The 140,062-nt window shown below is 42.6% G+C and overlaps 8 protein-coding genes and 1 pseudogene across 12 annotated transcripts; 5 read left to right on the top strand and 4 right to left on the bottom strand.

The window, feature by feature from the left end:
- The first annotated feature begins 16,166 nt into the window (after positions 1–16,166).
- NCF4 (neutrophil cytosolic factor 4) lies at positions 16,167–25,936 on the top strand. The gene is made up of 10 exons (XM_010212995.2): positions 16,167–16,360; positions 18,037–18,121; positions 19,696–19,849; positions 20,179–20,249; positions 20,899–21,026; positions 22,005–22,062; positions 23,594–23,692; positions 24,452–24,582; positions 24,678–24,743; positions 25,431–25,936. The coding sequence occupies exons 1-10, from the start codon at positions 16,329–16,331 to the stop codon at positions 25,666–25,668; spliced, it is 1,062 nt and encodes a 353-aa protein (XP_010211297.2). The 5' UTR covers positions 16,167–16,328; the 3' UTR covers positions 25,669–25,936.
- A 4,193-nt stretch (positions 25,937–30,129) lies between these two features.
- LOC104566222 (colony stimulating factor 2 receptor subunit beta) lies at positions 30,130–46,008 on the top strand. Its single transcript, XM_088531927.1, has 13 exons — positions 30,130–30,206; positions 31,788–31,917; positions 36,454–36,641; positions 36,954–37,102; positions 38,475–38,646; positions 39,357–39,489; positions 39,593–39,753; positions 40,642–40,787; positions 40,889–41,060; positions 41,581–41,671; positions 41,981–42,050; positions 44,406–44,509; positions 44,769–46,008. Exons 1-13 carry the CDS (start codon positions 30,143–30,145, stop codon positions 45,964–45,966), a joined length of 2,778 nt encoding a protein of 925 aa, XP_088388053.1. The 5' UTR covers positions 30,130–30,142; the 3' UTR covers positions 45,967–46,008.
- Positions 46,009–51,585: 5,577 nt separating this feature from the next.
- Positions 51,586–65,186, top strand: LOC148593176 (cytokine receptor common subunit beta-like; annotated as a pseudogene). Its single transcript, XR_015913777.1, has 13 exons — positions 51,586–51,667; positions 54,598–54,737; positions 56,166–56,338; positions 56,914–57,062; positions 57,859–58,030; positions 58,741–58,873; positions 58,977–59,137; positions 60,025–60,170; positions 60,272–60,443; positions 60,964–61,054; positions 61,364–61,433; positions 62,597–62,719; positions 64,536–65,186. The product of XR_015913777.1 is annotated as a cytokine receptor common subunit beta-like (transcript).
- Positions 65,187–69,596: 4,410 nt separating this feature from the next.
- CIMIP4 (ciliary microtubule inner protein 4) lies at positions 69,597–75,624 on the bottom strand. Its single transcript, XM_010224123.2, has 6 exons — positions 75,424–75,624; positions 73,237–73,312; positions 72,025–72,668; positions 71,338–71,485; positions 69,989–70,099; positions 69,597–69,784 (listed from the first exon to the last, which is right to left on the bottom strand). Exons 1-6 carry the CDS (start codon positions 75,430–75,432, stop codon positions 69,699–69,701), a joined length of 1,074 nt encoding a protein of 357 aa, XP_010222425.2. The 5' UTR covers positions 75,433–75,624; the 3' UTR covers positions 69,597–69,698.
- Positions 75,625–76,115: 491 nt separating this feature from the next.
- On the bottom strand, positions 76,116–84,037 carry TST (thiosulfate sulfurtransferase). The gene is made up of 2 exons (XM_010224124.2): positions 83,431–84,037; positions 76,116–76,606 (listed from the first exon to the last, which is right to left on the bottom strand). Exons 1-2 carry the CDS (start codon positions 84,014–84,016, stop codon positions 76,308–76,310), a joined length of 885 nt encoding a protein of 294 aa, XP_010222426.2. The 5' UTR covers positions 84,017–84,037; the 3' UTR covers positions 76,116–76,307.
- Positions 84,038–84,563: 526 nt separating this feature from the next.
- MPST (mercaptopyruvate sulfurtransferase) lies at positions 84,564–86,991 on the top strand. Its single transcript, XM_088531904.1, has 3 exons — positions 84,564–84,599; positions 85,100–85,741; positions 86,336–86,991. The coding sequence occupies exons 2-3, from the start codon at positions 85,147–85,149 to the stop codon at positions 86,632–86,634; spliced, it is 894 nt and encodes a 297-aa protein (XP_088388030.1). The 5' UTR covers positions 84,564–84,599; positions 85,100–85,146; the 3' UTR covers positions 86,635–86,991.
- A 7,694-nt stretch (positions 86,992–94,685) lies between these two features.
- KCTD17 (potassium channel tetramerization domain containing 17) lies at positions 94,686–100,820 on the top strand. 3 transcript variants are annotated; one of them, XR_015913781.1, is made up of 7 exons: positions 94,686–94,910; positions 96,019–96,127; positions 97,970–98,061; positions 98,976–99,071; positions 99,515–99,640; positions 100,004–100,135; positions 100,665–100,820. XR_015913781.1 is itself a non-coding variant. In XM_088531923.1 (7 exons), exons 1-6 carry the CDS (start codon positions 94,698–94,700, stop codon positions 100,454–100,456), a joined length of 744 nt encoding a protein of 247 aa, XP_088388049.1. In that variant the 5' UTR covers positions 94,686–94,697; the 3' UTR covers positions 100,457–100,497; positions 100,665–100,820. The 3 variants fall into 3 exon arrangements, 1 of the variants encoding a protein (XP_088388049.1); XR_015913780.1 differs by having other exon boundaries at positions 99,998–100,135; XM_088531923.1 differs by lacking the exon at positions 100,004–100,135 and adding an exon at positions 100,349–100,497.
- Positions 100,821–104,048: 3,228 nt separating this feature from the next.
- On the bottom strand, positions 104,049–122,296 carry TMPRSS6 (transmembrane serine protease 6). The gene is made up of 17 exons (XM_088531908.1): positions 122,125–122,296; positions 121,802–121,944; positions 121,543–121,610; positions 120,036–120,220; positions 116,735–116,776; positions 115,642–115,846; positions 115,128–115,264; positions 114,447–114,559; positions 113,871–113,980; positions 112,315–112,460; positions 111,276–111,374; positions 109,168–109,281; positions 108,807–108,923; positions 107,859–108,027; positions 105,602–105,873; positions 104,918–105,054; positions 104,049–104,207 (listed from the first exon to the last, which is right to left on the bottom strand). The coding sequence occupies exons 1-17, from the start codon at positions 122,294–122,296 to the stop codon at positions 104,049–104,051; spliced, it is 2,388 nt and encodes a 795-aa protein (XP_088388034.1).
- A 5,942-nt stretch (positions 122,297–128,238) lies between these two features.
- IL2RB (interleukin 2 receptor subunit beta) lies at positions 128,239–139,604 on the bottom strand. 2 transcript variants are annotated; one of them, XM_088531849.1, is made up of 10 exons: positions 139,455–139,604; positions 138,988–139,118; positions 137,510–137,514; positions 137,200–137,305; positions 136,236–136,344; positions 135,058–135,206; positions 134,462–134,641; positions 132,531–132,625; positions 130,699–130,783; positions 128,239–129,391 (listed from the first exon to the last, which is right to left on the bottom strand). In XM_088531849.1, exons 1-10 carry the CDS (start codon positions 139,525–139,527, stop codon positions 128,564–128,566), a joined length of 1,761 nt encoding a protein of 586 aa, XP_088387975.1. In that variant the 5' UTR covers positions 139,528–139,604; the 3' UTR covers positions 128,239–128,563. The 2 variants fall into 2 exon arrangements, with proteins under 2 accessions (XP_088387975.1, XP_088387974.1); XM_088531848.1 differs by lacking the exon at positions 137,510–137,514 and having other exon boundaries at positions 132,531–132,627; positions 134,470–134,641; positions 137,200–137,276; positions 138,966–139,118.
- Positions 139,605–140,062: the final 458 nt, after the last annotated feature.

Raw genomic sequence — 140,062 nt, 5'->3', positions numbered from 1 at the left:
AGGGTGCTTTCTTTTTTTTCCCAGACAACTGGGAAGAAGCTCATTTTTGTTCTGAAGATTTACAGTGTTATTTGAAATATTTGAAATAGTTTTACTAGAATAAGCAGTCTCAAAGATATTTTCACTACATTTCTTTTGGATTCTGCCTATTTTGAACTATTGCTGTATATGTACACTTTTTTTCTTAGACATTTCCCATTCCCAAAGAGTTTCATTGTGCCCATATCTTACATAAATCATGTTATTGCAGGGCCTGTTTCCTTTTAGAACTTACTGAATATCCCATGTCTAGGCAGTGGAAATATAACCTAGAAGTGGAGCATGAAAGGTAGCATGTGATGCAGATCTAAATAATATGCAGCAATATTTGATGTTTGGTGTTACAGTATTTCGACAGTTATTTGTAAGAGACATTAGTTCCCAAGCTCCTTCAGTTTTGATCTCAGTGGGACACGGAAGATGATGTCTTAAAAAAGAGTGAGATATTTTCAGGAAAGAAAAAAGATCTGCTTTGCAACGATTTACCTCATAGATGTCTGTCTTTCTGCACTTTCACTTTCACTCAAGTGGAGCAAGGGGATCCTCCTTTTCACAGAGATGATCTGTTGATTATTTGACCAAGTTAATCTTATGTACTGCACAAAACGTAGTTTCTCTTCAGTTGGGCTTTTCTTGCCTTTTCTTAATAGAGCTATTTTTCCTAGTTATTAACATGATCTAATGCTATTAACATTATTACAATTAATATACACTAATTAATTATATATTAAATATAATTACTAATATTATTAATAAGAGGTATATTATAATACTGCCTAAAATTGTAATGTCAAGAGCCAGGGGAAGGAAAATGGTTCTTCCTTGTCTCAGAAGATTTGTTCATGTCTTATGAGGGAATGATAGATGATTTATCTTTCAGGTACACCCTACATCCTCTTCACCATTCCTTTTCAGCAGTGAGGTAAGAGATTCTACTGGAACAGCACAGAAACAAAATGAATCCTTTATAAAGATCCTTATTATTCCTATTAGTAAAAAAAATAAAAAGAAAAAAGCTACTACTTTAGCTGTTCATCCTATTTCTAGTGAGGTTTACATTTCTGAAGAACATATTCAAACCTCTTTACATGCCGTAGGTTGATTTTCTGTTATTGACTTTTTTTTTTTTTTCTCCTTTTAGTGTGATAGGGGAGGATGAAGGTGGAATATTTCTTTGAACTGTTAATGTTGAAATTTATTAAACCAATACTTTGTATGCTGTGACATGCCCATTTTCACCCCCCCCCCGCCCTTTTTTTTTCTAGTAGCCATGGGAATACAGACAGCAGAGATCACACTTTCACACCTTCCTTTTTCTTTCTTTATGGAAAAATATGCTGGTGAAAATGATAGCTAAATGATTTTGGAAAAGAAAACCTTGTGTGTGTCCTCAGAGTAAATTCCATATAGTTTGGGGAGAGGAAGTTTGTCTTTATTTCATCATAATACAACCTGGTTTGCAAAACCTCTTTTTACATTAGAGAGTTGAATCTCAGCTCTGTTGTCTTTTTAGAACCTGAGCCATCTTTCATGGAAATCGCTGGGACTCCTTCTGTTGTTTTTAATGGAGGTTTGGCAATGCCTCTGCTGTAGAGGTTTTTGCAGAAATTGCCAAGAGCTAGAGATCAATCAGTACCACTAAATAATCATGTTGTAGAGAAAAAAACCTGTCTGTGTGGGTGCTGATCACATGCTAGTTACCAGTCACTTTCAAAAGCTGATGGTTTAGATGACAATTCCTGACCTACAGGTGAAAAATCTGTATCCTATGTATCCTATGTATCTATGCCATCTCCTCTTAAACATTTATATTTTTTTCTATGTGCTTTGTAAAAAATAAGTCCTCTATTGTCCCCTTCTATTTTTTTCCCCGTATAAATATACATAATTTTCTCTCAACTGTCAGAAAAGTCAGATAGCACAGAAGTGCATAGTTCTGGCATATAATATATTATCATCAAAACAAATGTTGATGTCGCCATGCAAATTGTTTAACAATGTGGCAACATTAATTCAGGAAGGATGAGAGCAGGAAAGGCATCAGTTTTGAGAAATAGTATGAATGAGAGAAGGATCAAGTGAAGGAATGACTGACCGGCTGAGGAAAAGGACTGGGGAACAGACATTTATATGTGGACAGGTATCTTTCCACTATGTGTGTGTATGTTGAAATAGGTATCTCAAGCATGCTTAAACCTATATGTGTATGTGTACCTTCTCCATATATAATGTACACAGCTGCAGAAGTATGTATGTGCATGTGTGCAGATTTACACACATAGATGCATGCACATACCTGATAGGGAGTCAAATGAAATGTTGTTTCAGTTTTTGCCATCAGAAAAACATTGAAATTATGGTGGTCTAGAATAAACATAAAGAGACTTTGAGCAAACTTGAGGAAAAAGCACGACCCTCCTAACCATTGGAAAGTAGAACCTTTGAGGCTTGCTGCTCCACCTCCCCTACCAGAAGTACATTTGATACAGTGTACAGGGATTTTCAAAGTTTTATTTAGCTTAACTCTTAGCTGCAATCAACAGCTGAAGAATTTAGTTGGGGGACCGTGAAGTCTGGAAGACTAACAGATCCTTAAAAGGACCCTGAAGATGAGAGAGCAAAACACAAACATTTACTAAAAACCTCCTCTGAAACTGTGGTATCAACAAACAGTCATAGCTTACAGAAATAAATGGGTTCTTTTGTGAAGAAGAGTGTTTTTTTTTTTTTTTTTTTTAGATGCAGACACTATGAAAAAGATACCTACATATTCTGATTGGAATCAATAGCATATAGTAAATACCTTGTCCTGTAATTGTAGATAGTCTAGAAAAGTAGGTATTGTTAACTTTTATCCAGGCTGATCTTTCTACTTTCATTCATCACATCTCTATACAGACTGCCATACTTAAGTAGAGTCTTTGCACTTCTGTGGCAGCATTAATTCAAGCGTGAATTCTTAAGCACGGCTACCGCATCTTAAAAGCTTGTGTGGATAGTAAAGCAGAGGTGTTGAGTGTTGACCAATGTTTTTGTATGTGCAATAAAACATAAAAGTTCAAATCAAACCAAAAAAATGAAGCTCAGATAGATACTTATGTGGAGAATAGTCTTACTAGAAATGACGAGAAGTTCTTTTCGTACTTTTCTTTCTCATGTTTTCATACTGTTTTTTTTTTTTTTTTTTTTTTTGAAGATCTAACCATTAAAAAGGACCTTTCGTTCAAAGTTTTTCACTTCTGTATCTCACTTAGTGAGAGACAATTTTTGGGCCAAGGATACTCTTGCACAGAGTTATGCATAATAACCATGAATAATCTTTCTGATTGAGTTTGAGACTCAAATGATAAATCAATAACTGTTTTATGCTGTATTTTTTTCACTTCTGATAACAACTCAGTTAAATTTTGAGTTTCTGTATTGCCCAAGAAACCAGAAAAGGATCTTAGGTGAGAAAAGATTAAAAAAAATTATTATTATTCAAATTAAGATGGACTGATCATTTGATAAATTTAAATTTGCTTAAAAATAAATGTTCTTTCACACAGTGCTTAATTATCTTGTGGGTTTCACAGCTGTGTGCTATTACTTCAGCAAACAGTTTACTGAAATTGGAAAAAAATACATATAAAAGCAGAGTATCTACTGTTAGTCTAGCTAAATCTGTCAGCCTTTGAAAGCAGAAGGCAATCATCAGTAGGAGTAAGAATTTGAACTGTATTTCTGAAGGAGGCAAATATGTTTAGTGTTCTTTTTTTTGCTGAAATGTATAGACTAAAGAACTATTGGAAATGAAGTGTTTAGGTTGGGATTACAGGCCTGCTCTGATGAATCAAAAAGATGGATTCAAGGGAGAAAATAGCTAGTTTACCTTACAATATGAATATTTCTGATGTTCACTAACTACTTGTATAATTATATTGCGACATGTAGGTGTACTGGTCATCATTGTCTCTGCTGTTTAATGTATGTGAGGAGTGACTTCTCTGTAGGAGAGAACAAAATTACACTGAATTTTCAAATAATATCTCAAAAATACCAATTTCAGTACCAACACCAATACTCAGGTAGCTATGTGGTGAATGCGTAAATCTCCAGTGATTCTTTTTCTCTGGACCAGACACATATGTAAACCCCTGCACCAGCTCTGGTTGCTCACTAGTCACCAGCCGTAAGAATACAGTTTCAAAGCATGAAAATTTTTCATTTTTTAAAATTCTGTGTCGGACATATAGCTTTACACACTAAGCTTCTACAAACCTTTTTATGTCTTATAATGAGACTCCTGATGTCTAAAGCAATGTCGCTAGCAGGTATAAATAGTGGCTGAGTGTAAGGGGAGCCAAGCTACTAAAACAAAACAAAACCTAAAGTAGTACATTTATTGCTAGTAAAATTAATGCAGACCTTGAACTTGTGTGGCACATAACTTTAGTGTCTATATTCACATATAGGTGGTTATTTTCCCCTGCTCCCCCCATTTCAAGTATTGATTGTTTGATCTGCTGGGTAACATTTTAGGAAGGCTGCTCTAAAGTGCTTTAGGCATTAGACTCTATTTTACAGGGATCAGTAATGCAACCTTAGCTTTTCCTGGGATTACCACATCAGTATAGGGATTTCCTGATCCGTGCTCCAAAACTTCCTCACACACCCCTTACAGCAATTCACAGGGGAGAACTGACAAGGTAGGACCTGGTCCAAAGCCAAATAATTAGCTACTATTAGGGGCTGTGCCTTGAAGAATTCTGTTCTGTCTCATGATCAGAGATTTAGGTTCAGAGGAACAAAGTGGAGTTGGGGAGCAGAGGAGAGGACTAAAAATGTAATGGGGAGAGGAAAGTAAGTTGAGGGAGCAGGTGGGCTGGGAAAAGGCTGAGTGGCACAGGGGGAAATGGGGAGGAGAGAAAATTTGGTCTTGGAAGAGGAAAGAATTTGCAGATGCATGAGATGACATAAGCAAAGCACAGAAGTCAGTTGATTGTATCATACTGGCAATCCAACCCCAGAGTATCCAGTAATATTTTGTTGTGAACTTATTAAAGGTAATGCTTTTTAAAGTTTTGCTTTTAGGACAACTTGTGTTTCCTCCTGTACCCTTCAATTTTTTTTTTTTTTTTTTTTTTTTTGTGTGTGTGTGTGTGTGTGTGTGTGTATGTGTGTAGGAAACATGCAGAGTTGGTTTGAAATTTCTCCATATCCCAAATATGAGATTTTAATTTTGGTCAAGAAGGTTGTATGGTTTAGGTGGCCAGTACGCTCACGTGAACACTTCGGTTATTTAAAGAGAACATCTTATAACTGAACATAATTTAGATTAGAAGGTGCCTTGTGTCATCTAGTTCCATGCTTTACTCAAAGCAGAGATAATGTCCAAGTTAGATCAAGCTTCCTCTATTCCAGACTTGAAAACCTCCCAGGATGGAGATCCCACTGACTCTCTTGGCACTTGTTTCAGTGTCTTGTTAAGTTTATTTTTTTGTGTACAATAGGTTATTCCATTGTTCGAACTGTTATAGTTACCTCTTGTTCTTTCACTGTGCATTTAGGAGAACAGTCTAGTTCTATCGTCTCTTTGAATCCTCTTTATTTAGTGGAATTATCTGGGTTCTCCATCCTAACTTTCTTTTCTCCAAACTAAACAAATCCATTTCCCTCATATGTTGTAAGTTTCATCTTTCTATCTATCTATCTTCCTTGTCTTCCATTGAACCCTCTCCAGGTAGTCAATATTTCTCATGTTTTAGGGTCTGAGAAGCTGGAGACTGTATTCTAGATGCAGTCTCACAAGTAGAAAAAACACTTCTCGACTTTCTGGCTACTCTCTGAATAATAGAGGTCAGCCTATTGTTAGCCTTCATCACGCCAAAGGTGCACTGCTGACTCGTGTTCAACTTGTTGTTCATCAGGACCCCTGAGGTCCTGATTTTCAGAGCCGCTACCTAGTTAGTTATCTTCCAACCGCATTCTATCCCAAGTGCAGGTCTTTGTGCTTGGATTTGCTGAGCTTTCATAATTTTCCTGTTGACCTAACTTGCCAAGTTGCCTCCAACTTGCCAAGGCCTCTTTGTATGGCAACCTTACACTTAAATAGATTAACTAGACACCGTCAAAAAACACTTCTACCAAAAGTCAGGCAGGCAACAAGCAATTTAATCTATCTTAATAACTTGTGGAAACACTAAACCGATCAAACAAATCCTTTTTAAAGAATTCCCTCTTAGCATTTTCAAATAGCTTTTTTCCAATTAATAATACGAAAAAAAAGAAACAAAAAAAATGCAGGAAAGAGAAGGGTAGAACAGTGTGAAAAATGCCATCAAATCTATGGAGAGGGGCAGAAATGAAGCAATTCAGGATTGTTTTCAGACTCTTTGCTGGCTAGGGCAAGTATTGTCCTGCACTGGGTTTACAGTAAGTTTTGCAGAGTAAAGTTCTAATGCCTGATAGTCTTTTGATACAAAAAAAAAAGAGGAAAAAAAAAAGAAGCATAGAAAAAGAGAAATGAAGATGGTAAACAATGGAAGTAAATGAAAGAAAAGGAAAATGCCATTCTTTGAGCAAAACTTTGGTCAGCAAAATTGCAAGTATCATGGAGCTGAAATGGTAATTGTGACAGGCAGTCACACAGTCAGGCAATAGAAAAAGGCTCTAGTGTCTAAGCTTTTATATCTGAGAGGTCTTGGCAAGGGCTACTGTCAACTCAGGATACCTGCAGTTTTTAGGTGTCATCAGGATATGCCCCAGGCAGGGGCCATCAAGGAAGGGCAAGGGCTGGATTCTTATTCCTCACTTTTCCTTTTCTCTCTCCTCATGTGAATCTTATTGGCTTAGCCAAGAGAAGTAATTTATGGGCAGCCTACTGGTTGGTCACCTTCATGTCTCTCATAAATTAGAAAGCCAGACATATGTGGGTCAAGTCTGAAAATGCAACACATATCTTTGGAGGAGTGATAGATTCTTCCCAGTCCTTCTTAAACTTTGGTTCTTCCCACACAGCCCTGTTTCTTCTGTTCCTTGTCTCCCCCTTCCCCTAATTCTCTCTCTCTCTCTTTCTTTTTTTTTTTCTCTCTAGTAAACATGGAAATGACTTTACCAGGTCAATATGTGAACTAACCTGATTTTTAAGTCCAATGGTTTGTTTATGTAATCATTTTACCATATGTTTGTTTATCCCACACCCAAAGTAAGGACTGGAAGACTATGTTCCTCTGTATGGCCTTTCCTCCCTTCACTCTTTATATAGACACATATTTCATGATGAGAGGAAATGCAGGAAATTTCCCCGAACATCAAAACTCGTTATCTTTTGTTGCAGCTGAACACTAATAAATATCCGGATCTTCCTTTCCCAATTCTCAAGAGAGATTTTTATTTAGTTTCAGTTAGGCCTCTGGGCTATAGTATCACCTGCTGTACAGCAGGTCCGAGATCCACTTTTTAGAACCACCTCTGTACATAATATTATTGATCAACATAATTACACCAGAAGATGCATTATTTAGGATGTAATTGTACTGTCCAAAGAACTCTTGGGACAATATAGATTATTATGTTTTGGTATAAAATGTTTGGACTAGAAGAAGTTATTGATATAATTCTGTTATGAGGATTCTTCTTCAAGAAAGCTTCAAGAAAAATTGGCCCACTTAGTAGTGAAGATGATCCACATAGTAGTGAAGAATGTGCTTTACTCAAAAGCTTTTCTTATCAGCTAAATGGGTGTACAGTTAGTACAATCCTCTCTTGAGCATAATCTGGCCAGGTTTTGAAAGTTAGTAGACCATTTTCATTTTGGTAGAAACTATTACAGTGTAGGTTCATTCCTTGATGCATATGTATCAGCCAAGGAGAGGAAAAAGTGACCCCAAACTGTCTTTTTACCCCGACTATAATTTTGTGAAAATTGTGGTCAGCAGCCCAATTTAATCTTACAGTGGCCAGATAGCATTTCATATGCAAAAGAGGGGAGTAGTTATCTGTATCTGTGTAATTGCTGGCAGATCTGCTGGGCACTCTGTTGACAAACAGGACAGGGAGAGATAGAGAAAGACTCCCAGTAGCTCTGACAGCCAAAGATCAGCCAGACATCGCCTGCAAGTTTAGAAGCTTGTTTCTCGTTTGGCTTCCTTCTCCCTTCCCCCTCTCCTCCACTGCAGATGCAGTGTTGGAGGGTGTGTGCTCTCTGGCCTCAAATTACACAGCCTGAGAGCTCTGTGCATAAAATTAGCTGCAGAGGTCTGTGTATTAGGTGCCAGGGAAAAAATGTCACATTCAGCAGAACTCTGAGGCAAGAGGTGGAACAGAAAGAACTGGAACAGGACATCAGTCCCGACTTCTCCATTTCTGACTATTTTGCAGAAGAGATACTCTCTTAACCACATGGCTTGGAATAGAGATTGTTTTGAAAGTAGAGAAATTTTATCATCTGTCTTGGAAACAGGTTTGCCAGATTTCTTTCTTCAATTTTTCTTTTTTTTTCCCTTCACTTACTCTTTCTCCTTTATTGTGAAAAATTCTCACTCCCCATCTTCTCACAAGGAAAATTCACCAAGCATGGTTATTAACACACACTTCATTCCTTTCTACCCTATTATGTTCTGATTCACAGTGAAAAATCCATTACAATGGCACTATATTCAGATTCTACAAGCTGTTTGTGGTGAAATCTAGGAAACTAAGGGAAGCACTGGGAAACAGGGCAAAGCCACTGAAGCAGACAGAAACAGCTATTCAGGGTCTGAATTCAGATACTACCTCAGTAAAGGATATCTCATTCACAAGAAAACTACTATAAAAATAACGATTTGAGGGTATGTGTTGTCTCCTTCCTTACATCAGAAAAACAGTAAAATCCTCTGAGTGCCAGTATTACACTGCCCTGGAGCATATGTATTAAAGAAAGACTCCATTGGTATTGTATGTAGAGATAGTGAGCCAAGAGACATAAATACATATGTGTCTGAATTGTTTCAGGATGTATATGTGCATATATACCTACATATACTCATTCCATAGTCAGACTGTGGTTCCATAGGACTAAGTATCTTCTAGCAAGACCAATTTAATGTATTCTTCCCCATTTGTTCTCCAGATTACTGTCTTTGCTACGAGCAGGCCTGACAAATTGATCCATGGCGTAAAAAAAGAACTTTTTGCAGTGTTCTTTATACTTAGTTAGCTGATCTGTTTTTGCAGCACAGCCTCATGTGCAGTCCTTGGTGTGGAGCAGGAAAGAGCAGCAATATGTGAGAAGAGGGAATTTATAAGATTATATTATCACCATATAGTCTGTTCATGAAACCACAGCTTCAGAGTCTCCAAGGACTTTTGTTGCATTCGCTTCACTGATGCCATCCAGAAGCAGAGTGTTGTATTCCCAGATTAGTGCTTCTGGACAGAAAGCTATTCTTTATTTAATTTCCCTGTTCTCCTATTCTGTAGCATAGCAGGCCCATTGTCCACTGCTTGATAATTTAGCAACCACACTCTTTTCTAGGGGATGGGGAACCAGTTCTAAGACTTGTTATCAGAGCGTACATGACTGCTGCATTTTTAAAGAGCTACCGTTTTATATTGTTTTCAATTCATGCTGAAAATGATTCTGAGTGCAGATGGATTCCTAATATGATTGTCGCAGTTTCTCATTTTTCACTTGACTTTCCCAAGTAACCATGTCTCTATTAAGTCTTTTATCCTCATTTTGCCGATGCACAAAGTATTAGTCAGACCTATTTCATGGAGATGAAGCTGAGCTATAAGGAATCATATAGCAAGCCACTGGGTGAACTGAACGCAGCTGACTGATGCCTCTCTTCTTTAGATAAGGCCTCCCATAAGAAGGCAGCCTTCTGCCTGTTGAGACACAGGTGACACAGACAAACTCTAGCGTGCTGCCCAGTACACTTGGAAAGGACAGACTAGCAGCTGGCTTGGGATCAGATTGCTTATTGGTATGTTCATTGGCTGTCTCATTCTACAGGCTTGTCTTTTAAAGACTAAAGGCTGGAGTAATGAAAAATGAGTCAGTTAGGCAGGCTGCAAGTGTAAACTAAGAGGAACGCTGACAGAACAGAACTTTGAAATTTATAGGAGGTTGATGCTTATCATCTCTATATTTGCCACTTGCCTTCCTGTCGTAATCTCAAATCCCCTTGCTTCCCAGTCTTATTAGGGAAAATTGTCCCAGTTTATGAACCACTAGAAAATGAGCCATAAAATCTTTGTAATGAACATACAGGGTACATCTGCACCAGCAAATTGTGCTTCTTTGACTATAACAGTGTAGCTGAAGTAGTACAATTCCCCCATGGTAAAAGCAATTATTCCAGGGTAAAAGTGCATATCCAAATATAGCTAAGTCCCAAATGGGAAGGTGCATTTATACCAGTAATAACTAGGTCCACAGTAAGACATAGATTTATTCCCCTAACTTTAGGAACCTGAGGTGACAAATTGGGAAACGTAGATACTTTATATTATACGTATGGTGCAAGGAGACATGTAAAACCTTCAATGGGACTGGCAGTCCACTTGAGTTCTGAATTACTGACCAGAAGTGCTTTTCCTCACTGCCAGTTCAGAGAGCTTCCAGTTATTACAGGAACTACAGATAAATACCTGAATTTAGGTGCAGGAAATTTTGACACAGACTTTTATTCAATAGATGAGGAAATTAAGCATGGGATAGTTTTAAATTCTTCACTGCAGAAATTTTAGAAAATCCCAAGCCTGATTTGAGATTTGGAAAAGTTCAATGAACACTCTTTGAGGCATTTAGAGAGAACTCGTGAAATGCAAGAAGCAGAATTGTCTTTGTCTTGAACAGTAAATTGACAGATTTTTATCTCTCAAGAGATGATTAGGAGAATAAAATGCAGAGGATCTCTTGCCACAAAGGGTCACTGCTGCTCTGCACTTGGAACTAGATTTTTAAGATTCTGGAGGAATGGTTGTAGGCATATAGTTCTCTCATGAGTTCTTTAATAGCAGTATCCTACTTCTCTGACTGCAATAGCCAGATTCTGACATTAGTGTTTGACCAGTGGGTCAAACCCATGTGGGTACTCATCTAGCACGCAACTGAGTCATATGCAATAGCAGTATCAGGCTCTGCACTAATTTCTGACAGGACTGATGAAGTAAATCAATAATATTGGTCACCATTTTCTTCCTTACTAGGGCTTTCAAAACACTTTCCTGTTTTTACAGCTATTTTCCAGCACCACCTGCCTATATCACCACTTCTTCCCTATTTGCCTCTTTCAACCTGGAAGTGATAGACTATTTGATTATATAGATTTTCTGATGCTCTTTCTGAGCTTTCATTTTTCTCACTTAACATAGTTTTGGGCATCAGTACTCACCAGAGCTCTGCAAGAACAAAACCAGAAACCATTGCTCATTGAGTAGAAGTCATTGTTCTTACAGTAAGGCTTCTGATTCTTCCTATCTTGAACAATCCTACTGTATCAGTTAGAAATTCTGTATCCTTCTTAAGTTTTTAAAGGAAGCAGATCTATTCTTAAGACAGATTTTCTTTCCCCATAAGGGAGGACCTTAATGCTGCTTCTGATGTTGTTCAGCTCTCAAGCTGAGAAAAGTGGGAAAAATCTGCCTGTAAAACTCTGCACTGACAAAACACAGAATGATGATGTAATATGCAAATTTTCAAAATAGTTGATAGTGACTAAAAAAAAAACCCTGAATCTTGCTTTTAAAAGTATTCTTTTTTCCTGCAATATCGATCTCTTCATGAATCATTTTGTTCAAGCAATAAAGCAGCAAAAGCCAATATTTAGTGGTGTGATTTAGTTTGTTGTTCCAAGAAAAGTGCTATTAAAAAAATCCACTGTTTCTTTAGTATATAATTCAGTAAAGCCTCTTCACATTGAATAGTGTATTATTCTATAAATAATATCAGATTTAATGTCAGGAACAGTGGTAGCTACTGGCTTTTATTCAAGATGGACTTTTTAATTGTGGTTACGTCAACAGAACATGATCATTGTCCTTTTCTACAAATTCCTAGTAGTATTTCTCCTTTTAAAGAGAAAAGGTAAACAATCAGTCATGTAAAATTTGCCCAAGTTTAAATCAAAACAAATTTCCAAAGTTTTATTTGTTTACATTCCTTCGCCTTTTACTGTCCTCCCCACCACAAAGTGGCGTGGGAGAGTGTCTATGCACTCAACCTATATAGATTGAACCATTTTGTAATGAACAATGTAAAAACACTCAGAACAACTTATCAGTTCTTTGTTATTTTTTAGAAGTTCACAAACTTCTTTAAAAACATTGATTTTTTTTCATGAATCTATTTTCGGATATCCTCAAAGAAGAAAAAGAAAGAGTCTTGTTGTTTATTATTGGACAAACTGCCTCCTAAACTTTTATAGTACTCCCTGCAAAAGATCACGGACTATTTCACAAAGAATTGCAGGAAACACATGAGTAGTTTTTCTTACGCATTTTCTATCCAAAAATTTTACAGAGCCATAATTCAGTGTCCGAATAATAATAATAATAATGATCTAAGTATGACAATATTTGAAAAAAAAAATGCAACTATGTACCAAAGCACTCTCTAAAGCTGACAATAGCCATAAAAGCAAAATCTGTGAAATAATGTAATACTGATAGAAAATGGGATATAGCCAAATCACCTTTTCTAAAAGAGTGTGTGTATCGCTTGCAGCTCAACCTCAAGTCACTACAGTTGTAGAAGACACTCAACTGCATGTCCACACAAACAAATGCAGAAAGAAATATTCCACATATTCTTTGAAGACAGTAGATTGAATGAAAGTATCCTGCAAGCCAAACGGGCTGTGTGTGTTTCTATCTGATACTTTCTGTTTGAGACCAACTATATTCTAGGAATAGTAGTTTTGTCCACATTGTCTGTCATTTTGCACATTAATTGTATAGCCAGTGACTGAATAGAATGACACAGTACTTTTCTAAGAGACGCATCAGAAAGAAGCCATAATTGTAGAACTCACAGGCATACACAGAAAAAAAGCATATGGTAGCTACAGCGCTTGTAATCATGATATCTAGTGTTGTCATCATACCCAAATCAGCTGAGTATTTTTGCTAAGTTCCTTTTATTTACCCTTTGAGTTGTGTGTGTCTTAGTGGTCTGGGACTCTATTCTCATTTTTCATTCACATGCCATGTTTGCTCTGGCTGTTTGGTTTTACTAATACTTTGCAAGGTGCTTAGGTACACATTTATTTTCTAATGTAATATTTTCTAACAACATGTGCATTAGACAAAAGGTTGCAACATTAGAGCTCACAGGCATGCAGACCCAAAATAATATGGCAGGCTCTACAGAGGTCAAATGTATGTAATGATATCAGCATACATTCATCTGGTTTTTTTTTTAATAGTCTCATTTAATTTATTTATTATTAGTATTTTGTGCATCTAGATGTTTGTTTTCTCTTGCATAAGGATAAGATTTGGAAGAGGTTGTTCAGAGAGACTGTGGAGTTTCGTCCTTGGAGATATCTGAAAGCTATCTAGGTAGAGTCCTGGGCAACCTGCTCTAGGTCATCCTACTTCAGTGCTAGATGTTCACTCAAGGTATCTTCCAAACTCAGGTGTTCTGTGATTCTGTGTCTCTGTGATTCTGTGATACTGTCAATATGGTACTGATTTTATAATAGATGTTTATCTATCTCATTTATCCTAGTAACATGATTATTGTAGCTGCAGGAGAATGTGAATGTGACTACATCTACAGACCAAAACTGAGGCCCTGGCTCTCATATGATATAGAAGAACACTCAGATTTAAGTTTTGCATCAGAGTGGAAGAGCACAGCTGTAGAGATTTAGAGAGAAGAGCCAGCACAGAACAGGCACTGATTTGACAGAGAAGAACAAGATAAAGCAATGTGTCGAATCTTAGACACCCACAGACTTGATGAGCCCTTTAAATAACAGACTATCCACTCTTTTGAGGCAGGTGTCTGTCTTTTCCTCAGAAAAGAAGGTCTTGGTTTTGTTGCAGCTCAGAATGAGAAAATATTTGTATTAGTCTGTCAGGTTAGAATTATTACTGGCTACAATCTGTAGTAGAGAGTAGTAGAATTGAGCTACTCTAAGTTTGTCTTTTTTTACTTTGTTGTTACAGGAGATCAGTTGCATAGACGATTTGTCTGTGATGTCAATCTCTTCTTGGAATGCCTTGTCTCCAAATAAACAATGAGCAAGTATTTTTGGGTTATGTCATATTATCCATCTCCTAGAAGGTATATCTGCATCATATCTAGCCCGTCTTGCAAGAGATGTGAAGAAAATAAAATATACATTTTATGACTTTTCTTGTCAAACTATGGCATAAATCCAACATAAATAGTTATTTTAAAAGTGTACCTCCCACCTTTCACTTTCATATCTATGACAGATTGCTTGCTTTTTGTGCCGTTGTGCATGTTCCATGATTGTGCATGTTCCAGAAGGGTCCCTCTGAATTTTTGTGAGTTTGCATACATTGATCTTGTGATTAAGAGTTCTGCTCAAAGTAATCTGGTCTCATTTCCTTTTGGATTTCAGGAGGAAGCAAGAGGATTGCAGTTACAAAACTCGATTATGGTTGCTCTCATTCAAGGGGAAAGGAAAAGACTAATGAGTATGCCTTCAGGTTACGTGAAGGCTGCACGTCCAGCAGGCCTAATAAGGAAAATAGAATATGCAGCAGAGCCTGAAGGTCTGGAAAGATACTTACATCCAACATCACTCCATCTTAAAACTACTCTGCTAAGTCTGTGTGGGCAGCACAGCATAAAAAATAATTCAGAAAACACAGCAGAGAATTCTGTAGTTTCTCCCGCAACATACAGAATAACCTCTCTCAAATTCTGTAATGGTCCATTCCATCATACGCAGGAAAGAGCTGAGTGATGAGTTTATTTCAGGAAAATGCAATGAAATGTAGTTTATTCTCAAGTCTGAAGATTGCATTTGTAAATAGGTTTCTATTCTGAAAGATGCCAGTTGACTTTTCATACATCTGAATGTGACTATTTCTTTGACTGCAGATGGATGAAAAGGAACCAAACATGTACTGAATGTGAAAATGGAAGACAATCAAAGACTGAAATATAGCAGCAAAGATACTGTACATGATAGGTTTTTGTCTAAAGCAGGTAGAATATGCTGCAATTTAGCCACAAGATTAGGAAATGTCAGTTTCCTAATGACTTTCTTCCTATTATTTTCTTCTCCAAAAACTGTCAACTGATGTTATGTACAAATGCTATACCTCTACCTTTGCAAAAAGTAGGGTGGTTGGCACTGTGCTTGGGTGAACCATAACCTTGTCTTTGTAGCTGATAAATGTGGATGGTTTTGAGCATACAAAGCTGAAAAGAGCTCTGATTTTTCAAAGACTCATATCTTCCCTGCGTTGATCCATCCTTCAGCTCACTTCCTAACCTTTTTTGCCTAATTCCCTGCTACCCATATATTTGACAAAGCTGAATTTCATGACTGTCCCTCCTGCTCCCCACTGGAAAAATTATTCTTTAGCTCCATCTCCTGGCTCTGCATCCACAGAGTCTGAAGAAAGGATCAAAGGTATCAATCTAGTTTACAAAGATTAGTATAGTGGTATGTTCAGAATCACTATATCTGGGTCAGAACAAATTTTCTTTAGCCTGCTCCCATTTAACTTCACATGGATATCCATAAACTCTAGGTTAGGTGTTTTTCTAGTGATGTGTCATAATGTTAAGACAGGAAGTGATAGGATAGGACTCACGCTTACCATCTTAAATCTTAGGGACATTCAACTCTATGGACAGTTTTATGTGAGACTTTTGCTGGGCCTGAATTTCTGCTGCCATGCATGCTTTGCAGTCATGTATACCTGTGTGATATGGATATAAAACATTTTGATATAATAGGATTTCATTTCACAGAGGCAGATCTTTCTGTGAAGAGTTGTACAGCAGAATATATGTCTCACAGTTTCAGCTTTTCGTTAGGCTTTTGGTTTCTCAATTGTGGCAGTTTCGATATGTAACAGACATCTGAAACCAGCCTTTCTTTATGACTGTTTTCTTTCTTTAGTACTTCCTCAGTCTGGTGGGGGTGGGGAAGTACAGAAGACACAGGATGACACTGAAACAGTGAGAGATTTCTGATGCCTTGGGAAGGAGCCTTGATTCTCTCAGGGAGAATGCAGTGACTGGGTCATCCCATTCCACTGCACACTGCTTGAGAAGAGGAGGGATAGCAGCTCAACGTGCCTTCTGGATTTAAGAAGCTGAAGGCATGTCTCTTCCCCGACAACTGCGAGAAAAGAGGTAACATGTCTGTCCTTCCTCACTCCTCCCCAAAAGCCTCCATGTAACCACTGCAGTCTGTTTCCTTAATTTTGATACAGACTTTCTTGACAGCTTCCAAAATATTAGGCTTCTCAGTGTAAAGCAGATAGCTTATTAAGTTGGAGTGGACTTTCTTCTTCCTTTCCCAGCAGGAATATTAATCATGTAGGACAATAGTGGGTCGTTGTCCTCTTTATAGCTGCAAATAGAGTTTCCTTATCACTGAGGCTCATGATATGAATGTTTGTGATATAACTAATTATATCTCCTGATCTCCATAACCACATCCCTCTTCACAGTAAGTGGTGGTACTTATGGTGCTGTGGGTGGTGCTGATTCATGTCATTTTCCTTGTACAACCAGATATTGTAAGACATTACATCATTACTTTAGCCTTCCAGATGGGCTCTCCATTTTGGAAGCAATCTGCTTGGGATACTCTGATGGCAGAACTGCCATGTTTTTGTGGAATCAGAAAATATGACATTAAATCAGTGTGACATTTCCTAGATGATCTTTTTTTACAGTTTCTCTTCTGCCTCCAGATTTTTTACTTAGGCGTTAATATAAATAGCACTATAGCAACATGATGTAAGGCTGAGGCAAAGGTGAATTTGTGTTCTTCTTGTCAAAGATATTGTGCCAAGGAAAAGATCCCAGAGGAAAATGACCTGCCAATCCATGTTTTGCTATTGTGTGGAGAAATGATGTGTGAATGATACGTGAATCTGGTCATATGGCTGCTCTTTGGGCATTCCTTTGGGAATCTTTACTTCTCTCTTGCTTCAGATACAATCTGTCCATCTTCAGTTTTAAGGAGATGTAAAAATAATTCTAATGATGCCCATAATCACTTCCTTCATACAGTTTTGATATTTTCAAACAAGTATCTTTGTATTTTCTTTGTGTTATCTGTTCTGCTTGTGAAGTCTTGTTGTACCTAGCCATTCTTTTTCCAAAGATCTTTTTCTTTAAAATTCTTCTTCTTTACTGTGATGGTTACAAAAATATTGACAACCTTTTGACAGCTGGTGCAGAACCACTAGTTATGAAGTAGTGCATTATTATATCTTTGTTTCTTTGCATTTTCTTATTTGTTTTTTTTTTCCTTCTGTTGTTTCTTGCCTTATAATGTACATTGTGTATCATATACAGTGTAAGGTTTTTAAGTCACCTTTGTGCCAGAATTGTTTACTATTCCCTATAGTAATGTACTTAATAATAGCATAAATTATGGTGTGTAATTATCTCCTTAGAATAAAGTATACTGCTCCAAAAGTGTTTATTCTGAGTCTACTAGACACTGTAGGAGTAGTTAAGAATGCATTCACAGTTGATTTCCTTTTTCAGGAAAAGCTTACGAACTCAAGAATTTCCATTTATAGTGCTATTACTCTTATGAGATCAGAAGCACTAGGGCTGATTTTCAGGCTTAACGAGGCCTACAACTGCCGCTAACTTCTGATAAAGTAACAGAAGCTTAACATCTCAAGATCAGACCTCTAGAGAAAGAGAATGACACCAAGAGTTCTAGCTTCTTGGTTTTGACACTTAACAATGTGAAACAACCATGTATCTTTAATATCTATGGCACAGAGACTTCCAGAGACCAACGCCTGTTTGAGTAACCTATGTCTTTTGTTCTTGCTTCACAGTGACTTTGACCAGCTTCCAGATGATGTGCCTGTTTCAGCTAACATTGCAGACATTGAAGAGAAGAAAGGCTTTACTAATTATTTTGTAAGAAAGGAGGATGATCTTGTCACTATATGCCCTCAGCTGTGACTGGCTTGACTGTGGAAAATAAGAGGCAGTTAACCTGGTGTAGTTGCTTTTTGGCATGAATGGTTCTCTGCTGACAGGTTCTCGAGAGTTTCTATTTTCTGGAACAAAAGTTATGCTGTCACAGATATGGTCCAAAAATTTATTCTCTGGGTGAACCTGACAGAAATATATCTATATTGCTTGTTTTCTCCTCTTACCTATACCTATTTCTTCCCTGTTAGAGAGCTGTGACCTTGGTGAGGGAAGTGGAAAAAATCAAAGAGGGAGAGAGGAGGGGATTGGCTCCGTTTTCCATGGCACTGGCAAATTAGAAAACTTTCATCTCCACAGAGGCTAATATATCTTTGATATCACATTTAGATCAGATAATGAGTTATGCAAGTACACAAAAGAAGGAAATAATGGGGAAAAGCATTAAAATGTTTTCTGAAAAAGGGTTTTGGATAAGACCAGCTCAGTCTAACTTTTGCAAAGTATGCTGTTTTTGCTGGAGACACTGCTCATAAAGTTTTGCCGCCGAAGCAAGCAAGTTTTACTTTTGAATATATGATGTTTAGTTGCTCTCTGTTTATATCTGCTGAAGGATCTGGCTGCAACATGACCCAAAGGTCAGTACATGGGAATCAGGAGTTGCCTTACAGCAAAGTAGTTTTGGGGAGAGATATGAAATAATGTAGCGGTCAGAGAGGGCATTAGATGTCAGAGGACATTTTGTTTCTGGCCTTGATTTTGGTCAGAATATATAGACCAGAAATTATAAATAACATTACATACTTCAAAGTCAGAGGAAATATGAATTGTCTCAACTCTGAAAATCTATTCCTTTAGATGCCTACCTAGAGATTTAGATGTCCTAAGCATCCTACCACAAAACATTATCTTTGATTCCTTCATGTCTTCATTTATTTATATTTCAAATTAGAGTGTTTGCATTTACCTCCCTAATATATTTTGTCAGTTCTGAGAGAAGAAGATATGTGAGAGTAAAGTAGAACCTAGTCCTTTCGGGTTTCCTTGTAAGATTACCTCTTCTTAGTGGTATCTACTGACAGGATGAGAGGCAATAGGCACAAAACAAAACCCTGGAAATTCTGCCTGAGCAAAAGAAAACACTTCTTCACTGTGAGGTTGATTAAGCACTAGAACAGGTTGCCCAGAGAGGTTGTAAAGTCTTCATCTTTTAAGAGGGGATATTGTGAAAGATAACCTCCAGAGGTCCCTTCTAAGCTCAGGTATTCTGTGATTTCCTGTGATTTGGTGATACTGTGAATATGTGATAGAAAGCAGCCACAGAGACATGATCCATCAGCAACTTAGATTTTATACATGCGATTGTCTGGTGCTATCTTCTTATTTTCTAGTACTTGAGTATTTAGATACTTAACTGAAGGCTTATTTTTGACTTTGCCCCTAAGACAATATTCTCACCAGCGAGATACTGATGTTATGTTCCTACTGTATGCCTCACTTTCATTTTGTAAATCTTGAAAAATATGAACATTAGTCTGAATCCTTCTTCTCTGTTTCAGATGTTTGTCATTGAAGTGAAGATTAAAGGTGGCAGCAGATATCTGATTTTCCGACGCTACCGTCAGTTCTATGCCCTTCATGCCAAACTAGAGGAGAGATATGGGGCAGAGAGCAAAAATAGCCCTTTTACCTGCACACTCCCCATGCTTCCAGGTAAGCTGTTAATTCAAAATCTGCATGTGAGTAGTAGTTTTCTCAGTCCCTACCTCTCCTAAACATGATCACATTGGAAGAATGCAGGACTACAGCAGTGACAAGGAACTAGTTCACAGCCAAGTAAGATGGGAAGCAAAGTCAAGGTGCATAAGCTGTCCGTCCACACATGGTAAAGCCCATTTCAGAACCTGAAATCCATTATAAAATAACTATTTTCCTGGAGATCCAGGACTTCAACCTTCTCCATATTGCTTCATTTTTATGACAAACTCTTTTTTATTTTTATTTTTTCCTTCAGTAACTGTCGCTGGTTTTATGCTTTCCAGGGAAGGTTTATGTTGGGGCCAAAAAGGAGATTGCTGAGAACAGGATCCCTATTCTAAATGCCTACATGAAGGTAAAGATTCATTTTAACATAGAGATTGATCTGAGCATTCCAGATAGTTAGCTTGCTAAATCAACTCAGATAAATATTATCAATCACTCTAGTCTTGGATATACGCTTATCTCTATTGCATTGTCCTCCATAAAAGGGTGTCAACACTGTGAGCACTGAATGTGCCCCTAAGGAGTAGGAAAGCGGAGTGGGCTTCTAGATACACCTACTTTGAAGTGGAGACACAGCCAGTAACATCAGGGAAAGATTTTTTTTTGTATATGGATTATCTAGCTCTGACTTTAAGCCAGTAACTGTCTGAAGCTTTCCACAACTCGCTGACACAGTCTTTTGCTACTTAAGGCTACCTTCTCTTCTTGTAGACATTCATACTCCAAAGGGAAACACAAGGAGCAATTTACTTCTGCATTAATTTAGGGACACAAATAGTAAAGTGATCCATTAGCCAGCTTCAGGGGTAAATAGGAGAAACTATTACTGTTCAACCTTGTCCTGCTGACTGTGAAGGAGAATATGGATATTTCTAGCAGTGATGAATATCCTTCATGATCCTATAGGTCAGCGAGGTATATGTGTTACACATGCAAATAAACAGAGAATTAGTCTCTCCCACTGTAATCACTCTGCTTCTTACTTGCTCTTGGCACAGAACCTACTCTGCCTACCCATTTGGGTGTTGATGGATGAAGAGGTGCGGCTGTTCTTCTACCACTCAACCTTTGATAGTGAACAGGTGCCTAAGAGACTGAGACGGCTTCGCCCACGGACACGCCGAGTGTAAGTGATTGACATGTTTTTTCGTCACTGCTTGGTATAGGAGATGCTCTCCAGTTTTGTGGGCAAAGGGAGCTGATAATCACCACTGTGTATCCCATATGGATCCTTGAAGTCCTAGAGGTTACCTTTGGGGTAGGGTGAAAACTGGGTATTTTTTCTTTTCAGTAATGTATATTTATTTAAAGTATGTGTGGTGTTTGCATTAAAGGGAAATTCCAAACTGAAGTTGTAGCTTCCTTTTCAAAAAATGTTTCTAAGCGCTGCCTGTTGACAATTATTTGTGTCAATATTTATCAAAAGGCAACATGCAGAGCATACAGTTCAAACTTAAGGGTATAGACTTGTAGTGCTGAAGTCAATGTGAGTTTTAGCACTGCATTCAGTGAGATCTGACTGAAACACTAAATGAAAATGAGCACTTCATTTGTTCCTGTTCTTTGTCTAAGTAGGGGCCTCTCTTACTTAGCAGTATTGGAGTCCCCTGGAAAACTGCTAAGTCTGCTTCATTACCCTTCATGCATTAATTCTCCTTTGAACATACCAAAAAGGGACTCACTTTTTGCATAGCTCAAACACTGCAAAAAGTGCATGTGTATATAAATCCCTAAATGTATGTGTGATGGCAGACTTTGAACTGAATGCCACAAATGTTCAAAAAAGGAGACCTAGAAGGCAGATTGGGATTCTGAGCAGTGTTGTGGAAGGAAGGCCCAGGCTACTGCCTATGTTGAAAATTCCATCTGTTCTCAGCAGCAGACGTCAGATTGCTGCTGCTCTGTATGGAAACTGAGAGAACTAGGACAATGTGGTTGTATCTATGTTCATTTACTTCAGTGCTGCACACAGATTCTCACGCACTGCTTCTCTGTGGCTTTGCCTGCTTCTTGTGATAATGAAAATGCAGAGAGTGCATTGACTGTGTGGTATTTCTGATGAGTAGAGAGAGGCATTTACTTCCATTTTGTCTTCTTTTTTCAGTAAAAGTGTTTCACTCCAACTACCTATTTCTGATCGCACAGCAGCTCCACGGGCAGAGGTGAGTATTATGTGCAATCCGCAACAATGTAGGAGATTAAACTCAGTCAGGTAAAGTAGGGAAAGAGAAATCAGCACAGGAAAGCAATAGCTTTTTAACAATAGGGAATGAAGCAAAGGATGGGGAAAAAAAAAACCCAAAAAACCCTAATTCCTCCTTACCTTAGTAATTGGAAGATCCATTATGAATTCAGAATGACAGGAGGTTCAAGACTAAGAGTTAGGCAGAAGTTACTGTCAAAAAGTCCACACTTATATCCACACATAAATCTAAAGCAAACACAAGTTTCAGTTTCATTGACTTTAGCATATGTTTGAAAGCTTTGCTGGTGAGGTATGCTGTCTTGGTATTAAGCACATACGAAACTGTCTTGAAAGGAGCCCACGTCTGAGTAGAGACTTAATTTCTGGAACATACGATTTTTTCTTGTAAGGTTATTAAAAAAAATGAATTTTATTTTTGTATACACTGATGATGACTGGTCTTGCTTTACTGGTAATTCTTGAGTTTTATCTGTCTTTTTGTTAGTATTTATTATACATACCTTATTATACATACCACAGATTTTTAATAGGTGAAAAAAGGCTTTTGAAGGAGTTATTTGTAAAGGTATCAACGTCTAGCAAGCCAGGAGTCACTGTCAATTTTTTATTAGGAAAACTCTAAGGAAAGCTTTTATAAAGCGCTCAATTTTGACATTAATTAGACCAAAAGAACCATCTCACCACAGAATAAGGGACATCTTCTGGTGTTTGCTTTTCTGAGAGTGTTTGACTGGCTACTATGTTCTTTAAAACAATGGTTAAAAAGATTTTTTTTGACAACTCATCCACTTTTAATTATTAAATAATAGCTTGTTAAGGTTGTTAAGCTTGTTAATAACTTGTAAACACATGCTTATCTCCCTTTATTTACCTGAAGGGGGCATCTAAGTTCTATTTTAACCATATGACAATCTCCCAGACTTCCCCATATCTCTCAGTTCAGCATATAGGTCTGAATTTTGGATGACTAGTTATCCTTAAATGATGACACAACTCTCCTGTAACTTTTTAAGTCTCTTTGTGACATATTGTAGCAAATCTGAAGTATGTAGAACTGCAGCGAGAAATAATATAATTTGGGAAGGGCTTCAGGGCTTCGCGTTGTCCAGTTTCAAATTGACACTTGCCTTTACTTCTGTTGACTAACTTGCTTTTTTGTGCTTTCACCTTCTTTATATTCAACTGTTAATCAGTGTCCTGCCAGTTGAAGAATCCAAGCATGCAGCATTTTCAGAGACATATTTATACAACTGATTTTGCCACTTCTTCAAAGCTTTATTTCCTAAACTGAACAGGAGAAGAAATTGTGAGGACTGCAGACTACAGTGCTGTATATGATCTTACCTCAGAAATAGATCTGTAGTGACAGTGTGTGCATTATCCTGCTCGTTTATGCTCTCTGTATGCAGCAAAGGACAGAAGCAGCAAGGCAGATTCACTTCTGTAATTTCATGAATTAATAATTTTAGAGTTATTACTTTTCTTAGGCCCTGTTTGATTTTTCTGGAACCAATAAACTGGAACTAAGCTTTAAGAAGGGAGACTTGATTTATCTACTCAGCAGAATAAACAAAGATTGGTTGGAGGTAAGACTGCAATAAGAATACTGAATTATTATCATACTTTGAAATATATGATAGGAAGTGATTGTTTTAGTCCTTAATATCTGTCGCCTTCTTTCAAAGAGCAACTGTATCATAATCAGGCATTACTGTGAGGGAAATGTAATCGACTCTAAGTTTAAATTCATTTCCCTCTTTGATGGTTTTTAGATTATAAATTTCCTGTCCTCTATTCTTTGGTTTTCTTTTGCATTTGCTTCTGCCAGAATGTTCCTTTTTTTTTTTTTTTTTTAAGCAGTTAGATTGCAGAAATGGCCACAGAAAAGAAAAGAGCTGAAAACTCTATTTTAGAGATTAATAGGTTTCTTGCCTTAAGGTACTTCATGCTTAATACCACAAAACACGTCAGCCTGATTATAGAGAACTTGGGCAACAGAGCAATGTTCTGAAAAAGGATGAGGAAAACATGCTGTGTGCTTGCTGATATGATATCTCTACTCGCTCAAACACCACAGCTTTCCTTGGTAACCATTTGACTTTCATATTTTGCATATTGTTTTAATATCCCATCATATGACTATCCACTAGTCACCATTTGACTATCCAATCTTATGATCTTGTTGCAGAGATGATATCAGGTGACTTCCATATTTTTTTTTGTTTCTTTTCTTTATAAAGCAGAAAATGTATGATTATTGTTTCCATGAAAATTAATTTATGATTGTAATATGTAGCTAAAATAGCATTTTTTCCCTCTATTTCTAATGCTTCCTATCATTCCAGGGAACGGTTCATAGTACTACTGGAATTTTCCCCTGTGCTTTTGTGAAGATCATAAAAGATTTACCACAGCAGGAAGATACAGTTAACAGAGTACGCTGTTATTACCATGAGGAGACAGTGAGCACCATCAGGTAATAAGAAATGGTCTTCTAGGTTACTGCCAATGTGATGATGATACTTCTCTTTTCATGATATGTGATGATAATTTTGTTTGTTCTTGTTACAGGGATATCTTGGTGGAAGAGGATCTGAGTAGCATTCCATTATTCAAAGATCTAATGAAATTAGTAAGGTACAGGGCAAGGAGAGAGTTTAATTTTAATATCACTCCAGACTTGTGTCATGTTCTTTCCTGTCCTAGCTTTCCTATGTTCTATGCATTCCATCTGGCCATCACCATGTTTTGGGTATGAAACATTTTTGAACCATCCTGAATAAATATTTGTACTTTGATTTGGCCTAGGGCCAACTGTGCAGATGCTAATCTGCATTTGGACTGCCAGCAAGTGCTGAATGCCACATGTTTCCAAGTCAACTCTGTTAGGTAGAATTCAGTATCTGTTTTGTTTTTGTTTTTTTTTTTTTTTTTACTCTAAGACTAGAGCCATGTTCCCAAGTTACCTTTTGTGTAATATGCTTTGGAATGCAGGATACCATCATATAGTGTCTGTGGATCATTAAGCTAGTGTTGAACATTAAAACATTAGAGCGTTAAATATTAGTAACAGAGGATTTTTCGCAACATTCTTCATTACTTAGCCTGACCTCCCCTTAAAGAAAACAAGCATAATCTTAGACACAACACAAAGTGAATGTGGCTATATGATTCTACCGCTAGCTCTGCATCAAGAACAGAGAGACACCCAAACCTTAGTGTGGTTCTGGCAGGATTACTTAGATTTACAAGATACTATTTACCATGCAGTACCTTACATGCATCCTTCTATTGCTAGGAATGAACCCCTTTCTTCTCTACCAGGCAGGAGTTTGACCAAGATGACATTGTTTTGAATTATCGGGACCTTGATGGTGATCTGATTCGGCTGCTTTCTGATCAGGATGTTGAACTCATGGTTTCTCAGAGCAGAAGGAAGCCTGCTGAAAAGCGTATCTTCCCTTGGAAGTTGCACATCACTCACAAGGATGACTTGAGTGTCTACAACACTAATCCAGGAATAGGTGCTATTCCAACTGTAATAGCAACACGACCACTATAGAGCGATGTTTCAGTGGGTAGCTTCTGTGATTTCCCTCTGCAGATGATTTCCTTTAACAAGAGTTTGAGGTGAGCTTGAAAAAAACAACATTTAATAATGCAGTACTTTTCAATGTAAATTCTATAGCTAGTTAGCTTCTTCAGATTTTCAGCTCTCCTGTGTAATAGAGATATCTACTTGAGGACCAGAGAAACTAGGGAGCAGAAAAGTAAAATCACTGGCCATTCATAAAGCAAGGCAATGTTAGCCTGAAATAGAGGTCTGGTGATGTTCTAATCTTCAAGACCTTTTTAATTTTCTCTCCTACACAAACTTATTTGCTCAGCATGTCTTCATAAGGTTTTTTTTTTCTTTTTCTAGTTCTGCTACTCCTGCTCTTCACTTGCAGGAGTGAATGTTTGCTTGCTAATGCTTATGAATTCAGAATTATTTTTATAATCTGGGTGTCTGACTTGGCATTCAGAGTTTTTTACGAAAGCAGCAAGAACACTTTCCCTTATTTCAGTGAAGAAATCACAGCCAGGCTTTGCTTTCATCTTTTTACTGGGCAATATTTTAAATTCTGTACATTAAACACAGTTCAAATGCAGTGTACTCATACACTTCTTATAACTGTGCAGAGTATTTATTTCCACATTCTGGGATAATTTTTGTGATGCCTATCCAAATAACAATTTCTTCTCCACTTCTCTCTTTTTCTGCTTTCTGATACTGTACCACAAAGCAGAAATAACAATAAGTTACTGTATCAGATTCTTCCATAAGTAAAGGTATAGTTTACTTATTTTATCAATCTATTCAAATGTTTATTCTCATGGTAAAATAATTCATTCTTCTTATTTTTTTGAAAATAAGTTGATTTTGAAGAGTTTGAATGGTATATTTTCAGCCTTCCTTAAACACAGAATTGGTTATTAATAAAAGACCTTGCAATTGTTTCTTTAATGATCATGCAGTCAAAAATATTTCCTTCCTGAGCAAATTTTCTTCAGCTTGTAGGTCTTAATCATATTATGTATGTTTTACATGAATTGTATCATACCTAGAATGCTATATTATAAAAATACCATGCAGTCATATAATAAGGATATCATGTGTAAGGATATCATCATATATAGCTACAATCAGCAAAAAGGAGGAATTAAAGGAGGTTTCAAATACCATGCTTCTGATTCAACTGTTTTTGTGATGTTAAGATGTTAACTTACACATCCACTTTTTAAGAAATATTTGTCATACTGAAAAAAAGGGAAGATCGATGTTTCTGAAGATAATAAATTCAGTTTTCTAACCAGGCACAAATAGTTCACCACTCCATAGACTGGCAAAGTAATGTTTTGGGGTTTTTTTCTTTGTTTGTTTGTTTCTTAGATGTTACCTGTTATGCTACCAGGTAGCTATATTTTCAAAAACAAGCAAACAAACAAACAAAACAAGTAAATATGACTTATCCCTTAAACTTTGGTGCTTTTTTCCTGATTTGTGTACATAAGTTTATGTATCTAAACTTTAATAGTCTATTGTATTGGAAATAAAGAGGGTTTATATTTAAAGATATACTTTGCTAGACTGAGGTCCACAGACCATTTATTGCATCATACTTTACTAAGTGTGTAGTTCTGTGCATTAGTGCTGTATAGACTCATGTAACAAAATGCATCTTCTCCAAAGGGCTGTAAAGTGGGCTACAAACCACCTCTCTACTCCAAGTAAAAAGGTTACGGCTGATTAAATCCACACATTCTAGATTTCAGAGCTGAATAACATATGTTAAGAGATACAGATTATGCTTTCCTTTTCTGAATGGTCAAACATTTTAATGAACATTATTTTATTAAAATGTCATAAAATATAACTTCTCGCTGTAAAAGCACTGTACAAATGCAGTGGAGGAAACAATGTACAATGATAATGTTAATAATCTTATGGTGTGTTCTCTTATGCATCAAGAGATGTCAGTTAGCTGAAACCTCATTAATATGCATAGCTTGCAAAACTTCTGATATGCAGGATCACCTGTTCTCTGCTGCTGGAATTCAACAGAGCAAATAAATTCTGAAGATTTTCACTGATTGTTAGATCCTGTGATGGAGGGAGTGATTCGGCCAGCTTGTTTGAAGATGGAGGCGCAGTCTGAGTGAGAAAGGAAAGGGATGAAAAATGTATGCTCAGAAACAAGCTATGCATTTTCTATAACCTCATCAGCCTCTGAAAATCAAAGCAGGAGAATTCTTGAAAGTTTTCTGCCTCTGTACTATAATGTGAAGTAAATTCTGGCTATCCAGAAAACTGTCACACATTTCCCTCCTTACTTGCTGGGTTTTATATGCATCTCTCCTGATAGTCCCCATGATTCACAACTTCCCTGATGCTGTCAGATCCTCCTCCTTGCTCCACACATGCTCCCTTTATTCTCAGTATACTTTCTCCCAGAATATTGGTGTAATTTTTATGCAAGCCTGATGTGCTGACTGTGGTTCTGGTCACCGCTCTGTGGATTTAGAGAAAACCTAGTAACAGTGCAGGACAGACAGACTCAACAGTTCCATTCTTTATCTGAAGACAGAGCCCCTCACAGTTTGCACCTGAGAGTTTGAAGTTTAATGTCCTTCTCTTCAGTCTACCTCATTTTTAAATGGACTTTACTGGTTGGCTCCAACTTCATCATTGAAGGCTACTGGCTAAGCTTCAAAGTCGGATATAAAACAGTGTGCCAATCTTGGATGTAGGGTATTTTCTGATTAACTCTTCTCTCCAGTTTTCTCTCTTTTTTTTTTTCCTCTTGATACTTTAGTAATCATAATTTATTATGAATTGTTGTTGAGCTCAGTTAAAACAATAAGATTTTTAAGATGGTTCAAATTTACCAGATTACAGGTATAATGGTAGTCTGTCCTTTATTCATATATATAGTATGTATAAATAAAAATAAATATATGAAAGCATAAATAAAGAATGATCCCTGCCTCAAAGTTTGCCTAGACTAGACTAAGGAAAGAAATGGCATGGGAATAAAAATAAAAATACCCAAAGAATTCTTTGCTATTCTTTCTTAATTCTGTTGCAGTTATTCATCCCTTTTTCATTCTCCCATTAGTCCTACAGACTGCTAATTAGAAAATGCAGATGGGCAGTGACATACTTCCTTCCCCTCCCTTTCCAGTTAAGCAGTTCATCTGAATAAATGCCTTGTGAGCTAAAATAGGAAGTAGAGACTGTACAATTACGCAGGCAAGTCCTTTCCTTTAAAAGGTGTGGTCTGCCTCTTTAAAGGGGCACTTCAGGTGCCTAGAAAGTAAAACAGTTATTTTAAAGGCTAAGTTTGCAATGAAATCCTACAGTCAGTTTTATATCCCCCTTCTCCAGTCTGGGTAAATGTGATTTTGCTGGTGTCTGCATCTGCATAAAGGCTTCTGATGTGGAGGAAGAGTGGAAAGGAAGAGTAACCCTTCAAGCTGAATAATCTGCTTCATAGGCAGCTGTGATTCCAGGTAAGGGAGCTGTTTTCTCTCTGGGGAAAGCAAAATGGCAAAGAGAGTCCTCTCCCAAAACGTAGTTAAAGAACCATTTAGGGATCTGTTAGCTGTGATGGTTATTCAAAGACTTAGCCAGTTGCTTCTCCTGTAAAGAAATGACATTCAGGAAGCTGAAAATCAGTAAGGGTTAAAAAGGATCTTTTTCCATGCTCTCCTAAAGTGGGAAAGAGTTACGGTCTAGATGTTCCCAGAGCACAAGAGTCTCAACTCTGACATACAGATATACTTTACTACTTTTGAGACTATTTTACTTTTGAGAAAGCAATGAGAAATGACCTAAATCACTTGAGTTACAGTTTTGGAGAATGTAGCCCATAGGCTTTAAACCGCTGACATTGACTCTGGATCTCTACAATCATGAGAAAAAAAGTCAATGATATTCCTTTGGTATCATTCCTATAACATGCAATTTGTGGATCAGCTAGAAAAGTAGCTTGTTGAAGAGATACCTGAAAGTGAACAAATATTGAGATTCAACCACTATTTCTATGGTTGAAATGTGTGGCTAAGGACCATGTTTTTACTAAAAGTAAGAAAATAGAGCAGCAATAGGGGTCGTAGGGCTTTGAGCATGATAAGCAGAAGGATGAATGAATTTGAAGCCTGAACTCTTTTCATAGATTAGGATTGTTTATTACTATTCTTAGTTGGATTCCTCTACCTTCAAAATACACATTTGTTAATTCTTGGCTTATTTTGAAAGTTTTCACCATAAGAAGATGGGAGGGGCAGTTTGTCCTACAATAAGTACTTGGTAGAAGTTCCTTCTAAATGTCACTCCAACACAACATGGTGGTTTTCTGCCTAAAGAAGTTCCCTAATTCAGTTTTACTTCTCTTTCTGTGAAATGAAAACAACAAACTTCAGAACAAGCAGAGCAATGAAAACAATTATCTTCTGACTTAGGATCAAGCTTGTGAACAAAGGACAGCATAAACATGAAAAAGATTTGCAGCCTTTTGCTGAGTCTACCCTTTTTCTTCAGTGCCCAAGCTATTCGAGGTGAGTTTCAAATTTATTTTACCATTTTTTCTGGATTTTGGTCTCTGTCTCTTTCTTTCAGAAAATACTCTTCCTCATTCTCTGCTTTTTTCTTTTTTTTCCCCACTTCCTTCTTCTACCACCTGCTAAAGGAGAACAGACCTCTTAGTCACGGACAGATAGTCAGTGCATTACAGACGGATATAGAGAACAGATCAACTGTAGTATGGCTGGAGGACTGGACATATAAAATCCTGGATAAATGGATGAGACGAACAAGACTGGTTAGTGAGTGCGTAGAAAGGAGGACTAGCCCCTGACAGTAAGTTAAAACATAGGAAAATGACAGGGTACCACGATCAGATGACAGTGTATTTGGACAGAGATGAGTGGACAGACACAAGACGTGTGTGGGTATACGGGCTGTGGACAGCAACCTGATATGTTTCCCTGTAGAAGAGCTCAAAGATAAAGGAACCATGTTTCAGATCCATTCCGTTTCAGAGTTTAACATCTTTCCTCTTCTTTGTACTATTAGAGCTACTTTTATCTGGCCGGTGCCAAACGCAGGACATTTACCTTTGAGACCTCTGCAGTTCTATGTATTACAATATAGGGTGTACTGGTCTCTTTAGATGACACATTCCAAGTGTCAGTCTTATGTTTAGATTACATTCTTTATAGGATATTCTATTTCCTTGATCAGTACAAGATGTACTAAAACTTGCTTATGAATTGCTTTTCAGTCGAAGATGAAAGTAAAGTGAATCTTAGGCCTGCTAGCTAAGACACTACCTTAATTTTTTGAGGTTTTTGGCTTACCAGAAGTTCTTCAGTCAAGCTGGCAATAGTCCTCAGCAAGGAAAATTATTTGAGAGTTCTGACTCATGTTTGCATGCTGATATCACTGTCACCTGGGGGCCACATCTCAGTAGTATAGCACAAATACTAGCCTTGGCAGAGATTAAAGAAGGGTAGGAGAAATCAACTTGCTCTGTAGTGCATGTACCAATCATTTCTGTTTACTCTTGTTGTATGAATGGAAGGTCTTCATTTTCCCATTTCACAGCTGTGAGATTGAAAAAATAGTTTTCCCTGGTCTGGACATTTTTTTGCGTGTTAAATCTAGTTCAAAAAAGTAGTTTGGCCATTCTGAGCTCTAACAAGATGATTTCCAGGCACTGCCTTCCTTGTGTCAAAACCTTTGCTAGGAGGTTAGTGGGAAAGAAGTCCCATTCAGTAATACACGAAGATGAAACGATCGCCACCTCTTCACCGATTGTTGTATCCATTAACCTTGAGAAATAAACTCATTTTGGGAATTGATCCTTAAAATAAGCCCTAAAGCATAAAGATCTCAAAGATCTCAGTCTTGTTAATTTAGACCTTTAGCTTGGTTTGGACACTTGTGGATTGTGGAAATGTGCAGAATGGCTACAGCTCAGTGGACATTTTCATGGATCATCATTTTCCTGTATCACAAGGAAAGGGTTGTTATCTGTACCTTCCCCTTTTTGCTGGCAGAACTTGCATACTTCACACTACCTTTCACTCTCTACATTTGTAACCGCTGTGCCTGCTTTTTCTGGATTCTTTTCTCAGAGAGTGTCCCAATGCAGAACTTGAGCTGCTACAATGACTACAATTCACAGGTGACCTGTACGTGGATGGAGCATTCAGAGGCTCATGTCTTCCTTGGTATGACTCTTTATCGAAGGGATGGTAACAAAAAGTAAGTACCTGAACTGTGCTCTGCTGGATAAAACTCAAAAGAGAGTTTTGTCACTGAACACAGAAAAGAGGCCTGGGGTTCAGTCAAGCACGGCAGTCAGGTTTTCAGATCACATTTTTCTGTTGATGAATGAGAGCTGAAGTTGAGCCTTCTTTGGATGTCTTTTCTTGGAAGAGAGAAAATAATAGGGTACAGTAGTGTAGTTGTTTTCATTAGTTTTTCAATTATATTCCCCTAGTGGGACTTACAGGTTTGAAGTGCAATAGGTCATTGTAGATGGGTTAGAGAAGATGGTGCCCCAAAAAGTGTGGGCCTGAGAGTTACTCATAAAACATTTTGCCCTTGCAAACATCACTGAGAGTACTGGTTTGATCATTTCTAGAACAAAAAAAAAAAAAAAAAAAAAAGACTGCATTTGTGAGGGTGATAAGTTTATTTGTGCTATCAGGTTTCCTTGTATAGATACTGGTCTGTTTAAGCTACTATCTTTCTGCTACATCTGTTTGCTTATGACAATGGACCTGAACCACGAGACTGGATCATTTGTGAGGATAAAAAGGACAGAGAGGAAGAAATAATCAAAGAAGAGAGGAAGATGGAAAGCAGAGAGGAAAATGAGTGAATCCAGGGATAAAGGAAGAAAAGAAAAAAAGTCTTGATTTTATTTTGAGGATGAGAGAATTCGTAGACCTAAAAGCATCTGAAATCAGTGGGAGGTCTTTGGAACAGGCCTTAGAAATTTATACTTATGGGAAAAGATAATACAAAATTACTTGAACCTTTCAAGTATGCTCAGGAACATTGTTACATGTTGGAATGCTGTGTGTAGATTTTACAGTAAACATAAATGGAGCATACTAATCAAACAAATAGATATTAAGTGTGGACAGTCACACAGCTGACATCAAAATGGCCAGCAATTAAATAAGGTTAGCTCATAAAGGAAGAAGAGCTGAATAAATTGAAATGATGAGCTGATGCTCGTATATAGACAGAAGCATCTTCTACATTTCACATCCCTAAGACTAACACTTTTTGTTAATGACACACAACCATGTATGGTCAATGCAATCTATATCCCTGGAATATCCCTGGTTTCCTTGTTAATATCTAACTTTTAAAAATTGCAATATTACTGAACAATGCTTGCTGACATACGGTTAGCTAGAAGACTTCTTCATGTCCTGGAAGGCAGGACTGGTCCTCAGACATTTGTGACAATATCTCTCATTTGAACTGGAACAGAATCAGGGAATCACAGGAACACAAAATAGTTAATGTTGGAAGAGACCACTGGAGATCATCTGGTTCGACACTCCTGTTCAAGCAGGATCCGTTGGGCAGCTTGCTCAGAACCACAACTTCTGAATATTTCCACGGATAGAGCTCCAGGCAATCTGTTCCAGTATTCCATCACCCTCACAATGTTTTCTTATGCTCAGATGGAATTTCCAATATGTGCCAGTTGCCTCTTTTCCTGTCACTGGGCATCATTGAAAATAGACTGCCTCAATTTTCTTTACACATGCCTATCAGATATTTTTAAGCATTGATATTGATAATAGATCCCCTGAGCCTTTTCTTGTACTGGGGACAGAACTGGACTCAGTGGTACAGATGTGGCCTCACCAGTGCTGAATAGAAAGGAAGGTTCATCTCCCTTGATGTGATGGCAAAACTCTTCTTCATCCAGGCCAGAATATCATTGGCTTTCTTTGCCACTAAGCTGCATTGCTAGCTTATGTTCAACTTGTCAACTAGGACTCTCAAGTCCTTCACCACAGAGCTGCTTTCCAGCTGGCTGGTACTGGTATATGAGGTTGTTCCTCCCCAGGTACAGGACTTTGCATTTGCCTTTGCTGAATTTCATGAGATTCCACTCTGCCCATTTCTTCAGCCAATCAAGATCTCTCTGAATTGCAGTGCTGCACCTGGTGTATTAGCCATTCCTTTCTGTCTCACATTCCCTGGTAACTTGCTGAGAGGCATTCAGTCCCATCATCTAGGTCATTAATAAAGATATTAAACAGTATTGGACCCAGTACACCCCCCTGCAGGACACTGCTAGTGACTGGCCTCCAGCTGGACTTTGTGTTACTCGTCACAACCCTCTGACCTTGTCAGTTCAGCTGGTTTTCAATCTACCCCACCATCCACTCACCTGGCCCATACTTCATCATTTTGTCTACAAGGTAGACACTGTCAAAAGCTTTACTAAAGTCAAGGTAAACAACATCCATTGCTCTTGCCCTCATCCACCAAGACAGTTTGATGAGATCATCATAGAAGCCTATCAGGTGGGTTAAGCACAAATTCCCCATTGCAAACCCATGCTATCTATGCCCAGCCACCTTCCTGTCCTTAATGTGCCTGAAAATGGTTTCCAGGAATCAAGGTGAGACTGACTAAGCTATAGGTCCACAGATCCTGTTCTTGCCCCTCTTGAAGAGAGGTGACATTTGCTTTTCTCCAGGACTCAGGAACCTCTCTTTCAAAGATTATCAAGAATAGCCTTGCAATGACATCAGTCAACAATGTCAGCACTCATGGGGGCATCCTGCCCAAAATGTATGCCCATTTTGTTTAAGTGTTCCGTAGCCTGATCCTCTTCCACCAAGGGTAAATCTTCCCTGCTGCAGGCTTCCCCTTTTCTCTCAGGTGCCTGGGATTCCTGATGGCTTGTTTTACTGGTGAAGACTGAGGCAAAGAATGCATTTAGTACCTTCCCCTTTTCTATGTTCTTTGTCACCACATCTTCTATGTCTTTTGTTACCACAACTGCCCTGATTTTCCTTATTTTCCTTATGTTTTCCTTAGCCTCCTCTTTGCTGCTTATGTACTTAGAGAAGCCTTTCTTATTGTCTTTCATGTCCCTTGCCAGTTTCAATTCTAAATAGGCTTTGGCTTTTCTCACTCCATCCCTGTATGTTTAAACAGTCTTTCTGTATTACTCCTGGGTCACCTGTCTCTGCTTTCACCTCTTGTGCCATTTCTTCTTACATTTGAGTCTGGTCAGGTGCTCCTTGTTCCTCCATGCAAGTCTCCCACTGCCTTAGCTGATTTCTTGCTTGTTGAGATAGACCGTTCTTGAGGAGGAGGTGATTCTTGAATATCAACCAGATTGCTTGGACCTCTATTCTCAACAGGCCTATATCCTATTTGCTTTGGTATCCCATCAAAGCATATGTCTGGACAGGCTGAAGTCAGTGCTTTTTAAGTCCGGGACTGTGATCCTGTTTTTTACCCTGCTCCCTTTTTGCGGAATCTGAACTTTGCCATCTCATCTCATTGTCACAGCAGTCAAGATTGTGCCTGACGCTCAGAATCCTAACCAGTCTTTCCTTGTTTGTAAGTTTGAGGTCAAGCAGAGTGCCTCTCCTAATCAGCTCCTTGATCACCTTTGTTAGGAAATTGTCATCAATACACTCCAGAAACTTGCTGGATTGCTTCGACTCTGCTATACTGTCCCTCCAGCAGGGTGGTTGATATCAAGTATCAGGCCCATGAGGACCAAGGCCTGCAAACAGGAGTTTTCTTCCAATTTTTCTGAAAGACTTACCTAGTTCTTCCTGATCATGCAGTCTATAGCAAACACCCACTACAATGTTGCTCACATTAGTCTGCCTGCTGATTCTGAGCAATGAGCTGGTCCCTCACCCATCCTTAGGCAGAACTCTTATGCAGTTCAATTGCTCTCTCACATAAAAGGAAACTCCCCACTCCTCACCTTCCTGCCCAAGATCCACTTATTGCTGCATTCCAGTAATGTGAAATATCCCACCACAAGAAAATTGTTTTATGTCAGACACCTACACCTACTAGGTGTACACCTAATTTTATTTTAGACACCTGCATGACAGATGGTCACTTCTGTTTTTCAATGTAATATAACTGAGGACAATGTAATATAACTGGGCAAGAAGCCATAAGCACAAGCAAAATTCTAGAAGGTGCAAAAAGAAGCAACACATCTCTCTAGCAGCTAAAGCTACTGCAAGAACACAAAGCTTATGCTTTTCTGTCTAGTTTAAAATATTGTTTTTAATCTCCAAGAAGCTCCTTGGTCTGGAGGAAGGCTATCTAAAAGGATGCTTAACACTCTGAGATGAAAACTTTGATGAATACCTGAAGTCCCTTGACTGCTAAGGATATAAAAGCATATTTTGTTTAGAAAGAGAGAGAAAAAAGCATGCTCAGAGTGTGCCAAATAAACTTCTTCAAGGAGCTAAGGATCTTCAGAAACCTTTACTGCCTTTCACTCTGAGTGAAAGGGGCATTTCCATGACATTATTATTCATGATAGAATTTCTCATATAAAAATAGGAGAATATGTACATTTAGCATAAAAATTAACAAAAATGTGAGGATTGATTAAGGCAAAACAATAATAGTAAGTAAAGTGATTTTGGAGATACAAGAATCCAAGTAAATTAAAAGAGAAAGAAAGAGATAGATTTTCTATTTAGGTATTTAATTTGGGATTCATCATATTTTTCTAAATAAGCTCTTTACAAATCACCTTTTTTTAATACACAGGAAGAATGAAGAGATGCATTGCAAGCCCCAGGCAGAAAATGAGTTTCATAAGGTTCCCAAATTCTATATCCACTGGATTTGTCACAGCACTGTAGACAGCACTTTTGGAATAGGGGTAGATGATATTTACAGCTTCAAACCAAACAAGACACTTCAAGCAGAACTGAATGTTCATCTTTACAAGATTGGTAAGGATTAAATACCATATTCATATTTTGAATGAACATTAGATATTAGATATTCTTCAGAAACAAAAGTTAATAATCCTTCTGCCCAGTCCAGAAATGAATTTGACTTCTCTTGTGAAATCTTTCAAATGGTTCCACATTAGGAGGACAAGCAGGGCAGGGAAGGGAGAGGACAAGGTTCTGAGGCAGTTGGGACTGGAAGAGGGCTCTCATCTGGGAGCTGCTTGCTCTGGAAGGCATAAGATACCATGGAGAAGGGAAAGGTAGTTAATGCAACTCTGGCATCTCACATGTTGTACCTCCACCTTGCAGTTCAGCCCCTCCCACCTCAAAACCTGTCAGTCAGCTTGATGACATCAGGAGACTTCTTGCTGACATGGAAAGGATATGAAGGAAACCCAGGCCTGAGCAATGCACTGGAGTATGAAGTGGCTTACAAGCAGAAGTGGGAGTCCTGGGAGGTAAGAACAGAGAGCTGGGCTGTTCTGGCGTGGGCTGTGCATGCCATTTAGGGTGGTCAAGATCCTGCAGTAAAAGCTGGGCATATTTCTGGCCTTTAGGTTCTCAGGTACTACCAAGAGATGCAGTAAGTGATATTTCTGGTCAGGCAGAGGGGTTTCTGTTCCTATGGGCAAATGGCTTGTTCAGTGAAATAGTGCTTGTTTAAACTGAGTGCAGAAATCTACCCTGTAAAGAAAGAAGCACTGTCCTAGGGTTTTGAGCTGGAATTTTTACTCTGTGCCTCAAATACTCTGTTGAGTTTTGGGTCCCTCAATACAAGAAAAACATGGCGTTGTTGGAATGAGGGGCTGAAGCACAGACCTTACGAGGAAGGACTGAGGGAGATGGAGTTATTTAGTCTTCAGAAGAGAAGGTTCAGAGGTGACCTTATTGCTCTCTACAACTACCTGAAAAGAGGTTGTAGTGAGGCAGAGGTTGATCTCTTCTCCAAAATAACTACAAATAGGACAAGGGGAAATGGATTCAAATTGCTCCAGGGGAGGTTCGGGTAAGATAATATGAAAAAAATTATACACAGAAAGACTAGTGAAGCATTGGAATAGGCGGCCAAGAGTACTTGTGGAGCCACTGTCCCTGGCAGTGTTCAAAAAATGTGTGATGAGGCACTTAGGGACATGGTTTAGTAGGCAGGATGTTGAAGGATTGACAGTTGGAGTCGATGATCTTGAAGATTTTTTCCAAACACAGTGATTCTATGAATCTACACTAAGACCCTTTGGAATGAAATTAAAGCATGTTTCAAGATGAACATGTGGGATGATGGCCAAAACATTTTAAAGCTGTTCCCCAGCAAGAAAAATGTTTTCAATTTTTTCAGACACTATTCCCTTTCCTCTATTATTTCCCCAAATCCGCCTCTGTTTCTGTAACTATTAGCCTGTTCTCTACTTTTTCATGAGAAATATCTTGGCCAAATTCCTGCACAGTTCTGCACTGGGCAGTGCTCTGAACTATGTAACTGATGCTGAAGAGAAATGAACTTCTCAAAGCTATGAGAGCCAGCGCATGTGTGAGGGTAGATTTTACTAGGCAATGCCTGTGCCTCATTCCTCCTTGGCTATGCAGGCAGCATGCACACCAAAATCCCTCCAAGATTCCCCCAGGGCGCTACGATACACCGTGCATGTTGATGATCACACACATGAGAATGCTTGGAGATGCTATTGGACTCTCAAGAAGATCTCTCTGATATGCTGTCTAATAGTCGTTTTCCCTTGCTCTTTCCGTTACTTCTCCCTTTTCCTCTGCACCCTGATTCCCCACTCCTCTCCCTGCCTCTTTCCCTCCCTCTCCAATTCTCCCCACTACCAGAACGCTGCCTTGCTTTCACTCTCCAGCACCACGCGTTGCCATCTCAGCCATGAAGGCCTCGTTCCGGGCAGCAGCTACGTCGCCCGTGTGCGAGCTCGACCAGGGCCGAGCAGTGGCTTCTCTGGGCAGTTCAGCGAGTGGAGCACGGAGGCGTCCTGGAAGACCCAGGAAGGTAGTGTGGGGCTGAGCAGGGCCGTGTGGGGATGGAAGGGCTGGCTGGGAATCCAGGATCCGAGGGATGTGTGTTATCCCTCTGTGCAGGCAAACAACTGGGGCCTGGCCTGAGGAATGATGGGCCATCCATAGGGGAGGATGCAGGTGGTCCATTGCCCTTGTGCCCCTCACTCCTGCTTCTTTAACTTCTTCCCTCCATCTTGACTTGGCATCTGTGCAATGACGTAGATGAGAAGTGATGGGGGCTTTTCATTCTTTGTTTAGCCCTACAGACCAAGAATGGGAATGGCATCACGAGAAGCAGGACCAGTGTTTTATAGCAACTGCTTCCTGTTGTCCAACTCAGCTGCTCCTTTGTCATTGGGATACTGTGAGCACCAAGGAAAGGGCTGAGTGCTGTGCCCCTCTGTGGAGGTCCAGTAAACTCCGTGGACACTAGCAGTGATTTGGGATGTGGTTTGTGGAGAGGACATTTCTGCATTTGTGTTGTGTTGTGGGAAATGCATCCACTTGGATGAAGGGCTAGAATACTCCCGAGTTGCCTGGAGAAGTTTGAGATGGAAATAATAGCTAGTCTCCAACTTCCTTCTGCAAGAATGCTTTCCATTTCCATCCCATTTTATTGATCCCACTCGTGCATGAAGACTCAGACAACAGCTTTCTCCCAGACCTTGCCTGTCGCTTAGTTGGCTCTGATCTTCTCTCAAGGTGGCATTCAACCCAGGAACCTTCGCTGTATCTTCAACGGTGTGGATCGCCTGATGTGCAGCTGGGAAGTGAAGAAAGAGATCATCTCCTCTGTCCTCTTTGGCTTGTTCTTCAGGAACACTTCAGCATCAGTGTACGTGACCTGCCTCTGGCAAAGTGCCTGTGTTTCTGCCACAGAGCGTCTGCACTGTCCCATTTCCACTTATGTCAGCACAATCTCCATTTTCTCCCCTCAGAGAGGAGGAGTGCTCTCCTGTGCATGAGAAGACTTTGCCCCGTGCTCCCTATGTGCTCCAGAGCTGTGACATCACTGTGCCCAACACCAATGCTCAGAGTCAGTACCATGTAGCTGTCCGGACCAAAACAGAGGAGAAGCTGATTGAAGCCTACAAGAACAGTAAGCCCTGGTGTTGTGCTTTGCTTCTCATGGGATTTTTTCTGTGGGCAATCTGGGAGTGCCAGGAGGCCATAAGAACAGTGTGGTGGGGAGAACTGGGAAGGAAGAGGTAAAATGACTTGAAGGGATGAGGAAAAGAGCTGGACACTGAGACAGGTCAGAGTTCTGGGAAGGTAGCTTGTAGGTCTGGAGTTGCTCAGGGTCTCTAGTGATGCTGGAGAAGCTGCCAAAGCATAAACCGCTGTGAAGAAAATCTGGATGTGGTGCAGAGCTCCTAGGTGATTGACTAACATCTTGCTGCCTTTGCTGTGGTTAGAATATCATTATCCTCTGTGGATGTCCCAGTGGACAGGAAGCGGTGGTGAGAGGCATTTGCAGGGGATGTTTCAAAGAGATTTCACAAGAATCCAGTGGAGCTGCTGGGAGTCCCCTCGGTGGCTCCTGGAGCACTGAGGACTCCACTGCTGACTGAGCTTCCTTACACTAATCTTCTGTGCCTGCATAGATGCAGAGATATCAGTGTGACTTCATAAACTAAACCAGAGCAGGATTCCTGAAGTGGGTGGCAGTACAAGTTAGGAGTCCCAGGAAAGCTGAAAAACTTAGGAATTGTGGTGAAGAAGTACAGAACTTTCAAATATTGCTTTATTGCTTTTTTGTACAAAGGGAGTGTCATCCTACTAATAAATATGGATTCCCTTCAGTTGAAGGAGGAGATCAGTTTGTTATCTTTGACTGGGGAAAATTGTGGGGAATAAAGAGGTGTTAAATGACTGAGATGATAGACGCTAATGCAGAATGCTACACTCTTCTGGCTTGGTACATCCAGTGGGGTGAATGGTAGTGTCAGAGCAGTATGCTGATACGGAGACATTGTGTGTGTTCCAGTCAGGGTGCTTCCACCAGCAAATGTGTCAGTAACCATGAGAGAGAACCAGGAGTACGAAATGAGTTGGATAAAACACACTTTGCAATACAGCTTCATAAAACAGAAATACGAAGTCCAATACTGGAAGGACAATCAATACAAAAAGGTAAGTTGTGGGAAGCATGGCATTCCTGGATTTCTGTTTGCAGGTTGAATGGGAAAGATTATTCCCCTCCCCTCTTCATGTGTACTTCTTTCATCCCCCAGAATCTCCAGACGATCGATATCGTCAACGATGAGCCTCCCTTCATCTTCACCCTCCAGATGCTGGAATCATCTACAAAATACAGGGGGAGAATGCGCGCAAGGGTGAATAGTGATGGATACCATGGGCCTTGGAGTGAATGGAGTGAGGAGTTTACATGGGAAACTGAGAATGGTACCTTTTGCTTTGGCTGCTTCTATAAGTCGTTGTGAAATGTTAATGGGGAAGAGCTTCTATATCTGCTTCTAGAGAAATACCCTCTCCTAGCTGGGCCTAAAGTTAGCTCCAGCAGTGGTATCTGGCACAACCTTGACCTCTCCTAAAAATAATGGATAGAGAAACGAAGGCATATTCTCATTGTGGAGTAGGAGACGGAGTAGGTCATTCCTAAGATGCCTGAAGACAAACACAGTGTTCCTGGTGGGGCAATGTACCCACTCAGCTTTTCATGAACATAAACTGATCACTCTGTGGCCAGCGCAGATGCTGTTCAGTGTCAAAACAGTCATATTTGTTTGGTCTCTCCCACTTTGGAGCATGTCCCAATAGTTAGAAGACTCCTTTGTCGTATCATGGAATGTGACATCTGCTCTCCCCTGATCTTGTTGCACGATGAGTGACCAGAACAAAAAACCTGGTACGGAAGCAGCCACTCGGTGTGACTAGCTCCCCATTTCTCTTTTCTCTGTTTCAGTTCTGTCACCAGTGGTTCTCCCCGTGATGCTACCAGCCATCATCATCGCTTTGATAATAGTTGCTCATTGCAGCTATAAGTATTTCCTCAGGTAGGTTTCCCCTGTGTCTAGGAGATTTAGCAACTTGTTGTCAGTGTGAATAGAATAAAAGGTGAAAAACTGTGGCTGAGGTGGTGCTCATCCCACATGAAAGAGTAATCTATGTAGGGGATGAACCTCAGTGTACAATGGGGGTCCCTGCGCATGTCTGCATGCAGGTGAGAGCTGAGTCGTGGTGCTTCAGGGCCTTGGTGGTGCCTTGCTGTGCAGAGCAGCACTGTATGTCTAAGGCCTAGTCTATTCTCTTTGCAGGCAAGGCAAGAGGCAAATCTTGTAAATGTGGTGCTGTTGTTGTTGCAGGAAGAAGAAAAACTGGGAGGAAAGCATTCCAAACCCCAGCAAGAGTCTCCTGATCCAGAGTTACTTGCAGGTAATAGGGAATTGTGTTTTGCAGGGTCCACTTGGAGAAGATTGCTATGGAGTTGTTTCAGAGTGAAGAGAAAAGGCAAGCTGAGGAAGTGAGGGCTAGATGAGTGGACAGTGAGGCGGCCTGAGAGCTGGCTGAATGGCCGAGCTCAGAGCGTTGTGATCAGCAGCACAGACTCTGGTTGGAGGCCTGTAGTGGTGTCCCCCAGGAATCCATACTGGATCCAGTCTTTTTCAACTGACTCATCAATGAGCTGAATAGAGGGACAAGGTGCATCCTCATCACATTTTATGATACAAACCTGGGAGGAGTGGTTAGTAGGCCATGCTGCTATTCAGAGAGACCTTGACAGGCTGGAGAGTTGGGTGGAAAGGAACCTCATGAAGATTAACAAAGACAAGTACAGAGTCTTGCACCTGTGCGCAAGTACAGCCTGGGGGCTGACCTGCTGGAAAGCAGCTCTGTGGAGAAGTATCTGGGAGTCCTGGTGGACAACAAGGTAACCATGAGCAGAGAAATTGCCATTGTAGCCAAGAAGGCCTATTGTATCCTAGGTTGCATTAGGAAGACTGTTGAAAGCAGTTTGAGGGAGGTGATCCTGCCCCTCTACTCAGCTCTGGTGAGGCTATGTCTGGAGCACTGTGTTCTGTTCTGGGCTTCCCAGTACACGAGAGATATGGAACTACTGGGAAGAGTCCAGTGCAGGGCTACAAAGATGATCAGGGGCCTGGAAAATCTCTCTTACGTAGCGAGCCTGAGAGAGCTGAAACTGTCTAGCCTAAGGAAGAGAAGGCAGAGGGGAGATCTTATCAGTTTTCCTAAATACCTTAAGAGAGGGTGTCAGGAGGATGGGGCCTGACTATTTTCAGTGGTAGGACTACTTTTCAGTGATAGAACAAGAGGCAATGGCCACAAATGGAATTTCAGGAAGTTCTATCTGAACTTCAGGAAAAAATTCTTGACTGTGAGGGTGATAGGGCACTGGAACATGTTGCCCATGGAGACTGTGGAGTCTGCTTCTCTAGACATATTCAAAACCCATCTGGACACAATCCTGGGGAATGTGCTCTAAATGACCCTTCTTGACTAGAGAGGTTGAACTAGGTAATCTCCAGAGATCCCTTCCAATCTCAATGATTCTGTGATTCTGTCTTTTCCAAACCTTAATGAATGCCAATTCAAATTTTTTTAGGATAGGTTTCAGACTCATTTGAGAAAATTCCATTTTTTAAGCTACAGGATTTTCTGAAAAAAAAAATGTAATGTTGTCTGTTGCCAAGACAACAATATGTAATTGGAAAGCAAAGTGCACACTTAAATAGCATTCAATTAAGGCAGTTTAAGTAGGAAAAATCCTCCAAACCAACATCTGGGAAATATATAATAGGCATCTCTCTAGATTTTTGCAATAAAACTCTTCTAATTTTGCAAGAATTATACCACAGATTTTATAATATCTGTTTTCCCCAACACACATGTTTTGATTTACGTTTATTTTATTCCAAGCACACAGGGAATGTGTTACAGTGTGTTTAGTTACATGGCAATGCAGTTTGCATGATTTATAACATGGCCTTTGTTTAAGGCAAATGGACACTTGCAGTATGTTTATGTCTGAGTGAAAGACAGTAGTTGTTTTTTAAGCAGGTCACATTTGTTGTTTTGCTGTAAAAAGGACTTACAGTACTGATGTAATTTTACGCATCATTGTCAAATAGACAGGAAAAACTAAGGATGGAATTCTCCTGTGCCAGACAACAGAATATTTCTGCTTATACTAAAGTCTCAAGTTAGATCATTTTGCTTTTTTCTGTAGTAAAAATTGAAATCTTCTTCCCACTCTAAGAAGTACCTCTATAGCTTTGCTTCCTAGCTAATTCTTTCCTCATTACTGACTACTCTTAATCATTTTGAAAGTTTCCCTACTTTCAGTGAGTTACCTTATCCTAAGCTTTGTTAACATCCCACTCACTCTGTTTCTCTGCTCAGCTGTTATAGAAGAACAGTCATAATACAACTGCAAGTGACATATTGCCCAGAGGGTCATCAAGTTGTTATGGAGAAAGTAGGCAATGCACAAGGCAATAGCTTTATTTTTAGGTAGGACCTGCAACATCCTTATCAGTTCTTTAGAGAAGCAGCTCCTGCCTTATATACTATGTAAAGTTAGGTCAGGGATATGGAAACACGTATGTGAAGGAACAGTCTTCTAGAGAATAGCAGGAACCTTCTAGTAATATTAGTGAAGTTGTATACAGATCAGCAGTTGTTGTAGGCTCCCCTTTGCCCATAAGGCTCTTGATTCTACTACCAGTGAGAAAACTGTCTTTCCTCATCTCTACTTTTTCTTATTTTCAGAAAGTACACCTGGGAAACTGGCTGACAAACAGTCAGGTAGACTTCAACAAACACAGCTTTTCTGAGAAGATGGACCAGGCTAGTTTCCTTCAGGTTGAGGACAGGTTAGTGAACAACACTTTATAGAGACACTGTGAGATGTCCTGTTGTTCTGTCACCAAAAAAGCCTGGGGCAATTGCTTCTGAGAATGAGCCCTTTTTTTTTTTTTTTTTTTTTTTTTTTTGGCTTACTTTCTTGTTATCTGGCTTAATCTTCTTTCTCCATGAAGATTATCTTCTAGTCTTCTTTGTAGCTTCTTTTTATGTGTAATGTTCATCACAAGAATATTTCTCAATAGCAGCTTTTACTTTTCCCACATTCAGGCAGAAAAATACTTTGACAGAGTCCTCCGAATGGCAAGCTGAAAAGGCAGAGGTTTCTCTGATTGCGTTGGATCCACAGAACCTATACCGTGCTTTAGATGTTCCAGACCATGTGCCAGCTGACTGTCCATCAAATGCGATGGCTTATCCTTCCTTTCCTTTTTCAAGGGAGAACAGTGCTGATGCAAGCATTACTTCCCAGACAGCATTCACTCGCTTTGATTTCAATGGGCCATACTTGTACAGCCCAATGATCTCCTCCCAGACTGATATGCATCAGGCCCTTCAAGCAGTCCCAGCAGGACTCCATGGGAAATCAGGGTCCCTTCAGTACGTCATCCTCCCAAAGGAAGCCTGTCCCCAGGCTCCACAGAGGCAGGCACAGCCAGGAGTACTTCCTCTGCAGCCCTCCATGCTCCCACACCAGAAGGAAATGATGCAGCACCTCAGCAGTGGGGAGGAAATTTCACCAGCGCAACCAGCCCACGGGGAATGCACGCATGTGAGAGCAGAAGGGCAGGAATCTCCAGTGGCTCTTAGCTGTACTGGCTCTCCCCAGCAGTGCTCCTTGGACTACATCACCACAGATGGCCTCTTACTGCCATCAGCCCAAGACTCCAACCATCTGGCACTCACCGCTGATGCAGAGCTAGCTTCTGACCCACAGGAGATCCAGCGCCCTGAGGACTGCTCTTGCTCTGAGTTTTCTCCTGGGAAATCTGGTGTCGTGGTTGCAGTTTCAGCTCCAACACCAAACCCTTCTCCAGAATTGCACCTGGATGCATTTGGGGACTATCTTACTGTCCCTCCATGTCCTCATGGAACTTCAGAATCCACAAATATTTCCTTACCAGTCTTGCCAAAGGGAAATAATTTTCCCAAAGAGCAATCATTGTCAGGGAGTAATTTGGTGGTCTTAAACCCTGATAGCACTGAGCCAGTTTTCCTTTGTGAGATTGGTGACTACTGCTTCCCCAGCCTAAAACACAGTGAAAAGATGTGTATAAGCCAGGAAGATCCCCAAGTCAAGAAACCTGAGGGCAGGACATCACCTGGGAAACCTGTATCTGATGATGTATCCATCTCTGGCAGAGAACAGAATGTAAAAAAAATGCAGGCTATTCGTCTTTTTAAAAGCCTGAAATCAGACGATTATTTTCCTTGGCAACAATCATCAAGGGTCACAGAAATCCATTAAAGCAGAAAATATTAATGAATGCCAAGACCACTGAGACTTCAACTATTTCATGAAAATTCACCCCATCATTCCTTCCACGCAGCAAAAAAAAAAAAAAAAAACAACTCCCTTTTCCAGCTTCCTGTTTAACATGGCGAATGACTTCAATCAATCTCCTTCTCAACAGCCTTCACAAATCTGGCAGGAAAGACAATCCAAATGCCACCATTTTGAGAGAAGTGGTGTTTGTCAAACATTCTCACTCATCCGCAATGAGCATTTTAGCCTTCTTCTGGTCCTGGCAAAAAATGTGCTAGATCTCTTTCATGCTACCCTAATACTAAAGTGCTTGTGGCAAAATTCATGGCAGGAAGAGAGGACTTCATAGCATGAAATGTTACCAGATTAAGGCCTTTTGGAAACTTTGGAAAGAAAATTTTTACTTTCCTAAGAACATTTTTTTTTTTTTTGTGGTGTGTATGTGTGAAACAGATCAAAAGTCTTCAAGAACTCTACATAGATGTTGTCTAAAATGCAACATAACAGACAGTAATAGAAGGATAAGAAAATAAGAGGAACAAAGGCTCAGAAAACCTGTCATAATGTTACGGTACAATAGATATATTGTGGAATATTCTGTGAGGGGAAGAAGGAGACGTGCTGAGAGACATAAAGTAGACTGTAGGAAATCATGGTGAAGTTATGTTATTGAAAGAAAATCTGAGAATGCATAAGGTGGAGTGAGAGAAAGCAGAGAGGACAGGTAATAATCTGGTCTAATTAGTCTTTTTTTCTTATGGAGCCCATATTTCTGATAATATTAGTTTCCTTTCTGTACCTTTATTTCTGCAATATTATTTCAGAGATGAGATAACAAGAACTGAATATGGTATTCAAGAAACACATTAGCTACTCAGGCTACAATAATTGTACTCTCCCATTTCTGTTATTATTTTTCTGCTGTCACAGGATCTTTATTCTTCTCGTACAGCTGGTATTACTTTTACATCGCGTGAATGACTACAGATTTATTAACACTGGATTTCTTATACCATTTATACCTAATAATTCAGTGTTTATATCCAATAATTCAATGCTTTCAAATGTAAATTCATTTGAATGACCTAAATGATTGGATATCATCACAAGCTTTGTGACCCCTACGTACCTTCTCTTCCAGCTCACTTATGTTTTGCAGCTCATTCTGTTAAAACTTATGCTAAAAATTATAAATTCCTGGAAGACCTCATTGATAACATTCCCCCATATGAATTTATAAGTTCCTGGAAGACCTCTTTGATAACATTTCTCAATATGAACCCTTCTCTCATTTCTTTTATTGTAATTAACCCTAATCTATGCAAGAGCCTTCTTTTTATTCATTAGTTTCTTCAACAGCACTTTCTGAGGGTCTATATTATGCTTTTTAGAAATCCAGGTATAATATATTAAATGATTGTGTTTGTTTTCTCACAGACTTCTTAGAACTCTACCAGTGACTAGATGACTACCCTCTAAAAATGTCTTTAGCTCTTCCCCAGAACATTTCTATCTACTCTACATCTATTTTTCACTATAATTTATATCTCTCACCGTGTGCAAAAGTCAGCCTGATTGCTAAGTAGTTCCTTGGATTCTTCTCAGAGTCTGTCTCCAAAAAAAACCTCATATGACACTTCCTTTTCTCTGATGCTGAAACTTATTAAAGTCTTTGATTATCTACATTTATTTTTTCAACAAATGCATATTTAAGTTCCCCTACAGCTTTTAGAATAGGAAAAGAATTGCATAAGCATGTAAATTATGCATGACTTATAAAGAAAGTTATGTTTTATTAAATCAAAAGATTTAGTTGGAAAAAAAAAGAAAAAGATATTATTTTCCTTTACATATCTTGCTTTACTTGCCTTTTTAAAACATTAAGGTTATAATAGCCCTATCTTTAAAGCATGGAAGACTTGTAAAAAGGTTGAGTTTACTTTTGAGTTTTGAAGATGATTTTTTAAAGAGTTTCTTTGTGCTTGCAAATATTTAACCCTTTTAGAAGCTTTTTGGGGCTTATATTTTGCCAGTCTCCTTATTTTTATGTGAACCCCTTAAATATTATTGTTATAAACTTGTCTTTTTATTTATTTATTTTATTCTTATTACATTTTAGTGTGTTTTGTACTGTTTCAACTGGTACCAGATCCTGCATACTATCTAGTAGGTTGTTTCTTTTCTTGTGAGTTCTTTAACAAAGCAGCTCCAAGAAGCAACCATTTGTAGTGGTGAAAATTGTAGTATTTGTGACTCCATCTATAAAGTGGACCAAGGTGCATTTCTGGTTGTAAGGGCAAATGACATGGTGCAGTTGTAGAATGTCCATTTATCCAAGCTCTTTTCCCCACTAGTATAAGGTGACCTTTTCCATACTGCCTATTGGAAACAGTCCCTGGCTTGCTAATTGACACAAATAAAAAATGTATCAAAGAGTTTTCTAACCACAGGTCAGTGTCTATAATCTTATGCTAGGGTTCAAGCTGTTGCCTTGGCCTGTTTTAGGCTATTAATTTGGACATTGCCTGCATCGCAGCTCATAGAGACATTGGACTGTTCTATTATTATTATTTGCCTGCCCTTAAAAGCTCTCTGATCTTCCCCAGGATTTCATTTACAGCATTCTGTGGTTGGAGAGAGCTGGAAGAGGTAAAAGGCAGAGACACTGGAGATGGGAAGACAGAGTTGTGTAGGATGAGTCAGCTGTTGGACCCTGCTCAAAGACCAGAAGTTGCTCACCCCAGCTAGGAAAAGCTGTACTAGTCCAGATGTAGATCGGCTAGACACAGTGCCATTTGCCATAAGGAAAATTTCTTAACAGTGAGGGTGACGGAGCACTGGAACAGGTTGCCCAGAGAGGCTATGGAATCTCCCTCTCTGGAGATCTTCAAAACCTGCTCGGATGCAGTCCTGTGCCACGTGCTCTAGGTGACCCTGCGTGTGCAGGGGGGTTGAACTGAATGATCTCTAGAGGTCCCTTCCAACCTTAATGATTCTATAGTTCTATGATTCTAGGGTGAGTGTGATTCACTCTAGATTCAGTCTAGGTGATAGATAGCATAGCAGTAACAGCATCCTGTTCCTTTCAGCATGGAATGACAGCCATTGAAATTCTGCAGTACATTTTGCTGCTGTTTTCTTTTTGCTGCTATGCTGTCTTTAGAATTAGTACGAGCTAATATGCACAATAAGTACATGTAAACCAGTCTTACTTGTATAAATTAGGTATTTTTATTAGTACTCAATTGAATTTCTTCTTTTAACAAGACCTCCATAATGCTTATAACATCAGAATTTTCTTTTATAAAAATAGGCATTCCCTAATGCATCTGGCACTTAAATTGAACTTGAAATATTTATATAATTGTAATATCATGTATTTTTAATTTATGTAAAAAAATACCTGGTATCAATAATTATAACCCCTCTTCCCTACACAATTTAATCAGCTATGTCTTCTTTGTTGTTTGGCACAGTGTACGATATCAGGATCATTTCAAAGAATTTAACCATGTAAGTCCTCACTTCTAACATCCTGGTTTACATTTTGTTTTCATGACCTCTAACCTGCCTTTTCCTTCTGGTTAGTGTGCATATGGGCCATAGTCATTTGGGTCTTCACCAGCACTTGTTAAGAAAATGTCTAAATATATGCCATCTTTTCAGAAATGTCTGTTTGTGTTTTTATTTTGCTTGGCTGTGTTCTTATTTTATTTTTTTAGAAAGAAAGAAAGGCTTCCTTTTTCACTTCATGAAGGAAGCCCATCCCAAATCAGACTTGAATTTTTTATTAGTCTTGAAGAGATTACCACCAAATTTCAGGCAATCTACTTGTATGCCTAGGAAGGTAGCTTTCTCTGTGGCCATTATCATAGTAAATAAAGCAGGGGAAATCCAGGGATTGAGATTCACATTACCCATGTAGTCTTTTACCAAAGGAGTTTCCTTAAGCATCTAAGCTTAGTTTCTGCTTAAAATTGTTACTAATCTTCATTTTTTTTTTCCTGAACATTTCAGGGATAAAGGTACTGCCCGAAACTATAGTAGTCCCTTCCCAGAGATTGCACAATCTAGGTTAGAGAAAACAATATCAGTGGGAGGAGACAAATGAAGAAACCACACCTCCTTTCCCTTCTTTGGATGCTACCACTGCCCATTCTTTTATTCGTCTTTCCATGATTAAAAAGATCTAAAGTTATGTTAGATTATGCTGTTTCCATTTGAGTATATTTTCTTTATTGCTAGAGATGCAGTAAGATATTTTCACTTAAAACAAAGTATGTACTCAAAGTGTGGTTTAAATTTCAATCCTGAACTCTCTTTGGTTTAAGCAGAATTCATCACCTCTGCTGCTATTATTTGGATGGAGACAGATTTATACAGCTCAGGTTTATCAGCAGCAATAAGTCTTTAAGATGACATTCACAATGTAAACTAATGTTTTATTTAATGACTATTTAACTTGATGGCAATGTATCTTCTTTTCAGAAGGCAGTGCATTCAAATAGTATGATAGTGTAAAGAAGAGGGTTCAAGTACAGATCAACAGAAGAGAGAACAAGCAGCAAAAGTTAGCTTCTATTAACAAATCATGATATCTTATTTCCTGAAAAATGGTGTGACTCACTTCTTTGGAAATATTTAAGCAAAATGTAACAAGAAAGAGTACTTCATTGTTTCTCTCAAGTGCATGACATATGAGCAACTGCCTAGTTGTTGGACCTACGCTAGAAACAGGAAGATCAGAGAGAGGAAGTCACACATCTGTTTCTGATTCTGAAAATTGTAACTGCTCAAAAACTGTAAACTGAAAACTGTAACAGCCCAGGTTTAAAAAGGTTTAAAAAGAGGGTAAGTCTGTGGGTATCCCACTGTCAGTAGCAATTTCCTCAACAACTTGTGAATGATAAGTAGGAGTATTAGATATCTACTTGGTCTGAAGCACCTGCCTTGAAAAATGCTCAGGATTCAGGTAAGGTAAATGGGTTGATACTGTGGAGAGGGAACTGGCAAGGAGTCTTCTCTTCCCCAAAACCAAGAACTTAAAAGCCCTGTGAATCATGTCTTTAACTGGAGAAATAGGAAGGCTGGATTTCCCACTTCACTAGAAGTGTATTTTTGCGAGTGGGGCTAGTAAGAGAGTTAAAGAGGCGTTTTCTTCTGGACAGGTTTGTGCTTCAGTAACATAGTAAAATACAGTTTGTATGATTTTGAAGGGTGAAATACTAATTAAGGTTCAATCATTAATTATTTCCTTTTCATAACACAGGTATTATTTCTTACCAGCAAGGTGAGGGCAGGATGATGGTTGAAAAACTGTGATTATTTCTCAGTACCAATCTTTGTTTTAAGGTGAAGAGGTAAAAACTTTACTCCTCAACAAATGATTATCTCCTTTCCAAGCCATTCTTAAAGATCACCTCCATATGGATACAACAGGCGGTTTAAGGTCAACAGAATGGACAAAACTCTCTGACCGCATGAGTTTTCCTTCCAGGTATTATAAATGACAAAGAAGGCAGTACAATAGCTGTGATCATGTGTTAGGGAAAGAACAACCAATGATCCAGGGAGTTGTTGCCTGACATATGATCAATTTTTTTCTGAAAAGGTATAAAGATGAAAGAGTTCCTCAGTCTTCTTCTGGCTCCATGCCTGATTTGGGGAATTAAACCTTTTCAAGGTGAGTTTCAGGCTCTTTTCCTGCTTTTTCTTCTTTTCTACTTTTGTTCCTTTTATTTACGCTGAAGCTTCTCTGTCCTACATTTCTTTTCTATTTTCATCTTGGTGACAGGAAGACAAGGAGATTCTGTGAGTGCACACATGTAGCTACTAGGGCTGTACTAAATATTACGGGTGTTTTTCAATAGTAGAGTTAGGAAAACTCCCAAACTCCCAAACTTTATGGACCATGTTCCAAGTCTGTTAGTATGTTTGCTTAAACTGAGAAGTCATAAAGTTTCAGATCTGAGTGGGCCTAGCTATACTTGGATCAACTGTGATTGTCACCTATCCCATTGTTAGGTATCATTTTGGTTTATGCAAGAAAGCTTATTTTCCAACATGCCTTGCTTCTTTTCTCACCAATAAAATATGTCCCTCTGTTATGTCTATTGATTGCTTCTGTCTCTTTGTTACTGTCCTTTTCTCTAGAGTTAGGGCAAGGGTTGCTCTCTAAGGGATAGGGAGCTGGAAGCCAATAGATTGCGAAAACAGCCAGCAGGGCAGAAGCCTTACTGACAAGGCCCCCTTCCACACTGCCTGCATGAGGCAAGAGTGGCAGAGCCAGAGACAGCACCAACGTTCAGCTGAGAGGCCAAATCAGGTTCATGGTGGTGAGCAGGGTCAAAGTTAAGCCAGAAAGACAATCCAAAGGCCGGGATCAGCATAGTCTATGACCAGAAAGAAGCATGGCCATAGCGGGCCCGGAGATCAGCTTTGCTATGGCATTGATGGCCCTGGCCTAGAAGTAATGGGGTCCTGGCCCTGAGCAGGGTTGGGGGAGCTGTCTGTTGCATTACACTGTATAGTAATCATAGCCTAAAGAGGAATGCTTCAGAAATTGCTCATCTGTTTCTCTGAGCATTAGAGCCTTTGAGGTCGTACTGAAAAAGCATTGAAATAAAAGGTTTTGAAAAGCATGCTTGTTAAACATCTATCTTTCCAGAGGTATATGCGTATCCCTGGTACTTGGGAGAATTATACTCTCTTGCCTAATGCATGATTTACAGTACTGAAGGGTATGAAATCTCTAGTTTCTCCAACTATGTCTCTCTGAAAACTGAAACAACCTCTTCCTTGTGGTGTATTTCACTTTTGGGATCTGAAAGTGGCTTTGCTTGGGCACAGGCATTTCAGCTGCAATAGGCCTGCTAAGAATGGTAAAATCACTCCTTAACACCTCTCGGCTGTTCTTTCTACAAAACAACTCTCAACCATGCTGAGCCCAGATCTGTATTTCCCATCATAGCAGAGATAATGTCACTGTATTTTCTTGGAGCTGGAATCATCATGGAAGGGCACTTTCTTTCTCCCAGGTTAATGGTGACTTCACCTCAATACTGGTCTTCCTTCCAGAGAGCTTTCTCACAAAAGGAAAAAAAAGAAAAGCAGATCCTCTGCAAATCCATCTACTATATACATTTGCTTACTCAGAGGGACACATATTTTTCAGAGACTAGTTTTTAAAAATATATTTTGCTTATCTGTTCTGTGATTTATACATCATTGTATCTAACCAGGGAAAATGTTTCTCTGAGCTGTTGTAAGATGTCTCTCACTTTACATGTGACTTCCCAGTGGCATAACTCTTGTTCCTGCACTCAGGTGGACTTAACAGGTGAGCAGCTGAATGTGCTCATCATCTTTACAGCAAGCCACAAAGTTGAATATCCTGTTTAAAGTGGCATCTGGCTTCTGGCTGAAATGATAAAATATTCACTCATATCTTGCACTTACTGCCTTTCTGTTTTGACATATATTGATTGTTAAAGAGCACTGAATTGATAAGAGCTTTTTTTCTGGCCTTTTTATCTAGAGTTATGTTCTTAGAAGTTGTCTTTCTGAACATCTTCGAAGATCCTTTCTGTGCTTGAGGTACACAAGTCAATGTTACACTTGGCCTAAGTTTTGTAGGCAGGAGATATTACTACATTACTGCCACAGAAGTTTCCAGTTTGGTTTAGACCTTTGCGTATTACAAAGCTATACAGAGATTTACCAAGGACTCAGAACTGCACTGAGCTTAGGGCAATGATTCTCAAGTGAGTACTCAGCTAAGTAAAGCATCATTCAGCATTGTCCAGTTGATACTCTTTGATCCCTTGATCTCTTCCTACTGGAAATAGCAAAGGGTCTTTCATTGGAGAAAAGAGGCTTCTTACTGAGGTGAGCTGCTCTTTGAGGCTTTCTGTGTCATACTCATACCTGCTTGTGCAACTTCTGTTTTTGAGTTTCATTGAGCATCAGACCTCTACAAGTCAGAAAAATGAACAGAGAGATGATTTTAAGCCTTATATAATAGCACATTGTATCAGAAGGACTGTGGTTCCTGTCTTGGGAGGCTGGGAATAGAATAACGAGGAAGTTTTAGGAGGTATAAGTCAGTGTTATGAGGCTCTTTTGCTTGTAGTCATGAGGCTCTGTAAGGCTTAAAAACAGGCTTATGACTTTAGACTTATCTTTTAAATTAGAATACCTCTTGAAAATTAGCATTGCACTATTTCAAAACCATTCCAGCTTTTCTTCACAACTGGTAGACTAGAATTTTATTTTTCTTGCATAGAAATTATGATTTACAAATGAGCAAATTCAATAAGTTGAAGCTTTCTTACTCCTAAGACTCATGATAAATGTCAGTCTAGCCAAAATGACAGTCTAGCCAACTCTATGTGCAGCAATTGCTGTTGAAGACATTTTTTTACATGAAGAGACAAATTTTATTTATAAAATCTATGCTGTGTGAGCTGAACAATTCAGGGGATACTCCCAGACCTCGTCTCCCTGCTTCTCATTCCTCTCTTCTTTCTCTATCACAGTTTGTGCAGATTTTACCATTTCTGTCTATCATCTCCTCTATGACCTGTCTGTCTTCTGAGCGCTTTCTCTTTTCAGAGAGCATACCAATGCAGACTCTACAGTGTTACAATGACTACAAATCACTTACAACTTGCACATGGATGGAGTGCTCAGAGGCTCATCAGTTCCTAAATGTGACTCTGAACATTCCTAAATGTAAATCACTCTGAAGGGGAGTGATTTGTTTTCATTATCTTTTCAATCACATTCTTACTTTTGTTGTGAGATCACAGGTGCAAAATATGGTAGGGCATGTTATTTACTGTAGTCAGGGTGGAAAAAAACGTGTTACACTAGATGCAAAGGAGATGGTAACTTCCCAGCATGGTAAAGGAGGTTTCTTCTTCTTTATGATAGTAAGAGCACAGCTATGTTGAAATAATTTCTACAAAATATGCTGTGAGAAAGAGTGAAGTGGTACACTGTTGATCAACTCACTGTTCTTCCTCCCAGAGATGCTGATCTGTGTTTGTCACTATCTGCTAGCTGCTTCTGCTTCCTTTCAAAAGAACAGAACTGTCAAACTGGAAGGTAAGAGGAAGTGGCAGAGAAAGCAGAAGAGATAGGGGAAGGAGAAAAAAAGATAGCAAAAATAGGAGAGGAAGGGCTAAACAGCAAAGTTGGAGTGTGGGAAGAATTTGTTCATAACTTGACAGAGGTCAATGGAGAAGATGTCACTTACAGTTCATAAGAGTACTGAACCACATTCCAATTTTTAATAGTTATGGGTGAAAGTCTACAAATCACAGAAGTGTTCTTGTGACACAATGGACCCCACATATCTCTGTAAAAATCACTGTTTTTGCAGGAGGAATTAATTTCCGTATTCCTCACACCTTTTGCTCTAGCTGCTAGCTGTAGTTTTCTGACCTGCATTTTCAGACTTTTCTAATGCAAGCATAGCAGAATACGCGTATTTACACAAAAACTGTCATCCCTACTATTATGAAAGCAGCTTTGGCTCCCTCTAAGGGAGATAAGGAGTTAAGGGTAACAGACAGCAAAGCAGGCAAAGAGAGTGACAAGTCATGAGTAAGAAGAGGAGCAGAATAGATGCAGGGATAGTGACCAGAACCAGTCTAGATAGGAAGCAAATCCACAAATCAAAATCAGCAAGGCACTTAACCAGGCATAGATTTGGCTGCTTCATAGCAAGGTCCAAAGACAGGGGCCTGAGCTTAAAAGCAGCTCCTGAGGGAAAGTGGGGAAGTCCCCAGTGAAGCTTCTTAAAAGATTTTCCCACGCAGCTCTTTCCCAGCACTCTGATCCCAGGCTGCACAGACATGCAGGATCAGAGTTGGCCTTGCTCATGGAAGCCAAACGGCTAGAAGGGGGAGAAGAGGTTGTACTCAGGTTCCTGACACCTGCAAACCCAAGACGGTTTATGTCCACATTCCACTGAGGAAAGGAAGAAGATGTGTCCAATGTTAGACGAGTTATTCATGTCACTTAACATACTACAGGAGTATGCCAACATGCCACAATGATAAGCGTGCTATTAGAAACAGAATAAAATACGAGTGAGGAAAAGGTTTCACAAGCCAAAGTTTGGACTATCTGTCAACGTCCTGTTCAGCTACTCATGCCTTTTTCAGTGTAAACAGCACCAAAGAAATGTCATGCGTGTTCCACAAAGGTGAAAGCCACACTAGCTGCCAGAACTTCAGAGTGAACTGTGTGTGTCAAAGAAGTCTGAGTGCAGATGTTGTTAAAAATTGCAGCTTTGAATCAGATGTGATACTATAGACAGAGTTAAATGTCTACCTGTTTCAGAGTGGTAAGAATAAGCCACTAGGCCTTGTTTGTATTTATGAGTATTTAAGATAAAGCTTTCCTTTTCCTTTTGCATACCTCATCCTGAAAGATGCTTAGATGAGCTCTTACCTTGAAAACAAAGCAAGAGTTGAATTTAATATCCATTATAAGGCAATATTAACAACTTCTGCTTTACTGTTTTCTGTATAGCTGAAATAAATCTCTCTTATTCGGCTTCTATGGAAAAAAAAGTGGAATATATATTACATCTTAAAACCATCTTGACTGGGACTGGGGGATGATATCAGATATTTTATTTCAGCACCATGTTTTGTAAAACATCCTCTTTTGGAAAGGTGCTAAAAAGCTGCAGGGAACCAGTTCTCTCTAATCTCTTACTCTGCTCATAAATTTATTTCTAGTGGCATTGTAAAATTTAGTGTTTGCATTGTCAAGAAACATTAGATAAGTTGAAACTCCACTGAGGAATCCTTTTTCAATGGCGTTTCATAGAAGAAGCAGCACAGCTAGTTCATGCCACACTTCTTGCCCCTCTCCTTACTCTGGCATCTCACATGTTGTACCTCCACCTTGCAGTTCAGCCCCTACCGCCTCAAAACCTGTCAGTCAGCTTGATGACATCAGGAGACTTCTTGCTGACATGGAAAGGATATGAAGGAAACCCAGGCCTGAGCAATGCACTGGAGTATGAAGTGGCTTACAAGCAGAAGTGGGAGTCCTGGGAGGTAAGATCAGAGAGCTGGGCTGTTCTGGGATGGGCTGTGCATGCCATTTAGGGTGGTCAAGATCCTGCAGTAAAAGCTGGGCATATTTCTGGCCTTTAGGTTCTCAGGTACTACCAAGAGATGCAGTAAGTGACATTTCTGGTCAGGCAGAGGGGTCTCTGTTCCTATGGGCAAATGGCTTGTTCAGTGAAATAGTGTTTGTTTAAACTGAGTGCAGAAATCTACTCTGTAAAGAAAGAAGCACTGTCCTAGGGTTTTGAGCTGGAATTTATCTTATATTGTGTCCTGTTTGAAGGAAATTAAAGCATGTTTCAAGATGAACATGTGGGCTCTTGTAGGAAAATGGCAAAAACTGTTTGAAGTTGTTCCCTGCAAGAAAAATGTTTTTAATTTTTTCAGACACTATTCCCTTTCCTCTATTATTTCCCCAAATCTGCCTCTGTAGAAAAGAGAAGAGAAATGAACTTCTCAAAGCTACGAGAGCCAGCCCATGTGTGAGGGTAGATTTTACTAGGCAATGCCTGTGTCTCATTCCTCCTTGGCTATGCAGGCAGCATGCACACCAAAATCCCTCCAAGATTTCCCCAGGGCGCTACGATACACTGTGCATGTTGATGATCACACACATGAGAATGCTTGGAGATGCTATTGGACTCTCAAGAAGATCTCTCTGATATGTTGTCTAATAGTCGTTTTCCCTTGCTCTTTCCGTTACTTCTCCCTTTTCCTCTGCACCCTGATTCCCCACTCCTCTCCCTGCCTCTTTCCCTCCCTCTCCAATTCTCCCCACTACCAGAACGCTGCCTTGCTTTCACTCTCCAGCACCACGCGTTGCCATCTCAGCCATGAAGGCCTCGTTCCAGACAGCAGCTACGTCGCCCGTGTGCGAGCTCGACCAGGGCCGAGCAGTGGCTTCTCTGGGCAGTTCAGCGAGTGGAGCACGGAGGCGTCCTGGGAGACCCAGGAAGGTAGTGTGGGGCTGAGCAGGGCCGTGTGGGGATGGAAGGGCTGGCTGGGAATCCAGGATCCGAGGGATGTGTGTTATCCCTCTGTGCAGGCAAACAACTGGGGCCTGGCCTGAGGAACGATGGGCCATCCATAGGGGAGGATTCAGGTGGTCCATTGCCCTTGTGCCCCTCACTCCTGCTTCTTTAACTTCTTCCCTCCATCTTGACTTGCCATCTGTGCAATGACCTAGGTGAGAAGTGATGGGGGCTTTTCATTCTTCATTTAGCCCTACACGCCAGGAATGGGAATGGCATCACGAGAAGCAGGACCAGTGTTTTATAGCAACTGCTTCCTGTTGTCCAACTCAGCTGCTCCTTTGTCATTGGGATACTGTGAGCACCAAGGAAAGGGCTGAGTGCTGTGCCCCTCTGTGGAGGTCCAGTAAACCCCGTGGATACTAGCAGTGATTTGGGATGCGGTTTGTGAAGAGGACATTTCTGCATTTGTGTTGTATTGTGGGAAATGCATCCACTTGGATGAAGGGCTAGAATACTCCCGAGTTGCCTGGAGAGGTTTGAGATGGAAATAATAGATAGTCTCCATCTTCCTTCTGCCAGAATGCTTTCCATTTCCATCCCATTTTATTGACCCAACTCGTGCATGAAGACTCAGACAACAGCTTTCTCCCAGACCTTGCCTGTCACTTAGTTGGCTCTGATCTTCTCTCAAGGTGGCATTCAACCCAGGAACCTTCGCTGTATCTTCAACAGTGTGGATCGCCTGATGTGCAGCTGGGAAGTGAAGAAAGAGATCATCTCCTCTGTCCTCTTTGGCTTGTTCTTCAGGAACACTTCAGCATCAGTGTACGTGACCTGCCTCTGGCAAAGTGCCTGTGTTTCTGCCACAGAGCGTCTGCACTGTCCCATTTCCACTTATGTCAGCAAAATCTCCATTTTCTCCCCTCAGAGAGGAGGAGTGCTCTCCTGTGCATGAGAAGACTTTGCCCTGTGCTCCCTATGTGCTCCAGAGCTGTGACATCACTGTGCCCAACACCAATGCTCAGAGTCAGTACCATGTAGCTGTCCGGACCAAAACAGAGGAGAAGCTGATTGAAGCCTACAAGAACAGTAAGCCCTGGTGTTGTGCTTTGCCTCTCGTGGGATTTTTTCTGTGGGCAATCTGGGAGTGCCAGGAGGCCATAAGAACAGTGTGGTGGGGAGAACTGGGAAGGAAGAGGTAAAATGACTTGAAGGGATGAGGAAAAGAGCTGGACACTGAGACAGGTCAGAGTTCTGGGAAGGTAGCTTGTAGGTCTGGAGTTGCTCAGGGACTCTAGTGATGCTGGAGAAGCTGCCAAAGCATAAACCGCTGTGAAGAAAATCTGGATGTGGTGCAGAGCTCCTAGGTGATTGACTAACATCTTGCTGCCTTTGCTGTGGTTAGAATATCATTATCCTCTGTGGATGTCCCAGTGGACAGGAAGTGGTGGTGAGAGGCATTTGCAGGGGGTGTTTCAAAGAGATTTCACAAGAATCCAGTGGAGCTGCTGGGAGTCCCCTCGGTGGCTCCTGGAGCACTGAGGACTCCACTGCTGACTGAGCTTCCTTACACTAATCTTCTGTGCCTGCATAGATGCAGAGATATCAGTGTGACTTCATAAACTAAACCAGAGCAGGATTCCTGAAGTGGGTGACAGTACAAGTTAGGAGTCCCAGGAAAGCTGAAAAACTTAGGAATTGTGGTGAAGAAGTACAGAACTTTCAAATATTGCTTTATTGCTTTTTTGTACAAAGGAGTGTCATCCTACTAATAAATATGGATTCCCTTCAGTTGAAGGAGGAGATCAGTTTGTTATCTTTGACTGGGGAAAACTGTGGGGAATAAAGAGGTGTTAAATGACTGAGATGATAGACGCTAATGCAGAATGCTACACTCTTCTGGCTTGGTACATCCAGTGGGGTGAATGGTAGTGTCAGAGCAGTATGCTGATACGGAGACATTGTGTGTGTTCCAGTCAGGGTGCTTCCACCAGCAAATGTGTCAGTAACCATGAGAGAGAACCAGGAGTACGAAATGAGTTGGATAAAACACACTTTGCAATACAGCTTCATAAAACAGAAATATGAAGTCCAATACTGGAAGGACAATCAATACAAAAAGGTAAGTTGTGGGAAGCATGGCATTCCTGGATTTCTGTTTGCAGGTTGAATGGGAAAGATTATTCCCCTCCCCTCTTCATGTGTACTTCTTCCATCCCCCAGAATCTCCAGACGATCGATATCGTCAACGATGAGCCTCCCTTCATCTTCACCCTCCAGATGCTGGAATCATCTACAAAATACAGGGGGAGAATGCGCGCAAGGGTGAATAGTGATGGATACCATGGGCCTTGGAGTGAATGGAGTGAGGAGTTTACATGGGAAACTGAGAATGGTACCTTTTGCTTTGGCTGCTTCTATAAGTCGTTGTGAAATGTTAATGGGGAAGAGCTTCTATATCTGCTTCTAGAGAAATACCCTCTCCTAGCTGGGCCTAAAGGTAGCTCCAGCAGTGATATCTGGCACAACCTGGACCTATCCTAGAAATAGGGGATAGAGAAACAAAGGCATATTCTCATTGTGGAGTAGGAGACGGAGTAGGTCATTCCTAAGATGCCTGAAGACAAACACAGTGTTCCTGGTGGGGCAATGTACCCACTCAGCTTTTCATGAACATAAACTGATCACTCTGTGGCCAGCGCAGATGCTGTTCAGTGTCTAAACAGTCATATTTGTTTGGTCTCTCCCACTTTGGAGCATGTCCCAGTAGTTAGAAGACTCCTTTGTCGTATCATGGAATGTGACATCTGCTCCCCCTGATCTTGTTGCACGATGAGTGACCAGAACAAAAAACCTGGTACGGAAGCAGCTGGTACGGTGTGAGTAGCTCCCCATTTCTCTTTTCTCTGTTTCAGTTCTGTCACCAGTGGTTCTCCCCGTGATGCTACCAGCCATCATCATCGCTTTGATAATAGTTGCTCATTGCAGCTATAAGTATTTCCTCAGGTAGGTTTCCCCTGTGTCTAGGAGATTTAGCAACTTGTCGTCAGTGTGAATGGAATAAAAGGTGAAAAACTGTGGCTGAGGTGGTGCTCATGCCACATGAAAGAGTAATCCATGTAGGGGGTGAACCTCAGTGTACAATGGGGGTCCCTGCGCATGTCTGCATGCAGGTGAGAGCTGAGTCGTGGTGCTTCAGGGCCTTGGTGGTGCCTTGCTGTGCAGAGCAGCACTGTATGTGTAAGGCCTAGTCTATTCTCTTTGCAGGCAAGGCAAGAGGCAAATCTTGTAAATGTGGTGCTGTTGTTGTTGCAGGAAGAAGAAAAACTGGGAGGAAAGCATTCCAAACCCCAGCAAGAGTCTCCTGATCCAGAGTTACTTGCAGGTAATAGGGAACTGTGTTTTGCAGGGTCCACTTGGAGAAGATTGCCATGGAGTTGTTTCAGAGTGAAGAGAAAAGGCAAGCTGAGGAAGTGAGGGCTAGATGAGTGGACAGTGAGGTGGCCTAAGAGCTGGCTGAATGGCCGAGCTCAGAGCGTTGTGATCAGCAGCACAGACTCTAGTTGGAGGCCTGTAGTGGTGTCCCCCAGGAATCCATACTGGGTCCAGTCTTGTTCAACTGACTCATCAGTGACCTGGATAGAGGGACAAGGTGCATCCTCATCACGTTTTATGATACAAACCTGGGAGGAGTGTCTAGTAGGCCATGCTGCTATTCAGAGAGACCTTGACAGGCTGGAGAGTTGGGTGGAAAGGAACCTCATGAAGATTAACAAAGACAAGAACAGAGTCGTGCACCTAGGGTGCAACAGCCCTGTGCACCAGTACAATCTGGGGGCTGATCAAGGTAACCAACAAGACAACCATGAACCATCAACTTCTCATTGTGTTCAGGAAGGCCAATGGTATCCTAGGTTGCATTAGGAGGAGTGTAGACACCAAGTCGGAGGAAGTGAATGTGGCCCTCTACTCAGCCCTAGTGAGGCCCCATCTGGACTGCTATGTCCAGTTCTGGGCTTCCCAGTACAGGAGAGACATGGAACTACTGGAAAGAGTCCAGCACAGAGCCACAAAGATGATCAAGGGCCTGGAGCATCTCTCTTATGCAGAGAGTCTGAGAGAGCTGGAACCATCTAGCCTAAGGAAGAGAAGGCAGTGGGGAGATCTTATCAGTGTTCCTAAATACCTTAAGAGAGGGTGTCAGGAGGATGGGGCCTGACTATTTTCAGTGGTAGGACTACTTTTCAGTGATAGAAAAAGAGGCAACAGCTACAAATGGAAGCACTGTATTATACTGTGCTTAGGTGGAAAAGATCATGACCTTAAGAATAAGATTAACAAACTTGTTGGGACAAAAGTTATTCAAAAAAAGAGATTACTTTCAAAACAAAGGTAAAGCTAATTATATGGTGTGAATACCTAGAAACTCTTAATCTAAGTGACCATCTGTGCTACTTGTATTTTGCGTCAATGGCTTCTGGCTGTTCTTGGTCTCAGAAGGGATCTTTCTCCTTAAAACAGCTTGCACTCTTCATTTTCTCTTCTCAGAAAGCTGCCAGCCAACTGCCAGTTAGCCAGCCAAGTTTTAATGGGCAGAGCACTTTTGAAAACCTTGAACCGATTATCTGCCTTCAAGTCGTGGATGGGTGAGTAAACAGCAGTCTCCTGACTGTTCTTCTGAAAAGTTTCTTACTAACCATGAGCTAAGGACACGGATTCACCCATTTAAATGGGGAGGACACAGAATTTTTACCTAAGTCTTTGTATTCCTCCCAAATATTTGTAGAAACTGCAATGAATTCCTGCAGCTACAGACCTTGACATCCCCAACTGTAAGTCTGAGGACTGAAATATGCTCCCTTACATTCTCTGAATTCACTAGAAATAATTTTGAATAAAAGATGTAAACTTGCTAGGGTGGAAATCTTGTTGGCTGAGTTCTTCACAGTCTACCTGACCATAAACACATCTTCCATCTCACACGAATATGCACATTCCTTCAGCTCTTCTTTCTCTAGAAATGATATACTTTCTATTCACTAAAGCATAGAGTGACTTCAAAAGGTGAGAGTGACGAGAGAAGAACTACAGTGATCCCAGATCAGTGTAGGACTGATTAGAAAGAGATCCACATGGTCCATGCAGCCTCAAATTTGTGTCAGGTCTTCCAAGATAGGAAGAGATCACAGCTGTGGTGCTCTGGCTTGGAAACTATCCTAACCTGCAGAGCAATCAGGAGAGGCTGGCACAAATTAAAATTACCCTTGGGTTTCATGATTATCTCTACTTAGGGGAGAGGGTTGGCTCTTTTCAACACCTACTTTCATAAGCCATCTTTCATTCACATGTCTTATGTTTGTTATTTCACTGAAACCTCACATTGTTTTCTTTTTTTGTCTAGATTCGTATTTAGAGTTTGTAGGATCCTTGAGACAGGGATGCTTTATTTTGAAGAACTGCAAAATATCACTGAAAGCACTAGAGCTGCATAAATGCTGATCCTAGCAATCACATAGCCTACATTCGTACTTTTAAATAAATCAGGGTCAAGACATAGATTCAAGCACTGCTTTGAAACTACTCATATTGTTTTGTTGCCAGCACTCTCTTGTCATGGTTTGGCCTCTGCCAACTACTGTTCTACAGGACAACATCTTGGCAGAGATGTGACTGCACCAGATTTGGCTGTGTCCACTATCCTTCAGCAGTCTTCTATCAGACTTTTCATCCTGGCAATGCAACACATATCCTCGGTTTCAGACCATGAAAAGAGATGCAATGCAATTCTCACATTATTTAGTACATTTTGTACTGAAGAATCAGAAAATATATCAAAACATAGCTGTGTTGTAGACTGCAAGGACAATATGTTGAGTCTCGGGAAACTAACAAGGTTAGTATAGTGTGCTGTATGTAGTGTATATAGTGTGGACACAGCCAGTCTATGCCATTTAACCTGAGGGTCAAAGGACGGATCTCAGCTCTCTTTTAATCGCAGTATAAACATAGCCTTTCCCAAAAGACAATTTGTGTTTGCAAATCCTAGCACTGAGAAAAGTCAGTGTTAGCACTAGACAATTGCTCTGTTACTGCAGTACAGAGAAGGCTGAGCCTTACATCTCCCAAGGAAGATATGAGAGAAGTAGCCAAACAGTCCTTCTAACTTCCTGGAATATGGTGTGCTTCTGTAGACCAACTCCTGTTTGTGTACAGTGTTCCCTTTACAGAGTTGTAATTAGACATCTGTCATCACCAGTTAAGTTCTATGTTCACCATCGTGTTTCACCTGAACATGATGATTAATAGCAATATTAGTAGCAGTAGTGGTAGTTCAACGGACTCCCCTGGAGATGAGACAGACAAAGCGAAGGTTTCCGATTTTACACTGGAGCCACACAGTCACAGTCAGACTTATTGAAAGCCAAATAGAATGTCATTTTCATCACTTCATGGACATATTGATGGTCAATCCTACTTCTTTTTCCAGGCTTCCCAGACAGCATTCACTCGCTTTGATTTCAATGGGCCATACTTGTACAGCCCAATGATCTCCTCCCAGCCTGATATGCATCAGGCCCTTCAAGCAGTCCCAGCAGGACTCCATGGGAAATCAGGGTCCCTTCAGGGACCCAAAGGAAGCCTGTCCCCAGGCTCCACAGAGGCAAGCACAGCCAGGAGTACTTCCTCTGCAGCCCTCCATGCTCCCACACCAGAAGGAAATGATGCAGCACCTCAGCAATGGGGAGGAAATTTCACCAGCGCAACCAGCCCACGGGGAATGCACGCATGTGAGAGCAGAAGGGCAGGAATCTCCAGTGGCTCTTAGCTGTACTGGCTCTCCCCAGCAGTGCTCCTTGGACTACATCACCACAGATGGCCTCTTACTGCCATCAGCCCAAGACTCCAACCATCTGGCACTCACCACTGATGCAGAGCTAGCTTCTGACCCACAGGAGATCCAGCGCCCTGAGGACTGCTCTTGTTCTGAGTTTTCTCCTGGGAAATCTGGTGTCGTGGTTGCAGTTTCAGCTCCAACACCAAACCCTTCTCCAGAATTGCACCTGGATGCATTTGGGGACTATCTTACTGTCCCTCCATGTCCCCATGGAACTTCAGAATCCACAAATATTTCTTTACATTTTGCTTGAAAATGAATCAGCTTTTCCAAAGATCCTGTGTTGGAGAACAGTGCAGTCCTGTTTAATCCTGACAGCATCGTGTTTGTTTTCCTCCACTATGGACAATTGCTACCCTGTCCCATACCTAAAACTCCATGAGAAGATTCACATAAGCCAGGAAGATCCATGTGTATATAGTAAACAAGTAAATGTTATAAGGGATGCAGACAGCTGTAAGATTCAGAGAAGGCTGCTAGGATTGTGGTGATCTTTGATATCTAAGATAAAATTTGAAAAAATGCCACCATTACATTCTCATGTTCTTCCCAAAGAAATATCATGTTCAATTTCCAGTCCAACATGGAGAAAGTCCTCAAGCAACCCTATCCTCTTTCTTAGTTATATTAATGCATCTGCTAAAAGGCAGAGTATGTTAACTCCCCCATGCCCGCCTTTAGATGGGCTTGCTACACAACCCCTTGCCAGGTTTGTTTGGCAATGGAAGAAGCCAGATTTACCTAGGGCTTCTTTCTGAAAATAGGTAATCAATTTTGGTTCAAACTTCTCAGTTAGTGGGAGAAGAAAATTCTTCTGTTTGGGCAGATGCATAGATAATCAAGTTTCTTACTCAAGAGCAATGAATGCAAGGACATTGAAGAAAAGGAACTTATTGGAAGTGATAAAATGGCTACCCATCATAAACACTAGAAAGTTTACTGAATTCATTAACATAACCTGAAAGCTTCTTGGTAATGCATGCCATTCCCATTCTTTGCTCAGACCTGACAGTCGTTTGCCTCTGAGGAAAACATTACTCCTAAACCTCTCTTACCATTCCCAAGTGCGGTGATCTCACCTTTGGTACTTCTTTCTGTTAAAGACAGGATCAGCAGTAAGTCCTTCATTCTTTTAGGAATAAGGTATTGGGTTTACCTCAGGATAGAAGTGGCTCCAAATTCAAGTTTTAGTTCAGTACAAGCTTTACGGTCTACAGGACTGAATTTCACAGCTGTCCTCCGATAAGAGTTTTTTCAATGAGTATCATCTGTTCTTTTCAGTTAAAATTTCTTTAGTGAAAAATCTCTTGCAGTGAAAATAACAGACTGGAATTATTCAGAATAGTCCAAGATAGAGAGAATTTAGGGGATTAAGTGAAAAGCAAAAAGGCTTGATTGGAGAACAGGAAACCTTTCTGAGGAGTCATATATTGCAGAATAAGCTATATCTCATCTGGTGGGATGCTTAAACCTAAACTAGCAGGTAGGATAAAAGTGCTTAAGAAGCTCGGATTTAATTGTTCTCTTGTATTTCAAATTGTTATAGTACTATACAATTAGCTATTGTATAGTAATTACAGTAGTTTGTAAGATGAGTACTTACAACTGTTTATAGATGAGTAAAACAGCTTTTACCCAGATATTTTGCTGAAATATATATATCTCTCCAGCTTATCAGGTAGAAACACTGGCTCAGAGCTGCCACCCAATGCTCATACCTTGAAAAATGCCTTAAATGCAAGTTATCTGCATTACAGACTGCTGATGAGTTCAGTAAGACAATATAGCAGAGGTCTAAAGACTCACTGCATATAAAAGGCAAGAAGTAAAAGGCTATTTATTTCTCAACTCCTATTCCTCAACATCTGTATGTCCCACCACTATATGTCTTGACTGTAACAAGATCCTTCAATCAACAAATTTGATTTGTTAACCTGTTTATTTTTTTCTCCTGTATTGCTTTTCTAGTGGTTTATCAAGGTGAATCAATTTGGAGTGTAGTGAGGTAAGTGTCAGCACCTGCACAAACAAGCAAGCAGGAATGAACAGCTGAGAGCAGAAAGATGGGTGGGAGGCTTTCAGCAGCAATGAGCCCTTAGCTCAGTTCAGCTGTCCTGTCTAACTGCATCTGACATGTTATCTGGAGGTGTCCCAAACTGGCTTTAAATATGCTTGTTTGGGTATCCAAAGAACCCTAGGCACCATGGAGTGCCACACAGGGTAACACTTCTCAGTGTGGTTTTAGATAAATCAGTCTTTTCAGCACTCTGTGACTTCACGTATTGATTGCTACCAGTAGCTGAGCTCTCTCGTTGAAAGCTATCTCTGTTATTTCTGTATGTTTCAATGTGTCATCTGTCAGAAAGTGTTTGCCTCTGGCTGTGCTGTATCATTTGGCAAAGTAGGGAGGAAGATGAAAGGGGATTACAATGTGCATGCATTCACTTGGCATCAATCAGATATCAATTGTTTCACTGCACTACACAATGACAACTATTAGCAGCTTATAAACACATTATTTTAATTTGTAAAAGGTATATTCTATTCTTCAGTATTCTTCACAGCAAGAGGACAGCCCTCCTCCCCCCCTCCCCCCCACTGCAAAAAAGGAAAAAAAAACACAGTTTGTGGTGCAGGATAGTGTTGCACCATTAAGACTTTCCCAGTCCCTCCCTGATCTTCCTTAGCCTTTCGTGGATAGTAAAGGGCATTTGCTCTGAACTGTACTATAGTTTTGTACTCTGTCTGTGCAGACATCAGAAAGAAGCATATGAACTTGCATGCTGACTTAGCCCTTAAATTAAGATCTTACATCTGTATTAGCTATCTGTGCCCTGGGTTTTCTGTTTTCAGTATGCCAAAAAATATCAGTAGATTTCTCTTCAGGTCCATTGATTGTGGATTAGAAACTGCTGCAGGCTCAGAGGACAGCGTTTATTAGGCTGGTTACCAGTGCTGTATGCAATGTACAAAACAGGGTGGTGCTACAAAGTCCTGCTGTTCAGCTGAAGCCTGCGTGCTATATGCAAAGACAGGGACCTCTCATACTGGTATATGAGGAAACCCACACGAGGGATATTTCTACACATTGCCATTTGGCCAGTCTCCTTAGTTTGAAAGACTTGTCCACGTGCCTAGGAAACATCTGAATTCCAAATGGTTATTATCGCTGGTGAAAAATGATTATCGCATGATAATCTCTGGATATATTTTAACTTCACTGCTTTTATGCAGTCAGCATACTCTCACCTAAGCCCAAATGGATAAAAGTGGCGTAACAATCCTAGTTCTGACCTGAAGTAGTTTGTATCAGGGGGCTGCAAAAAATCAGTCTTTTAAAAATGGGAGTAGAGGACAAGGATCAGCATATCTCCCTTCCCAGACAGGTACTTTGTGATTGCTGGGCCAACCTGGTACACTCCGTGGGACTGGAAGGCAGGAGTTTGCAAGAAGAACCGCTAGATACTACCAGAAGAACACAACAGAAATCCCCAAATAACCCTGGATGTAGTGCAGCATTCAACCTTGGGTGATCCTGAGTCATTCTGATACACTCCCTGGACTTCAGATTACACAAACTGCATCGTGGAGACCTGTGTTTCTCTCTAAGACATATTTACCTGGCAGGTAGGGGAAGGGCTGGCAGAGGTTATGAGAGCTTCAGTTACAGTCCAGTCACGCTGTGGGGTGACTTGCAGATTGGAGAAGTGCAGGGGTTTCTTGGAGCTTTTCTGTTTCTTTTAGGTGGGATGTCTCAGTTTTCATTTGCATTAGCTTGGTCTGTGAGTTTTGTAGGCTCTGGCAAACACCCTGACACCTATTCTCAAGTGAGATTCTAATGTTTTCCTAGCATTACTCCTGCTCCCCAGGCTAGGCAAGAATTTTCCATGAAGTCCTCCAAGTGACAGACATAACAGCAAAACTAGAACTGTGCATAGAGAAATTTCCTTTCCCACCACACATAGGTATCTGTTGCCAATTATCTGAATTTGCTCCTGAGCTGTTGCAGGAACACGCTTTGATGTTTTAGAAGCACAAAAAGAGTCTGAATTCACTTGGAAAGCATCAACAGGCATCTGGTTCATGGACTGGTGTGCCTTGCAGCTAGATACCTCCAGTGCTGAGGCTGTGGGGAATTTTTATAGCCTTTCGGGTGGAAGAGGCAGTATTCAGGCCCTTGGGTGACCCTGGTTCATTCCCTTTGTATCCTCTGGGTATTCCCTTCTATCTGGTTTGCTGGGACAGACACTGAAGCATCATGAATCTTCTCACAAATTTGTGCTTATATACATCAGACACATACGCTTACACTCTCCCCTCTTCCTTGGCATCCTGTCTAGGTCTCACTTAATCACTCAGCACTACAGTCAATCTTAAGCATGAGGAGGGTGACATTCAAAACTCAGGTCCATTCCCACCTCACCCAGTGAGATTCCTGAGCCTGTCTCATAAATCCTATTCTATGCATATATGCAGATGAATTTCTATTTGGTCTGCTATCCCCTCTGCAAGATGCGTGTCTCACATTCCACTGAGGCTCAGTTACCAGTGACGAATGAAGCATTTTCCATGCACGCTCAGGTTTTTTCCTGGCATTCTGCTTCCAGAAGACCCCCTAATTGGGAGAAGAGAGCACTACCAGCACGTCTGCTGTTAACACCTAGCAAGCAAATGGCAGAAGGCTTACATGGAGGTTTATTAGATGGCTGAGGAAGAAGATCCCTTGCTGAAAGCGCTCCAATCCCTAACCTTATTCTAAGGCTTGCCTTTGTTCTTCCCATATTTCTCTTCAAATGCTTTCTGCAGGTTAAGATTTAGGGCATTTTTCTGATGCCATCTCCCTGTAAAGAAGGCAAATCATAGTTCAGTTACAGCTCCCCTTCCAACAGTATTACTTCTCAGGAATTTTTCTAGCTGTAAAGCTCCTCTTGTGAGAATGACCATGTACAGTTTCCCCCATTTGCCCATACCCATTCTTTATCCTTGGCAGAAGTGGTACCCATCTCAGAAGTCCAACAACATATTTTTCCTGACAGAAGTCATACCTAGGTCGTCGGTCCTTCTTCCATGCCAATTCTTGGGATCTCTGATTGCTTTCTGAATTACATCGGGGGTGTAAGAATCTTTCATCAAGCTTCTACTCTCCAGTGGGCCACCTGCAAGGAATAGCAAATGAGGAACTATATGCAGAAAACATTCTACTGCATGGTTGGAATTGAAGCAGGGAAGTGACACGTGCAATTTCCAAGGCACAGGAAATGATGTGTATTGACACCAATATCTTTATTAGTTGTATGGCTAGATGCTGAATAACAGATTCACCACCCACAGCCAGGAACTGTGTTTGCCAATTTATCTGCTTTTCATTCTGAAGTATGAGATACACACAGAGGGTACAGCACAGTATTTTTCTTTATTTGTATCCCATTGCCCTTTCTTCACTGAAATACCCACTTGATCTCCTCTTGAATCTCCTCATCCATACAAGCAACTTCTTATTCAACAGCACAGTTTCACAAAAAGCTCTATGTTACCACTCAAGGCTTTCTTGGGCTCCTTTTCTGTACTTTTCTGCCATGATGCTTACAGACTCTCACTGGACTCTCAGTCTTTTATTTAGCTCAATTTTTAGCCATTTGGGGGGCTTTATTATAATCTCTCCTCCTTTCTCACCTTCCTTTTTATTGTACCACCTCTCCTTGATAATTAGAGCAAGGTATCCCTATCTCCTGAATGACTGCACAAAGCCCAGGACAAGGCAGATTTCAGCAAGTTTTCCAAGTATTGTCAGGGAATATACTGACTCATAGTGGTACATAATAAACTGGAGTAAGAAACATTTGTCTGAGAGATTATAGGATACAGTGGCAACAAGAATGAAATGAATACTTTGCTTCTCATAAATGCTTAAATGAAGAGATATCTAGGGGCTGTGGAAACAGAGGGAAAGCATTCCAGAACTCCATATTTCTAAAGGCTATGATAAGAAAAAAAAAAAAAAACACACTATTAAAACGCTATTGGAACTGGAGGTAACATGAGATTGAAACTAACAGGCGATTTTCAGTTGCAAATGCTGTCCATTTAGGAAGTGCTGGACATGGAGGATGGAGGCATGATACACCCTCCCTTCTCCCACCTTGACAAAAAAAAAAAAAAAAAAAGAGTGGAAGAAAAGGGAAAAAAATGGAATATGCAGAAAGGGAAATCATAAGTTCATTTCCTCAAGCACTACAGCCTGACAAGGGAGTGCCATGGATGGAAGGGGCAAAAGGGTAAATGAGGGACACCTATAATCAGACTTCTACCCACCCAGTGCAGATGTCCAAGGCCCAGGTTCAGTGCAGATGGGCCCAGCTTTGAAGATCAGGCATAGGTATGTGCATCCCCTCACCTTGGAAGATATTTGACCTCAAATTAAAACCCAGCTGGTAGTAATCAGCAAAAGATGTAGAGGTCAGGGGGTTTTGTAACATCTCAGTGCGATCGCTGAGCCTTTTCTGTCCTATGATTAATCCTGCCTTGCACTGAGCCTGCCGTTCCTGAAAACATGAACAACATGGAAACAGTTTCAGTTCACTGAAAAGTTCTCTTATGGTACCAAACTTCTGACATTTCTGTTCAGCAGAAATGTTAGCAGGCCTCTGAGCTATGACTAATGTCCCAGATCCAACTCTTTCCTTGAGTCAGCAGCCTCTGTAGGTGCTGTAACTGGAAGGGTCAACTGACACGGGTGCAAATGGGTGCAAATTAGAAAAAAAAAAAAAGTGTGTGGCCCAGACTGCATCCTGGTACCGTACTGCTTTGCCTTGCTGAATTGAGACTCTGCTGCTGATTACAGGAACCTTAAAAATAAAAGGGATAGGGAAAAAAAAAACAAAACCAAACAAAACAGAGATGGGACAGACTGTGGAATGTGCCACTGCACCTCAATGTTGAGCCCAGATCTATTCTCCTAAATGTCATCTATAAGCTGCTTATCTTATATTCCACCCTCTCAGACCTCCTGCTAAACAAAAATAAATAAATAAATAAGCCTCCATTCTGCATAAAAGATACGTGAAACTGCATCCTCCAGTACCTCTTCACTGCGAGAAAGCTCGTCTGCACTGGCAGATTTGTATTTGCTGTTAGCATGGGTTAAGGTGTTTCTCTTCTCCAGAAGAAGCTTCCCCTCTGCTCTCACATCTTGCCCTAATGATGCTAAGGACTCTTTAGCACTTAATCTGCTGCGGGTTTCCTTGGCCTCTTTGCAGTAGGTCTTGGTGGTCTTTTGGGGAGATCCAGGCCCCCTGGACCCCAGTGCTCGGTACTGGCCCAGTGCTGGTACTTTGGCATTTGAGTTTGGTTTCTCCTCTGCCTCTTTCTGCCTGGATAATGCAGACAGGCGGAAACTGCTTTTCCTCCCTCTTAGTTCATGCCCCACTGCTGGGTCTTTGGCGGCAGGAATATCTCCTCCTTCCTCTTCAAGTCTTCTTGAATGAAAATCCTGCATGGAGGGAGTTTTGCCCTGGAGGCTCTGTTTGCTGTGGCTTTTATCCTGAAGACACTTTGCAAGAGGAGATGCCTGAGATTTGACAGATGTGGAGCTCTTTGCCATTCCCTGAGCTGATGGGCCTTTGGAGATCTTCCAGGAGGTTCTGCTGGAGCTCCGTAGGGATGTCCTATAGTTGCTGGGATGTGAGCCTGCTGGAAGATGCTCCTTTCTCCCTTCCCCAGATTCCACTTAAAGACAAAATGAGCAGCTCAATGAATTTGATACTGTTTTGATGATAAGTAGTACCTTAAGTGAAGCTGGAAACAACCAGACATGTCATGGTGTCATTGTCAGAATCAAACTTCCTGCTCCCACTGAGCCAGGGAATCTCATATATTCCTGGTAGATGGTCATGAACAGAAATAGGCATGTAAAAATAGGCATGTGGTTAAACATGCACACAAAGCATTATCTTTTCTTAGATTTAGGTGGCCCATTCAAACATATGTGAACCCGCACTTCCTCTGCCATGCATTAGTATCTGTTGGGGAATTTACAGCACTGTCTTTTTGCACTGCTGCAGGGAAGTAGCGAGGTAAGTCCATCAATAGGGGACACATCCCTCACGGGGACTGTAACCGATCAGCCCACAGACACAGGGGATCCCATGCTCTCCTGTCCGTGTAGTTTTCACTGACACGGAGTGCATGCGAATCTGGACAGCACGAGGTAAGGGAGGCAAAGACAATCTCCCTCGCATGCTATGTCGCAAAGCAAAGTTTGAATAAGGGGCAGTTTATTTGCTACATTTCTTACCTGATGAACTGTCAGCCAGCACCGTGTCACTTTTTGCCAGGTCAGGTGCGGGAGGAGCAAGGGCAAGTGGCACCTCCTTGGAAGAGAAATTCCATGTCAGGCTCAGAGAAGGGAACGAAGACTGTTCTGCCCACCTGGCATCTTCCTGAGATGTAGACTATTCCCCAGCATATGTGGAATTTGCCTGTCTAGATCAAGATAGTGCTGTCCACACCTGGCTGTAGATCCTAAGATCTATGTTCCTTTCAGATTTCAAAAAAGTACAGAAGTCTTGCAGGATTTGACATTAACAGCCTGCCTGGTCAAGCTGCCAGGAATACTGAGCTGCCAGAGTTTTTAAGGGCAGCAGTTAAAAACACAGGTCAAAATGGAGAAAAAAAAAAAAAAGGAAAAAAAAAAAAAAAGGAAGTCTATTATCAAGCATAACAGCTCATTCCTTCAGTACATTGAAGTAAGACTAGAATAACATGGAGAGGAATTAACAAACATAAAATGGTTGCACTGTGCTGAATATGTAGAGGAAGAGAGATTAATTGGGGATGAGGTTTCCTCCCTGATTCTGGCAGCGACAATTCCGTGTTTTACTTTGTTAGCTCTGATGATAACACTGATCTAACACCCAGCCTTTGCAAAACCAGCTCTTGGGGTGTGCCTGTCTTCTGTACTCGGAGGGGGCTTATACTCTTCCATGCAGAAGAAAAGCCTTCATATCCTCAGTCCTGTCCTGCTGCTGTTCCATGTTTCTCATCCCAGCAAAACTCTATGGGCTTAGTTCACGTGAAACCCGTAACGATGCGGCTCATGACAGAGAATACAGGATGTGTGAGCCTGCCGGCTCTGGCAGCAGTACTAAGGTGATCTCGATCAGGTGGCGGGATATGTGTTTGCATTTGCTGGATTAGATTATGATGGGACATTTATGCTAACTTTCTGCTCTTAATGCTGGTTCCTGGAAAGCAGATGATGTCTGATGGGGGAAGGAAGCCTTCTGCTTTAAAGTTAACTCACAGGAATTCTCAGAAGTGATTGGAATGAGCAACTTGTGTTTTACATTGCAGTAGGAGTTTGCTGCAGCATGTCTGAGGCAATATTGGGACCCTGAGGCTGGATTTACTCAGTCAGTCTGATTCCAAGAGTCAGGGTTGCACGCTACACAAATGCAGTTAAGAGAAAATGTAATTCCCACAAAAAGACAAGGGCCACAAGAAATAGAGGGGAAGCCAGTGTGTGGCTCTCATGGCAGGATCAACTTCTTTTCTGTACTTTTAATTCTTTTTAAAGAAGTATCAAACATTTAAACATGATCACATTGCAGGAACCTGTCCCTAAATAAACTTAAATAAACTTCCCACCTCCTACATAGCACAAAAATATGGTTATTATTGTTATTATCCAATGAATAGAACTTTTTCTTCAATCTGCTGCTGAAATTCCTCTTCTCTCACTTTAATGCACCTTTTTCAATAAAGCAGAATTTCTATATACAGAAACAACATCCTAATCACCCAAATTCCTCCCATTGATAAATTTAATTTCCCTAGTTTCTCCTAGATAAAACAACACTGAAGTTCTGTTGTTGTTCCTACAATGGCAACAAAATAAAATTGGATTTGATGTTATTCTCACTGTTTATTGTTTGTTTTACTTTTGAGTCTAAAGGACCTGTCCAAAGTCTAGTTGCCTCTCTTGAGATTTCAGTATCTTCATGCCAGGAAGGACTCTCACATCAATTTACCATCCTCCTGGATAACAGCTAAACCAGCTTTGCAAGGCACTATGCAGACACAGCAGAAAAGACTTATCTTGGTCAAAGATTGGTCAAAGAGCTAAAAATGGTAAAACTTTTTTTTTTTTTTTTGAATAGAACAACAACAAAAGATACTCAGCCTAGCCCTGCACCCTGACTTTCCTGACTTCCAACAATCCCAGGCAGGGTACTGACCTCCTCAGACAGCTGTAGGAGTTGCTATGCCATTCTCATCAGTTGCTACACATGATCAAGAATGGTCTAATATGCCTTCCACATCTGGCTTGATCTTCAAAATAGGAGGAGATTGCAGCAACTTTCTAGGCCTGAGAAGCCCCACAGGTGCCAAAGTAAAACTGGATCTTTTCTTTTTTTTAAGCTGAAGAAAGGATCTAGGTTTTAGGAAGAGGCAAATTATCTTCCATTATCACTCCTCTCACCTGATTCATGGTCTCTGACAAGGTGCTGAAGTTATTCTTACAACCAGGCAGGTCCTGTTGAAGGTCAGGTATGGAGGTGGAATGAAGGATGAACACCAGAGACAGTTGCTAGGGAAGAACCCTCCCTCTATCTGTGAGCTGTAGTCACCATGGGAACCATAATAAACATGGTAGAGATCAGGTCATCCTTAACGATCAAAAAAACAAGAAAGAGGCTAAAAAGCTCATGTCGAATAAAGCAATAAAGAAGTTCTCATCATGTAAGGAGGATTTCTTGGAGACTTTCATCATACAAATATGATAATCAGCAACACTTGTTATTTTAGCATAAGTAGGCCTCTTAGCATCTCCAAATCAACATCTTCTACAGGCTCAACACATCCCTCCAAAAAGGTAGGAGAAGGTAAACACACTTGCCACAGAAGAGATGGTTGCTGACTAAAGGTCTCATATTGAGTCAATAACAGTCCACAGTGGACCATACAGCATTCAGCCCTTTGTGTTGTACTTTAGCCCCATATTTACACTCTTCATCTGTGGTGTTTCACCAACGATCTGAGTACTCACCGGAACACGGCAACTTCTGAAATCCTCCAGGGTGCAACTTTACCTCATATAAAAATGCTGCCCTTCCCAGTCAGTAAAAGAGGTTGTGGGCCACACAGAAAAAAACAGAGATATTCACAGTTGCATCATCTTAGAAGCAGATTTTATTCATTATGAGAAACTGAAAATTGGGTTAAAAATCCTACTGATCATTTTTAGAAAAACTGACAGAATAGAAATCAGGATGTTTTCCCTATATTTCCACTCCCTCTCTTTCCCTATGCTCTGGGCCTGGAGACAGCTGCTAGAGCTCATCACCCAAGGAAGTAACTTTCCTTCTAGGCCTTGTTGCGCTTCATCTCCGAGACCTTGTGCTGAGGCGGGGCACGATGGAACCACTCTGACCAGGAACCATCGTAAACAGCCACATCAGGCTTGCCACACAGGTAGGCTGCCAAGGCAATGTGGCACGCTGTAACCCCTTTGCGGCAAGTGGCAGTCAGCGGCTTTGAGAGATCGATTTTCTTCTCCTGGAACATTTGCTGAATCTCCTCGAGACTCTTCTCATGACCAGCTTCTGTTAGGAATGAGTGGAAGGGCATGTTCACAGCACCAGGGATGTGACCAGATTCCAGCCCTGCAAGAGTGGGCAGGAAAAGGAAATGTTAGCGGGGAGGAGTTAACATAGGTGATGAGGCAGCTACAAAAGAGACATAAAAATAGACATTGCTACAGGTGCTCCTAGTCTCTTTCTTCAGAATACTCATTTGTTTCAGGTGATGATAAACATGTAAAGTACTACAGCACTGAGAAGAGGAAGACGAAGATTATTTAGCATTGCTAAAGTCAAATTTTCGAGATTTAGAAAAACTATTGCCCCACTGAAAGCAACAGGAAGTAGGAGGGAATTTAAAGGCCTTGGAAGACTTCTATGTGACAAGAATCAAAGTAAAAACAAAGAAAAGATCCTAAGAAATTTGTTAATGAGAACTGCATAGAGAGAAATGCGGCAGGATAATTTCAGGTCTTTTTCAAGTGTGCCTGCTGTCTGCAGCAGCTTAACAGAACTTTCAGTAGCAAAAAAAAAATAAAAAAGAAAAGGCCTGTGTGAAATTTGTGAAAGTAGTTCTCTGTTTACAGTTTATTCCTGTGTCACCTTAAGATCCTATTTCAGAAAGGTAAAGCATCCTTAAAATCAGTCACATTGCTATTGAGGAAGCCATTCCAGAGTAACAGGGTCAGAGGAGTGAAAATTTAGATTCTGTATCACTCTCTATCCACTCTGGATGAAATCAGCATGAGTTCTGTTTTTTCTACTGCTATAACTGATGACTTCAGGCAAGCTGAAAGATGGATCTGAACACCAAAGTTTTTAGAGAGAAGCAGAAATAAAAACGTGATGGATGAGATTTTCATCATGCCTTTGAAATTCAAACTCTGTCACTATGGGCTTAATCAAAATCCATTACACTCGAAGGATTTTTTTTTCCAGAGACTTTGACAGGCTTTGAATCAATCCTCAATGGAGCAGGAAACATCAAATATTAGACTGAAAATGCATTCCAGGGAATTGTCCTGGCTAGGTTCAAACTTCTAAAAAGACAGCCCTGAGAATGTTTCACAGAAATAGCAACCTCTTTTTCATTAAGAGCTTTTAACTTGCCCCCAAAGACAAAAGATTAACTGAATTGAGGATATGCAGGCAAGGTTGGAGCACAGAACCTTTGTCAAAGCCAAATGATTAAAGTATCCTTAGACAGAGACTGACTTTAGGCAGGATAATGACACTGCACTTTCATCACTCCTGGAGACCCCATCATAACAGGAAGACAGGGTTTCTGGAAATCATGAATACGTGAGTTTTGCAAAGCAGGGCAAAGTGTCTCTAACCTAGAGACACTAGAAGCTGCTCTGAGTCAGTTTTCCAAGAGCTCTCCCTGTTCCAGATGGACCCTCTTTGCCTTTTGATTCACCCATCTCCAGTGCCTTGGAAATCTGACGCTGCTGTCCACTCACCATCTCAGGCACGTTCAGCATGGCAGGGAAAAGACAGGAGAACAACTGCCCTGGGTTCTGTCTCTGTTTGGAGGGGTTTATGTTATAAATATATATATTTTATTTATTATATATATATTTATATATAAATATATATATTTTATTTATATATATATATAAATAAAAAAAAGAAAAGAAAGAGTACAAGAAAACCAAGGGGACGTATATTGAGATCAAGAAGGCCTGTAGCTGAACAAAGGGGCCTCAGAAGCTTGCTGACCACTGACTCACTTTTTAGCTGTTCCAGGCTCAGTGTTCACAATGGCTTTTCTAGACTCTTCACACATTTTAAAATTGGGGCAACTATATCCCTCTCCTCTATTGGAGACCATAAATCTTAGTTACAAGCTGAGCAGATCTGAAAAACAGTCCCATTTTACAGCATTTTTGTCTCTGACCTATAGGGATAATTCTTTGCTCCAAAGATTCAAAAATCTATTTGAGCCAGAAAGACCAGTGCTTGTGGTCTTGAATTAAAAATGGGGAATTCACTGAAATCTTTCTGTAAAATCAGCATTTATTCATGTATGCAGGTATTCAGCTGAAAGAACTAGCTGACACTGCATTACTGCAATCACTTGGACTTTGTTGGAACTGGCGCTCTTCAGCGGTAGAGAAAATCTTATCAGCTCACTCCATGCTAGAACAAGAGTAGAGAAACAGAGGACTGGAAGACATGGCTGGGTACAGGTAGGATTTGGCATAGGGAGAGGATACATCTGTTCCCACCTCATGTAATACAGAGGATACTCCATGCCAGATTTGCTTGGTCAGTCTTACAAACTCCAGAAAGGAGTCCTAGAGTTACAAAGCTTTGCTCTGAGCTATTGCAGTAATAAGGTTATAAGCTCCCTCACATAAAAGTATCCCTCTCGGAAACAATTTGAATCCTTGTCATGAGCCCTCCCTCTGAGGTACTACTGACCTTAACCTAAACCCAATAAAGTCTGGTTAGATAAACTCTTCATTGCTCAGGTCATCTAGAAACAGTTCTAGGTGACCACCTGTCTTCTGAATAAGGAAGTGGCACTTCGTAGTGCCTTGACTGATAGGAAGGTTCATAATTGTTCTTTTCAAACCCAAATCACCTTTGTGGCTCTTGCAATCAGCTAATTCACCCAAGTCTCATCCTCTTCTTTTGCTTCCAACTGTGGGACCTGAGTTTCTAACAGAGAAGCCTGCAGCAAAGTATTTAGCACAACTAGGTATCCAACCTTGCTCCCTGTAGCCCTATGCTCCCTGCACGATCCTTTAAACCTCCCTAAGGCAGTGCCAGCTGTGCATTTCAGCAGCACTGCCCTATTTTCAGTGCTCTGATGATTCACACAAATGAGAAACAAAACATATAAGTCCAATGACTGGAATCTGCTGATAACTCCTGCCAGCCTAATAGATCTGCTTTCAGCATAGGCTATTCCCTCACCTCCCCTTCAGTCAGTTCCCTGTGCTATTTGCCATCTTCTCACACTGAACTAATAAATGCCTATTTAATATTATACAAAAAACACATAAGGCCCAATAAATCAAAACTACCCCACAGCTGCTTGCAATGGCCAGAATGATCAGACAGGCATATGAGTTCTCACTTCTGCTAACTGGTGAGTTAGGAGAAAAGAAAATATATCTTAGCTGTAGTTTAAGTTTATAAAGTGTTTTATTCCATTTTGCTTCCACTGAAGTATTTTTCCTTTTTTTTTTTTTTTTTTTAGTTTTACTAACAGATTAACACCTGCCCAGATTGTACTGCACCTCCCATCCCAAATGCAGAGAGTAGCTTTGCTAGGGGTCTTGACCTACAGAATTATACTCCAATGTGAGCTCCTTATTAAAAACATTGCCTCATGGAATTACAGTGTCAACATATATTTGGGATGGACATTGTCTGCCTCATGGATTTGAGCATGTGGATACTTTTTATTCCTCGTTTAGAAGTTATCATTTCCATTATTTTCCTTTCTTCTTACTATTCCTCCCCCAATTCTAGAGACTTACGCCCAGAAAAAAACAGCAGAGTCAGAATACATTAAAAAAAGAAATCTTTCATCTTGAAAACCTGATAACTCCATAGCAACCCTATTTATTCTTTTTTACCTTGTTTTTATTCATTTTGCTCCAACAGCTTTTGTTATTTGTTTTAATTCCCTTTGCCAACTCTCACACAGCTTGGCTTCTGGCAATCCTCCCTCACACTTTGTAATTTCTAATTATGTGTTTAATCTGCTTTTTTCACATCTGTTAGGTTCTCTGCTTAAACACCACTGTCTTTCATTGGATATTTATCTAAGATGAGGGCTCCTTCTTCTCTAGAATTCTCTCCAATTTTCCTTCTGTTTTTGATAAGAGCCCAGGCACACTCAGACTTTCTTAGTCAGAGAAATGAAGGTCAAAAATTCAAGTCAAAAAGATCAAAGGTGTGTCTTGTCCATATTTAACACTCTGATGTTTTGGACTAAGCTGACTACAAATAGTTGTTTCTCACCAATTCCCTCTTTACTGTCTGCTGTTCTATCTTTCTCTTTTTTTAAAAAAATAACTTCTGTGCCTTGGAATAGATCACTAATGATCCCACCTAATCTACCATAAATTCATTGCAATGAACTCTTAAAGCTCAGTCCTGGCAAGCTCCCTGCAATGTCCTGGCTGTTAGATCAATATGCCTTAGCTACCAATGTCAGAATACTGGGGGCATAGCCAGAATAGTAAATTCTTTACAAATTGATGTTCATAAAGACAGGAGTAGATTTGAACGGTTGATTTATGGTTGATTTACGTTAAACTGTCACACAATGAACATCTTTGGATTGCAGGCTCCTGTGAGCTGAAACAGACTTTGATAGCATTTCTGATTCTCCATGTCATGTATGGGGCATTACTTCATGTAGGCAGTGGAGCTAGACAGTACAGGCTGCACATCCTGCTTACAGAAAAGAGTGAAGAAGCAGCAACACATCACCCCACTTCTGCCACTCATTACTCAAGCTGGGCAAAGACTGTATTTGTCAGGGAGGGTACAACTGAAACCTGGGAAAATAGGAAAAGGCTGAAGTGTTTTCCTTCCTGGACCTGCACCCTGCTGTGCCTGAGTGCACAGGCCCTTGTAGAATCTATTTTGGCCACTGCTGAATCACAGCTGGTAAGCAGAGCTGGGCCTGTGTTTGCTCTGTATTTGCCAGTTTCTCCACTTTAACTGCTCTGTATGTAGCCCAGAGCTTCAGGGCTGCACACCTTGGGAGTTCATTCTACCACACAGAAACACCTAAGTTGTTTTGTTTCTCTTTTTTTTGATCCAAAGCAATGCTTGTATTTAAGAACTATAAGACCTGCCATAAAGATCCATCCCTCTTTCTCCATACCCTGGCAACCTGCGTAAACCTCCTTGAATGACTGAAAATTAATCGTATATTATGGCTTATCTTAAACACCACAATGGATATCTGAGCCTCTGCAAGATAGTTGCTGCATAAAAATAAAATGAGGGCACCTAAATCCTATCGTAAGGAGCTTAAAAAACAAACAAAGAATGAGCTGAAATTAGTTTCTTCTGGAGATGGAGATCAGGGATATGTAGAGATTAACTGACTTAATTAGAAAGTCAAGGGCTGAGGAAATAATTAAACTGGAATCACCTGAGAACACAGCAAGTTCTTTAGCCTCAAGACCATTCCTCCTTTCTAAACCGCATGCAGTATTTCTCCTCCCTGATTGGGTGACCTCTGCAATTAGTCACCATTGATTTCAAATTATTCTTTTAGGTATAAGCACTGCATTTTACTCACTGCTGGCTGTTGTGCAGCTGCTGGCTAGCTTTGTTTAGCAAGCTGTCAAGCTCGTGGGGAATGAGCATCTGCAGTTGGAGTGCTTATTGTACTGGATGTGCTCCAGGAAGCAAAACTGGACACTACAAATAAACTGTTCCATACTGACTCATTTCAAAGGAAAAATCGTTCTTCAAGACATTGTTGGGGCTGTGGTATTTGTCATCTGGTGACAAGTCCCACTTCGAGAAAGAGAAGGTGAATCTATCAACTTCCAGCAAGGAGCAGTTTATTCACACCTTAAGGTTAAATTTCATTCATATGGTCTGTAGTAGGCGAAGAAACAGAATGAGTAGCAAGCCAAATTCCCAATCCTTTCCTGTGAGAGTTCCCCATCACTCCCATTAATTCTCCTGCCTTTTGTATTCTACAGCATAGGTCAAGTGGTCAAGCGTGCTTGTAGATGCTTATGTGAAGCAGATGCACAGCAGATGCTAATGTGAAGCATGTGTACAGACCCATTACAGTCAAGCAGTCCTGAGGTTTGTCCATAGGAATGTATTTCAGGATCAGAACCTCAGAGCTTGTTATCTGTGGGACAAGACTCTCATGCTTAATGGCTGTAGGGCAGCACATACATAATAAAACACACAAGACTGAATAAAACCCCTGTAAGGCCAAAGCACAGCATGGCCACAAAATCACAGGAGCTTGTCGCACATCCGCTCCTACGGAATGGAATTTTGCTCACATCAAGTACCTGTAGTTGCTTTTGGGTTTGTTTTTTAAGTCTATATTCTTAAACTGTGTCAGTGACTCTGTCTTGAAGGGGAGGTTATTCTGTAATATATCAAGCCTTATATTTCACCGTAATGGCTTCCTTTAACAATCAACTCAAATTTCATTTTAGGAGCACTGTTTTTCTAGCTATCTCTGCTGCACAGCATTTCTCTCACCCTGACTGCCTCCATGTCCAGTATTCTATCAAGGTAACAAAATTAATCTTTGTTTCTGTCACCTGAGGCATCCAGAAGAAAGAGAGCGATAGTATGTATGTTTGGGAAAGGTTTGAGGCTTTTCTTCCTTTAGCTAGTTAGATTTATAGCAAAGAACCAAAGGACAAAGATCAAGTTAGGCAAATTTTCTATTAGCAAGCAATCAGAGAAAGGAGAAAAACATCCCCTGGGTTAAAGTACTGCCTAAAGCATCCTGGGCTTTTGCTGGTTCATTAAGTGAGGTGCCTGTATGAATACTGATAGTTTGTGTGCGTTTGTTAGTGATAGATAGGATCCCTATACAATCCCCTGGAAACTCTCATGCCCCATGTTCGCGTTTTGTGTGATTAACTTCTGCAGGGTGTGGGATAGTTGGCTCTAGGATCCTCTGACTGCAGGCTTCACAGTATTTCATCTCCCCTGTTATGTTCTCCAGCAGCTTTGCAACTGATTACAAGAAAAAAAAAGATACTGCAAGTGCTGGGGATCTGAATGATAAACTGTGGATCCCTTAGCACTCAGATAGATGAAGGGATCAGGCTGGGGTGTGCCTGTACATTAGAAACACTTGTTTGTGAGCCAAGAGTTGTTGTTATGCCTTGACTGACATTCATTCTGCTTCAGAGCAGAGGACAGGTCCCGTTTCTACTTTTTACCTTGATCTAGTTCAGTCCCTCGAAATCGGCCCTCCGGGCGGGAATCTACCACCTGGAAACGCCGGGATCCCAGGTTCTCCACCATCTCCTCGAAGGTCTTCAGCAGGGCTCTGTCCAGCGTGGCCTTGAAGACGGCCGGCGCCGGCGGGCTCACATCTGCTGTCACGGGGTGACCCTCCTTCACCCAGTTCCTGAAGCCACCGTTCAGCACAGAGACCTCTTTGTGCCCGAAGACGCGGAACATCCACCAGGCACGGGGCGCGTAGAAGGTGCCCAGCTTGTCCCCGTCGTACACCACCACGTGGGTGTCGTTGCTGATGCCCAGGTGCCCCACATAATCGGCGAAGTGGGCCTCGCTGGGCAGCATGAAGTCGTAAGGGGAAGACTTGTCCCTGCACTCCTCAATGTCAAAAAACGAGGCTCCGGGGATGTGCCTCTCCCGGAACTCCTGCCGGGCGTTCCGCTCCTGAGGCGGGTACCACGAGGCATCCAGCACCCGCAAGCTGGGCCCGACCCGCTGGGCCCGGATGGCCTCCGAGAGCCACTTGGCCGTGACCAGGGCCCTGGGCAGCACCTGCGGCGCCATGTCGGAGGCCGGGGCTGCAGCGGGGCGGCCAGGCCGTGGTCCCGGCCTCCTGGCGCCGGGCCCGGCCAATCAGCCGGCACCGGAGGGAGGGGAGGGCCGGGCCGGCGCGGGCTCCCTCCCGGATAACTCGCTCGCCCTCCTCGGCGCGGCCCTGGGTGCCCCTCTCCCCTACAAGTGTCCGTGTGTGCAAGCGGTTGCGCGGGCTGAGGGGCCCCCTCCGCTGTCCCCATATTCCCCGCCCCTCCACACAAACACACATCCGTTTCTGCAGGACGAGAGGGGCAGCGGGGCGGGGGAGAAGCGGGAGCGACACCGGCCTTCCCTGAGGCAGCGAGCGGGTAGCGCGGGCCGCGGCGAGGGGCGAGGGCGCCGCGCGGCTCGGCTCGGCTCGGCTCGGCACACACAAAATGGCGGCGGCGCCGGCTGGCCCCGCGCGGCGGGAGGCGCGGCCCCGGCTCGGCGCGAGGAGGCGGGCGGGGAGCGCGGGGCTCGGCCCGCTGGGCGGGCCCTGGCCGCCGCCTGTGGAGGCCCTGGCGGGCGGCGACCAAGAGCTGGCGAGGCTCGGCTGGGCCCCGGTGCCGAGGTACGGGGCAGCGCGGCTCGGGGCTCGGCTGGCCCCGCTCCTGCCGCCTCTTCCCGCGGCGATGGGGGGTGCTCGGGTGGCACGAGGAGGGATCACCCCGGGAGGCTGCGGCCTGAGGTGGTGTCGGGGCTGAGGGAAGGAGTGCGGAGGGCTGCGTCTCACCGCGGGGCGGCCCCGTCCCTGCCTCCCGCCTGGAGGCCCTTTCCCAGGAACCTGGAGCAGAGCTTCCCAGGGCTTCCCCCTTGCTGACCTTATCATGGCTGGGGGTGTCTGGATTGGGGCAGGACTCAGCCGTGGCAGCTCTGATCAATGCAGGATTTGGGCTCAGCTCTGCAAAGCTTATTCTCTGGACAGAAGCACTTCTGAGCCTTCACTGTAGACTTAGTTCACTTCAGTGTGCTAACTGTGAACGCAGGCCAGAAAGTCTTTGCCCCCAAAGTACATCTTCTTCTACTTGTTTTCCATAAAAATGGTGTCTAATTTGCAGCTTTCTCAATCAGGTGCGTTCAGGCAAACCCCACGTAACCTTGGCCAGAACTAAGGAGCAATGTCACAACAACTCTTCTACCGTGCGCTGGTGTCTGCAAAATGGCTCTCAGAAGCTATCAAGTCCCAGCAGTCTGGACTGGCTTTGAGAATTGTGGATGCATCCTGGTATTTGCCAAAGATGAAGCGTGACCCAAAGCGGGAATTCGAGGAACGACACATACCTGGTGCAGTTTTCTTCGACATTGACCAGTGCAGTGACCGTACTTCACCCTATGATCATATGCTGCCCAAGGCTAGTGACTTTGCTGAGTACGTGGGGAAGCTGGGTGTGGGGAATGATTCCCATGTTGTAGTGTACGATGGCAGTGACCAAGGACTCTTCTCTGCACCCCGGGTGTGGTGGATGTTTCGGACCTTTGGACATGAAGCAGTTTCCCTTCTAGATGGTGGCCTGAAGAACTGGCAGCGAGAGGGAAATTCGCTGAGCTCTGGAAAGAGCCAGGTAGCTCCCTCTGAGTTCCATGCCTCCCTGGACAAGTCCATGGTGAAAAGCTATGAGGACATCATAGATAATTTGGATTCCCACCGCTTCCAGCTAGTGGACGCACGCTCTGCAGGACGGTTCCGGGGAATAGAGCCGGAGCCCCGAGATGGTAATATACCTGCTGAGGCACTGACAGCATAAGCAGGGGCTTCATTTAGGGTGCCCACAGGCTTGACTCCTGTAAAGACAATGAAAGGAAATACAGCTGTCCTTTATGTGTCCGCCTGTCCTCCAAGCCCTTTGACTATCTACTGCTGCTTCTAGCTTAAAAATCACTTAAGAGTGAGGAAGGCCATGTGTTCTTTCTCATGAAGGGCTGGGCTGGGAAAAGTAGCATCCATACACCTTAGAAATGTTTATTAGTTTCTTCATGTTCTGATACTACCTTCCATACAGAGGCTGAGAAGGTGCTTCGGTTGGTGATTCTGCAGAGCGGACTGCTCTGATGCAGGGGAAGAAGAAGGGAACTTTGTAACAGCTTGCTTTGTCTGCTTGGTAACCTAAAGGTTAGAGTCCTCATTTCTGAGGGGTGCACATCGGAATGGTTGTCTGGTAAAGCAAACTTTAAGCAAAAATAAATAATTTATTTCAACAAAATATGGAGTTAAAAAAAAAGGTGTGTCCAATGAAACAGAACAGGTTTTGCAATGGACTCCTCCCAGGTAGTAGAGGTTAATTCCTGTCTGTATTCCTTTTCCTCCAGGAATTGAGCCTGGTCATATCCCTGGGTCCCTGAGCATACCCTTCACCGATTTCCTCACAGAATCTGGCTTAGAGAAGACCCCTGAGCAGATCCGCAGCCTGTTCCAGGAGAAGAAGGTGGACCTCTCCAAGCCGTTGGTAGCGACCTGTGGCTCTGGGGTGACGGCCTGCCATATTGCTCTGGGGGCGTACCTGTGCGGCAAACCCGATGTCGCTGTGTACGATGGCGCCTGGGTGGAATGGTACATGCGAGCACAGCCCGAAAATGTCATCTCTGAGGGAAAGGGGAAGACAGTGTAATAAGTCGCTTCCTCTCCTAGGCTTGCAGATATTTTGCCTTGAAACAGGATTTGGAATAAATGGATGAATCGTTCCTTGATGTGAGAAGTGTCATAACATGAAGGTATTGAGTAACAAACATGAGTACGTGAAGTTTAGGCACTTTCTTCCCGTATCGCAAGTGTGTTGATGCATAAGGATCATCTCTCTTACAGTATCAGATGAGAGAGAGTGCTGGTAGCAGTGTGGGGAAGCGATTGAATCAAGCCAGCCTCATGACTTGGGACATTTTGCCATGTTTACTCACAGGATGATCGTTCTTGTATAACTGGGCCTTATGATCATGCTCTTTGCCTGACTGTGAGCATCTGGATGCCTGTGTCCTAGAATCCACCCATGTAGATAATGGTCATTTTGAGCACAATGGCTAGGGAAAAGGCATAGTCATTGTAGAAGCAACTTTGTCTTCTAGTTTGGTGCTCGAGGAGTTAGAGATTGGCCTGGATTTCTTTTAGTGCTTGGAATCTTAACTGCAATGTGTGCTTAGCTGGTTTTGTATCCCGTATACCTCACATCTTTTTATATCTATCTATATAAATAATAAAAAACTTGGATTAAAAATATTAAATAAATGTGTTTTCAAGGCCTTTCTACTAAATGGTGCTTATGTGGATGTGAGTCTTTCCTATGGAATCAATGTTTATGGGATCAACTTTTCTGATGGTTCAAGTGAGATTTTTTTTTTTTTCTTTCTTGAGTAGAATGACTTTTCCTTTGCAAGCCTTAGGGTCCAAGAACAGTTACATATAGCTCTCCCTTGAGGGTTATATGCCACTTCTTCTGCCACTTTCTTCCTTCCAGTCTTTTGCCCATTGTTTTTTGGTCTAAAACAGAGTCACAGCTCTATTCTTCAAAGACTGGATGCCAGCTCACATGCTGCAAATTGGGTTACAGGAGTGTTGTTATCCCTTCCATGAGACATATCATATGACTTTGAGGAACTTCGGGGAATTGGAACCTATAGAGGAATAATGCAAAATGTCAGGAATTTTTTCCCTGGGACCACTGTCACGTATTTCAGAAATGAAATCTCCCTAAGCAAAGCTAGTTCAACAATTTCTTCTCTGTGATATTTTCCAAAAAAAGAAGGACAGACAGCAACTGTTCCAGCTCACTGGTAACTCAGAAAGTTAATGAGCCAGGTTCTGCTGTTGGGCATGCAGCAACATATGCTTATGGAAATCTGGAGCTGGTGGTGTCATCCTTTCTGAGGATGCAATAGATGCTTCCTGCTGTAGCCTTGCAGGTCTCCTCCTCGCCAGTGGCTACAAAGGTTGGATCCTTGCCAAATGGAGAGGCTTGTTCTCTGTTTCTTTATGCCAGCGTTGTCTGGAGGTCTGGCTTCTTATTGGACCTGGCTTGCGTGGACATGAGCCCTGTTTCTGCAAGTTTATGGTGTTTCATTGTTCAGATGATTTGTTCCTCTGACCTTTGCAGCCCCACATACTTCCTGATCTCTCTCCCCCCATTTCCAGTAACTGAAGTATTCAATTCCCTGACATAGGTTCAGTCTGATAACCTTGCTCTTCGGGGCCTTGCATCTGGTGTTAACAGCAAGCACTGGGTATAAGGTTTGAAAGATCTGAAATGACTGACCCTATAGGCAGGCAGTGAATGAAACACAGATCTGGCCAAGTTTAATCATTATTTTTATTGGTTTTGATATTGTCTCTTTGCACTTAGGCTTGTACAAAAGCACTTCTGCAGGTCACAGAATGATCTGCAAATTGTGAAAGCTTCAATTCTGGATCAGTTTATGATCCAGTGGATGGGTTAGTTTTCTTCCTCATACAGAAAAGTTTTCAGTTTTCTTGTTTTGAATTGTCCGGACATATAATGGTGTTTGTAAAGGCTGGTAGCAACGCTTTGCTTTATTCCATGGTGGGTAATTTTCCAGCAACTGTTTCCTGGGGAGAAAAGGGAGGAACTAGCCAACACGTCACGTAAATCACTTGATTGCAGTCTTTAAACTCTCTGTGAAGGGGCTTCCCAATCCGAGCAATGGGGACACTGCTTTTAAGGCAGTGCAGGGGCAGCACTATCTAGTAAAAGATCCTGCAATAGGGCTGGGTCATGACATCTTTTTGATTCAGGATTTCTAACTTCTCCCACCATCAGCCAAGGTTAAGAGGCATTCGCTGACATGGCACTAAGGTTTACCACCCTGGGTGTGGCTATGAGATGAAATATTTTATGTCAATATGTGGTCAGGCCACTATACACACACAGACAATAATTCAAGAATTCTGCCACTCCTCTTCTTCTCCAGGAATTTACTTACTAGAGAAATAATATGCCTTCTTACAGACTTCATTCATCATTTCCAGTGCATATATGGGGCTGGCCACTGCCCACTGCAGCTTTAAGCACTGTTTCCTTTGGCGGCATTGCAGTGCTTGAGTTTAACAGCAATCTCTCTACTACCTCTTGAGCCTGAGCACTTTTTTCTCTTTCACATGTGCTAGGGAGGCATGTCTGGTGCAGTCCAATGAGCTATATGGAATTTGTAAACTAAGTGAAAGGGGTTTTGTTTGTTTGTTTTGTTTTGTTCTTTTTGTTTGTTTGTTTTTTGTTCTTTTTTTCCTTCTTTCCTTGTTCTGCATTTTGGCTGAATGACTCCGTGTCATCCAGCAGGACCTTTCCCCTTCTCTGGCATGTGTGCCAATGTTTGCAGCAGTCAGTTGCCCTTCTCCCTGCTGGTTTTGAATCACAGAATCTTCCAAGAAGTTGATCCATTTTCTCATTTTCCCAGGTTTCATCAAATCCTTTACCAGACGCTTAGCTTTCATTTCCCAGCTCTGGGGAAATAGAGAGCTTCTTCCTCACCCCAAATTATTTTGTCTCTGTGGGGTGTGCCCTGTTACATCATGCATCAAAAATCTGTCTTAAGACAGTGTCTTCTGATATTCTCTTTCCCTTCTGATGAGATCCATTCTCATGCTGCAAGCAAAGCACTGGAAATGTTGTGGGGCCTGAGACAATGTTTTCAAAGCCTGGTGACTGCAAAGCCTATTTTGAGCTGTAACAGATGCTACCGGACATATGGCACAGCTGAGGAGCCTTGCAGCAGGACTATAAATGCTCTACAGATCTTTGTCCCTGACTCAGTGGGTGGATTTCCTGTGAGAACTGGAACCATGGAAGGGGAGAAGTAGATATAAATGCAATTTGCTAAAGTTCCTAACAAGTCCATGGGAAAAAAAATGCCACTGGGAAAGGCAGATAAAGTGTCTTGGGTGGAACAGGGCTTGTGGCAGCTGAGAAGGATGCTTAAAAAACAGCTTTAATGTGGGAAGAGGGTCACACTGACAAATGGCTAATTTGAGATGGAGCTGTTACAGATCTCTATAAATGCCAGAAACGTGGGTCAGTATATAAATTCTTTATTGGCTTATAGGTATGTTTTACTATCCATAATGCTTTTGTCTTAAACCAGTGTTGGACTTTGTGAGAGCAGTCTGGTTAATGGATAACTCCATGGCTGTCTCAGAGCACAGCACAGCTTTGAGGGTCTGAGCAAAATCTGAGCTGTGAGGAGGAAGTCACATTAATGATGCTGGAGGATCTGCTCTATGCCTGGTGACAAAAGAGTGCGTATACTGTGTGAAGCAGCAGTAATTGGGAGGAATGGGAAGTTCACTCCAGGAGGTGAGCACAGGGTGACAGGGAAATGAGCCAGGTTGTTGCCCAGACACTGGTGAACCTGAGTGAGCAGCCCCCAGAGTGCCATGGAGCATTTTAGTGCATTTTTTGGCTTGGGGTTGTGATGGTGTTTTGTTTGGATCTGCTTGTGGTGCTGAGAACAAGAACCCCAAATGAGCCAAAGATCAGGCAGCACATCACCCCTCTCCCTCACATCTGCACATCACTTGACAGTTCCTGTTTTGACCACAGGCCTGGTCACAGGAGACTGAGCCTGGAACGTAATGAGAGAGGAGAGAATGTTTCTCCAACCCAAAGATGTTGTGGGGAGGGAACCACTGTCACATTTTAACTACGTATATATTTGTGATGATCCAGATCAGATAGCTGGGGCCTGTTCCAGCTGCCATTGCCACTGAGTGCTGCTCTTCAGTGTTTGTGGAATAGGGGGATGAGGAGATCTAGGGCTCTGGGTCATATCTGCTGCAACCCACTCAGTCGCTTTCCTAGAGCTCTGGTGCCAGACATTCCCTCATATACGGAGACTCTGCTCACTTTCCAGGGATGTGGCTGTTTTGCACACATTCCTCATCCTTTTCACTGTGTGTTTGCAATATAGCTCCCCTTTTATATGGTGTAAGCACAGAAAGGCCTCCAAGTGCAATCCCAGAGTCCCTCCTTCCTCACCTGCCTTCATTGCCTGCTGTGCTCTTGCTTCCCTATTGCTGCCCAGCAGTTGGATTGCACTGTTTCATGCCCAGCATCCCAGTAAATCATTTGTTCCCCCTGTGGGGCACACTTTCCCCACAGCCCAAAGCAGGCCTTCTCTGACAGCACTACTGGCCCTTTCTAGTGATGACTGCTGCATGAACTTGTTCCTGCCAGCACCTGCAGGCAACTTTTCTTGTTTCTCACATCTTTCTTCGGTCCAGCTTACAACCAAGTATCTTGTGAAGGTTTTCTCTCCTCCCGGCACTCTTCCAACAGAGGTGGTAAATGATGCATATATACCCACTGTCTTTATACACTGTTTTGAATGCAGGTACTCTGCTCACAGACCACATGGAACACAAGCAGCTAGAGGGATTCTAGATCCCAGCATGCCCAAGGACCTTTCTCTTCCTGCCTTGATCTGCCTTGCTTTGGTGTCAATCAAGCTGGACTGTGCTGCTACAAAGAAATTGTTTTCATCTCACCTCTATGTACAGTGCAAGGAGTTTTCTTTGCCCAGCTTACTGCAGATTTAGCGGCAACTTGCAGAACTTTACTTGTCCTCCTCAGTCCAGTTCTTTCAGAAGAGGACAGTTTCTTCTCCACGATCTTGCTCCAAAGTGAATTCATTAGCTAAATGATCATTCCAGTTTAATCCCAGATGTGTGTTCCCAGCCCAAAAGAGCAGTGACGCAGTCTGTGGCAATACATGGTGATTCAGCGGGTGATTCCCGCTGACATTCTACAATGCAACAACGGCCTAAGAGCAGCTCTGTAACATCAGTGATGTATCATAAACAGTGTACCCAGCTGGATTCTCCAGACTGTGATATATGTACTGAATGTGACATTGTGCATGACGCTTTGCTGGTTTACACGATAAGCCTGATGAAGTTCTTTCACTTAACAGTAACCTTCCTGGTTTTGCTCTGTCCCTAGCCAGCCCCCTCTCCTGTCTACCCAGGGCCTGTCTGCGCAATTGCGCCAGTCTCTGTGATTAACTGAATGATCAGTAGTGCTTTATGGCTTTACGTAACCACACTGCCCTATGGAAGCTCTTCCTTGCTGCTGTCTCTTTCTGTGCATGTGTTTTATATATATTTATCATCAAAGCAGGAGAAACAGACATTTGGTTATCTATATTTATGTCTCCTCTCTCTCTTCTATTTCTCCTTGATTTTCAATGGACCTTATCAAGGACATGCTAATTGCTTTTCAGAAATATGTCTGGTGACAGCATTCAAATCAGGCCCTATACTTAGCCTGCAACACTGACTCATCACAGCATTTCAGTCAGTAACTCACTATGGGCTGATTTCCTCCCAAAAAGGGTTTTCACCTATGAGGTGAACTCCTCAACTTTCAGCATTCTGCTGTATGAGAGAGGTTATGGTGGTGGGAGGAGGCTACCTCTACTTTTCCTCTTACTCGTAGTATACTTCACCCCAGAGCCCAAGAAAAGCAAGATTTGACATGCTGGCCACGGATAGTAGTGTGGATGGAAGAAGATATGCCCTGAAAGCAGACCATCCCTGAACCATGAGCAGCAGTGGAAGGGTTGGGGAAGAGGGCAGGGAAAAGGAACACCTAAAAATGAGCAAGAGGCTGAGGGGCTGAGACAGGTCAGGAGGAGAGGGAGATGGGGTGAACCCTTGATAAGAAAGAAGACAAATGCAAGGCAGATTTCTTGGGTAGGGAGATAAGGGGCACAAGTTGCCACCTCCACCCACTGCATTCATATCAGCGAAACACAGTTTCAGCCTTTGCTGGAGCTGTAGCCAGCACAGGGAAGGTCCTGCCTCCCTTGCACACCAGAGCACAGAGCAGAGCTCTTGGACTTGTCAAAAGTTTGTCTTGAAGCTGGAAGCAGGAAGAGAGTCCCACAGTCCAGGGCTGTGTTACACTCCATGATTCAGGTTTCGTCAGTATTAACCTGAGCATCTTTGATGCCATCGGCTGCTGTGCAGAGAGACTGACCTAAGGGACTAAGCTGGTCCAGAGCCTGCTTTTCATCCTCTCCCTATTATTGGTTATCCTAGTGCCTGGCCAGCTCCTGATATAAATTAAAAGAGATCCAGAGCTGTTTGATCTTGCACCCTGCAGAGCTGAACTGTTCATGTGCTGAAATTAGCTGAAAGTAATTGGACGTCAGCAATCATCTAAAGCATCTCTTCCATGTAAGCCTCTCTTTCCTCCTCCTTTTTGCATTGCTCCGCAGTAGGAAGAAAGTACGTGGTTATATTCTCTGTGTTTGTCAAAGAACTCCTTTATCCTGGGTGATTTAGGGAAAGAGTGATGAGGAGGAGTCTTCACACTCCTTCAGGGTAAAAGGTAGTGATTTATAAAGAAATAATAAATAAATAAATAAATAAATAGAGAGAGAGGGAGAGAGAAAGAAGGAAGGAATAAAAGAAAAATATGAGGAAAACAACCTTTCTCTCTTTTTTTTTCCCACCCTGTTAACCTAGTAGAACCTCTGCTCAGAAGACACAAAGGTCTAGGTGCAAGAATGATAGTGTCAGCAAGGAACTATAGTTCCTTTGCCTTGGCAAAGAAGAAGCAGAAGGTTGCTTCAGTGAAGGGGAAACCTTGGGCCACAATCAGGTGGAGTTAGGGAAAACATCATCCTTTCATTTCCCAATATATTTGAGCTGCTGGCAACCATGCTTATGCTTCAATCCAGTGTCCCAGAGGGCAGGGGTTGCTGTTTCTCCAGACCAGTTAGTGGGGAATATGTCCTGGGGCAAAGGTAAAATTCCACTCAAGGCTGATTTAAAATCTCTGCTTGCTATTGGCAAGGTGAAGTCAGAGAGGATGGGGAAAGGAGAGAGGGGGATCTCTGGCACAGTTTGTGTGGTAGGACAGCAATGGACGAAAGTTTGCTGTTTCGGTGACTGTTTCAAGCACAAAGAAAAATGAATCCTGCCCTCTGCCAGCACTTCGCAAAGCCAGGGTACATTTCCTAGAAGTGCCTCTACATATGTTAGCAAGAAGGCAATTGTCCATATATTATTGCAGCAAGAACAGCATGGCAAGTGGTACAGGAGCTGTGAGCCTAGGAAAGCAGATCTCCTGCAGGGAAAGCGGTGCTATAACCTGCTGAGTGCCAGGGAGCAGGTTGTTCCTCCTGACTCCAGACAAGCTCAAATGCAAGTCCCAGGGCTGGAAACAGGCAAACTACCAGCTACAGAGTTGCAGTTCTATACTTCACTGAGGTCATCTTGCTTACAGTATCCCCTTTTCCAGGAACAGTAGTCTGGGGAAAACTACAATTCCCAGTACCCTTTTGTGCATGCCTGTGCAAACTACAGTTCCCAGAATCTTTTAATGAGTCAGAGATGATGTTCATGGAAATAAATGCCGAGGATTTTTGCATAACACCCTGCACCTCGGAAGTGCTGGCCAGCCCTTAACTTGGTTAGTCAAAATGGGAACCTTGGAGAAGCCGGAGAGCATCTGCACTGCAGAGCTTTAGTTTTGCTCATTCCTGACAGCAGCAGCGATATCGTACAGCACAGAGCACCCCTGCTCTCCACCTAGCCCCGTTTGTAGTCACAGGGCCCATAGCAGCCCTGAGAAATACGGCTGCTGCAGAGAGAGAGGCAGATGAACTACAGATCCCGACATCCCCTGGTGGGCAGCACCTGCAGCAGTCCCTGCACACCGAGGGGATGAGGATGAGGATGGAGGGCGGGGAGGAGACGCAGGGCGCTGCGGGGCTGCGCTGCACCTGGGACATCCTGCCGCCCGCCGGCACCCAGGCCAAGTGGGTGAAGCTCAATGTGGGGGGCACCATCTTCCTCACCACCAGGCAGACCCTGTGTCGGGAGCAGAAATCTTTCCTGTGTCGCTTGTGCCAGGGCGAGGAGCTGCAGTCAGACCGGGTAAGGCAGCCGGCTTGCCTCCTGCACCATGCCCCACTGAGAGCAGGGGGGCTGGAAAGATGCTGGGATGAAGCCAGACCCCAACAGATGCAAGAGGAATTAAGGCCCCTCTCCTGAGAACCTTCTCTTGCTTTCCTTGCCAGATGCTTGTGCGCTGTGTTGTAGCACAGCACCTTTCTCCCTGATCTGGGGAAAAAGAGAGTCCATCTCCCCTCTTTTCTGGCTCTCGTGTCTCACACTATCTCACTATCCCCCAAAAGGTCCCAGATCTACATCCCAGCTCTATCTCCCTGACTCAGCCTTGTTTCTGTAAGGGCTGTATGTCTGTTCTCTCACGCCAGCCCTGTACACCCTGTACACAAAGTCACAGGAGGAGCTAGAGGCTTTTTGTTTGTTTGTGTTTTGTTGTTGGTTTGTTTTTGTTTTGTTTTGTTTTGGCTTTCATAGCTGCTTTTCTCCGTGCTGAAATGGGCATCTAAGAGATAATGAGACAGGAGTTAAAATCCAAGCAAGGCTGATATGGACTGGGGCTCTCCATAGTCCACATCAGGGAAGTAAATTGCAGAAGGTGGTGCCACTTACTGTGTGAGTTAAACGTTTTAGAGAGTCAAAGTCCTACTAAAACACAGAAAAAAAAAAAAAAAAAAAAACTTTTTTTTTTTCCCTCCAGAACTTTGATTTGCTGTGTTGAGCATTGCAAATAGGTTTGTTCTCCCCTCTGTGGGTACAGGCCAAGGACTTAATCACCCAGCCTTTGGCTTGGCACACTGGTTGGCTGTTTTATTGTGTAAGTGAGTGTCCATGCATGTGTTTAGGATCCTTTTGCTTTATTTCATCATCATTCCTCAGATCATCTCATGAGGATAAGGAGTAATGTCATCTTCTTTTTCCACTCGACAGCTGCTGTGTGCCTTGTGCAGTGGTGTACAATGGAGGAGCTGAAACCATTGGCTTTGCCCATGGTCTCCAAGGAACCTTAGAAATAGTGGACATTTCTGCTTATATTAGGATATGTAGGATTAGTATTTTCCTCTAATCTGAAGCATGTGAGAGTTGTTGAAACTTTTCCCATATGATTTTTCTCCTTATGGTTCATCTCTATTACTAGGATGAGAACGGTGCATATCTAATAGACCGGGACCCCACTTACTTTGGACCCATACTGAATTTCCTCCGTCATGGGAAGCTGGTTCTGGATAAAGATATGGCTGAAGAGGGTGAGTTTTGGAGCTCAAAAACTTCCCACTTAAGATTCCTCCTGGAACCAGAACACAGGGCAATTTGCTGTTCATCTTGTAGTTTCCTACTGTCCTCCTTTGGTGTGGGGACATTTGAGAGTGCTGGCCCTGCTGCTCTTGGAAATCACACAAATGCCTCCTTTCCTTAGGGGCTTTGAAGAGGGTGGGAAAGTCATCCTATGATTGTTGTGGCTTCTCAACTGCTAGTTCAGCAGAGACGTCACTGAAGCAGAAGTAGTCAAGGTCTCTTAGCCTCAGTAAACTGTTTTATCATCTGTTCTGGATCCTCTTATTTGGGCTTTGTGACTGAAGTGTCTGTTAATAATTAAATATTTCTACTAGTAATGAAAACCCAAAAGATGAAGTTGATCTAGCTCATCTCTTCTCCTGATTGTAATAAAGACCATCATTAATTGGTTATACGCGTTTATATGTCAGTAGAGCCTTATGGGTTGAGGCCTGCAGCAGTTTCAGTGGAACGGGACAGACAAACCAATCCCTCATTTGAGATTGACAAAATCCAACAGGATAACTCTCTAACATGATCTCAGGGTTATCAGTTAATAATTTCTTATGCATCATTTTCTTTTGTTGTTGTTGCGGCTTCCGTTTTGTTTTGGGGGATTTTTTGACATTAAAGAAGTAGACAATTCTAAAGACAGGCTATGCTGTTCAGCCTCTGCTAAGTACAATTTCTGCAGGTTCATCAGTCTTCTCATCTCTCAAGTATTTTTACCTAACAAAATGATTTTTTTTCCAGAATTGTCTTATGGGTTATGAGTACAAAATAAAACATCCGTGCAGTGATACAGAACAACAATAAACATGATTATGAGGTGTTTTCTCCTTGTTACTTTTTGTAATCCTCACATCAGACAGAATTCAGCCACAGGCTTTAATATAAAAATCTGCAGCATAACGGGAGTCTGGTTCACAGCTTGATACTGCCTTTTGTCCCTGCCACAGACACTGAGACTGACATGAAATAAAACTCATCAGATGAGTCAGGATATAATGAAGGGCTCTGAGTGGGCTGGACAGAGCTGGATCAATCCACCCTACCAGTTGAATCTGTGTACACCCCTGGGTACATGTGAATGTCGGTTGCTACCCTCCTTACCGTCATTGATGCACCTTGCTTTCCCCAAAGGCCTCTAATGAACAGGAGAGTCTCAGGAGAGGTGGTAGATGCACGCAATATATATATATATATATATTTTTTAAAAAGCACATCCCTGTTTACCTGCTTTAAGGTGAAGCACAGGTGAGAGAGTGACAGATTGTCTGAAATGTATGCAGTTGCTGGTGGTCACTTTTCCCTGACTGCCTCAAGAGAATGGTGGAGATTTTCTAGGGTCTCTCACTGATGAGATTAGAACAAGTCGTGTTTTCCTGCCTTCCAAAGAGTGCTAAGGCAAGGTGGTAATTCATGGGCCTTAGAGAGAGGCTGGAGCTTACATTTATTCATCTTGGCCAGTAATCTGGTAGTGATTGTCATACTCCCAGGAAAAACTTTTCCCTGCCTGTAAAGGTAATAGCAGGTAATTGGCTCAAACCTTCATTGTGCCTGTTTCTGAAGTAGTAGATAGCATAATGGAATTGGAGTGAGCAATCAGGACCACAGTGCAGAAAGACAGAGTCAATTTCCTGTAGTAAGAGGTTTGAGCAACAGAAATGAGAGTGAGGCCATAGTGTCATTTCTCCCAATATAAGGGAGAGGACCTTGGGAAGCTCTGAGCTGATCTTTTGCAAATCGAAAAACAAGAAATCTCTGTTAACATCTTTGTGTCTTTGTTGTCTCTCTCTCTCCTTCTCTGTCAGGGGTTCTAGAAGAAGCTGAGTTCTATAACATCGGGCCTTTAATCCGAATAATCAAGGATAGACTGGAGGAGAAGGATTACACAGTAACTCAGGTACAGATGGAAATGGCAAGCAAAGACATAGTGGGAGAAGGAGAAAATGCTAAAAAGGAGAAGTGAGCCTACAGAGAGGGCAGACTAGGAAGAAAGAGCCAGAAAAGATGAAACTAATTAGAGCTTATATGCTAATCTCTGTATAACAAAACAGTGCCAGAGGCAGACTACCATCATTTTAGTTATGATAAAACTGCCTTGTTTTGCAGCCTCAGAGGTATCACTGGATGTAGCTGTTGAAACAAAATGGGCCCCTATAACTTTTCAAACAAGCCAGCTGATCAGTGTGGGTATGGAAGGATGTTTACAAGGAGAGTGGAGATGTTGTGGGGAGGAGGGCTTTGGTGTGGGAAACCCCAGGAGAATAATCACAACAAAGAACAGGGGGGTACTTGGAGAGGTACTTAGAGGAAAAAAGTGAAGGGATGTCTGTGAAAGAGTTAAATGCAGAAAACAAGGCACAAGGAATTGATCCTGTGGCAGAGCTGCACCTTCTCCTGGCCAGCAACCTTTTCAAACCTGTCTTCTGGGAATATTTGACTAATGTCTCACTTTTCATCACGTATGTCTCTGGTTCTAAGCTTCCAGTAACAAACAGTCCCTTTGTGCTTCCAAAATCCTATCTGCCTTTGTGTCATTTGTGTAAAGGACTTTCTGTAATGACAAATGCAAGTACTCCATAGGAAAGAGCCAGTATCCTCTATGAACAATGTAGGAAACTCTCAGCTCATTCCCTTCCCTCCAGAACAGATACAGTTGCACTTGTCTGCCTGGACAGCACAGTAAAAAGCTGGGATGTAATTCCTCCTGTCCTTTATCCTCAAGGAAGGGTACTACTGCATGTTTGTCTGCTGGAGAGCAACAGCCTTTAGCATGGGACCTGGGCAACATGCTCCCTGCAATTTTGCTTGTAGGTGCCTCCCAAGCATGTCTACCGGGTGCTGCAGTGCCAGGAAGAGGAGCTCACTCAGATGGTTTCCACTATGTCAGATGGATGGCGGTTTGAGCAGGTTTGGAGAGGGAAGAGAAGGGTGGGCAGGAGTTGTCTTTTGGGGTAAAGATCATTCTCACAGGAATATTGGAATAATAGGCAGGTCCCACACATGGCAACACACCTTCCCACTCTGGAAATACTGCTCAGTCACTGATGTAGTTGTCATGTTGGCTACTGCCCTGACTCTTCCCTCTAATTTTTGAAGATGTAGTGTGTCTTTCTGGGGTGTGAATGAGATTAAGGTGTTTGAATCCTGGACTGCACAGTGAAGGTGTTTGAATTCCGGCCAGAGAACCAGCCCCTCCTGGTATTCTGTGCCACTTAGTTATCAGGCCTTTCTAGTAGAGATAAGGATTAGACTCCATGCTGCATGAAGAGTTTTCTCTCCTGCTTTCTAAGCAAGTGAAGTGGATGTCTGTAGTAACATAGGTATGATCCTAGCACTTTTGTCCTCTCTAGCTTGTGAACATTGGCTCATCTTATAACTATGGGAATGAGGATCAGACAGAGTTCCTGTGTGTAGTCTCCAAGGAGCTGTACAACTCTCCCAATGGCACGAGCTTGGAGCCCAGCCACAAAGCCAAGGTGAGACCAAGTTTGTTAACACCCTGCTCTTGTTGCCTATGAGACCTTTCACACTGTTTGCTACCTCTTTCTTTCCATCCTTTGCTGTGACTGTGGGGCATCCCTATGGTGAAATATGGAGCTTGACCTGGTGTTCAGCACCATGACATTACATCTCTTGCCAAAAAGGAGGAGAACATGTGTTAGATGTGGTAGAGCCCAGCCGTTTAGGACAAATGGATTTAATAAGCGCCTCAGTATTTCCCATGCTATTCTAACATCCTTCTCATCCTGCCTCAGGACCATGCTGTGTATGTCACTCAGCCATTAGGGTGTAATTGCCTCAAAGGCTTTATAGCATTCCCTTTTCTTGCTGAGTCTCAGGCTAAAGGGGCAGGAGAACACCTGGTCCCCTCCCAAGGGATGGATAGAAACATGTGCATGACATCCTGAGGGCAGCTTGGATTTGGGAAGGAGTGCTAGCAACTGATGACAGACAATGGGATGACAACATTTGTAAGTACGTTAGATACCTCTAACCTGATGATACAGAGGAAGACAAATCTCTGCTTCCTGACCCAGAGTTCTCTTGGCTATAGGGAGAAATTCCTTTCTATGACAGTATCATGAAGACTGCTTAATATCCTTGTGTGTGAGCAAGAAACACCACGGCTCATCTTGCAAGTGTCTCCACTCTTTCTTCCCTTTATCCTGCATGCTGGGCCGCAGAGCACAAAGGAGGACCCGGAGGAGGAAGAGCAGGAGGTGGAGGAGGAGGTGGAGAAGGAGGCAGAGGCAGAAGCAGAAGCAGAGGAGAAAGGTGCAGCAAATCCATGAGGAAAATGATAAAAATAAGCATAGACCCGTCCACCCGTCTGGTGAGAGTTCACAGCTAGTGGCAGGGAAGCTCTAGGGTTGGGGGAAAATCATTCCAGGGAGCAGGAGTTGCTCTGGGGATGACGATCACGGGGGAGAGCTGTTACCTTGGCTGCTGCTTTGCATTTTTAACAATTTGGTTTATTTATTGTTTTATTTTTGTTTGCAGACTGTCCATCTACTCAGGATTCTTCTAAACTCTTTCTTCCTCTGGACCCTCCTTCCTGCTCCCCTACCCTCTGCTCTCCATTTGTCACTGAGATGTTTGTCTCCTTGTGGTTACTTCCCTTCCACCCTACCCCACTTCCCTGCCTCCAGCAATGTTCCCTCTGCTCTCTTTGCCCCTCACAGCCTCTCCTCAGCAGCCTAGGTACCTTCTGCCCCTTCCCACCTCAGGGCCCTGTGTGCTCCCTGCTCAGGGCCCTTCCTCTGCCTCTCACTTTGCCTCCTCTGCAGGTACGTTACCTGTCTGCACTGTCAGATCCTGCCAGTCTGAACTCTGCATGAGTGACTCACTGCCTTCTTGTGGATACGGGCCCGGTTTGTAGAGCTGAGGGAGAGGAGGTGGAAAGGGAGGTGATGCTGAGTCATTACTAAGGCAGCTTTTCTGATTTTTTTTCCTCATATATGGGCCTTAGTCACCAAGCAGGCCATACGGTGCTGGACTAGAAGCTCTGGCAGCACAAGGGCAATCGCGGCTAGGAGAAATGAAAAGGGGTGGAAATAAATGCAAAGCCGGCAGTGGTGGCACTGCAGGAAGTCTGCCACGTGACTGCCTGACTCGCATGCCAGAACCCTTCTCCAGGCTGCCGTCCATAGCTCCTTTGGCAGCCAGAGAGCTGTCTGCAGAAGCAGCTTGTGATTTTTCCCTCCCCACTCCTACTTCCCCGGACATTTCCCTTACCGCCTCTGCAGGATGAAAATGCAGAAGGAGCAGGTGGCGAAGGCAAAGCAGAAACTGCAGTTCTGCACTCCAGATGTTCCCCCCAGCTGTGTGCGAATGTGCCTCAGTGCTCTCATGTACTCAGGGAGGCCACCTGGCCTGGGCTGCGTGCCGCTGGGGGTGCGGGCACACAGAAAGCTTAAAAGGGGGATGCCTCCTTCTTACTGGTAAAGCATGGGACTTTTATTAACCTGGAGATGCTGAGTACCACTTCCCATCCTGATGGAGAGCACTCGTTAGCTGTTTCTCTTGTCCTCTGTTCAAGAACCTCTTTGTCTGTGGCTGTGGGACCCAAGTATTATTCTCTTAAAAATCTGTGTATGTTACACAGACTTTCCCTCCTATTTCTTTTTTCCTTCACCTTCACTTCTTTTTTTTAATCTCTATTTTCTCTCACGTGCTCTTTCCCTCTTCCTGTTTCTTGCTCTCCCCTCCATGTTCAAATATTTTTTTCTGCCTTTGATTTTGTTTCTCTCTCTTTCATTCTCTAGCTGTTACAAGCCAGAAGCCTGAATATGATCCTGATCCAGTGTTTTAAATGGTGGTTTCTACATTTATTTTTGTAGTGTAGTGTATGTCAGCCCCTTGTGCTACAATGACATCCCCCTCCTCCTCCTCCTTCACTCTTCGCATGCAGCCTTTGGTTCTTACCAAGTGACCTCCATGACTCAGGCCTCCAGTGCATGGAGGAAAGAGGAAGGAGGAAGGCAGATGCTCCAAGGAGTGCCTGACCTGCTAGGATCTGGAGTCCACAGCCATCTCCCATGCCCACCAGACTGGCTTTCCTTAATCTCACAGTGGCCCTTGCTGGGGACATCAGTGCTCGGCCTCTACAGCATTCAGTTTCTAGCTGCAGGACTGGGGCTCTGATGTGTGGTAACAGTGGCCGTAGTCACGCAGGGCAGATAGTCTGGCCTTGTGTCCAGAGAGGCAAATGTGGAGCCACTGCATTTTTCTGGACCTGCACTGCTTGTGGGGTGTCCCTAGGGGTGTCCCTATGCTTGGTAACATGCTTGCTGGTGCCTCCTTCCCTCCCTATCCCGCAGAGAAGCCCTGTGTTGGCACACACGGGATAGGTGTGCTGCCTGGATACCTGTGGGGAATGTACTGGTGTCTGACATAGTGTCTGTTAGCACGAGCAGAGCCCTGCCTCTGGGAGTGGGGAGTTTGCTTCACCACCATGTCCAAGGACACCAGGTTTAACTCCTGAATAAATTTCACGGTATATTCCTCCATGCTGTGCCTTTCCTTTCAAGTGGCAGAAATTTAGTACTGGTGCGGGAGGGTGGGGGCCGCAAGAGAGGAGTTGGGTTCATCACCTGGAGCCAGCACAGGCTCTTTATGCTGGGCCTGTAGATTCTGGAGGCTGGTGGCACCTCCCAATGGATCTCTGCTATGGCCCCACTCCATGCAGCTGGAGTACAATACAGGTTTGGCTATTGGTGTTTGCAACTCTAACTCAGAACAATGAGCAAGCACTTTCCAGCAAGCTGATACATTGACCCTACTGTGCCTGGGACATAGCTGCGGTGGTTGTGGTGTCTCCTTTGCCAGTTTTCAGTGCTGAGCCAGAACTGGAGTTTGGTCAAACGAAAAGATCCAAACACCAAGAGAACTTGTAAGAGAGAAAAGCAAAGCAGAAGCATAAAAAAAAAAAAAGTTTTATTTCTACTTCCAGAGCATGGCTCATTATATATATATTTAAGTATGAGTGTATGTATGTATGTTTGTGTATCTTTAGTAAAACAAACAAACAAAAAACACTAAACCAACAGCAGTCACTATCTAAAGCACTGTACCCTTAGTCTTCTCCCTCACCTCTTAGGCTGGCTGACCAAACAGATGAGATTACTTCATGTTAAAGGTATTTAACAGGGCACAGGGAAGTAGATAGAAGGATTCTCAAATGTTTTTTTTACTGAACTTTGCCTGAAGGAGTTCAGGAGCAGCAGTAGAGCCTGGATGTTATTTCAGCAGGGAAGCAGGGACACATGTTTAGGGATATGATGTTGGCCTAGTGCCTAGGAGTCAGTGAGATGTGAAAAACATTATCTGGTTAAGCTGAACAGCACGTGCCAGCTAAGAAAAAAAGCAATTAGAGAGATGGAAGAGGAGGAGTGATGGGAGGGGTTGGAGGAAAAAGGATGAACAGCAGGAAGGAAGAGGGAGGCAGACTGATTTCACAGTTACTCAAACCTCTATCTACATCAGTCACATCTTCTTTCAGAAAATGTTTCAGCATAACATTGTGGTAGAAATCACATGGTTCATGTAAAGTTCATCTCCCCTTATTCCTCTACTCAGAAACTATCAGCTTGGGACCCTTGCTGTTCCCCCCTCCCTCCAATTGTTTTGAACATCTGGCCTAAAAACATCTTACGATGCTCTCTGGCTAAATGCTGAGGGAGAAGAGGGTCTGCCTGCTTCCTTCCACCATCTCCTCTGCAGGCTTTCTACAGTACTCAGAAGAGCATCTCAGGTCTGACAACATCCCCCATAAAATCTCTCTCTCTGTGAGAGAAGTGAGTAAGGTCAGGAACAAGCGCCATATGAACATAGATCTGGTGGGAAAAGGCAGAGATGGACTTTTCTCAGCTCATGGTTTGTTTCTCAGCTCATGGTTTGGTTCATCCAGCCCAGCACTTGGGTGATTCTGGTATATACTCCATAGTAATTTGGACGTGCACATCCCATTCCCCAGCTCACCAAACCAGCCAGAAACCACTTGCCACTGGGCTCCTTGCAGGCTAATGGACCGCCAGAATCACCCTAGAGAAAGGGAAATAAAAACAGGATTATGGTGATCCGCCAACTTCTCCTGATGGATCTTTACACTGGCTTTGAAACACGCTACTTAATTTTCTGCACAGCCTTTTCTCATGTCTGGGACATCTTCAACATCCCTGGGTACCTTAGGCATGCGGCAAGGTCTTCTACAGAAATAAAACTAACTCATTATATTAGAGCATTCTTTGACCATGTAAATTCCTCTCCTTTAGCCTGGGAATTTCCCAGCTCTGTTGTTTACTTCCGCCCTGTGTGACACATTTCCAGGCTGTCCAAATATTTGGAGAGTAAGGAAGGTGATGGAATTAAACTGGATGCCTGAAGGTATGGGAGTCAGTGGAATTACTTGGGGTTAATTGTAATGAGGGAACACATGAATTTCTGGGTTTGGCAGTTACTGATAAGGATGAGGGGAGAAAGGACTGGTGTAGATAGACAGATTATTTGGAGTGGGGAGTGGGGAGATAAAGAGATGAGAATGAGCCCAAATGAGAAAAGAAGCCTAAGTGCATTTGCAGCCTGGGTGAGTCAGGCATTTTAGTAATGGTGGCCATAGTTGCATGGGGCAGATAATCTGGGCTTGTGTCCAGAGGGGCAAATGTCTTCTCACTCTCACTGTGGAATGCATTTGGGAGATTGCAGACACACCCCACTACTGCTAAATGACTTTGATCCCACAACTCCTCTGTCACCTGGCAGGCATCTTTCTTGCCCTTGCGGTACCCAGCACAGAGCATCCTGGGAGAAATCATGTAGTGATAGGCCTCACTGCAGATGTCATGCTGGATGAGCTGCACATCAACCTTCTGCAACATGTTGCTGATGCGGCCTGTGGGAGGAGGGGAGGGTGGAACATTAAGGGCATCACAGGTGAGTGATGCTTCCTGTAAGCCCCCAGACCATACCTATCCATTTTGCATTCCCCTGGCATCAGTCCCTGCCTTTTAACAGAATGCTTAACCTGCATGCCCTTGCAATCCTTGTTCCTTGAGAGGTATACTGTGGGCACAGCTTGTTTGGGGAAAAGTGGGAACCTGCATGTCTGTGTAGGCATGGGACTGGGCCTTGGGGCTAGGACTCTTCCATGCAGCAGTCATGGCTGAACAGCCCCACAAGTCCTGCAGCGTTGTTGGACTCTTTGGGTGAGGGAACACATGCTGTTCTCATATAGCTTCCCAGACTCTCATGCCTCTGAATGATATCTCTAGTCCCCGAACAGGTAGATTAGGCCAATCTGTGAACTGACATCAAAGATGGCAAAGCAAGCATGATGTATCTGTGGTGAATAGAAACCTTTTCTGCCTAACCCACACCTGAACCTATGTTTCCACCTTGACCCTGTTCCAGGATATCCCAAGCACAGACCCTCTACCTACCGCCCTCCTTGATGGCTCCCCAGCCAGTGATCCAGCAATGAAGGCCAGGCTCAAAGAGATGGGAGGGGGCAGGCAAGCAGATAGGCTGGATGAAGGGCGAGCTGATCACAGGATGGTCCAGCTGGAGCAGAGCCACATCGTAATCATGGCTGTCCTCCTCATAATAAGGGTGGAGGAATAGGCGGTCCACCTTGAAGGACACCTCTGTGTGACTGGTGGCATTTTGCAAATACTTGCCCAAATAAACGGTCCAGACGGAGGGGGAAGCCAGTCTGTCAGATGCAGCAGAGAAAACAACTTATCACTCGAGCAAATCATGATGGCAGAGCCTGGTGGCTTCTGTCATGCTCCTTTGAAGATATCTAATATGCGTCCAATATTTGTTATGGATGATCTGTTCCCTTGAAGCAAACACTTTTTTATCTGGCTATTGATTTTAAGAAACATTTTGAGACATCTCTTTGATGCCCTGAGATGCATGTCCAGTGAGACTGACTTCTGGCAGACACTCACACATACACATCTGGTTATTTTCTTTAGCAGGATGACATGTATATCTAGGTTAGACAAACAAGTGAGGAATGACTATGACAGGGCAGAGAGTAAGGACCGAGCAGAGTAAGCAAAAGTGCAAGGACATGGATGGGAACATGGGGAAGAGAAACAAGATCTGAGAAACTTCCAAGATTCTAAGAAGCAGTGAAGCAGAAAAAGCACCTCTGAGATGACGATATTGAAAGGCAAGGAAGCCTCTTACAGATGCAGGAGCTAAAGCTAGGGACAACAAGAAGACACCTCTGAAAACAACACTTGAGAGTTTTTTTTATATCATGAGAGGGAGATTCTGTTTATGGTAGTAGCAGACAGGAACTTGCCCTGGGTCAGAGCAGGATGAAGTAGTAGAGAACTGGTTTTGGACTCAGTCTGGTCCAACTTCTGTCTTACATATGTTGTGCTTTCTTCCACATTGCCTTCTCTAGGTGAAAACAAACAAACAAACAAAAACAACAAAAAATCCTTTCTGGTTCAGCTGGACTATCTCCTGTACTATTTCCTTCTATTTCCAAACTCTCCTTCAGGATTTACCTCCAGCCTATCACTGCCTTCTTTTGGCTTGGTCCTTCCAAGGCTGGTGCTGTTCTGCTTCTCTTTCTTCCCCTACTTCCTATCTCTCAACCCACCTAAATTCTGTTCCTGACACATCCACAAAACACATACACACACATGCAATATCTAGTAGGGCTATGCTAGTTTCATCCACTTGCATCAAAACTCTCCAAGTGGCAGCAAGATGACCAAATTCAGCTCCCACAGACCACTCAGAAGGCCTATTCCAGTACTGTTGGGCTGTCTTGAAGGGCAGGGAAGCCCTGGATAGTAGGATCAGAGTAGGAACATAGCAGAGGCAGAGTGAGGTGGGAAGTGGAGCTGAGAACTAGCTCCACTTCTACAGAGGCCTATTGCGTGAGGCCGAGGACATTGGTAGCTCCCCTCCCTCATGCTCATACAGTGTCAGAAGGGGAAGTTCATCAGTAGCAGCAGGGAAGGGGAACAGCAAAAGGGTGTAAGTGGTCCATGCTAGCTCACTTGCAGAGAAAAAAAAAGTCTGAAGTCTGGAGGAGATGGAAGCTGGACCAGAGGGAGCAAGTCCTTCCCCCAGTCAGCCTGGTTGCCCGCATGGTGCTGGGCCCTCCTCCTCATTTCTTTCTGGTTTGAAAGAATGGGCTCACTCCCTTGATTTGTGTTTTACTGATGCTTTGGTAGTATGTGTGATGGATCCAAGGACATGCTCTGGATGGAAGAAACTGGAGAGAGTCAGAGTTTGCTCCTGAAGGGGCAGGATGGGCATTGTGGGATCTAAACAGCATCCTTAGCACATAATGCTACCTAAACCTCATCCGGGTACATAGAGATGTTTCAGTGGTTACGACAGGATGAGCCAGAGGCAAAGCAAAGATAGAGCTGTGAAATATCCTGCACTACTGTTGCTTTCCCAGAGCTGCTCTGTGAATCCCAGCACTTCCCTTTTCCCTACAGGCACTTTCATATGCTAATGCATGTATTCATACCCCTTTGGCTTTCATAGGCCAAATCCATTTTCTCCAGCTTGAAGCCACAGGGTAAGCATGTTATGGGTACCAGATAAGAGGTGTAGCTGCTCCAAGGCATTCTCACAAGCACAGTGAGGCTCCTGTCATATATGACATGGAAAATAATGCAAATTCTTCTCCTTCCTCACTCTCCATTCTCCATTTACCTTTCTTCCTGGAAGCAGTGTGCAGCTGAGACTACCCAGCGGTCAGCAATGAGTGTTCCCCCACAAATGTGGCGTCCTCGAACTTGCAGGCTGGCTTGCCACGGCCATTCTCCTTCCACAGAATCAGTACCACCTACAATCCTGCTGAGAGGGGCTTGCAGCCCGCAGTCTGAGGAGAAGGAGACACAGCAGGTTTTTAAGAGAACATGTTGCATCATGCCTGCCATTCCTTTGCTACTTAACTGGCTACGGAGCTCCGCACCTTTGAGCTCTTGTCTCACCAAGCCAGCAGTTGCTTTACATGCTGTCTAGGAAAGTTCTAGTAAACAATCCCTCCAAGTGATTGTCCCAGCTGACACCAGCACAGCCTTCTCCTGCATTCCAGTGCCAGTAGCAATTTCAGCTTGCAGATGCCTTTATGGAAGTACCTTGTGTGTACTAATACTGTCTTGTCAGGGGAAACCTCACAAATATTTCCTTTCATTGCCTACTGAGACTCCAGAAATACCAAGCAGGGCAATGAAAACGAGCTCTCTCCTTGCCAGTATCATGCAGTCATGAGTGAGTTCTCTGGCTGAGGTGTTGTAGAATGGCACTGTTTCGCGTAAGTCAACACAGTTGTCCAATAAGTAGCCTGTGTGCAGGACCTGGCATGTGAAACACTTCTATTTGGCCTGATGCCTCTGCCTGAAGGAAATGGGGAGCAGCTGAACAAAAAGAAGACAACTCCTTCTCACAGCTCAGCATGGGTTGCTGGCTTGTTGCTGCTGCTACTACCATAGTAGAATGGGGCAATAGATACTGGCATCATGGGGCTGGGGTCAGGAGAAGAGGCTGGAACAAGGGAGGGAGGTTGCTTTTGCTGAGGTGGCTGCGGGAAGAGAGAATGGCTTGCATCTATGTGGCATTCTGAACCTGCTTAGCTGATGTGTAATTATATTTCCTCACCACAGTGCTTCTCATCAGACAGGTCCTTGCAGTCCACAATGGCATCACACAGAGGGTTGGGTTTCTTCACACATGTTCCATCATCACAGCGATAGGTAAAAGGCCCACAGGGAACATCTGCAAAAGTGAAGGGGAGCCAAAATGGAAGGACAGTGGAAGGTTACAGATGCATCTGAAAACCTTTGAGTGATATAAAAAAGGCCACATAGAGCTTCCTGGAATGCCAAAAACCATTACAGGGAATTTCCTGAGGAAGGTTAGTCAGCTACAAATAGGTTCAGAATGAACACTGTGAGCAGACTGTGAGCCTTGTCAACATCAGAGGAAGGTATTCATTAGCACAGCACTGTCCTTTCCCTACCTTCATTGCACTGCTCTTCATCACTCCCATTGACACAATCCAGTTGATGATTGCAGACCTTGCTGAACTCAATGCAAGTGCTGTCCTCCCGGCACTGGAACTTTGCAGAGCACACTGCATGGGCAGAAACACCTCAGTTAGACATACAGGGCAAAGCTGGATCTCCTTTGCTTTAACTAGGTGCAATGTAACACTTGGCTAGTGCTGGAAAAGAGCTTCTAAATCTCTTGCTTTGCCAATTCATTCCTGACATGAGATGCAAAGAGTAGATTTAGTAAAACAGTAGGGCTAGATTCCCAGCCTAGACATTTCTTTGTGATGTCTATCTACACCAAAGTCCACCTCTTTCAAGAAATAACTTTTCAAACTTCAGCCTACATTTTAATCTTAGGATTCATTTTGTCAGCTTAACATGCTACTGAGAGTTTGCTGGTCTGTGGAAATTGTCAGCATGCAGGCCCTCAGTCAGAAAGATCTGTAAGGTAATACCGCCCAGCTCAAGTCCCTGCTGTGTACACAGCTAATTCCTTTTTTCTGCTTCCCTCAGACTCACTTAGTTCAGAATGCTGTTTCTATCACCTGGCTTTATGCTGGCTATGCTCAGATCTATCCCAGAATCCCAGAATGGTTATCAAATCTACACTGCTTTCCTGTGAGTCTGCTTAAACAATGAAGTTTACAAAACACACAACAATGGCTAAGGAGGCCACTCTGTAAACTCTGACCACAGCATGTGGAATTTTTGTGGCTGATTTGAAGGACATGTTTACAACACACAAGGCAGTTGCTCCTGGGAGACCTGCAAAGTAGTATGAGGAGAAATGGGGACTCCAGTACCAGATATACAGATTCTAGCTTGGGTATCAAAAACCACGTAGCTGCATTAGGCGAAGAAGCTCAACTGCTTTCAGTGTCAGGTAAGTGATATCAGGGCCCTAAGCGCACCAACAGGCTCTGCAGACTCTTATTCCACTTCATAAAGGCCAGCTTTGATAAGATGCAGATGTGTCATCTTGAAACAGACTGCCATGAGAAAAGCAGTGAGAAGGAAAAGCCTGGCCCCTTTTACTCAAGAACTGCATTTAATTTCAGACCCTTGCTATTGCTCCTTACCTGAGGCATATTGTGGGCATGCCTATGCTCTGCATTGTATCTTGCTGATCCTGACTTGCCTTGCTGACTTCTTTGTTGACCTTTGATCTGCCTTAGCGTAAGGACACACAAAGGCGATGTGAACACTGATTATGAATTCAGGGACTGTGCCATACAGACATGGAATAAATAAGCAGGGAAGCAACAGTGGCAAGAATGTAAGAATGGAAGCCAGTCATGATATGATAAGCGGGATCTTATCAATATGTATAAAAGGGAGGGAGTTAAGGACCTGAGCCAGATGGTCTCAGTTGTATCAAATAACAGAATGAGAAACGATGGGCACAAAAGCTGAAATACAGGAAATTCAATTGAAATATAAGATTTTTTTTTTATGACGAGCAATGTTAAACATTTGAACAGGTTTCCCAGAGAGGTTGTGGAGTCTCCATTATTTGAGGTATTCAAAGCACAACTGGCCTTGGCCCCAGTCATCCTGCTCCACATGACCCTGCTTTGAGCAGGGGCATGGATGAGACAAGCTCTCAGAGGTGCCTTCCAACTTCAGCAGATCTGTGGTTCTGTCATTCTGTGAAACATTTCTTAGTTTAAGCACTGAATTAAAAGGGACGAGCAGGTGGATTTGGGCGTTAGTAAGCAAGACGGAAGAGCTGGGGACTACGACACCAGGGGGGGCTGTAGGCCAGGGCTGAAGTATAGTGTGAGGCCTAGGAAAGAAAAGCAGAACATGGAGGGGGCAACTTGGGCACGGCTTTCTTCCAGGCTTCATGGTGGGTCAGGGGTTTCTCCAGTGGAATAATCTGTTTTCCCAAGCAACTAGCATTTCTGTTCTGGCAGGAGTAGGCTGAAGCTGCCTGGCAGTGGAATGTGGCCATTACGGGTGTGGAGGTTTCAGCTCCAAGGGATAGTTCGGGCTGTGCTCAGGCTACCTGAACCTTCAAGGAGCATTGTGTCCTTCTGCGACCATGAACTGGCAGAGTGGGGTAACTACTCACCACAGTTTCTCTCATCCAACCCATTGGGGCAATCTTTGATTCCGTCACAGGCTGGGACACACAAGCCGTTCACAGAACACAGGAACTCCTCAGGACAGGCTATAAAACCACAAATGAGTGATTAGTCCCCATGACTGGAAACCTCCTTGTAGCAAAGCACTGTGACTTGAAAGTGGAGCATGAAGCTACGCACCTCCCTAACCACATGTGTGCCACAGCAGCATGCGCACAACACTCACCAAACTCCCCAACTGCTGCCACATCCTCCACTCCGCACAAGGCAAAAAGAAGCTGGGTTGTACAGCATGGCAAGGGAAGCTTCCCTGTTTCCCAGAATGTCAATGGACAAGATCCAAGACAACCATCAAACTAGCATGGTATGCCTCTGCTTTAGCCCTGAGTGCTGTGACAAAACTGGAACAGATTATTTTGGAGCTGCTACTGAAACCCTGTTGAGGTCTTGAAGGGTTTGTCAGACACGTGTCACCAGGTGCACGTATACAGTGACTGGTGTGCATTATAACCACCTCTTAAGAGAAAGACTGAGAAACCTTGGAAAGAAAGACTGTGGGTATGCCTTTGCGTGCGTACATACATATTTGTTTGCGTCTTTTTTTGTCTCTCGCTAGCACAATTTCCAAGGTGAGCAGGAAATAGCTTTAAGAGTTTTTATAATTGAAACAAAGGCCATCTGAAGTCAGAGATGTCTCACTGAGTTCCCAAGGCCATTAACACAGATGCAGTGGTGAGCCTGAAGGAGTTCTTTGGCCTTGGAGCCTGGATGCTCTTGAGAACACGAGGCAGGGCCATATGTGCAGAAGCAGTTTCATATATGAATTGCCTTTCTGTGGGAGGTGAGAGATAAGTGGTGTGTGCTTCACTGTGCTTGTAAGCATGTGCACAGAGGGCAGGCAGTATCTAGGACTCACAGGACGTGTCTTGTGTTTCTCCTAACAAAAGCTAAGAGTGCAAGTGGTTGTTGGTAACTGTCTGGATCCTCCCCACCACACTGAAGGGCAGAAAGGCAGTTTGGACTTACGGTCTGATTGGTTGTACAGACTGTAGGCAGCCTGTACCCCGGGGCCTGTTAAGGAGATCTGAGAGGTGAAGGTGATGGTGATGTTAGCAGAGGACGTGACAGGAATCCGCTCCGCATAGGCTTGCAGGGTCCGCAGGCCACACAACCTGACAAGAAAACACAGACATGATGCCCTAGGCAACAAGGAAGAAAGCTGAAAAGGGGAGCGAAGTGGTCCTCTGGAGCTAAGGGAGCCGTGACTGACTTGTGGGGAGGAGACCACACAGGTCATGGGCAAGCAGGCAAAGCAAAACATCTGAAATTATGAGGGAGAAATGGGAAAAGTCTGTAGCCTTTCAAACCCTGTCAGCACATGGGAGAGCTGGTATTGGTCTTGTTCTGCCAGGCTATATCTTAGTGACTGAGCAAATCCCGTCTGAGAAGAGAGTAATTCTGGTGAATTAAGCTAGGGCCTGGCCTAAAATGACTGACAAAGCAATATCAGGAAGCTCCAGAGACAGAAATTAAAAAAAAAAAAAAACCTACAACACATGAATGCTGTGATAGAATTGCTTTCAGAGAGAAGGGAAAAAACGAAACAACTAGAATGGTAGGGGACAGTAGGACAAAATCAGTCACCATATTCGGGCCTGAAGAACTAGACAAAACCAGCCTGTATGTACCATGTCCCAACTATACTTTCAGGTCACATGTGAGTCAGAGTGACCCTTTATCTTTTGACGTTTTCCCCCTTTCTGGGCAAACACTGAGTTCAGGCCGCACAAATCAATTCACTTCTTACAGTTACCTCCGTTAAGTCATGATCTAGAAATTGTAGCGTGACAGTTTAAGAGAAGTGCAGGGAGAGAAAATGCAGAAATCCTAAGATAGGGAAATGCAGAAATCCTAAGATAGGGATACAGTGTTCAGTAGTTTATGGATTAGACCCTTGAGGTAAAAAGCAGTTATTGCTACAGAAGCAGTGGAGATAAGCTTAATGGGATGGGTTTTCAGCGAAGGGGGCATTTTTGTATGGATCTAACCAGCTTGGAGCCTACTTTGAGGACACAGGAGTGCAGCAGTTGTTGCTCTTTTACATGTAGGCAATGGATGTAGCCACAGCAAAGTGCAGGCACTGGAGTCAGGAAGTTTTACAGGAGGAATTAGCTCTTGTTAAAGCAGGAGGATGTGGAGCTTGGTGGAAGATCTGTACGAAGGTGAATGTGAGGGCACATGCAGCTAATACTGCAGAGATGATGACAGGCAGATTTGCAAACACAGGAGATATGGGAGGACACTGAGGTTACACACATAAGAGAAATCTAGGAAGCCTGATGTAAGCAGCAAGAATGAAAAGGCGCGCTGGTAGCTCAAGGCAAATCTCTAAGAAATGTGTTCACAGGGGAGCCTGTGAGCTAGGGAGGTTGAAAAACAAGTAGATAAGCAAGAGGCACCAGCAGAAGCAGTTGGTACTCAGTAGGTGGTGGGATCTCTTTTTTCAGAGCAAAGGATCTGCAGGTATTTAATTCCAGCTCCTAGGGTTGGGAAATGAGAGGAACCAGAGCTCCAGCACACACCTTCTATTTTGAATTATCCACTGGCCTTGGGTACAGGGCAGGTCATATTTCTGTCTGCTGAGCGCATAGGCATCAAACCACAGGGTGACCCCATAGTCAAGAGATGGGACCTGCAAGAGAAGGCATGCAGAAGAGATGAGAGGCAGCTCCTGTGAATTCTGCAGCCCTCGAGAGGCAAAAGAAATGGGTAGGATATATATGAAAGGGAAGCTACCAATTCACACATGGCAGACAAAAAGGAAACATTATCCAAACGAGAACCACGCCATACCCCAGGGTAGGTGTTGCTGCTTTTAAAACATGGTAATTTCTAGTAATCGTGTTCTGTCTTGAAGAACTCCAGTAGATTTGGGATTTCAGATTCTTCCTCAACTACAGCATCTCTACTCTGGCATGCAGTATTAAATGCCCTTCAGTAACATTCACCGTGGGAAGTCTAGGCTGGTTGCCACCCACTGCTTGCATTTCATGACCTTCTCATCAAAAGTGATCCTAAATGCTGGGCCCCCCTTTACGTGGGGAGGACCAAATGGGTTTCAGGAAGGAATGGATGCTCCTGTGAGAGCTGGTTCTTACCGTCAAGTGCCATGTGCAGTGTGTGTTGGGTGAATAGTAACTTGGGTAGTGTGGCGTGCCAATCTTCCCCTGCAGCTTCAGGCCTTCCCGTAGGGTTATATTCACTTTGCAGGCTGTAAATACAGACATTTAAAGACCTATTGCCTGTCAGCTCAACCTCAGCCTAAGAACACCATGTCCTCATCCCCTTTTAGGAGGGGACTGTAAGACCTGATGTTAAATTAGAGGCCAATTGGATGTTCCACCATCCCCCTACAAAAGGCCACTTCTACCTAGCAAGACTTTCAGCCTTATCCTCCTCAGAGAATGATTGTAATACTGTACTTTACTGCTTTAGACTCTACCTGTACCTTTAGAAATTTACCTGTTAGTGGAGCTAGATGTGCTGTCCAGGCCACAAGTGGTCTGTCCATACACAAGAACCTGGTGTTGTTCCTGAGGTATTATGATCACTCATGGTTTGCTCATCAAAGCTTGATCTGTAAAGCCTTGTGCTCGACACTAATGAATTCAAGTCGAGGTGCAATTTTGAACCTTCTTTTTATTGACCACCGCTACCATTGCAATCTTGAGTGAATTCTGCCCCTAATGGAGATGCAGTATCTCTAGAAGTAGTAATATTATAAGAGGTAAGCTATCTCCTTCCTCTATCTATTGCCTTTTTCCTCTAGATTTCATCACCTTTGAGGGGCACAGCCTGTGCAGAGAGGATGAAGGGGTCATAATAGCTGTACATGGCTTTCTTCCACACAATGGACATCGCAGAGCCCGATGAAAGGACTTCCACAACGGGCTCCTGCCGGCTGCAACCATAGATTCTGAGGGGAAAGAGAGAGCAAAAGAGTGAGAAAAGGGAGAAAGGGAGTAAAGTGAGCGAGTAAATATAGCAGCAAACAAAAAGAGAGAGAATCACAAGAGAGAGACAAGAGGAAGATATGTTGCATGTGAACATGCCTGCTGTGAGACACTAACTGAACCAAATCAAGGGTTAGCGGAGAAACAACTTGTGTTGCTGTAATCTATCAAACAAGAGGACTGACTGTGATATCCCACATCAGTGACTCAGCTCATCAATGCAGGTTGTGCATCAAAGAGAATTTCCTCTGAAGCATTTTAACACCTTCCCCTGCTGTGGTGTGTCGTGCCATCCTGCCTGGCTTCCCCACCGTGCTCACTCTGATCAGGAGCTACCTACGAGGTGATGAGATGTTTCTCCAGAGGCCCCGCTGCATCATACATAGCCAAGCGATCCCTGCACTCTGGGAGAGTCCACTCCAGGCGTAGCTTGATCATGTAACCCTTGAGGACATGGAGATGCCAAAGACAACTGGAGGCCAAATAGTCAGGGCCCTCCAACTTGAAGACGTCATCTTCCTGGAGATAGCTATATCTATAGCAACCTGAATCCAAAGGGGAAGAGAAGGGAAACAAAGAAATAGGACTTAGACCTCAGGGTGAAGTGAACTGAAAGGAGGACAGTGTAGTGGTGGTGGTTAGGAAAATTCAGTTATGGGATTGTCATTTAGGATATCAGTGTGAACTTGATTTTAGAGTTAAGATGAGTCATCCCAGTGAGCTCAGTTTACTTTCACATTTGTTCTTAGTGATCCCAGTTGTCTGTTACTGGTGCCTCAGTTCTCACAGAGAAAAACTGTTCCCTCTCCCTTGGTTAAGCCCATACTCCTTTAGTCTTTTGATATTAGCATAACACATTTACCTTCCACTTGCTCTATTTTCCTAGCCTCTTTCTCTTCTCACCCCCTCACATACATCCCTGTTTTACATTCCCCTTATCTGTTTTCCAGGTCTCAGCAGGTTTCCAGCTCAGGATTGCTGCACAAAAGTCAGTTTAAATGTGAATTTCCAATAGTATATTTAATGGAAGATGCCACCTATAGCACTAAAAACACTGCCTGAAACACCTTTCATCATCAAAAAGACATAAACTCCTAAAGGACTTAAACTGCATCCAGGGCAGAGCTATGCAGGGAAATGCCCATCTAGCTCGATAGGTTTGCTTGGGATTTGGAATTAGTATTGTTGTATTTGACAAGGTTAATTATTAAGGTGACTAGACAGGCCCTAGGAGTTGATATGTCTTGCTGTGGGGTGTTACAGAGTGCAGGGGTGTCAGAACACAGCACACAGGCATCTAGCTGCTTTATATAGTTAAGATGTGGCCATAGGTGCTTTTGCCAATATACAGAACTGATGCTTCCTTGTTGCTCTTCTCATCCCCCTTCCCAGGGCTTCCCCCCACAAAGTAACAAAAGAAAAAGATAGCCTACCCAGAGTGGATTTCAGGACTATTATGTCTTTCACACTGGATTCTGTTAAAAACGGAATACATAAAGCAAGATAAACAAAAAGACAAAAAAAAAAAAAGTGGCAGTATCTAAATGTTAGCACAGCAGATGATGACTCCCTTCCTAAATAAACTGATGCCCTACAGCTGTGACATGGAGCATTCTTCAAGAGCTTCTCAGCTTTCAGGGACCTGTTTCAGTCATGCCTTCTCCACCCTATGTCACTGGGAAATCTTTCTGGCATCTCTCCTAAGTCTAACATCTTTGGTACATGATTTCCAACATGCCACAGTCTTTTCTCCTTTTTTTTTTTTCTCCTTGCTTATTTCATGGTGCCTTTCCTAGTCCTTCTTCACCATCCCAGGAGTAGCCATACCCTATGGCTACTATAAGCCCTTCCCTATAAGCCACACCAAAGGGGCACAACCTCACTTTCCAGAGAGATCACTGGCTGCCCTGAGAGGTGACTGTCCCACCTCACTCTCCTCTTCCTGGAAGTAGAGTACACACCCTTCCGGGTCAATGGAGAAGGGCTGAAACCTAAAGCAAGTTCTTTCCTATGACTTTTCTTGGTTTTGCATCACACTATGTAAAAGGGTCTCCTGAGGGAAGAAACTTCTTGAAATAGAAGCACAGGGAAGCTTAGGACCAGCCTGAAAGTTTGGCACAGTAAGCAAGTTTAAATGCCAATAAGTAGTTTAAATGCTAATCAGAGCCAGCAGTGGGGAATAAAGTGGGGAATAAAGAATGTGCATATACTCTTTCGGTTCACATAATACTCACTGGAAAAAAAATTAAAAAAAAAAAAAAAAAGGGAAGAAGAAGAGAAAGAGAGAGAAAGGGGGAAGGGGAATTGTTGATAGAGTAGAAGGTGGTCTCTTGTGATGATGACAGGTTCATGAAACAACTACCTGAAAGGAGGTTGTAGGGAGGTGGGGATCAGTCTCTTCTCCAAAATAACTACCAATAGGACAAGAGGAAATGGCTTCAAGTTGTGCTAAGGAAGGTTCAGGTTAGAAATTGGGAAAAAAATACTACACAGAAAGAGTGGTGAAGCATTGGAACAGACTGCCCAGGGTAGAAACATGTAGATGAGGCAGTTAGTGACATGGTTTAGTAGGCATGATGGTGATGGGTTTACAGTTAGACTTGATGTTCTTAAAGGTCTTTTCCAACCAAATGATTCTATGATTCCATGAAATCATAAAGCCCATCTTTGGGGAAGAGAAATGAAGATAAAGCCCTCAGCAAGGACTGCAAGCCTGTACAAAATAGAGCTCCTGACTTTTAGGAGTTGTGTCTTGCTTCATCCTCACAGCTGAACTGAAAGCAGACAAATATGAGACACTAATGGGAATAACTGCCAACGTAGAAGCCACCAGGAGGTCAGCCGAGTGTGAGAATTGCTGTTGGGGCCTTGCCTAGTTCAGGGGGTTGGTCTTTCATAGCTTTTAAACAGAGCTTGCAATTCTGTGGGGAGAACTGAGTAGTTTTGTCATGATAAAAGCAGATGCTGTGGGAAGAGTGAGCCTTCAGACATAATGCAGGCTCTTAAAGAATCTCCTGTTCTGCAAGGTGTGCTGAGATGGTGTTAATGTCTGTATCTGAAAGTAATAAAACTGAGTCCTGGCAATAAAGAAGAGTGAAACCCTGAAGTTCAGTGAGAGAAAGAGGAAAATAGTTTTCTGGCATAAATGTAGCCGTTAGTAAAACTAAAACACTGGAGAGGTTCAAAAATGTTCCTGTATCGGTCTGTGTGCAGACTGTGTTTAGGCATGCTACCGAGACTTAATATTTAGAGCTAAGTGGGTCAGCAAATGAGTCTTTCAGACAATGAAGTGCTAACCTTGCAAAGTTTTCACTCCTATTTTAACCCCATTTCATTTGCTGTGTAAGTCACTTGCTTCAGGTCATCATAGGCCAGCAGTATAAGAGCTTTTGGCTTCAGACGCAACTGCTAGACCATGCTTCTGACTAGCGAGGGAAGCAGAAAGGTCTAGGGAAAGCAGAGGAGCTGAAGAAACTACAAGTGGGTGTTAATTATAAAACAGAAAGAGTTGTGGTCTGCTCATGTAAATCTGCCTGAAATTAATAAAAAAAAGAAACAGATGCAAAGGGAATAAAATAGAACTGTGAGTAGCTAGAAGAGTAGCACCATAAACTTTTTTCTTCTTTTTTTTCCCCTCCAGATTACATTCTGAACTGAGTAAATAAGCGGAAAATACAAGATGGGATGATTTGGAAACATTTGTTATATTGTCTCATGACATCTTTCTTAAGAAAGTTAATTTAAATTGGCTGAACATAAGGTATGGTATGGTGGAAATAAATCACAAGTAGAAAAAATGACTAATAGTGACTGCAGGAGGAGAGGGCTTCATGGGAAGCTAAGGCAGATCCAGAATAAGATTTAATGCGAGGACGTGGATGAGGGAATTAATAAATTTTCTTTGAAGGCACCAAAAAACTCATCACCAGATGAAAACAATTGAAATGTAAAGGGAAAAGTTTGAGAAAATATAGGTGGATATATTAAAATGAGATTCATCTTAGAAAAATGCAAGATAACATTCCCAGGGAAACAAACTTGGAAATAAGAACCCTAAGGGGAGAGAACAAACACAATCTATTTAAGACCTGTGTGATTTGCAGCTCTGTACAGCAGCAGTTAAGTCTCCTTGTAAATACTTAATCCAAATTCCACTGAACTTTGACGCATTAAGTATAGATATAACTCTCAGTCTTTGATCTAACACCAATTTTAGGACACTTCTGTAAGGGTGTCTTTTTAAACAGTCTGTGATTCACTTTGGGTGGGAATAAACAATCCTTGTGGTGACTAGTGGTGACTTAAGTATGTTGCCTTTACTGTTATCACATTTAAGTAGACTGGAATAATCTCCCCAAGGAAAGCAGGAAATCTAATTGCTTTCTGTTTTTGAAACGATACAATCAAAGTCACGACCAGGGTAAGGAATGACTACACAGAAACCAAGCATGAAGAGGGAGACAGAAAAGAAAAACTTTACCTAGCTGGTCATGATTAGTGGTATCTCAAAGATCTTTAATCTTTTTGAGGCAAGGATGCTGTTTTTCAAACTTCAGTGCTTCTCACTGAGAAAGAAATGTGCAATTCTCTGTCTTGTTCCTCAAATCTTTCCTGTCCTCTTCAATATGCCCTTCACAAATGACTTCTGGCCTCTTTTCATAAACCCCCTTCAGCACTTTATAAGCCTCAGCCCATTTCTGACTATTGAGCTGCAACTGAGCATCTGGTACTTACCCAGCAGAACCAGGGAGTCAGGATTGACCTTGTACTCTGTCTGGTAGGACAGGCTGCCTGAGCTGTTGAAACTAGTGGTGAGTTCTTGTCGAAGTGTTGCATTTACCCTCTCGGCAGTCATCTCCTTTTGCTGATTCTCAGGGATTTGGAGAGCAAACCAGAAGAAAAAGGTCAAAGCCCCCTCCCTAACAGAGAAATAGCATGTTAAATATATATGTATATATATGTATCTTTTTTTCCCCACTGCAAGTGAACGTAACATCCCTAAGAATCACTGGAGTGACAAAGCCCAGGGATAACCTCCAGTTGTTTCTCCACAAAGCAGACACAGTTGTGTGAACTTCCCAGTAGGCTGGGCCAGCAGCCACAACCCAGAGGAACCACTGTGAGTAGGGCAGAAGAGCTGTTGTGTCCACAGTGCTAGCTAATGCTCAGTCCCTCAGGGAAGAAAGCCATTTTGTGCCACCTGTTTTTAGTGATTACCACAGGTGTTCAAATTTGTGTGATAATTAGTTCAAGATTGGTCAGATGAATATGCTTCAGGTAGAAGAGACCTGTGGTCAAGGGTTGAAATTAAACACTTAAGACTTCATTGTCTCATTTCCCAGTGGTGACAAGTGGATGATTTACAGCTCAGTACCTTACCACAAGCCATTAATGTTGGGCAGGGTCAAGTGGCAGGAGACTGTGAAAGTTCTGTTCAACCAGCTGGCAGGGAAAATTTGCTGGGGGAGGGGGAAGGGATGTTGAAGCAAAGGTTTTATTTATTTTTTTTTATTTTTTATTTTTTTGTGAAATGCTAGAGAAAATTTCCAAGTGAAACTTTCTTCCTCAATTTAAAATGGAGTTAAACTAAAATTGGAATATTCTATAGCTGAAGGACAAATACGCAGTTATAGTTTTCCGTGAAAAGAAGAGAACAAATTGAATAGGTCAGTTCAGAAGTTCTTTGCACTTCCTTGAACTAGTGTGATGACCTGCAAAGTTGAAGTCCCACGTGTGTCCTATTTCACTGTTAGCATGTTCTAAAGCAGACTATGCTTCTTGTCTGGAACACATTTGCTCCCTTCTGGAGCTTAGTAACAGCCATAAAAATGACTTTCTTGAATTAGAGAAAATAATTTCCAAGTACTTAGTTTCTACTGAGAATGACAAGTAGAGATTTTCATTTTTTCCTAGTCATTTCTCTTGAATCATTGCCTCTGGGGAAAACAAAAACAAAAAAAAAACAAAAACAAAACAAACAAACAAACAAAAACCAAAACACCCTTATTTTTGGCTTTTCATCTTGTCCGTGAATGAATGTGAACTTCAAAACATCCACATGGCTCATGCCATACCCACTCTGGTTCTGGACTGCCCAGCCTGGCCTATTGCTCATGACGGGGACTGCAGCAGTCTGCTGCAGCAGTTTGCAGCCGTGGCCGTAGATTTCAGCTGAACAAGAGTGCAAGTGACTGGGAGTTTTCACATGTGAACAACCAAGAATACTGTGGGTGCTACTCACCCAAAGGCGTAGACTGTACTTGAGTTGTAATATCGCCCCAGCTCTGTGGCATCAATCAGTTCCTTCAGCTGTAACGAGAATGTCATTTCATAACTATCAAGTGATGTTACGGTAACAAAGGACCTACAGCAACTATTTTTCAGCCTTCTTGCTGTACAGACCCACCAAGTCTGTCACTTGGATGAGCATACCTGATCCCTTCCTCCTTCTACTCACTGAATTGCCTCAGGATCAGCTCTGCTCGTGAAATTGCTCTCACCATCTTTTGAAGCTTAGCTGACTCTGTCCAGAAGGCCCTGGACTCTGACCGCCCGAGTTCTGGGGTGTACTGGCGATTGAGAACCTGGAGGCTGCCAGAGTAAAGCTGCAGGATGGCTGTTTCTGGGTGCCGTGGTTTGTAGTCTGCCAATAGAAGACACTGCTGGATTACCTTACTGATATGGAAAAAAGAGGGGTTCACCCCTATGGATGTGTCTGTAATGATCACTCAGAGTCAATAATACGCTTTTGGCTATGTGCTGGGTTTTATCTTTACTAAATCCCATCCCTCCTGTGCAAGAACAAAATACATTAAGCAGTTACCTAAAAAATACCATGTTGCTGTGGCAGTCCCGACCAGCAATAGAAAGGCTATGCAGAGGGGCACGTAGCGGAGGCAGTCACGTGAGTTAGTCTCAGATTCATCCTTTGAGAGGGAGTTGGCATCTTCCTCCTGTTCCTCAGCCTCCATTAGGGGCACCTGGTGACACAGCATACCAGATCAAGCAAGGTTTTCTGCATGCCATTACATCCCTTGCTGGAAGTGCTCTGCTACCTCTGTACTCCTCTCCCAAGACCTGTAGCCTTATGACATCTCTGTGCTAAGCACCAAATATTTTCCTCAGTGCCACTGTGAGTAAAACTATAATCCAATGGGAGACAGGCTTCTGAGTCACTGTCCTGTCTGTCTATGCCTCCTGGAAAAACTTTCAACTTCCAAAGACATCTCCCATTTTTCAATAACTCCCCAAATTCGAATGAGTACAATAACAAATTTCTCTATGGATGGGAGTGTTGCTCTCCCAGGCTGGAAATGGTTTTAAAAGTGGTATTTTATTGACCTAGAGATAAACACAAAAGAAAATCCTTGACCTCAAGTGGACATACAAGTTGCACACAACAGTTCCAGCCTGGGAGTCTGCAGTTGCATTCTGTCTTCTGTGCTCTTTTGCTCTCTGTCCTCAAGAGTAAACACACCCTGCCATTGCCACCAGACCATGAGTCCCAGGGTTAAGCCCACTCTGGCATGGACTCTGTAGGTATGATAGTGAATGAAAAGCTTTCTAACAACCTGTACCCACCCCCCTCTTTCTGCCATGGGACAACTTCTGGCTTCCTTTTTCCTTCTTCCCCAGGCTGTCTGTTCCTAGCCGTGGACTCTGAAGGTAAGAAACACCATTTCCTAAGAAAGTAGTGCCCATCTCAGTTACAGCTCAGCTACTTTCTCTCTCCCTTCCTCCATGGTCATCTATTGTCTTCAAATTGCCCAGCTGCCACCAATGGCTTTGTGTGTGTCCATGACTGGAGAGGGAAGGGACGTGAACACGTCTGTGTGGGAGGGCACAGAGGTCTTGGGGAATGCCTATGCGTTGTGTGTGAGCGTGCCAGGTGGTGCATGAGCATGCTGATGGGAATGCACTAGGGAGGCTTGCTGCAGATTTGGGGATAGGAAAGGGTCCCACATCCATTTCAGTGCGCCTGAGTGCCTTAGATTGTTCACAGGACAGGGCAATTGACTTCTCAATCTCCTTGCTTCTCCTCAGTTACTGAGCGTGAGCCTCAGACCTTCCAGGTTGCCTTGCAACACAGAAACATGTTCGCAGAATGTAAGCACCAAGCAAAACCAGAAAAAACAACAACAACAAAAGCTTAGCTAACACCAAGATAAAACAGTGGCACATGTGCTTGTGCTATTGTACACTTCTAGAGAGACACATTTTGCAAACAAGCCTAACACTTTCTCTTTATGGGTGAACTTTCTGTGGGTCCCCTGCAAGGGTCTTCTGCCTACTGGACCAGACAGAGCAGTCCAGGAAAGCCAGGCTACTTCTCCACTATCATATCCCTTCAGAAACAGAAGGCATAAGCAAAGAACCACAAACCAAAGGGTGGGGGCTTGGAGGGCAGGAAACAACAATAGAGGAACCTGTCTTTTTTAGAAGATTTAATTGTAAGCTCAGAGGTTTCCCCTAGAGCTGCAGACCTACCTCTGAAATCTGCTGCTGCCTGTGAGGCCAGTCCCCACCCCTACACAAGTTGGCTCACAGACACACACACACACACACACACACAGGGAAAAAGAGGGAGGATATCTTTTTTACCTAAGATCAAGGTCTCTTCAGATCAATAATCGGATGTCATGTTGCTTCAGCTCAACCTTTGTCCTGCACTGTCCTGCACAAAAAGTCAGCACGTCCTGTACAACTGTTTTTTTTTTCTTTTTTTCCTTCCAGTGCAGTCTTCTTTGTCTTGCAGGTGGTAGATCTGCAGGCTTTACAGAGAAGATCCTGGAAAATTTCAGATTAGGAGCAACTCCAGCTGTGCAGAGAAGGCAGGAGGCTGGTGCAGATAGGTTGCAGTCCTCTTCAGGGAACAGAGTTGCTCAGCAACTGTTGTATTTCTTAGTTACCCTCCTTGGTCCCACTGGAGGGAGAGGCAAAATGTAGGGTGTGGACAGGCACATTCCCCCAGCATAGGGATGGAACAAACTGACTGACAGGTAGATTGCTTGAAGAGGGAAAGATGTCTGTAGTCTAGTTACTGCAGCTGTAGAATGGATGAAGACAAGGTGTGTGGCATCTCTCAGTGCTGACTTTCAAGACTCCCTCTGTTATCCTTGTGCTCCTTGCCAACTAGTCTCCTGACTTGTTCTGGATTCCCCAAACTTGCACTCGCTTCCCCTCACTCCTTCATGCAACATTTGTTTTTTTTTCTAGTCCCAGGCTCCCCCCACATACCTTGCCTGTACCACCTTCTGCTTACAGCCCCACGGCTCTGCACATTCCCACTGTCTTTTCACAGAAAGTAACCACTCTGCCTAGAGCAAATAGAGTTATTCTGTCAATAAGTACTGGGGAGGAGGGAGGGTTTGTCCCTGTAGCCAATGGGAATGACCTGCGCCCGAGTTCATTTGGGCCAGAGCTCTTTGAAGCTCATTTTGTCAGCTGAGCAAGGATAGCGTTTCGGCTCTGTCACTGATTCAGATTTAGTCTGGCACTGTGTGGAGATCAAAAGTCGTTTCTATAGTGGCCTTGTGTTGGATTCTAGTAGATAAGCATTAAGATTGGATGACAGGCTGTGTTTGAGTGGGCATGCCAGTGCAGTTATCCCAACTAACTTGTTTTGCTATACATGGGAAACTGAGACATGCAGTGACAAAAAGAAATGCTTTCAGAACTGTCTAATACATTTAAGAGACTAAATTTCATAAAACAAAGCAAAACAAACAAACAAAAAACCCAAACAACCACACACAAGTGACTTCAAGCTACAATTCTGCCAGACGGATGAGAACTGTCTGTTACTTGTCTATGTCCTCTTTCACTGGTGGTTCAGCAGAATGCAGAATAAAGAATCTTAATCTGATCTATCTAAGCAAGCATACCACATCTATCACCACAGCCTTTTAAATCAGACAAGGACCCAGAACCTTGATCAAATCTGATTTCATTGGAATTTTTTTTGCTGCAAGTACCCCTTACTTTCCGCTTATCCACAGTGAAGAAGGGAAAGGATGTGGGAGGGGTTTGAGAGTGTTGCTACCTTCCTACAAATAAGATATCTTGGAAGGATGGAGATGAGAGATGGGACAGCTATCTTTTCTGTAGCTGGGCTTAAGAGAAGAAGATTCATATGTCTATGGCAGTTAGCCAAATATATTCCATATAGTGCTGGAGTTCATCTTTGCTATGACTTTGGCGGGCACTATCACAGCATGTCTCCGCAGTTTTACTAGCATTGTGCGATTGCATCAGCTTGGGTGGGGGAACACCCTCCCATGTGATATTTCCAAATTGCCCTTGGGGACTCAGCAGAGAAAGGGCCCCGGATAACTGAATGCCATGCTCTGGTATTCACAGCGTGGGTTACTCACATACGAGACCACATGACTCTCTTCCTGGAAGAAAGGTCCGGTTATCACCAGATCTTATGTTGAGCACTTCCTGCAGCAGCTGTCACACATTCACGCCCAGTGTGGCTGCTAATGTAGTGCTAACAGCTTTCCAGTTTGAAAGGCTGTCAGCACTTTCACAAGGGTGAAAAATACTGAACCAGCTGGGTGGTTCCCAGGTACTTGCGGCAGGCTCATTTCCAACTCTGCTTCCTGGGGACCAAGCAGAAGGGAATGTGGTAAAGAAATTTCTGAGACATATTCACCAACATCCTCCTGCTCTTACAGCAGTTTCTGAGGGATTCACCCTTCTGAAACGTCTTTTATTTCCAGCCCGAAACCTGCTGCCCATGTAGCTAACATTTTTCCTCCTTCCTTATCACTAGATGCAGTGATATGAGTGCCAAATCACTTGTGGAGTGGTTCACCTTCCCTGAAACTGCAGTGTGAATCTAGGCTTCTGTTTGAGCTTTGGGCCTGACCCAAATTCTACTAAAGTAAGTGGGGGATTTTTCATTTGCTATGAAGGTCTTTGTATGGGTACAAGAGCTGACCTTTTTGGCCAAATGCTCTTTTTATGTACATCCCCTTTCTTTGCCTTTCCCTCAACCCCCATCTGGTCTCACACCTTGCTGACTGCCTTTGAATGGGAATAATTCCCTCTTTAAGGATGTTGATTCTCTTGGGAAAGGGAGGAGGAGGGAAGGCTAAAAGTCAATTTGTCCCAGCAAAGTTTTGCCTAGTCTCTATCCAGAAAAGAGCTGTTATTTGTTACTCCCATCCCTCCATATCCTGAAGGACAATAAACAACAAAATACTGTTGCTCCACTGACATTTATTTTATTAACACAGTATTTTTTTCTTATATTCATCTTAGCAGCAAGAATAATTGAGAAGCTTATGAAGATGTACGTAGGTACAGGAGAACTACTGGCATAATTAGGATCATCTGCCCATGTAAGACATCAGTTTTCCTATTGGGGAAGGGATTCAGTGTCTCTTTCGGAGATACATCTGAGAAGCTTTCTAAGGCACAGCAAATATCTGCACAAGCCCTGCTTACGTGGGAAATGGTGAGGTCTGCTTCACCTGCTGTTTCCTGGAGATGACAGAGCACTCCACGTGTTGAGGCAGGGGCAGGAACTGATGAGAAAAGGGTATAGCTTCCCCAGCCCTCTCAGCTGCAGGGAGGCCCACCTCCTTTGAGTTTCTTTTGAGGTTAATTTTCGATTTAATGGGTATTTGGGATTTGTAAAGACAATTAGCTGCATTAATGCAAGATCATGTAACTGTGGGACTGGGACAAAGAACTAATACTTGTATAGACAGAGGTCGGGAATAATTGCTTCTGGGTGAAACTCAAAATGAAAAAAATGGGGAATATGACAAAAATACTAAGTTTGATACCTTTCAACTTTTTTTTTTTCTCTCTAAAAACTCTTAGAATAAAGATCTTTAGTGCAAGATTGATATTTCTGCCATTTCTGATAAGTCAAGAAATATGGCAAAGAAATGGGACAGACAGTAAAGATGGTGAATGGAAGGATGGATAAAACCAGAACAGGGTGCCTTTTTTGCCTCACCACCTTCCTCCCATGGTGTTTTGCTATTTCTGACAACGCATCAGCTAGTGTAGAGGAAAAAGTAAAATCAGAGTAGTCATTGCTATCTCAATTTTTTTGAGAGTAGATTGAGGTTGTCTTTTCAGCAAAGGCGCTGATTTGTGAGTTACTTCTCTGGGCTCCTTCACCCTGCCTTTGCTGCTAATTAGGCAGTGTTTTCCCTTGAACAATGGAAGGAATGGGCAGCACCTTAGTGATGTTTTCCACTCATACAGGATGTGGGACGGACTATTATGCAGTCAGCTTATCGTAGTCAAATATTTTTCTGGCAGGGCAGAGAGGCTTTCGATTTCATGAAAAATATTGCAGCAAGATGGGAAATCGTGTGTATTCTTTCTACTGCCATCATCAGTTGAGCAGGGGATTTCCCCAGTATTTTTAACTCAAAAATGGGTATTTCTTTTGACACTGCACTCCTTAGACAGCTGATATACTTTTGGCTCTGAGCTGAAATAGGAGACCTGATTTTAGAGCTGGACCAAGTGGCTAAGAATGTAAACCTGGGGTAACCTGAAGTGGGGAAACCACTGAAAAAACACCCTTGATCAGTCAGAAGAGACCTTTCCAATTTGTTTTCAGCCACAGTGCTCATTGACTATCCCTTGTACAAAATCTTTCATCCACCTCCTTAGGCATTTCTCTTCCCTGGGCCACACAGAGTCAAGGGAAATGGAATATGTGGTAGCTCAGCCTGGAAGCTCAGTGCTGTTTTCACACTGAGATGCAGAGCATGGAAGTGCTGGCACAGCATTGGGAGATGACAGGAAGAAAAATGCAGTTTTAGGATGATACCTGAGCATGTGGGAAGGGATTTCTATGCCACTGGTTCCAATAATAGCAGAGAACAGACTTCGTCATGGAAGAGAGTCCTTGCTGTTCTATATTCCTAAGAATACAATTTCTGTGTCTTCATTAGCTATGTAGACACTGAACAATTTTAATGTCCCTTTATCATTTTTTGTGTGTTGTTTTATCTTTAGATTAGCCAGGTTTTCCATGGAAAAGGTCCTCTCATTTCCAGTCCTTTACTTCATTGTCATTTTACCTTGGGGACAAGTGCTACCCATGTATCAATCTATGAATGTACGTCTCTTCCATACGATCCATTTTCTGTTTTTGCACCGTTCTAGAATAACCCTTTCCTCCATCCCCATTAAAGGCCACATTCATGCTCTAAACAGACAAGTCATCCATCTTGTCCTCCCTCCAGGGAAGGCCTTTTCCACCTGTGGATTTTTCCAGGTAGATCTTAGACAGAGTGATAGCCATATTGACTTTGCAGGTCTCTCAAAGAAAGGTATGCACCAGTATTTGGGATTTGGCCGGGGAAGGCTGCTCTGCAGGGATCTTCAGTTTGGGTTTGCCCCAGAGATACAGGCTGAGGAAAAGAAGAGCTAATATATGCCTCTGGAGTGCCAGGATTGATCGAATGAATTGCATTCCCACTCCCCTCTGTGGTCTTACTAGTATTGCTGTCATGCAGGTCTGGTGAGTCAGGAAAGACTGTGTCTAGCTGGCACAAGGTCTTGGAGGGCTGTAAAGCTGTTTTGTCTGTAACTTCTTCATCCCGCTTCAGAGCTGGTGTTGGAGAGGTGCTTTCAGTTGATGGGAGAGTCTCAGAAATAGTCATGTCCTGCTGGACTTCACTCTCTGTCTCTTCCATATAGGAACCATTCTGGAAGCCCTGGGTTCCCTTGATGCAGTGGAGGAAGCTGTGGGACAACACAGGCACGTCCTCTGCCAGCATGCAGAGGTCAGGGGAAGAGAGAGCTTGATAAGACTCGTCGTCCTTGCTGGCACTATTCTTTTGGGAGAAAGGCTCATAGGTGAAGTAAACCTGACAGGGTTCAATCTCAAAGGAGTTGGGAAGGTGAAAGAAGAAGTAGCCTTGGTTGGTGAAGCAGCTGGACACAGAGTGCCCACTGGTTTCTAAGGGAGGATCAGAGGGCTGCATGCCCTTGGAAAGGAGAAACTGGGATTCATGATCTTTCTTCTGCATAACCTCAAGCACAGAGATTTCTGAAGTTGTGCTGCTCACATAGTAGGAAGATGTGGAGAATGGAGAGGAGAGCCATTTCTGTGGGAAAAAAACATAGGAAAGAGGCTATTACACCAAGACTATAATAGTGAAGAACTAACCGTCTTGCCTTTTGTACGCCCAAAGCAAATAAGTGGTGTTTTCTCTGGCCAAGCAAGAGCTGAGGAAAGGGCGTATTTCACATACATTACATCTCATTTCCAGTATTTTCAAAGGAAGTTCATCTTTCTGTCATTTGAAAAAAAAGAATGGATCCTGCAAGACTATGTTTTGGGATTCCTATGGGGAAAGGAGGGATGGAGGATTAAATTGAAAGGAAGAAAGAAAGATAAAAGGAAAAAATATGGAATAATAGATAAAAAGACAAGATTGTAAAGAAGAGCAATAGTGGAAACATGAAAAGCAGGGAATGGGTCTAGTGTAATCCGTTTTAAATAGGTGAGTTTTGGTAATATCCAACTTCATCAACTTTATGTCCAGTAAAACCATTTTTTCCATTTTCTTTGCCCCAGAAAACTCTGTGATCTATGTTCAACCTCTGCCCCCGAGTAGGCCAAGCTTTCTAAGGCATTGGATTTTGCATTTAGAGATTTTATTTTATTTTATTTTATTTTATTTTATTTTATTTTATTTTGAAGCCTTGCAGTCCTCTGGACCCTCTGCAATTTGTCTCCACCCTTAAAGCAAGATGCCCCTTAGGATTACCTCCCACATCTTGCATCTGACACTCCCTTTCTTACAGCATAGAATTGCAATTGTCTTTTTGCAGCTGCTCGTGCTGAATGAGAAATCAGAAGGCAGAAAGGGAGAGAAAAGGAAGGGAAAGAGGGTGGATGTACATGAAAATGCCTAAGTTCCTGATAAAGGCAGAGTGATGGCAATTGACAGTAGGAGCAAAAAGGAGCTGACTCGGCCAGAGATAAGGCTCAAAAGAAGAGAAGCAGGAAAATGGGGGAGCAGTTGGATAGTCAAAGGCAGGCAAGAAGGTGAGAAGCTGGGTGGTAGGGAATCTGAGAGACCAGGCTCCCTCCTGCAGGTCCCTTGTATTCTCTCAGGCTTTCCTGTCAGTAGAGGAGGGTGCTGAGGTTTGCATGGTTTGCCGTTTCTCAGTTCTGTAATTAGAGATGCATCAGCTGAGTGGCAAGTTTTAGAAGGTCCAAAAAAAAAAAAAAAAAAGAAAAATTAAAAAGAACAGAGAACTAGGCAGTTGGTACTGCAGGAATATGGCCAGTGTGTGTACATGTATGTGCGAGGACCTGCTATCTGCAGCAGGCATGTACAGCTGGACTCTCTCCCTTCCTTCCTTTCTCCCTTATAATCACCTAGATCCATCCCTGGCACCATACCTGAACATCACCTCCATGAACTGTGATGAGGTGGGGGAAGAACTTTTCAGGATCTGGGATGTGAATCTTCAGCATCTTCTTAAACCTTGAGAAGAGAGAAAGAGAAGGAGAAATGAAGTAGGACCTGAACCTCACCTCTGTGGAGTGAGTTGCAGCTCATGGGCACTACTATGGCATGTGAATGAGGTAAAAGAAGAACAAGTCCGAGGCAACTCTTTGCTCTTGAGTAGCTTGAAATGCAATAGATGTTGGTAAGATACTCAGAAAAGAGGCAGGTGAAATTGGTATTGGAAAATAATCTCCCCTCATCCTTTTTTTTTTTTTTTTTCTGGCGAAGTAGAGCCAATCATTTACAGCCTTATCCACTTCCACTGGTCGCTTTGGGCAACCCACCCTGCCAAGCTGGGCAGATCTTCTTCGTTTCAAAGATACAGGTGGTGGGGGCTCCCCTTTCTGCTATGCTTCCCCCACAGTGTGCTCAGAAGAGCACAGGACCTGAGCAGCACGTGTCAATGCCTGTTCTGTTAGCAACAGACCAGATACCAGACCATTTGAGCATGTTTTCGCGCCGGTCCAGCTGCTCCTGCTTTACTGGAGGCAGTGTTTTGTCACACAGGGGCAGCACAAAGTGATTTAATCTGTTTCCCTGTTACTCAGAGAGGGCAGCTGATCCTACCAACTGTTTATTGAAGCTTTACAGTAGGCTGCTCTCAGAAAACCTCTTGACCTCTGGAGGCAATGAGTGTACTCTCTGGAGCATAAAGTTCTTGCATATAAACTACCTTACCACCTACCAGGGCAGACGCTATTTTTATTCATGCATATCTAATCCTTCCGTGGTTATTACCTCAGCATTATCCTCCATCAAATCCTGTGTGTTAATTATAATCTGTGGAGAAAGAAGCCCTTGTATCTGCGTGCCATATAGCTAGCACTTTCTCACCTTTCTCATCCGCATTCAAAGTAAACCATAGTGACCAGAGACTTTCTCAGCACTCTATTTAATGCACTTCTTTCTTTCCTCACAGGGCAGCCATTAGAGATTCTGCTCCCTCCTTCCCTGAAAGCCTTTCTTCCTGCTTCCTAGCACTAACATTAGCACCTTGTTTCTCTGTCCCTGCACTGAGATGAGGAAATTACAACCTGAAACCATTTCGAATCCTGGTTTGCTGACAGGTCACTCTCTGTATTACTATTACATTGGGTAACCTTGTGAGACACATTCAGTTCTGACTAAGAGCAGTTTCTGAGCAGAAATTCTGGCAAAGGGATGAGGTCTTTAAAGTATTGTGTAGATGTTTACCAGTATGTGCTGAGGAAACATAGGGCAGTACAGGCCAAATGGAGAAAAAAAAATGTGCTCCTCACTCGGGGATGCTGGCTATAGACAAAATATAACTATCTTCTGCCTTAGCTCTGGCTAGAGAGTTTAAGTGAGAAGGCAGTACTACCTATGCTTCCTTGTTCCTTTCCCTGGGGAGAGTGCGCTCAGCCCAGTGGCCTATTTTTTATGAGACAATTTTGGTGCATCCCTCTGAAGCATCCCACTGAAGGGACATCGCTCTAACCAAAGGGCAATTGGCAGCTATTTTGAACGGAACAAGGTCATGTCACATGAGAGTGTCACAGTACGACAATACTACCAGCACCACATAATGTTAGGTTGTAATATATCTGCCTAGATTAACATTAACCTCAAAAGCCTGGGCTATAAGCCATATCTGGGAGTCCCTCTTTATCCTGAGTAATGCTGAGTAAAAATTGGATTTGTTTTTGAGGAGACTTGAAGGAAACAGGACAGGAACAGAGAGGAGCACGTGACTCCTATTTACCATTTCAGGGTCCTCAAGTTAACAAGGAGGGCAGTCCCGATGATCACAAGGATGCAAATACTCACAATAAGAACTAGTAGTACTGGGAAGGATGTTTCTGTAAGATGAGAGAAAAAGAGAGAGCTGCTGTGAAAATCTAGCCGGGATCCTGGAGCTGCCGTGGCTGTTCAGGCTGGTCAAAGTGAGCCTCTCAGTACTATAATACACCTCTAAGAACAAGCAAACAAACCCCACCACCAAGGAAAACAAAACAAAACAATACAATACAAAACTGAGATACAGGTCAAACAATGGATTCTGCTCTATCATCTAGGATGCCTTAGAGCTGAGATGGGTTTCAGTGTCCACTTGGCATAGTTTAATATACAGTTCCTTGTTGAACAACGTGAACTCCTTGTTCATAATAGCACTTCAGCTGGGGGTTACCGTAGATGAGGTGCCACAGTGTACGGGGTAGGCGTGTTCAACAACCTGCCCATTCTTTGCAAAGGAAATTAGGAAGTCCTAAATTCAGTCTCAGTGATGCTGGAGACATGGAAAGTAGCTACAGGCTGGTTGGGTAAGTAGAGTTGTGGGATTCATGAGTGTTCATGAGAGGGTAGGAAGGCCAAGGATGGAGACATTTCAGGATCATGGGGCTGGATTTGGAGAGGTGTGGGAGAGTTTAAGGAAACTAGAAAGATACAGCACTCCATCACAGGATCATTTAGATACTTGACTGGCAGGGTTAGGAGAAGGAGACTGAGTTCCCACATACGGACTGGCAGAACTTTTTAGGCCTATCTTGCATCAACTCAGACTTTTCTTAATGCATTTCTTTTACATGCATCTGCCTCAAGCACCTTTGCTAGATCTTGTTGTTCAGCTGCCAGGCTCCTCTGCCTGACACCTTATCTCCCTCCATCCCTAGCTTGGTTGGTAGCACTCCTCTGGAGTAGTTGTGAGCAAACAGTGAAAAACAGAAGAAGGATGAGACATTTTTAGAAAGTCCTTTCTTTGCCTGTCCTTGAGATGTTTCTAAGATCACTTTGTCTCTTCTGCCTCTGGTACCCTGGTTATCTTTGGGTCTTGGTTGCTATGGCAACTGGTTGAGGCTGTATCCTATTCATTGACATCACACACTGTCAAAATTTGATCGCCACAGCAACACAGTGCCCTTTCCAAACATAGCTCCTCTGTTTATACCAGTACTAAACACAAAGGGAGGGACTGGGCAGGGGCAGAGTGGGAGCAACATGAGGAGGAATAACCTCTAGCTACCTGTTTCCCAGAAAAGAAATACAGAGATAAGGGCCAATGACTAACTGCAGAGGCTTGCTCAAGGCAGTACATTTCAAGGCTGCAGCAGATGTCTTCCATGCTGTGCTCATTGTGATGATTGATACACATCTTGGAGGGGTATTTTTGGGAGGGGTGCATGCATGCAAATCCCATTCATTCTCCATGAGTCTTTGATTCTTAGGCTCAGATCTCCTTCTGCTTAGGAGTTTCACTGCATCATAATGATCAGTGGCTCCACTGAACTGTACCATTTTATCAATTTGGGCTTTTGTACATAGGTCACACGGCCACCTCAGGAAACGGCAGTCTACCCACTGCTACTGCATGTCACATGTTTGATCTTACTGCTCTAGGGATGAAGGCACTGATTTATGTCTTGTGGATTTTGCCCAGTCTCTGCAAGTTAGATGGACTGCTGCCACTTACTTTACCAGGGCCAGGTGGTAATTCCTCTCCTTAAATCCTATTAAGTTCAGTCTAACTGTAAGATTAGGAGAGAAAGATTGTTTCTAGTCTATATATACCTATTCAGTTAATACAATCCTCCCTTCCCATCTTCCGCCTGCTTCCTAGACTGCTTTGGCCCTTTATCCCTGTTTTCCTTCTCTGAGTCCCGTCACTTCCCCTCCAAGCCAGATTGTCTGATTCCGATCCTTACGGTCAGCATGTGCACTCCACAATATTGTCTCACTCCAGTCACTCCATACGCCTTTGCAGGTACTTGAGGCACTGGGTTTTGCGCGGACAGCTGCCTCATATTTCAGGTTAGGGGAGAGTTTCTCGAACATTACCCACATCTGGTCCTGCACAATGTTAAACGTCTTGGCTGCCTAGAAGAAGGTAAACATTTGAGCATCATTACCACGTTGCTGTGGCTCACAACCTGACAAATCCATCCTGATCAGGTACTTAGAAAGAATCCATCTTAGAGCCTTCCCCCGATCTTTGCTTGTTCATGCTGGAGGACAAGTCATCTTTGTTCTTTTCATCCCTTCCCAGGCCTGTCCTGAAGCTGTCTGGATTCCTCTTGTCACAGCAATAGATAAAACAGGATTCCCATCTGCCACCATGTCACCACGAACATTAGCAGCAGGTGACCCATCTAAAAGTGGGGGGTAATCCCCTATCTAGCTTCCATAAAATTGGTTCTCTCCTGAGAGTAGGGTTGTTCTGCCCAGCAGCCACTCCTGGTTGGCCTAAAGAAAGCCATATGGTGTCAGGCCTCAATCTCCTGCTTTGTACTCACCTCCCAGGGCTGACGAATGGTTCGGTATTGCACTTGATATTCCCGCTCACCATCTAAGTAGTGAGAGGAAATATTCATAGTCCATGTTAAATTGTAGGTGTCTTTAGTCTTCCTAATCAGTTGAAGATTTCCTGGAGGTCTCAGCTTGACTGGAAAGAGAGAGAGCAAGGATGATACCTCCATGCAGTCTGTTTATAACAGGGCTCCACTGGAAGACCTCAATGCAGCAGGATTGTGTCTTGGCTGTATTCAGAGACTCCAGCCACACACTGCTGAATGAAATGGTTTCCTCCTTTCTGTTCCTCCTTCTTCCTCACTGACACTGATGACAAAAGGCATGTTTTCTCTGGGCTACATTAAGGGCAGCTCCTCCTGCAAGCCTGAGAGTGTGGTCCCTGGAGACGCTCAGTTCCCCATAGTCAAGCATCTCATCGTGTAGGGGTGATTCATGAGGCAATTATATGGACAGGAATGGAGAATTGCTGGAGTGAATGTCTGCTTCCCAGCTGCTCTTTCAGAGAGCTACAGCCACAGCCACAAGAGATGTAGTTACACAGACTGACTAGGCTGATCCACCTACACACCTGACCCTAGCCATGCCTTCCCATGCTTCACCTTGCAGCAGCTCTACTGGACCTTTTCTTGAGCCAGGTAACCCCACGCATCTAGCAAAAGGAAAAATGGCCCAAGGGGTTATTTTTATGCTGTATTAGAGAATTCAATAATTTCATCAAAGGCTGTGACAGAAGCCAAAGCTGGCTCAGGGGAAGGTGAAAGCACATGTCTGGGAAGAGGAGCATGGTTAAAGCAGCAAAGTGTTCTCTCCTTTTTGCAGCATATATATTTTGGAGTGTCAGCTAAGCCAGAAATCCTGCAGCAAATGACATCTGCTATGAACACCAAGGATCTAGCTCTTCCCAGAAAAGCAGTCAATGTCCCATTCATAGGAGTGTCCCATTTCAATAGTTTCCCATTTATAATGGGTGGCACGACAGTGCAGATCAGAGGTGCAAGTGACAGGATGCAGTTTGGTCTATCTCTGCTAGCTGTTTCTTGGGACAAGGAAAAGAGGTAGGTCCAAAATCAGCTATGGATGTTGTACAGTTGTCACTGGGGAAAATAAATTCGGTATCACTTCATGGGGACCTCCAGAGACTACAGAACAAATGAGCACTTACTATTTGAAAGTGGATGGAAATTCTCCTTTTGCACAGGTGTAATTGTATTTTCTCCAATTTGGCAGCGTACAGCTATGGTTAGACTATCTGCAGTGGTGAAGCATTGAGTCTACAAGGGAAAAGGTAACCCAAGCCCATTAATAAGAAATCATATTTCTATGCATTGCCTGGATATAAGAAGTTTAGGAATCCTTGACAATAAATAAGGATGATTTTTTTTTCCTGAAAGACCTAAGCCTCAGAAGTGAATAGAAAAAAAAAAAAGATTTATACTTGATATGGATTGATTCTTTTTTTCTTTTTGGAAAACAGGGCACTAAATACTGCGATATCTTAGTTTGCTAGGATCATTACATACTGACTAGGCAGGAAGTAAAGTTATTTTGGAAAAATAGGTGATATGTTCTGTGAGGCAAAGTACTTTGACAACAATATTTTACTTTCATCAGTAAAATTAAGATAATATTAGGATTCAATATTAATCTTGAAGCTCAGTGAAGTTATAGTAATCTGATAGAACATGGTTCCACAGCTATACTAAAGGGTTATCCATATCACACAATAGTAAATATGCAACGTGTAAATTAGCTTGACTGGAAAGAAAAGTATTTGAAAGAGTGCTTCATGGATCTGTTTACCAAGCTCAACATTCATCTTCGTACATGAGGGGCTAATACGAGAAAGCTTGTCTATTGTTAGAACTGATTTTTTTTTTTCCTGAAAGCACAAAAGCTACATCAGTTTCTAGGTATGACTGAGGGAAGTACCTAAACAAATTACCAATTTAAATAAATAATAATAATAATAAGACTTATCTCACCATCGGCTCCACTGATAATTTGCCATTGCAGCTAGCATCTAATATGTGTAACCAGAAACTTCACAGTACTTCATGATCTGAATGATCTTTTCTTTCTTTCACCCACTTTATCACTAGCCAGAACATTTCAGATGGATTACTCACATTACTGTTTTTGCTGAAGGTCTTTATGCATCTCCTAAGTCCTGTTACATGTTCTGCCTTGGGTAATTCACAGTGCTCTTCGAATTTTTCAGGTAAAGAAAATGACCTGGGATTTAAGCAGGAGAAATCCGATGAGCTGAGGAGGACATTTTCTATTTAGTCAAATTTTATGGAACATAGAGACCTTTCAAAGTGTTTTGCACCCTGCCAAATTAGCAAAATCCTGCAATGGCAAACCTGCACCCTTCTTTCCTTCCCCATCACATCCTCCAGACATATCTTATCTCTGGAACGTGGAAAGTCATTGTACTCCAGCTATTACAAATCAAAGATGGCAAGAGTTTCCCAATCTTTGAGGCATCACAAAACCCTCTGGCTACCTCCTTTACTTCCTGTTCATAACAAAGGGCATGCAGAGCTTAAACACTCCTGCTGCCCACAGCTATGTCAGTGTGGCCTTGGGAGAAAGGTGTCTGTCTGATCGCTTCTAGGGTTTGCAGGTCTCCTTCGAACTATTGACAGCCCTGTAGTGTCTCATATACTGAGACATATTCTCTGAATCAGGTCCCATCTTGTACTCTGCCAGGGCTGTACCTCACACTTGGCAGTGCTATGCCATAGCCTCTCTTTTGCTCTGTGTTCCCTGACAAGTGTGGCTGAACCGCCCAAGGTGAGATACGGCACAGCAGGTGACAGAGTGGGAGAGCAGCAGGGGAGTTGCAGAAGAGGAAGTATCAGGCAGAGCTGGCTGCTCCAGCTGTTAGATCAGACCAAATTGGCATTTGCCAATGGTGGGAGGAGGAGAGCTTTGCCTATAACTTTCCTTGAAGAGTCAGCTGTAACCCAGCCCCTTAGGGTAGTAAGTCAAAGAGCTTTGAAGGGCAAAAGACCAGCTGGTCCTCTCAGTGAGTGGTTTGCTGCAGAGGAAGCAAAATAGACTGTGCACACATCTGGGGTGTCTTAGAGTCCTGGTCAACCTGGCACAGTTCCTAGCTCAGCCCCCATTCCAGATCCAACCCTTTCAATTCAATCCTGTGGAGCAATAGCAATGTTTTGGCATAATTCTATGAACCAGCCCTAGAGCGTATCTATTAGAAGATGCTACTATTGGAAGCCTGGAGAGACCTATTTACTGCCAAACCACACCGGGCCTCTTCTTTCTATGGGCACCCAGGGAAGTTCTACAGCAGACTGGTTCCTCTCGTGACTGAAAATGTTATTTTTGGAGATCACAGAGATCCGGTCAACCCTTATCGCAGTACTGACCACATGCCTATCCCTGTGATGGGCAATGTATGTCACAGGAAGGTATCATGAGCTGGAAGAGGTAAAAAGGCCAGGGAAGACTATAATAAGGTGAAGAACATTTGTCACTGAAAGTACAACATTCATGCTTTGTCCGGCCAATCCTTGCAAATAATTCCTGCATTACTTTATACCTTCCCTCTCCCCACCCCACTTTTTTCTCTGTTTATCTTTCTTTTAGGTTGCAAATGTCCTTCAGTCCAGGGAATAGAACTCTCTGGAAAATGAAGCATGGACAGAGCAATGAAGGTGGAATATGGACTGTGATGGACATCTGAGTAGCTTCATAAGATGAACACTGTGCAGAACCTGGCATCTCGATCAGCATAGGATTAGAGAGATTGAAACTTCAAAGGCAAAGCCCCTCATCCCTGTGAATCCACAACACCTGGTCTGGGGAGGGGGGGCCTAGATTTATATTAAGGAGACTTTCCAGGACAATTGTCATTCAAAGCATTAACTTTGCTCAGCCTTTCCAGTCACGTACCTGTCGCACAAAGCTAACTTTGATAAAATCTCCAGATGGCATGGTGCTTCTGCGAGGTCCCTGCCTGGGTTCCAAGTGCAAAATAATGTTGCCCGTGAGTCATACCAACAAGTTAGATTGGAGGTATCTGCCAGCGGAGAAGAGATGGACAGCAACATGGATGAATCAGCAATGCCTTTTGGCATAAACAGCCATCATAGACAATCCTAACTCCTCCCAAAATAAAGATGGATTCCTTTACTAGATAATTGGATAACCAAATTAAAAAAGCAGAGCCACTCACATCTCTACCTCCTCTGTGTCCTTGGAGCCTGATGCACTTGCAGGAGACTTTTATCACACCTCCTCTGCTCATATATTACAATGCAAGCATACATACTGTGCCATGCCACACATACATTCCCCTAACTGACACCCTTCCCTGTTAGTCCTACTGCCATGGGAGAAGAGAATCTCTTCTTACCTTGTGCAGAGTCAGATGCCAGCGAGAAGCTGAACAGACAGAGGTGGCACAGAAGCAGCAAAGAGAGCTTCATCTGTACGGGTGAGCCTGGGGAAGAGAGAAGACCCCCACCCCAACATAGTTTAGCAATGCATATTAAGAAGGTCTCATGTCAGAGGATGTCTTCTCAGTCCCAGAGAAAGGCTTAAAGCCGGAGTCACTCTTGCAGGCTTAGAAATTCATATTTCTTCTACTCCAGAGACTACACTTTTCTCTCGGTGCCTCATAGTTTTCCTGCCTTGGGTACTTTGCTCAGCAGTGAAACCATTCACAGTGCAAGGCACACAGGCTGTTTGCAGAGGTAATGCCTTCTGGAAATGCATGTGAGTGCATCACTGTGCATGTATTGTTTCAGGCTGCTTGCTGACTCAGGTAGAGAGTTGTTAAGCATTGCTTGCGTTTTAGAGAGCTGCTTTTTTTTTTTCTTTTTCCTAAGTCCTAGGGGTGAGATAACTTGGTGTTAGCTGAGTAAGGCAGCCCTCCAGCTGCCAGCAAGAGTTAGTGGTACACAGCTAGCACACAACTTAGGAGGTAGGCTTTCTTCAGACAGGAAAAAAAATCCAAGGAGA

Source organism: Tinamus guttatus, unplaced genomic scaffold (genome assembly GCF_059628265.1).
Source record: "Tinamus guttatus ecotype Peru unplaced genomic scaffold, ASM5962826v1 Tinamus_guttatus_pri_ptg000439l, whole genome shotgun sequence".
In the NCBI taxonomy this organism is placed as follows: domain Eukaryota; kingdom Metazoa; phylum Chordata; class Aves; order Tinamiformes; family Tinamidae; genus Tinamus; species Tinamus guttatus.
This window is presented reverse-complemented; position numbering and strand designations above follow the sequence as displayed.

What these genes read in the sequence shown, in the direction of transcription:
- CIMIP4 (XM_010224123.2), bottom strand. An exon ending in AGCTTTCTCGCAGTGAAGAG is followed by an intron (nt 71,486 to 72,024) that starts GTACTGGAGGAT and finishes TCATGTTTTCAG; the next exon opens with GAACGGCAGGCTCAGTGCAA. An exon ending in AAGAAGGACCGACGACCTAG is followed by an intron (nt 69,785 to 69,988) that starts GTATGACTTCTG and finishes CCTTCTTTACAG; the next exon opens with GGAGATGGCATCAGAAAAAT.
- NCF4 (XM_010212995.2), top strand. Translation starts at nt 16,329, where the DNA reads ATGTCTCTTCCCCGACAACTGCGAGAAAAGAG. An exon ending in CACACTCCCCATGCTTCCAG is followed by an intron (nt 19,850 to 20,178) that starts GTAAGCTGTTAA and finishes TATGCTTTCCAG; the next exon opens with GGAAGGTTTATGTTGGGGCC. An exon ending in TAAACAAAGATTGGTTGGAG is followed by an intron (nt 23,693 to 24,451) that starts GTAAGACTGCAA and finishes CTATCATTCCAG; the next exon opens with GGAACGGTTCATAGTACTAC.
- IL2RB (XM_088531849.1), bottom strand. Translation starts at nt 139,527, where the DNA reads ATGAAGCTCTCTTTGCTGCTTCTGTGCCACCTCTGTCTGTTCAGCTTC. An exon ending in CCTTCAGCAAAAACAGTAAT is followed by an intron (nt 136,345 to 137,199) that starts GTGAGTAATCCA and finishes TTTCCCTTGTAG; the next exon opens with ACTCAATGCTTCACCACTGC. An exon ending in TTTCCATCCACTTTCAAATA is followed by an intron (nt 135,207 to 136,235) that starts GTAAGTGCTCAT and finishes CTCTCTTTCCAG; the next exon opens with TCAAGCTGAGACCTCCAGGA.
- LOC104566222 (XM_088531927.1), top strand. Translation starts at nt 30,143, where the DNA reads ATGAAAAAGATTTGCAGCCTTTTGCTGAGTCTACCCTTTTTCTTCAGT. An exon ending in AGGACAATCAATACAAAAAG is followed by an intron (nt 40,788 to 40,888) that starts GTAAGTTGTGGG and finishes TTCATCCCCCAG; the next exon opens with AATCTCCAGACGATCGATAT. An exon ending in TACATGGGAAACTGAGAATG is followed by an intron (nt 41,061 to 41,580) that starts GTACCTTTTGCT and finishes TCTCTGTTTCAG; the next exon opens with TTCTGTCACCAGTGGTTCTC.
- TST (XM_010224124.2), bottom strand. Translation starts at nt 84,016, where the DNA reads ATGGCGCCGCAGGTGCTGCCCAGGGCCCTGGTCACGGCCAAGTGGCTC. An exon ending in AGGGACTGAACTAGATCAAG is followed by an intron (nt 76,607 to 83,430) that starts GTAAAAAGTAGA and finishes CCACTCTTGCAG; the next exon opens with GGCTGGAATCTGGTCACATC.
- KCTD17 (XM_088531923.1), top strand. Translation starts at nt 94,698, where the DNA reads ATGAGGATGAGGATGGAGGGCGGGGAGGAGACGCAGGGCGCTGCGGGG. An exon ending in AGGAGCTGCAGTCAGACCGG is followed by an intron (nt 94,911 to 96,018) that starts GTAAGGCAGCCG and finishes CTCTATTACTAG; the next exon opens with GATGAGAACGGTGCATATCT. An exon ending in AGCCCAGCCACAAAGCCAAG is followed by an intron (nt 99,641 to 100,348) that starts GTGAGACCAAGT and finishes GCTGGGCCGCAG; the next exon opens with AGCACAAAGGAGGACCCGGA.
- MPST (XM_088531904.1), top strand. Translation starts at nt 85,147, where the DNA reads ATGTCACAACAACTCTTCTACCGTGCGCTGGTGTCTGCAAAATGGCTC. An exon ending in AGAGCCGGAGCCCCGAGATG is followed by an intron (nt 85,742 to 86,335) that starts GTAATATACCTG and finishes CTTTTCCTCCAG; the next exon opens with GAATTGAGCCTGGTCATATC.
- TMPRSS6 (XM_088531908.1), bottom strand. Translation starts at nt 122,296, where the DNA reads ATGCTGTGTCACCAGGTGCCCCTAATGGAGGCTGAGGAACAGGAGGAA. An exon ending in TGGATAATTCAAAATAGAAG is followed by an intron (nt 112,461 to 113,870) that starts GTGTGTGCTGGA and finishes TTTTCTTGTCAG; the next exon opens with GTTGTGTGGCCTGCGGACCC. An exon ending in GTTGGATGAGAGAAACTGTG is followed by an intron (nt 109,282 to 111,275) that starts GTGAGTAGTTAC and finishes CTGCCCATGCAG; the next exon opens with TGTGCTCTGCAAAGTTCCAG.